Source organism: Schistocerca cancellata, chromosome 10 (genome assembly GCF_023864275.1).
Source record: "Schistocerca cancellata isolate TAMUIC-IGC-003103 chromosome 10, iqSchCanc2.1, whole genome shotgun sequence".
Lineage (NCBI taxonomy): Eukaryota > Metazoa > Arthropoda > Insecta > Orthoptera > Acrididae > Schistocerca > Schistocerca cancellata.
The window spans coordinates 53,346,632-53,478,082 of NC_064635.1; the positions used below are offsets into that span (position 1 = coordinate 53,346,632).

Genomic DNA, 131,451 nt, shown 5'->3' on the forward strand with positions numbered 1-131,451 from the left:
ATATCAGCGCACACTCCGCTGCAGAGTGAAAATCTCATTCTGGAAACATCCCCCAGGCTGTGGCTAAACCATGTCTCCGCAATATCCTTTCTTTCAGGAGTGCTAGTTCTGCAAGGTTCGCAGGAGAGCTTCTGTAAAGTTTGGAAGGTAGGAGACGAAATACTGGCAGAAGTAAAGCTGTGAGACGGCGCGTGAGTCGTGCTTCGGTAGCTCAGATGGTAGAGCACTTGCCCGCGAAAGGCAAAGGTCCCGAGTTCGAGTCTCGGGCGGGCGCACAGTTTTAATCTGCCAGGAAGTTTCTGAGAAGTAGTCAGTAACGTAGTTTGCATCTGGCGCAACGCATTTACTAATTTGTCACTCTTTCTTTCACAGATCATCGGCAATTTATTGCTTTTTGTGTTATTGTATTTGTTCCATTTTTGCTTTGTCTTTATTTGATTTTTTGCTTACCTTTGACTTGTGAAAATGCCGCGAAAAACTGCTAGCAGTACATCGCGATGTGCAATGAGTGAAAAAGCCGACTTGAATAATTTGACTGATAATACTAGCGACAATCAGTGTCATAATGATAATCCTCTAATTACAGATAATCAGTGCGTACCGACCACTAGTAATGATTTTAATCCTAATGATGAGCAAACAAATTCAATTATGCCCACAGTAAATTTAACAATTGATGACACGGCACGTTCCGATTCAATGAACGCTGCCCAGTTTGACACACCTGATTTGCAAAATTTACACAGTGAACAGATAAATGTTTCTAACGAAAATGAACAATGTAGTCAACATACGTCAGATTTATTTGATTCCAATGTAGTGAGTCACAGTGCACATCCATTTAGCAAATCTTTTCGTGAGTCAGACAATGACCAAATGGTTACACAAAACGTGACACATGTAGATACACCATCACTAAGCACAGAAAATAGAGTCGCTAATTTTGGCATGGATCAAGTTATGGCATTATTGCTACAACTTAACAAACAACTTAATGAATCGAATAAACAGCTTAATGAAAATCTCTTACAGTCGAATAATAAACAAGACAACAATTACAAACAACTTAATGAAAATCTCAAACAGTTGAATGAAAAATACAACCTTAATTAATCGAACAAACAACTTAATGAAAGTTTCAAACAGTAGAATGAAAAACACTACAGGTCGATCAAACAAATTAATGAGGACCTTAAACAGAGTAATGAACAGATTACAGCCGTTGCCGTGTAATGTCATGACACTAAAGAACAATTACGTGAGGAAATTAAGGCTTGTGCTAAGAATAGTAGTGAAGAAATTAGATCTGTTGCACAAGAATTAAGTAATACACATGCAGCCACAGCGAAATTACTTAGAGATAAAATTAGTGCAGTCGCTAAACAATGTTATGAAAACACAACACAGTTACGCGACGAGTTTAAATTAATTTCAGCAGAACTTTCACGCACAGTGGATGCGAAAGTCGCAAGAAATTGGAACAACAGAACAGCCAAACTGACGAACGTTTTAATCACCACTTACAAAACAGTGAGAAGCGTTACCATAAATTCATACAGGAACAGAACAAAGTAAAGAAACAAGTCATGGAAACAATTGCTGCACAGACACAGGAAGATAAGCGTAAGTTGCTTACGAAAGCAAAAACATACGTAGACAATGACATTGTTACAGTATCAGACGAAATCAATACTATCAAACAGTTGAACACCGAACTGCATGGTGAAATCTCCGATCTTAAAACAAAAACACACACACACACACACACACACACACACACAGTAGACTTTCAGACAGTGGCCAACAGACTTAAACAATTAGAATTAATACAGGATCCTGATGCCATTAAATCAGACGTTAAGAAATTGAACAAAACCAGACGTAAAATCCAAAAACAAATTAATGTTTGTGACACTAAAAATGACGATCAGGTAAAAGAACTGACTGAAAAAAACGATGAATTGCCCAGTCGTATCGATTTTATCGAAAATAACAATGACACCAAATCAGACGATACGCCACCAGTTTCGTTTAATCAAACACCTGCATTCCAAAGCATACAGCAGACAATCAGTGAGATAGGTTCGTCCAATAATACATTACGTAGAAAATTGTCATCTTTACAGCAAGAAGTGACAAAAATGAAAAATGTTTCAGCCTCTAACACGTCACAGCATATGCCACATCTTGAACATTTGTCACACTCACACAGCCAGTATAACTTAGGTAATTTACAGAGAGTACGTGATTTAGATTCCGAACAGTTACAGACAAACAGATTCTCATGTAATCCTGAACCTGCTCAGACGTATAGAGACGATAATTTCTATCCGTGAGAAAATTTAAGGTATTTAAGAATGACAGAACACAGATTCACCCTTTGGATTGGATACAACGATTTACTTTTGCACTTTCACCGGCATTGCTTTTAATGCAGAAACTAAAATTTTATCTGCAGCGCGTAAGTGACCTCAGGGGATTCATTACACTTCGATGAATATGTACCGTAGCGTGCACAGGGCCCCGAGCCGTAGTAGTGCTATTCCATCTTTAGTTTTCTGCACTGCTGCCTTCTCTTTTACTATCCTATACATCTATCAAAACAGCTCTCCAACTATCGATCTATCTAGGATTAGGAATGAGTAAAGAAAGTTTTACCGAAAGTGACAGTTTTCATTAGACACTCCCGAAATGACAAGAAATACCAGCCTAATTTTGATAAGAGACAAAATTTTAATCATCAGTATCGTCAAAATTATCAGCAATCGCAAACACATTTTGGTAACAATAGAGGTTTTTCCCACAACAACAACAAAACCAGCCGGTTAGCATACCTAACCAACAATGTAATGTGCAAAGTCAACCAAGCTTTAATGTTTCGCCGCCTACACGTATAGCGTCGGCCTCACCAAATAGCAACGGACAGCAACAAGGAAATCACCACGTACAGAAAACACATCATTTCAATTCCTATCGCAATGCGCCATATAACAATGATTATTATGACAGACGTAAAAGTAATGAGCACAGTTTTCAGCGTAACAGTCGGTCTTACCAGCAGCAGAATCATCCGCAACAACAGATTATCATGAATGAACCAGACAGTCGGTATCATTCCAAACCTAATACGTCAGGAAGAAATAACAGAACAGTACAAATAGTCGAAATGCCACAACATCCTCCCGTAAGTAACAGCACGTCAGAAAGAATTTGACTAGATATAGTACAGGTTGCATCTTCCAGCAACGTCAGCAATACTTTTGACACACAGAATCTTGTTCACGAAAATGTTGTTACTTTTGACGACATCCGAGACACACTTTTACATGAAAAACCAGTAGTCTGAAATGATTAATCTGAAACATGCCTTGTTGATGCACCACTTTTATCACACCCAGATCCTACCAGAAATTTTTCCATTGCCACCGACAGTTCTAACACCGCTTTAGGCATACACAATTTTCAGGAAATTGAAGAAGACGGTACTACAGTAATTAAAAACATCGCCTTTGCAAGTCGCATTCTGTCACCTGCTGAACGCAATTGTTCTGTTACAGAACTTGAAACATTATGTGTTGTATGGGCATTTACCAGATTTAGGCATTTTCTTTATGGAAGACATACTACCGTTTACACAGATCATAGATCTATTCAGTCTTTACTTTCCGATAGATTTACACATGACAGATGAAGCAGATGGAAACTTTATTTACAGGAATTTAATTTTACAGTTGTTCACATTCCCGGTACACAAAATGTTGTAGCAGACGCACTATCCCATTCTCTCAGCAACAATCAGCAAGACATCATAACCAACTTCTGCAAAGCAAATTCTAGCGTCATATACAGGGTGTCACAAAAAGGTACGGCCAAACTTGCAGGAAACATTCCTCACACACAAAGAAAGAAAATATGTTATGTGGACATGTGTCCGGAAACGCTTACTTTCCATGTTAGAGCTCATTTTATTACTTCTCTTCAAATCACATTAATCATGGAATGGAAACACACAGCAACAGAACGTATCAGCGTGACTTCAAACACTTTGTTACAGGAAATGTTCAAAATGTCCTCCGTTAGCGAGGATACATGCATACACCCTCCGTCGCATGGAATCCCTGGTGCGCTGATGCAGCCCTGGAGAATGGCGTATTGTATCACAGCCGTCCACAATACGAGCACGAAGAGTCTCTACATTTGGTACCGGGGTTATGAAGACAAGAGCTTTCAAATGCCTCCATAAATGAAAGTCAAGAGGGTTGAGGTCAGGAGAGCGTGGAGGCCATGGAATTGGTCCGCCTCTACCAGTCCATCGGTCACCGAATCTGTTGTTGAGAAGCGTACGAACACTTCGACTGAAATGTGCAGGGGCTCCATCGTGCATGAACCACATGTTGTGTCGTACTTGTAAAGGCACATGTTCTAACACACAGGTAGAGTATCCCGTATGAAATCATGATAACGTGCTCCATTGAGCGTAGGTGGAAGAACATGGGCCCAATCGAGACATCACCAACAATGCCTGCCCAAACGTTCACAGAAAATCTGTGTTGATGATGTGCTTGCACAACTGCGTGCGGATTCTCGTCAGCCCACACATGTTGATTGTGAAAATTTACAATTTGATCACTTTGTAATGAAACCTCATCCGTAAAGAGAACATTTGCACTGAAATGAGGATTGACATATTGTTGGATGAACCATTCGCAGAAGTGTACCCGTGGAGGCCAACCAGCTGCTGATAGTGCCTTCACACGCTGTACATGGTACGGAAACAACTGGTTCTCCCGTAGCACTCTCCATACAGTGACGTGGTCAACGCTACCTTGTTCAGCAGCAACTTATCTGACGCTGACATTAGGGTTATCGTCAACTGCACGAAGAATTGCCTCGTCCATTGCAGGTGTCCTCGTCGTTCTAGGTCTTCCCCAGTCGCGAGCCATAGGCTGGAATGTTCCGTGCTCCCTAAGACGCCGATCAGTTGCTTCGAACGTCTTCCTGTCGGGACACCTTCGTTCTGGAAATCTGTCTCGATACAAACGTATCGCGCCACGGCTATTGCCCCGTGCTAATCCATACATCAAATTGGCATCTGCCAACTCCGCATTTGTAAACATTGCACTGACTGCAAAACCACGTTCGTGATGAACACTAACCTGTTGATGCTTGATGCTAGTACTGTAGAGCAATGAGTCGCATATCAACACAAGAACCGAAGTCAACATTACCTTCCTTCAATTGGGCCAACTGGCGGTGAATCGAGGAAGTACAGTACATTCTGACGAAACTAAAATGAGCTCTAACATGGAAATTAAGCGTTTCCGGACACATGTCCACATAACATCTTTTCTTTATTTGTGAGTGAGGAATGTTTCCTGAAAGTTTGGCCGTACCTTTTTGTAACACCCTGTATATTCAACAAGTTCCATTTGAAAATTTCATATCGTCGTCATTACGAGACATAGCACAAGAGCAGAGCAAAGACAACGTTTGGAAAGAAATTAAACACCTTTGGCAAGATAGGAGTAATATTACCATCAGAAACCATTATACTGTACGCAAGAACGTTCTGTTTCGCCACTCTCACCCTGACAGAAACAACTGGTTATTATGCATTCCTGACGAACTTGTTAACAAATTAATTTGGTATACTCATTTAAGTTACGCACATTATGGGGCCAGAAAATGTTTTCTTGTACTGAGACAGAACTGTTATTTTGCCAACATGGAGAAACGTATTCGACGAGTTTTAGCGTCATGTAAAATCTGCCAGAAAGCTAAATCAGACACAACTTCACATATTCCTCCGTTGCATCCCATTGTACCCATTAAATTGGGACATATGGCCGCTGTAGACATTTTTGGTCTGATTCCCAGATCTAATAGAGGATTTTGTTACATCATTGTCGCTGTTAAACTCACTTCGAAATTTGTTACCTTCACTCCGTTACGTGAAGCTGCTGCTAAATCTACGTATTTCGAATGCATTTGTAAAACATTTTTAATTTCATGTAGGACATGTATTGAAAGTAATTTCCGACAATAGACCACAATTTCGATTTGCGATATGGACACGTATGTTACGAGCTAGAAACCTTTCTCCGATCTATACATCCAGGTATCACGCTTCTTCGAACCCTTCTAAGCGACTGATGAAAGAAATAGGGAAACTATGTAGAATATACTGCCATAAAAAACATAATGATTGGGACACACACATACTCTCGTTCCAGGATGTAATTAACTCCATACCAAATGAATCTACTATGTTATCTCCGACTGTTATATTGAAAAATGTTGAACCACTCAACAAAATTAAGGAGTTAGTATCTTTTCATAAATCTCGTCGACTACGCCACCATGAAATAGTTGACATTGCGCTCAACAACATCCAACGTGCCGCAGAGCGCCGGAGAAGACAGCAAAAACAGGTTTGTACACGACGTGACTTTCACATTGGACAGAAGATATTAGTACGCTCACATTATTTATCCAACAGAGGAAAAAGTAGATGTAGTAAATGTGAGCTTCTATACGCAGGTCCATATAGAATTCGCAGCATTTCTCACCCCAATGTAGTACATGTCGAAACTCTGAGAACCAGAAAAACCAGGGGCAATTACCATATTTTCAATATTAAACCCTTTACTGAATGAACATACTTCATGATTTATCACAATGTAATGCCATGTCTAGATATTTGTATGACCACTTACTGATGATGATTATATTTTTTCTTGGCAAGTGCCCGGCAAGGTAAGGTTAGCAGGTCGCTTTTCTTGTCATTATATATCAGACCGTGCACATTTTTCATTATTATGTATATATGATTGTTTTACTACCGAAAGTAGAATTTTTGTCTGTATGCACTATGAAATCTTGAAGATATAACAAACACCAGTTGACTTTGACATTTTGCCTTATGATATCTCAATATCTTGACTATTCTAGATTTTTTTGCTACATTGTGTGTACATTTTTGCACTTGAAAACTGTCTATGTTTCTGACCTTTTAAGTTTTCTGTCACGCTATGCTTTATGATTAGTTATATCACTAGAAACAAGTTTTCATTTAATGGGTATGTGATTTAAATGCAAGATATTAATCCGTATTCATCATTTTCAGGAAGCAATACCATGTAAAGGAAATAAATTATACAACCACATTGTTTTTTCATGAAATGGAAAGTTTACCACCAGGAAGAAAGAAAGAAGATGCAATACTTTGTCATGAAGAGTAAATGGATCAGATTAACAAGAATATACTACACACACTGTATAATAGCAGTCTTGACTAATTATTTTTCTTTCAGAATACGAGGCGACTATTGCAGGCTGTCAGATAGAACTACACATGTTAATTTTAGTGATGAAATATGCTAGAAGTAAGAAACTCTATAATATATGAAGTTTTGAATGATAATGAATATTTGTATGAGGAAAATGGTAATATGAATAATGAATCATGAAGTACCTATTTTTTGCAGATGATAATAAATGATGATGAATAGTTATATGAAGAATATGGTAATATGAATAATGAAGTTTTTCTTTGTAGATGATGATAATGATGTAGTTATGGTAATATAAAAAATGAAGTTTTTCTTTGCAGATAATGATAATGATGAAGTTTATATATTTTCTATTAGTTAAGAAATTCTATGTAGTTATTTAAGGGATTTGACATTCCACACTCCGATCCGTAGAACGCCAGTTTTCTTTCTCCTGATAAGTTCGGTGGCAGCAGGAACAAGACTTTTGGTCGGGTGAATACAAGGTTATAAATAAAAAATCAAATAGGGGAAATGCAGGAGTAGGTTTAATAATGAATAAAAAATAGGATTTTGGGTAAGCTACTACAAACAACATAGCGAACGCATTATTGTGGACAAGATAGACACGAAGCCCACGCCTACGACAGTAGTACAAGTCTATATGCCAACTAGCTCTGCAGATGACGAAGAAATTGAAGAAATGTATGATGAGATAAAAGAAATTATTCAGATAGTGAAGGGAGACGAAAATTTAATAGTCGTGGGTGACTGGAATTCGGTAGTAGGAAAAGGACGAGAAAGAAACGTAGTAGGTGAATATGGATTGGGGGTAAGAAACGAAAGAGGAAGCCGCCTGGTAGAATTTTGCACTGAGCACACCTTAATCATAGTTAACACTTGGTTCAAGAATCATAAAAGAAGATTGTATACATGGAAGAAGCCTGGAGATACTGACAGGTTTCAGATAGATTACATAATATTAAGACAGAGATTTAGGCACCAGATTTTAAATTGTAGGACATTTCCAGGGGCAGATGTGGACTCTGACCACAATCTACTGGTTATGAACTGTAAATTAAAACTGAAGAAACTCCAAAGAGGTGGGAATTTAAGGAGATGGGACCTCGATAACCTGACTAAACCAGAGGTTGTACAGAGTTTCAGGAAGAGCATAAGGGAACAATTGACAAGAATGAGGGAAAGAAATACAGTAGAAGAAGAATGGGTAGCTTTGAGGGCCGAATTAGTCAAGGCAGCAGAGGATCAAGTAGGTAAAAAGACGAGGCCTAGTAGAAATCCTTGGGTGACAGAAGAAATACTGAATTTAATTGATGAAAGGAGAAAATATAAAAATGCAGTAAATGAAGCAGGCAAAAAGGAATACAAACGTCTCAAAAATGAGATCGACAGGAAGTGCAAAATGGCTAAGCAGGGATGGCTAGAGGACAAATGTAAGGATGTAGAGGCTTATCTCACTAGGGGTAAGATAGATACTGCCTACAGGAAAATTAAAGAGACCTTTGGAGAAAAGACAACCACTTGTATGAATATCAATAGCTCAGATGGAAACCCAGTTCTAAGCAAAGAAGGGAAAGCAGAAAGGTGGAAGGAGTATATAGAGGGACTATACAAGGGCGATATACTTGAGGGCAATGTTACAGAAAGGGAAGAGGACGTAGATGAAGATGAAATGGGAGATATGGTACTGCGTGAAGAGTTTGATAGAGCACTGAAAGACCTGAGTCGAAACAAGGCCCCGGGAGTAGACAACATTCCATTAGAACGACTGACAGCCTTGGGAGAGCCAGTCATGACAAAAGTCTACCATCTGTTGAGCAAAATGTATGAGACAGGTGAAATACCCTCAGACTTCAAGAAGAATATAATAATTCCAATTCCAAAGAAAGCAGGCGTTGACAGATGTGAAAATTACCGAACTATCAGTTTAATAAGTCACGGCTGCAAAATACTAACGCGAATTCTTTACAGACGAATGGAAAAACTGATAGAAGCTGACCTCGGGAAAGATCAGTTTGGATTCCGTAGAAATGTTGGAACACGTGAGGCATTACTGACCCTACGACTTATCTTAGAAGCTAGATAAGGAAAGGCAAACATACATTTCTATCATTTGTAGACTTAGAGAAAGCTTTTGACAATGTTGACTGGAATACTCTCTTTCAAATTCTGAGGGTGGCAGGGTTTAAATACAGGGAGAGAAAGGGTATTTACAATTTGTACAGAAACCAGATGGCAGTTATAAGAGTCGAGGGGCATGAAAGGGAAGCAGCGGTTGGGAAGGGAGTGAGACAGGGTTGTAGCCTATCCCCGATGTTATTCAATCTGTATATTGAGTAAGCGATAAGGCAACAAAAGAAAAAATTGGAGTAGGTATTAAAATCCATGGAGAAGAAATAAAAACTTTAAGGTTCGCCGATGAGATTGTAATTCTGTCAGAGACAGCAAAGGACTTGGAAGAGCAGTTGAACGGTATGGACAGTGTCTTGAAGGAAGGATATAAGATGAACATCAATAAAAGCAAATCGAGGATAATGGAATGTAGTCGAATTAAGTCGGGTGATGCTGAGGGTATTAGATTAGGAAATGAGAAACTTAAAGTAGTAAAGGAGTTTTGCTTTGTGGGGAGCAAAATAACTGATGATGGTCGAAGTAGAGAGGATATAAAACGTAGACTGGCAATGGCAAGGAAAGCGTTTCTGAAGAAGAGAAATTTGTTAACATCGAGTATAGATTTAATGTCAGGAAGTCGTTTCTGAAAGTATTTGTATGGAGTATAGCCATGTATGGAAGTGAAACATTGTCGATTAATAGTTTGGACAAGAAGAGAATAGAAGCTTTCGAAATGTTGTGCTACAGAAGAATGCTGAAGATTAGATGGGTAGATCACATAACTAATGAGGAGGTATTGAGTAAGATTGGGGAGGAGTTTGTGGCACAACTTGACTAGAAGAAAGGATCGGTTGGTGGGACACGTTCTGAGGCATCGAGGGATCACCAATTTAGTATTGGAGGGCAGCGTGGAGGGTAAAAATCGTAGAGGGAGACCAAGAGATGAATACACTAAACAGATTCAGAAGGATGTAGGCTGCAGTACGTACTGGGAGATGAAGCAGCTTGTACAGGATAGAGTAGCATGGAGAGCTGCATCAAACCAGTCTCAGGACTGAAGACCACAACAACAACATGTAGTTATTTAAGTATTTGTTGCAGTTCATTTTGACAGTATGTCTTATGTCACATAGTATAATGACTGAATGTTTTGGGGAAGACAGCTAGAGTACATACATATTAAGTACACATTTCATTATCTGTTAATTCGAAGTTTACTACTTTTCAGCATAATATACATTTGTTCTTTCAGCTCAATAATCCACTTTATATTTTTTCCAGGAGTAGCTTTTCATGATATTAATATACTATATGCACTTAGTTATGTAACCTGTTCTAATACTTGCATTTTTTACCCAGTTGTGTGTATGAATGTGACCACATATACTCTACTTGTTTCATAACATTGCTACAGCTGACTCATGACGAATGACGTTATTAATCCTTTTTCCAGCAATAAGTCAAAAGTAAATATTTTCATGCCCCAGCAATTGACTATCGATCCCAACTGTGATATTATTGGATTTCAGACATTTTGCATATGAGAAAAGGATAGCCATCGAGCTGCAGTTTGTAATGATACTAAGCATGACAACGCGAGAGTAAAGAAACAAAATCTGTTTATAATGTGCGCCTATACCAAGACGCGCGGCCAGCGTTTAAAAGGTACTTTTAAATACTATGACTCGCTGGGCGCAGATATTTAAAATCATTGCCGCAGCGCTTGATAGCAAGAAGCTGCGAAACAGAAGAAAGAACAATTTATCATTTGTTAGGAAAATTCTAGAGTCTTTATAGTTGGTTGTACTTCTGGTCGCCGATATGTTAACATGTACTTCATTACCTTTGATGTTTGGTTGCCGACTTGTTAAGACGTGTTGTGTAGCACCGCTACAAGTTATATTTCTTTTGGTGTGAAAAACCACGTTATCACCAAGAAAACAAAAACGCTTTTGTAAACTTTGTGACGATAAAAAATACTTACGCGCACGCCAGGACATTTAATTTTTACAAAATATCACACATACAGAAGCAGCGATTGTTGGACTGCTCCATGTATGAGAAAAACATAAAAATGTAAGTTTTGTATTCATTGTAAATTTGGTAATGTTTATAGTTTAACGCCTTTCTTCTTTGAGAATATACTTTTCCTCCACTGTACAGAAAATCTATGCTTATTCTTTTCTTTAAATTAACCACAAATAATGTTTATGTTTAAATGAACTTTGTTACAGGTTCGCTCTTTATCGCGGTGTGTCGATTGTATTTGGGAGACCATTAACGTGCTCAATTTACGATCTGACAACTTTTTTTACAAAATTTCACTGTTTTGCATTCATTTCCAATTTTTTTTTTTATTATTCAAATAGGTCCCTTAGGTAATTTCATTGAAGAGTCTGATTGCGTGAAAGCAATCCGGGTTAAGAGGTCATTTGAGAAACTATTTTCACGCAATCAATCCGTACGTCTCCTAAACACAATCGAGAACCGACGCATCATCGATCATTCATTAATTTTTCTCTTTTTCCAAGTCGTACCAAGAAACGGCCAAGGAGAACTGCCGTGAGTACGCAATCTAGTGTTAAAAGGTTGCATTCTTTATCTTGTCGGCAAACATTGCCATGAATTATCAACATCAATGTTATATTTGGTTAAATGTTAAAAGCCCAAAAAAAAAAACCTTTTAACGCTAGATGTGGCGCCCGAACAGGGACCTAACTAAAAAACTAATTTGTTCTTTTTATTTTCATGCTACCATCTGGAGAAAATTGGAAGCCAAAACCAGTGATAAAAAAAAAGGACGCATATGTAGAAAATCGCAGCAAGAATCCACAACAGCAATAAATAGCAGCGCGCAAGACAACTAATGTGAGTACGAGCATTCAGTCGGCTCGTGACATTCACTCTCTACGCTTTTTTCCTTTTCCTCAAGCAATTTAATTTCCAAATTTCTGTTTCCTTTTGCTATTAGATCCGCCTCTATCACATCATTTCGCTTACAATAGTTAGAAATAGTTAGCAAGAATTCCATTGTTGTGCATTTTAGTAAATCACAATGGCCGCCAGTTTCAGTGCTCCATAAGTGTTTTTCATTTATTTTGTCACTCCCGTTGCCATATTGGCATTTTCGTGTGTCAGAGTTTCAAATGTTTATAACGCGCAAGCAATATCTGTGAAATCAGGACGCGAAATCCTTGGCGCACCTGACAAGTGAAAATCATAATTTAAAAAAAAAATTATCTTTTCTAGCTCGTGCAGTGTAACTACTTTAAATTTACGATGGCTGATGAGCAACCAAGGCAACTTAGACCGCGCGCGGGTGTAAACAAACCTGAATCTCGTAGTGAGGGAACAACAGACGACGAAGCGACACGTGAGCTGTCGGCGCCACAGACCGCGTCGCAGTCACATGAATGCTCGCTGTCAGATATACTAAAATTGTTTGCTGATATGAAAACCAGTTTTGAAGCAAACATGGCACAGTTAACAAACCAAAGTGACAATATTGAAACGCAAATCAGTCAGTTAACAAACCAAAGTGACAATATTGAAACGCAAATCAGTCAGTTAACAAACCAAAGTGACAATCTTGGAACGCAAATCAGTCAGTTAGCGAATCAAAGTGACAGCAGGTTCAGCAGTTTAGAATCAAGGATAGAGGACATCCAAGCACAAATCAAAAATTCGAATGACACCATGGAGGAAAAAATTAAAGCCATTACCACTGCTTACGCAAGCGAGCTAAACGCAAGCGTACACGCAAAAATTGATAGTGTTCTTTCGATGGTGGAATCCGCCGAGACCAATATTGGTAGCAAGTTCATAGATATGCAGGCCCAAATAGATGTGTGTAAATCAACTGCGAGTGACTCTTTGAAACATTACAGTGATGTTTCAAAGAGAGTAAGCCAGTTGACAGAAAGTGTCAACCACGTTGGCGAGCGAGTCGAAGACCTTGCTCAGCAAATATTCGATGTCAATATTGACAAAAAGATCGCAGATGTCAACACCGGTATAAGCAATACACTTAATAGGGAATTTGAAGAGTGGATGCAATCCAAAGAACAGTACATTGTCAGCAAGGTACACGCTGAACTAAAGGGTACGGTTAAATCTGCTACAGCAGAAATCTTAACCGCTCCCGGTACTTCTGGTGACACTTTAACCAGTGAATTAGGTGAAATCAGACGAGCATTTAGCCACGATCTTCCGGAATGGAAACGTCAGCTAAGCAATGATATAGATCAACTGAGACGACAAGTTACGGAATTGCAAGGTGACAATCAAAGTGAGTATTCGCTACCGCCAGAACACGATAATCGTCAATATCCCGAGTGTCAGGTACAATTCTCACCAACAGTAAATAATACGCGTGGCGAAACTTCTACGTCACGTAGTCATGCCGATCAACTAACACTCGTTGAACTAATGCGAGACGAGAGTGTGCTAAAACACAGAGTTTTTCAGCCTTTTATACCTGAAAAACGAAATATACATCCCATGGTATTTCTAAAATCATTCACAGGTGCTTTTCCGGAATCATGGAACGACAGGCAGCGGATACAGTTCATCTTAGGCTATGTACACGGTGAAGGATCAATTTGGGGTACAGAAATAATAGACAAATGTCACACCTATGCAGATTTTGAAAAGCACTTTTTGAATAAATTCTGGAGTTCAGGTATACAACAAAGACTCCGAAAGGAGGTTTACAACGCCGAACCTTTCAACACCAAAGGAGGAGGTTTGAGACGTTATTTTGAAAAATATCTACGTAAAATTCAGTATTGGGACACGCCCATTTCAACCAAAGATGTAATCATGATCTTAAAGTCAAAACTTCCTGTGTCAATAAGAGAAAAACTAGTTAATGTGAGTGAAGAAGACCTAGAAGCCTTTCTTTCTGTTCTTGACAATTTGGATATGATCTATGAGGATGTGCGTGCGAGCGCGCGGAATAATTATAATAATGGACCGCCCGCTCCGCAGCAGCACATAACAAATTGCGTCAATGGAATGTCATACCAACATAACACGGGACAACCAAACGCTCAGCCTTACGGCAATCATAACAGTTTCAACCGCCGTAATGGAAAACAATATAACAAACATCCACACCAGAATAGGTACAATCCGATTTATCAAAACACACAGCAACAATACGGTAATTCACCGATAAATCACAACGGTAATTACCAGTACCAGAACAACAAGACGAATAATGGAAATCGTCACAAGGGAAAGAAATGGAACAATTATAACAGACCACAACAGTACAGTCAGCAGAGTCACTTCACTCCCTCTCAGCAAATAAATTTTTCACAGCCGAAAAATGCGACATTTTCTCACCAACCCAACCAACAGTTCAGGAACAATAGTCAGGACAATTCGTCGGATGCTTTTCCTGACACTGCCGGTTATAATAGCCAAGGAAATCCGACTATTTTTTACACACAGGCGAACCAAGCACCAAACGCGATGTCAAATAACACGCAATCAACAGATGCACAAGTCGTATGGGATACGAAAGCAAATTTTCGACCTGGTAGGTCGCAAAATACTAGTCAAATAAAAATAACTGACATTTCAGCTCCACCCCAGTCGGAAAACCATTAGTAGCTTCTTTATGCCTCCACGGGGAAGCTGCGGAACCAACAAGCTCTCATATCTTTAACAACTCATGCCAACCTAAGAAAAAAAGGCGCATGACAAACACATTAGCAAAGTCTTATCGTATCGTATAAATGAACGAGTGCTATTAAAGACCCACTTCAAACCATCTTTGATTCATCATAAGAATCGCAAGTGGCAGCACTTGTATGAAGGACCATATATTATCTTAAGAAAGCCGCACATTGGTTGCTATCTATTAGCTGACCCTGTATCTGGACGAATAAAAGGATTGTTTCATCACGCAGACTTGAAGAAATACCGAGTCAACCATTGAAAATATCTGTTAAGTTAAGCTGCTAAAAGAAAATATACACACACACTATAAGTTGTCATACTATGTGTGAAGTACCAACGTATGTAAGAGTAGTGCACAGGACTAACACCCTGTCGACCTGCCACAACAAGATAAGTAATTTATATGAGCACCTTAAGTAAAACACATTTATTGTAGGAGAGCAAGATTTGCCTTAAATGTGAGTTAGTTTTAAGTTAATTGAGCTATGAACGGCCACAGCTGAAAGAGCTGACATATTATAGTAGGGACGTGCTAAGTGCCACCTGCTATCACTAGTTTTAAGTATAGCAAAGCTCTCTCCTCTTGAATGAAATAAATTAAAATGATCATTCAGACCAGAATGATTGCTCGTAGGTTAAAAAAAAATTATTAATGTCGCTTACTCTAATGAGGTAAATGTTATGTTATGCATAAGGAGTGTGTGACAACAAATTTTATGAGACCACCTATGAAACGCAGCAGGCAAAAAGCAGCAGCTTAGCATATAAGAATCAAGTAAGTCAATAACGATCCAGGTAGCAGGAAAGAAGTGCGCAACTCAATTATTTTATTATAATACGGAGAAAACCGTATACGCTCATAACGATTTTACGGCACAGTGCAGCTGAAATACAAAGATCATTTATAAATAAATTAGTTTAGTACTAGAAATATCTATTTCAGGTCCTCGAGATACGACGATTTTTTTTTTAGAAAACCAATTTTTACGATACATGGAACAGAAGATAGTTAACAGACACAGTTCACTGCTAATGCATGGTTTAAGTAATTTTAGATATGCATAGAAAATTGTTTAGAGAGCTGGATCAGACGACACTGAAACTACTGTATCGATTTAATTATACTATTTGTTATGAAAAACTAAGGTGATAATAATTTATGTGAAGCTCATCATATCATACGTCATTAACACTCTGCCTTCAAAACTCTTCACTCCATAAAAGTCTTTTGTGTTTTCCTCTAACCAGTATCCTTACCATCCTACCTTATCCAATAGAGAAGTGAATTTTACGAGCTGGTTGCATGATTGATACATACAGGCTATACGAATGGATAGTCGTGACACATTGGTTGTCGACGGGCTATGCTTATTCTCCGCAAATTGCGAGTTCAATTAAGATTTGTTATGTGCAATTGCACGACAGGGAACACCAAGCTTCCCAGTTTCCCTAATGGTAGTTTGAACACGAACTGTTCATCACGTAAACGAAGCCACATTGACTATGTCTTCAAACTAACGGCGTAATAGAGAGAAAATAAAAGAGCTGAACTTGCGAAAAGAGTAACTATTGTAAAAAGAAAAGAATAACAAGATTTCGAACAAAGTGTAAACCTAAAGTGCCTTGGAAGCACAAACTACGAACAAGAGACACGCTTTTCGTCAGGCCTTGTAGTCACACAGACTAAATATTTCTTTGTAAATAATTTTTAGACATGATATGTATACTAAATGTTAACTGTACTTTGTAGTAATAATGCAGTCAGTAATAAATGGACACGTATGTGCTGCTGCGTGTGAACCGACCATAGACAAGTAATTAATGGACACGTATAAAAGTGGTGCGTGTGAACCTTAACATGACGACCAAATAAATGTTAACACGAATTAATAATAACGTGTGAACTGAAAAGGTGATAACTCCAAGGACACGCGTGAAATACCGCGTGTGAAGTAATGTTATAAGTACTTGTACCACGAAACCGCGATGTAGAAAGCCGAAGAGTGAAAGTGCAGAAGTGTTGTACTTAACCACAAACGGTACTGTACGCCTTTCCACGGACACATTCTTCGAAACAGCTGCGGGAGTCGCCGCATCTGGCTGCTTCCGTAATCCAGAGTCGATGAAAAACTGTGTAAAAACTCACACCACGGCTAGTAGACACCTAACGCTCTGCTTCTCGCAGAATACTGCTGCTAGCGTTGTGGAACTGTCAAGTTATTATCACGTGATTGTGACCAACGGACGTAACACTGTGTACGCTGAGCGCTCAACAATCAATTTCTCTTTGCACAACGAGCGCGGATGCCAAATGTGTTTGAAATGCATTCAAAATAAAATATGATAAAGCAATGAATTAAGCACTCATGTACCTTGTGAAATTATAAAGACACTAATCGGAAGAGTCTTAAGCTCGATTTTGACAATAGCTACCGAATTTACTGACCAGGCCGAGTAATGACGAAAACGTGTCGAACCAAGTAAAACCAGAAAAATAGATAAATATGAGAACTAAGCATTCCTAAGAGAATGAGACCTTATGTACATAAACAATTGTTATCCTTACCTAATCCAATTTTCTTTTAGACTAAGTTATTAGTAAGTAAGCACATTCTAATACAAATTTTTTTCTGTATTTTTCATGTACGAAAACATAAATGGAAGCACGGACAAGTGTCAAGTGAAATAGAGACCGCCACCATACGGCTCAACATGTTGCAGAACCAGTCTTCCAGTTCCTGACCCACGACGTATTTCCAACGCAACATCACACCCCGACAACTACTCCAACTTCCACAGTGAAAGTGATGCCCTACTTTTCCTCCACTGTGAAAGTGTAATCAATTTCCCCACTCAAGTGCAGTGCTATCATTTATACCCGAAGTTCTACCACTCCCAGTGCAACTCATACCTACCCAAGTGTAGTGAAACATTTTTTTTTTTTGCAGGTCATGAAAGCCACAAATAAGTAAAGTGCTACGTATTTACTGCAAGAAATCTTCGACGAAACAACGACAAAAATATTCCTGTAGTATGTCACTGTAAAACAAGAATGTCAATTTTTTGTAACATATTTTTTCCACGAGTGCACACAGCACCCAGACTTCCTGCGAAGTCAAGTAATTTATTTCTTTGTTTTTTTTTATATTTATTATGCCATGTATAATGTATCTATGTATGCGTATCTTTATCGTAATTTCATTATCTTTTACCGAGAAATGAACATTTGTTATCCTTGTACAATACATTAGAAAGAGCACAGTTCAATTGTCATGTAGTTACCCAATGGACAAATTACTATCAATTTCAGTCGTACGAATATACTTACCCGATACTCTGTATGTTAACCACTTTGCTTGATGTAATGTGTAAAATCTATTGTAAAGAATTTTTGCAAGTAATACTAACTTGTTTCACGAAAGCAATAATATCACGACTACGCGTGAGTCTCGATGATCCTGACGGAGTCATCGCTCCTCACGCGGGAAGCAATGTGATATTATTGGATTTCAGACATTTTGCATATGAGAAAAGGATAGCCATCGAGCTGCAGTTTGTAATGATACTAAGCATGACAACGCGAGAGTAAAGAAACAAAATCTGTTTATAATGTGCGCCTATACCAAGACGCGCGGCCAGCGTTTAAAAGGTACTTTTAAATACTATGACTCGCTGGGCGCAGATATTTAAAATCATTGCCGCAGCGCTTGATAGCAAGAAGCTGCGAAACAGAAGAAAGAACAATTTATCATTTGTTAGGAAAATTCTAGAGTCTTTATAGTTGGTTGTACTTCTGGTCGCCGATATGTTAACATGTACTTCATTACCTTTGATGTTTGGTTGCCGACTTGTTAAGACGTGTTGTGTAGCACCGCTACAAGTTATATTTCTTTTGGTGTGAAAAACCACGTTATCACCAAGAAAACAAAAACGCTTTTGTAAACTTTGTGACGATAAAAAATACTTACGCGCACGCCAGGACATTTAATTTTTACAAAATATCACACATACAGAAGCAGCGATTGTTGGACTGCTCCATGTATGAGAAAAACATAAAAATGTAAGTTTTGTATTCATTGTAAATTTGGTAATGTTTATAGTTTAACGCCTTTCTTCTTTGAGAATATACTTTTCCTCCACTGTACAGAAAATCTATGCTTATTCTTTTCTTTAAATTAACCACAAATAATGTTTATGTTTAAATGAACTTTGTTACAGGTTCGCTCTTTATCGCGGTGTGTCGATTGTATTTGGGAGACCATTAACGTGCTCAATTTACGATCTGACAACTTTTTTTACAAAATTTCACTGTTTTGCATTCATTTCCAATTTTTTTTTTATTATTCAAATAGGTCCCTTAGGTAATTTCATTGAAGAGTCTGATTGCGTGAAAGCAATCCGGGTTAAGAGGTCATTTGAGAAACTATTTTCACGCAATCAATCCGTACGTCTCCTAAACACAATCGAGAACCGACGCATCATCGATCATTCATTAATTTTTCTCTTTTTCCAAGTCGTACCAAGAAACGGCCAAGGAGAACTGCCGTGAGTACGCAATCTAGTGTTAAAAGGTTGCATTCTTTATCTTGTCGGCAAACATTGCCATGAATTATCAACATCAATGTTATATTTGGTTAAATGTGAAAAGCAAACAAAAAACCTTTTAACGCTAGACAACGCAATGCATTTCTAGCACAAAAAAAATTATTACCAGTCCCTACTATTACCAGTATACAACTAAATAATGTTACCAGTTTAAGATATATTTCTAGTCCTAAATATAATGCATATTTTTCTGAAGTATTGATTCCATGATGTCTATGTATTGTTGGACTAAACACCTTGACTACTAGTTCCAGTGTCTTACATTTTAAATATTTCTTATGTCACTTGCATGATGTCATATATAAACACTACCATTTTTTTGTTCTAATAAAACCGCATGTCATTCCAAGCATGTGTGTCAATTTGTACCTCTCTATCTACATTATTCCGTGATTTATTCAGTTTTCAAATTTATACCGACTTTTTGATCACCCGATTTATTTTTTTTTGACAACTGCTTCTACTCCATATAATGGTTTTAAATGTGTGTAATATGCGTATGTGGGTGTGGTTCTCTGCACTTCAACGTAAATCAATATGCATAAACACAGGCTAGTGCAAAAGACTACCGTAAAAACTGTTAGAATATTAACGTATTTTTCGGTGGCAACAGGTATAATGAGTTTAAGCTAATTCGCTCGACATTAAAGTGGAAGCACGGATTTATGATCCACTGAACAAGCAAATAATTAACCATCTTTTGTGAATAACACGATGGAATGCTGACGGATAACGTGGAATAACACCGACAAAAAGAAAAAAAAAAAAAAAAAAAAAAGATGTTCAAATGTGTGTGAAATCTTATGGGACTTAACTGATAAGGTCATCAGTCCCTAAGCTTAGCCACTACTTGACCTAAATTATCCTAAGAAGAAACACACACACCCACACCCGAGGGAGGACTCAAAAGTCCGCCGGGACCAGCCGCACAGTCCATGACTGCAGCGCCTGAGACCGCTCGACCAATCCCGCGGGGCTTACCACCGACATCTTGACAGGTAATCCTCCCTTTCATTTTAAGGCACTTTCCGACTCATGAATTGAAAATGACACAGGTTTAGTTGTTGAAGTATTGGAGTATTTTACAAACTTATCCGGCCGCATTCTCGCGAGTAGTTAGAGCACGCAACAGGGCGGGAAAAGCTAAACTTCTCCTTGGGCAATACGTTGAAATTATCGTCTGACTGCTTCGTAGGCTACACATTCCTAATCAGTAAAAGCTAAGAAGTTCTCATTACTACACTCCTGGAAATGGAAAAAAGAACACATTGACACCGGTGTGTCAGACCCACCATACTTGCTCCGGACACTGCGAGAGGGCTGTACAAGCAATGATCACACGCACGGCACAGCGGACACACCAGGAACCGCGGTGTTGGCCGTCGAATGGCGCTAGCTGCGCAGCATTTGTGCACCGCCGCCGTCGGTGTCAGCCAGTTTGCCGTGGCATACGGAGCTCCATCGCAGTCTTTAACACTGGTAGCATGCCGCGACAGCGTGGACGTGAACCGTATGTGCAGTTGACGGACTTTGAGCGAGGGCGTATAGTGGGCATGCGGGAGGCCGGGTGGACGTACCGCCGAATTGCTCAACACGTGGGGCGTGAGGTCTCCACAGTACATCGATGTTGTCGCCAGTGGTCGGCGGAAGGTGCACGTGCCCGTCGACCTGGGACCGGACCGCAGCGACGCACGGATGCACGCCAAGACCGTAGGATCCTACGCAGTGCCGTAGGGGACCGCACCGCCACTTCCCAGCAAATTAGGGACACTGTTGCTCCTGGGGTATTGGCGAGGACCATTCGCAACCGTCTCCATGAAGCTGGGCTACGGTCCCGCACACCGTTAGGCCGTCTTCCGCTCACGCCCCAACATCGTGCAGCCCGCCTCCAGTGGTGTCGCGACAGGCGTGAATGGAGGGACGAATGGAGACGTGTCGTCTTCAGCGATGAGAGTCGCTTCTGCCTTGGTGCCAATGATGGTCGTATGTGTGTTTGGCGCCGTGCAGGTGAGCGCCACAATCAGGACTGCATACGACCGAGGCACACAGGGCCAACACCCGACATCATGGTGTGAGGAGCGATCTCCTACACTGGCCGTACACCACTGGTGATCGTCGAGGGGACACTGAATAGTGCACGGTACATCCAAACCGTCATCGAACCCATCGTTCTACCATTCCTACACCGGCAAGGGAACTTGCTGTTCCAACAGGACAATGCACGTCCGCATGTATCCCGTGCCACCCAACGTGCTCTAGAAGGTGTAAGTCAACTACCCTGGCCAGCAAGATCTCCGGATCTGTCCCCCATTGAGCATGTTTGGGACTGGATGAAGCGTCGTCTCACGCGGTCTGCACGTCCACCACGAACGCTGGTCCAACTGAGGCGCCAGGTGGAAATGGCATGGCAAGCCGTTCCACAGGACTACATCCAGCATCTCTACGATCGTCTCCATGGGCGAATAGCAGCCTGCATTGCTGCGAAAGGTGGATATACACTGTACTAGTGCCGACATTGTGCATGCTCTGTTGCCTGTGTCTATGTGCCTGTGGTTCTGTCAGTGTGATCATGTGATGTATCTGACCCCAGGAATGTGTCAATAAAGTTTCCCCTTCCTGGGACAATGAATTCACGGTGTTCTTATTTCAATTTCCAGGAGTGTATGTATGCAACTGATACGTTGACGGAAACATTTTAAACCATTAGTCTTTAAAACCAAGACGTCTACATCGTAATATCGCGTCCACACTATCTTATTGTAAATTTAGGATGATAGGTTCAAGGCTTTTATTCATCTTCACCTCCCTGTCAAAGTCTTATTTCTGTAACTTTTCAGCGTGCCCCACGTAGTGTTCTCACGCCGAAGGGGGCTGCCATCTATTGCTTCGCGCACAAGCGTTTCGGTGTCTGTTATCTTGACTGTTTTGTTGCTTCCCCCACGTAGCTTGTAACCTGTGCACAAATTAATTCTATGGGATTATACTGATATTTTTATTTATCAGCCAGAGCACAAGATCCCCTTTCCCAGTGTTTGTACTAGGTCTTTTCTCTGTAACAACTGAACGGTAAGTGGCACGGCTCACTGAACAGTTCTTGCCATACCTTGCTTCTAAGTCGGTCATTGAAATCGGCGACCGACTTCGAAGCCAGGTAGGGCAAGAATTGTTCAGTGAACCACTTCTTGAACGTGACAGCGTTTATCTTCGAATGGTACACAGTACTGTTTTTCTTACACCTAAATACAAGTTTACTGTTAGCAACCAAGTTAGAAGAAGGGCCAGCATGCAGAATAAGTACCCAAGAACATTTTCCTATGCGAACTTTATAACCGCCGGTACCATCACTCATTTTCCAGCAAGTATTCGTGGAATGATTCTCGTTCACCCGTGTTTTATCAGAGTAATACACTGAAAAACTGCCTCCTCCTCTTGTATTGTGCATCTTTATAGTGAACGTGGTTCGTGCTGCTACTATGTCACTTCTTTCAATTAAAAACTCTTTTCTTAACAGATTTGAAACCAATGTCTTTCTAAATTCTTTGCATTGACGAAGCGCTACCTTCGATGCCAAATTGCTCAGGCATAACTGTAACGATGTTTTGTGATGTCAGATATTCCCCTCTTATCTGCATTTCATAAATATCGTTGTCAAAACCACCTATTTGTGTTACAGGTTTCTTGCGATTTCGATGCTTTCCAAGCGACATGAAAACAAATTTTCCTGAGATTTCTACAGCTCCGACACTTTTATTTACTATTCTCTGTGTAATTCTCTTGCTGTCACGTGCTTCTGCAGTGCGTTCTACAGTCTTCAGAATGTCAAAAATAGAAGTATCGCTTTCAGATTCACATTTGAAAAAGTTGCAAATGCCGGAAAAATTGAGAACTGTCTGTCACAACATAGAGTAATTCGTTTAAAATCGAGAAATGCGTCATATGCTTTTAGAAAATTATTTGGTGGATTAATATTCCACATCTCCTGTGGGAAAATTTCGTTTCTACCGTTTCTCAAATATATATGCTGTAGTTTAACGTGATCGAATAATGAATAGTCAACTAACTGATTATTTCTAGGATTCTGAAACATAACAAATACGAAATATGACATATCAATCTCCACAGTATTATAGTAATTCATGATATCTAACTTGTTCTTTCCACTCAGTCCAGCAACTTCTTCAGTTTGAAGTTCATAAAAAGAGATCGGAATTTTAGGATTTTTCAGAATATTTTTTCGTTGTTCAAGCTCGTTATTTGGTTCATATTTAACAATAGGAACACGAATCTCCATAGATTCTACAACAATTTTACCTTCTTTTGGAAGAGTGTCTTTTATTTCAATTCCACCATCATTTCTGTCAGCTCACCGAAGAATTGCGTCTCCAGAAGTCGAACTGCACGTAAAAATTACAGTTAAACCTCCGTCCCATATAATTATTTTGTAATCCTTAAAAAATCCACCAGGCATTGACAACAGGTGAAGGACTTCATTTCTCTTACTCTTTATTTTTCCAGTGTTAAGAATATGTCCCTCTAAGTTTATTTTGCCAGTAACAGATGAAGTCAGATGTAGTAAAACTGATGAGGAAATAAAAGGATGTTCAATTCTAGATAAAATATTATTCCCTTTTTTTACTGTTATGAAGTCAAACAGTTTTGCTACGTAATTATCGATAAACCACTTGTTTGATTTCCCATCGTATGTTGGATAACCTGTTCCATCAGTTCCAATAATACTGAAGTTCATGTACAATTATGCATGATTTGGATGAAGCCACACGTCGCCATTATTTATTTCAATCTCTGTATCCTTATTTGGAGCATTCAAATTATTTTTAGTTTTCTCATTCACAGGGAAGGACCAAAACTGATAACTCTCAATTTTATTCATGATTCCTAAAGGAAAAAATTAATTAAGGCATTTCAAATTCAACTGTTACAGTAGCACTATTAAAGTCAATTAAATTATCGTTTTCATCAGTTACAGTTATTCCTAAGTCTTGATTAGGATCAAAAATAGGAATATTTATAGGATAATGTGGTTTGTGAATTATTGATCCAACAAATTCGGCATTAGGCTTGAATGAAGTGATAATATCAGTTTCTTTCTGAAAATGATCAGTATGCTTTACAAACATTCCATCAGTGAGATTGAAATTTATATTGATCAATTCAAACAGAATAATTTTAGGAACATCTTTAGCTACAGTTTTTTCTTTAGACTCAACAACTTGATTACTAAAATCAAGCAAACTTCCAATGCTATCTACTATATCCATATACAATTTTACATCACTTTTGATAACAATTCTGTTTAGAATTTCATCTGCTTTAATGTGAATATTAGGCTTTGTCGAATAAATAATTTAAAAAAAAAATTTTTCAAACTATACTGATCTACAGGAACTTCTATTATCTCTCCATCACAGCAAAGTTTATTATTTTTCGATGTAATATTTGGAGTTAAAAAAGTTGAATAAAAACTGACTAGTGAAACGTTAGTATAAGTATCTCATATTGGCACAGTCAATCGTTTTTTCAGAACAGATAGCTTACCACTCAGTTGAAATAATCTACTAATTTACTACTAAAAAATTTTTTTATAAATGAACAAAACTGATTGGGAGCCAAAAATAAGACTTCCAGAGAAGAAGTTGAAAACCAAACATGGTATGCTTTTACCAAATTATGTTTGATGTGCAATAATTGGACTGAGTGGACGTGGAAAGACTACATTAATGAATGACAATCATAATCTAGCTCCTGGTTGGTTGAACTGGAATAAAATTAATCATCTGTATGTTTACTTTAAAAGCTTAAATCAACCAAAATATCAAGAATTTATAAAAAGATGTGAAAACATTGAAGATAAAATTCATTAAAAAATTGTTATTTTTATTGAAAATAATGAATAAATCATACCATTAAATGAATGTGAAGAAAATTCAGTTGTTGTATTTGATGATTTCATTCTCGAAAATCAAGATATCTTTAGAGATTATTTTACTAGAGGTAGGTACAAAGGAATAGATTGCTTTTGCTTAGCTCAGACTTATTCAAAAATACGTAAACAGTTAGTCAGAGACAATCTAAATTTGTAAAATGTCTTTAGACAAGATGGTACAAGTTTAAATCATATTTACCATGAGTTTTCTTGAGGAGATTTGATGTTTGATAATTTTAAAGACCTCCCCCCATGAACCATGGACCTTGCCGTTGGTGGGGAGGCTTGCGTACCTCAACGATACAGATAGCCATACCGTAGGTGCAACCACAATGGAGGGGTATCTTTTGAGAGGCCAGACAAACGTGTGGTTCCTGAAGAGGGGCAGCAGCCTTTTCAGTAGTTGCAGGGGCAACAGTCTGGATGATTGACTGATCTGGCCTTGTAACATTAACCAAAACGGCCTTGCTGTTGTGGTACTGTGAAGGCTGAAAGCAAGGGAAAACGACAGCCGCAATTTTTCCTGAGGGCATGCAGCTTTACTGTATGAGAGCTGCATCAAACCAGTCGCAGGACTGAAGACCACAACAACAACAATTTTAAAGAAATGTGTAGTAAATGTTGGAATGATGTGTTGGGATTCTTTACGACAGACATGACTAGAAAACCGAATTATGGCAATTTCATAAATAAAATACAACATTTCACAACAACATAAATGTTAAACATAAATGTAAACATCGAAGATAAACATAAATGCTTAACACAAACGTTAGACATGTTTAATTAACGTTTTTATTCCTTAATAAACGTTTACAAAGTACGATGAAGATTTTGTTAAAAAAGCTAAGTGAAATAGAAAGAAAACTGAAGAATTAAAAGAGCAATTCAAGTTTTGGAAAGAAGCAACCAAGAACAGTGTATGAAAAGTTAGAGAAAGAGGAAAAAATCCGTCTGTACGAGTGTTAATCTCTCCTGTCTTACATTGGCTGTGAATGTCTATTCTCAATAGCGTTTTCATGAAAAGAGCATTATCCAGTTTGAATTCATGTAATAGAAGTATGTTGATCATTCCTGCCGGTAACAAGTTTGGCATCACATATTCGTTTTTGGAAAAATTATTCTGTTTAGTAAGAGGTGTGTTATAGCATTTCCATAAGCAACAAAAGATTCACTGCCGCGAAGTATGGCCACCAACCATATAGAACCATATTATAGGATTCTCGCGTCAGTGTGAGACCTATACCGAGTTGGATTAATAGGTGTGAGATATAATTATCACGTATCCTATCTTAAATGTGTGGTCCCTTAACAAATTACCCAGCAGACGGTTATAAGACGAAAATACCACAAATAAGGACAATGGGCATTTTCCGAATGAATTGTCCCAATCATTGCCTTGCAAGAGAACAAAAAAAAAGAGAAGATTTAGTAATATCCTGTCTACAGCCTTCTCCTCTTGGAGGCATCAGGATCTGAATTTGACTACGATATTAGCTGATTTGTGCTTCGTCATCAATGATAATGTCATAGATGGGGCACTGTCAGACCTCCATAGATATATGAGAACCAGAAAGGATGTGGATTTGTGGTTAAATCGTAACGTCCAACACATACTTATCACATAAGCGTTAGAGGGTTTGGCTACCCTGCTGGAAACACACTTTATGCTGTTGCAGTTGCAGATACTGCTCAGTCCTCTCTCTCTCTCTCTCTCTCTCTCTCTCTCTCTCTCTTTCTATTGGTGTATACTCTGTAGTGTTGTGATAAATCTTATACCTACAGTATCCTTGGTTGAAAGCATCAGAATTTTGCTAAGATGTCATCATTTTCTATTGCTTTAACACACTCTAGTACCATAGGGGTGCCTTTGCAAGGGCTTAAACAGTGTGAATCACCTAAACCTTGCACCACAAATATTGCGGACATGGAAAATGCAACTGATGTGCGTTTTCACAGAATGGATTGGTATTGGGGACTCGTATTATTAGCCAGTAAACATATTGTAATAATACTCACAAAGTGTATTTTTTCTGCAAACATGCAATGGCTATTGGCATTAGCAAATTAAAAGGAGGGTAAATTAGAGTGTCAGTGGTGATTATTGCAGGATTCTAGTTGAATCGTTAGTGAGAAATATTGTATTTTCAAAATATTCCACACTGACACTTGTTTGGGCCATTTAGCCTCCATAGTTGCTAGATATGAAGTTGTTACATTTGCTTACAGTGTGCTTTTGTGTTCCTTGAGAGCATTATGACCTGCTAATCTGTTGGTGTGTGACAGTCCAAGCAATAGGTCATGAGTGGATGATGGGATTTACCAATGCAGAAAAAATTTTCGCACTCTTGATGTGTGTAGATAGAATACAGTTTGTTATTATGTAGTGGTATGCAGCAAGATATCCAAACGGATGTCAAACATCTCGGCAATTATTTATCAAACTCTTCACCCAGTTACATGAAAGTGGTCGTGTAACACCTACAGAATGTAATGAGAGGAAACAAGTGATGACAGAAGAGGGGAAAGTTATTGTTCTTGCTGCTGTTGCAGCTGATCCGCACATTAGCACCTGCTCAGTCGCACAAGCAAATGGTATGAGACAGGCAAGTGTTCTACTCACATGTCGCTCCATCAAGAGCTTTACGGAAAGATTATGAGAATCATGTTAACTTCTGTACATGGGCATTATAATAGGATACTCCAGTATTATGTATCTTCTTTAGTGATGAAGCCACATTTACCAATCATGGCCATGTACACTATCGAAACGTGCACTATTAGTCTGATGACAATCCCAATTGGCATCGTCAGATAGAACATCAGCATCTATGTACTGTAAATGTGTGGTGTGGGGTAATGAATTATCAGCTCATAGGCCCATTTTTCATAGACAGAACAATGAACGTCCACAAGTATCGCAGCTTCCTAATAGACCATCTTCCACAGATGCTATAAGACATTCCTCTGCAGAATAGGAGGAACCTGTGGGCCAACATGATGGCTATCCAGCCTGTAGTGCAAGAAGTACTACAGAATGTCTTCAAGAATTGTTTCCAGATCGTTGGATACGACGGAGAAGACCTGTACCTTCACTAGCCCATTCCCTGGGTTTGATGCCCGTAGACTTTCTTCTCTAGGGAAAGCTGAAAGATGCTGTCTACAAGGACACACCAAATACATCTGATGATATGCAATTACATATTGCTGCAGCCTATTCAGACATTTCTGCTGAAATGCTAACACATGTGTAGCAGTCATTCCATACCAGACTGGAAATGTGTATTGCCGCAGCTGGTTGTCATGTGGAATACAGCCTATGATGGTCAGTCGTCTCGTTACTGGTGAGAATCCATATAATTAGTGTATGCACTTGTGTTGTTCTTTAGCTTGTGCTACCACAGCCATTGTGCAAGTGTCAGTGTTGGAACTTTTCAAAATATGATATCTCGTTAACGATTAGTAATGTTACCCTGAAACAAACACCACGGACATTCGAATTTACCCTACTTTTGGTCTGTTAATAAAGTAACGGAGGAATCAAGGAGCCAGAAGGAGCGAGTGGTACGACCTATGATGATTGCCTGGGTCTTGGAAGGATTGATTTTCAGGAGCCACTGGTTGCACCATGCGGCAAAAAGCTCAAGGTGATGCTGGATAAGGCGTTGGGACCATTGCATGGTAGGAGCGAGGGCAAGGAAGGCGGTGTCATTGGCATACTGCAGGAGGTGTACTGGAGGGGGGGAGGGTTAGGGCATATCTGCCATGTACAGTAGATAGAGGAGAGCGGAGAGGACAGAGCCCTGGGGCACACCTGTGGAGGGGTTGTTATCTCGCTCCTCTTATAAAGTGTAATGCAAGTATTATTCTGTCAATAACTCATTATAACATTGTTTTGGGTAAGTTAGAGCGGACGTAGAATTTCCAGTCATTAATATTTTGTGGCGATGCCAATAAAATTTCCCTTTGTTATACAAAATTTCTTCTGTGAACTCTGGATTCACAGAGTATGTTAAAGGAAAAAGATTTTTGTGTAACTTAAATGATGTATTGGTACACTAGCGCTACCTGGTGACTGTTTACATAAGTGGACACTCTGCACTGAGCTGCACGTCTGTGCAGTTCCTACCTCGATGTTGTCGGTTTATGCTGCAATTTTACACCTATATCAGTTCAGCAAATACTTTGGTGTTATGTGTATTTTATGTTTTCGTTTTCTTACTACTCACAAACCAAAGTCCCTACAGTGTATTATGAGTGGATTGTGTTCCCAGTAGGTGACTGATATATGTGCAGTTTAAATTTCGGAAGATATGTACTTTATTTTATTATATACTATCCACCTGCTGGAAAATTATTCTGATACGGTATTATTACGTTCTCCTTTTAATGCCACAAAAGTTTTCTGAGTATCAAACTGTAGTGGACTGACAAGACAGCCAGTCCACAGTGACGGGTAACCGAAAGGCACGCGTTTACACACACAGGCTTGCTTTAGGTCTGAAACAGGATACGTAATGAATGCTATAAAGAAAAGTACGTAGCTGCTGGAATACTTAACTTTAATCCATCATTTGTATACAGCATTCTTGATGATACAAGTGAGACTCTCTCTAGAAATGGTTAATGGCGCCTTGATAGGTCGTAGCCATGGACTTAGCTGAAGGCTAGTCTAACTATCTCTCGGCAAATGAGAGATAGGCTTCGTCAGTGTAGTCGCTAGCAAAGTCGTCGTACAACTGGGCCGAGTGCTAGTACGTCTCTCTAGACCTGCCGTGTGGTGGCGCTCGGTCTGCAATTACTGACAGTGGCGACACGCGGGTCCGACATGTACTAATGGACCGCGGCCGATTTAAAGCTACCACCTAGCAAGTGTGGTGTCTGGCGGTGACACCACACAAACCATGTCATGATGCAAAAAACTTTACTGGAGAAACCAATGTTTTGGCTAGACCCAGAAGAAGGCCTCTGTGCTGTGGCCTAAACGTTGCTTTCTCCAGTAAAGATTTTGGCATCATAACACTGTTCGATATTAAGAAAGTCCTCGTTAGTTGTTGCCAGTGTAAACACAGTCTAACATAACATTTTGCTACCCTCAGCAGTAGCAGCGCCCCAAGTGGCCAGCAAGGGTCACTAATGAATATGATATCAGGTGAGTGTGAATACTGATGTTTATATTGATTTGCAAGATAGATTTTTTACAATAAGAAGTGTATGTAGTGCTATAAAAACCAACACTAAAGCCTAGTTTACACGACGACACTAGTTTGCAGGCAACTGCGCTACCGGCTACTGCATATATGCGCCGCACGTTTGCGCAACTCGTTGGTGAAACTGAACACTTTCGGCGTGTTTCAACTTTGGCGACACTAGTTGCGTGAGTTTTGAGGTTATGTGTGTTCGTAGAGTGTAGACAACTGAAATATGAAGCGGGGAACGGAGAACAATGTTCGCTTTTACGATATCTATGCTTTGCAAAGTTGTTTGTGGGATTTCAGTGATGCTGATTACAAAAATAAGCAACATATTGCTGCCGCTGAGACCGTCATTTGCGATCATAACATATCTGAGCTGCAGGGCAAAATTTATTGAGTTAAGGAGCACATATACAACTGAATTAAGAAAAATACAAGCAAGTGTAATTCTAGCTGTGGCAATGCTCTCGTCTACAAGGCTAAAATCCCATCGTTCGAGTTGGCCAACTCTTTGTTAAGGAATATTGTTGACAGGAGGGAAGGTCACACAAATTCAGGAAGCTGCATTCTTTATTCAGTATTCGTCTATTTAAAACGTCGCTGCATTGCTCCCCATTCACATGTTAGAATTTTGAAATAGTGCCACTGTACAGATCTATCTTCAAGAGAGTAGTTTGCAAACCATTCTCTTCTTAATGTGGCCTGTTTCGAATAATTATTGTTGCTAATGTTAGTAATTATTACTGTTAATGTTAATATTTATTGGTATTAATGAAATAACATAATCACCAACAAAAACTGTATCTTATAGCATGCCGATTGTTCTCGATTGTAATGCACGTAATATGATATGTAATTTCAATTCTGACGACAGTGCCTCATGTATTAAAGTACCTTTATTCCTTATCGCACAATTAATTCTATTCAGAAGAAACGTGAGCAGTTCTGGTTATATTCTAAAATAATTAAAAGAACTTCTTGGCTCTTCCATTATTAATTATTTCAGCAAGGCTGCTGAGCAACCGAGCTGACGTCTTTTCTTCATCCAGTCACGAATCGAAACACGTTTCTTATTGTTTTCTTATGCAGCGATTCCATACAACAAGCTTTAACTACAGCACAACTCATGTGACGTTCAGCTACCAAAACTTTCATTTCAGACACGACTCAGGGACCCACAAAACGATGAAACTCAAGTGTATACTGGTGTCGCCGTGTCTACAGTCATATATGAAAGCACCTGCGTGCAACTCATTCCACACAAATAGTGGCGCAACACAATGTCATCGTGTAAACTAGGCTTAACTAAAAAAATTACACCACATTTATGATTATTTGGTTTCCTAAGGACCCTGGAAGTTCCAAACGGGACACTGAAGAACTATAGACCTATATCTCTAACGTCGATCAGTTGTAGAATTTTGGAACACGTATTGTGTTCGAGTATAATGACTTTTCTGGAGACTAGAAATCTACTCTGTAGGAATCAGCATGGGTTTCGAAAAAGACGGTCATGTGAAACCCAGCTCGCGCTATTCGTCCACGAGACTCAGAGGGCCATAGACACGGGTTCACAGGTAGATGCCGTGTTTCTTGACTTCCGCAAGGCGTTCGATACAGTTCCCCACAGTCGTTTAATGAACAAAGTAAGAGCATATGGACTATCAGACCAATTGTGTGATTGGATTGAGGAGTTCCTAGATAACAGGACGCAGCATGTTATTCTCAATGGAGAGAAGTCTTCCGAAGTAAGAGTAATTTCAGGTGTGCCGCAGGGGAGTCTCATAGGACCGTTGCTATTCACAATATACATAAATGACCTGGTGGATGACATCGGAAGTTCACTGAGGCTTTTTGCAGATGATGTTGTGGTGTATCGAGAGGTTGTAACAATGGAAAATTGTACTGAAATGCAGGAGGATCTGCAGCGAATTGACGCATGGTGCAGGGAATGGCAACTGAATCTCAATGTAGACAAGTGTAATGTGCTGCGAATACACAGAAAGATAGATCCTTTATCATTTAGCTACAAAATAGCAGGTCAGCAACTGGAAGCAGTTAATACCAAAAATTATCTGGGAGTACGCATTAGGAGTGATTTAAAATGGAATGATCATATAATGATGATTGTCGGTAAAGCAGATGCCAGACTGAGATTCATTGGAAGAATCCTAAGGAAATGCAATCCGAAAACAAAGGAAGTAGGTTACAGTACGCTTGTTCGCCCACTGCTTGAATACTGCTCAGCAGTGTGGGATCCGTACCAGATAGGGTTGATACAAGACATAGAGAAGATCCAACGGAGAGCAGCGCGCTTCGTTACAGGATCATTTAGTAATCGCGAAAGCGTTACGGAGATGATAGATAAACTCCAGTGGAAGACTCTTCAGGAGAGACGCTCAGTAGCTCGGTACGGGCTTTTGTCAAAGTTTCGAGAACATACCTTCACCGAAGAGTCAAGCAGTATATTGCTCCCTCCTACGTATATCTCGCGAAGAGACCATGAGGATAAAATCAGAGAGATTAGAGCCCACACAGAGGCATACCGACAATCCTTCTTTCCACGAACAATACGAGACTGGAATAGAAGGGAGAACCGATAGAGGTACTGAAGGTACCCTCCGCCACACACCGTCAGGTGGCTTGCGGAGTATGGATGTAGATGTAGATGTAGATGAAGAACAATTTCCTTACAATTCTCTTGTAATGTACTGACATTTACTGAATAATGTCGTTTTCTCTAGTTAACACCAGAGGACCTGACCTTTTACAGAAAGACGTCTTATACCTATCCAACAAAGCAGCATTCTGTTCAGTATACTTTCAGCCAAATCACTGGATTGGAATATAGGAAACCTATATGGAATGTAATATCTACATTATTTAACGTATAAAATAAGCCCCCAAAACTGTAGCTAAAGGGAAAACCACAGAGACGTGATAATAAATAGTCAAAAACAATGAAAATGTTTCTCAACGCAGGGAAACCAATTCCACAATTGTTGCTGAATCATCCACAAACTGAAAGAATCGTCAACACATTCGCTTTTGAAGCAGAAGTAATTACATTTAAGGAAATATTCGCCAGTTAGCAAGTCCAGTTAAACGTCAGAAAGAGCAAATCATTTGGACTCAATAAAAAATTATTAAGTGTCAAGGAAAGTGCCTATGACAATAACAGACAGATGACAACAGAAATATATGCTTATCATGACGAAATGTGTTAATTTTTCTTGCTTTCAGCGGCATAAGCTGCATATTTAGGCATATTCGAATGTATTTCTTTATGAATGAGTTGTAGCTTACATCACTGAATCAAAGCGATTTCTGCTGGTTTTAGATGTATTTCACCATAATGCATGTATCGTGGTAACTTACTAACGCACGAAACACGAAAACACAACAACGTTTCCGTTAATTAAGTAGGCGATAATTAAAACCAAACATTTTTACGACGGATGTGACTGCTTTACCACGGCTTGGAACGCTACGGTCGCTCCGGCTGTCAAACGGTAACAACTTTCGCACCAAAGAGTGTTGTAACTGTATTTATTATTTTATTAGACTGTGGCTGCACTGGACGGGAGCGCTTTTCGGGGATAACTAATCAGGGAATAAATTGGCGTCATACAAAATGCACTCCAAGTTAACCCGTGGTTAGGCTATTCCTCGGTTAGCTGTCCCTGGACTTATCCGGAGATTATACAAGTGATCCTATTCCGATAATGTATTTGTCACTTCAGCAATCGCCAATCACGAGACTATTAGAAAACAGTACACACAGACGTATATATAAAGTGTTGTAATATGCAGTATACACTTTCATTTATACGCTACTGGCCATTAAAATTGCTATACCAAGAAGAAATGCAGATGATAAACGGGTACTCATTGGACAAATATATTATACTAGAACTGACGTGATTACATTTTCACGCAATTTGGGAGCATAGATACTGCGAAATCAGTACCCAGAACAACCACCTCTGGCCGTAATAACGGCCTTGATACGCTTGGGCATTGAGTCAAACAGAGCTTGGATGGCGTGTACAGGTACAGCTGCCCATGCAGCTTCAACACGATACCACAGTTCATCAAGAGTAGTGACTGGCGTATTGTGACGAGCCAGTTGCTCCGCCACCATTGACCAGACGTTTTCATTTGGTGAGAGATCTGGAGAATGTGGTGGCCAGCGCAGCAGTCCAACATTTTCTGTATCCAGAAAGGCACGTACAGAACCTGCAACATGCGGTCGTGCATTATCCTGCTGAAATGTACGGTTTAGCAGGGTAGAGCCACGGGTCGTAACACATACGAAATGTAACGTCCACTGTTCAAAGTGCTGTCAATGCGAACAAGAGGTGACCGAGACGTTTAACCAATGGCACCCCATACCACCACGCCAGATGATACGCCAGTATGGCGATGACGAATACACGCTTCCAATGTGCGTTCACCGCGATGTCGCCAGACACGGATGCGACCATCATGATGCTGTAAACAGAACCTGCATTCATCCGAAAAAATGACGTTTTGCCATTCGTGCACCCAGGTTCGTCGTTCAGTACAACATCGCAGGCGCTCCTGTCTGTGATGCAGCGTCAAGGGTAATCGCAGCCATGGTTCCGAGCTGATAGTCCATGCTGCTGCAAAAGTCATCGAACTGTTCGTGCAGATGGTTGTTGTCTTGCAAACGTCCCCATCTGTTGACTCAGGGAGCGAGACATTACTGCACGATCCGTTACAGCCATGCGGATAAGATGCCTGTCATCTCGACTGCTAGTGATACGAGGTCGTTTGGCTCCAGCACAGCGTTCCGTATTACCCTTCTGAACCCACCGATTCCATATTCTGCTAACAGTCATTTGATCTCGACCAACGCGAGCAGCAATGTCGCTATATGATAAACCGCAATCGCGATAGGCTACAATCCGGCCTTTAGTCGGAGACGTGATGGTACGCATTTCTCCTCCTTACACGAGGCATCACAACAGCGTTTCACCAGGCAACGCCGGTTAACTGCTGTTTGTGTATGAGAAATCGGTTGGAAACTTTTTTCATGTCAGCACGTTGTAGGTGTCGCCACCGGCGCCAACCTTGTGTGAATGCTCTGAAAAGCTAATCATTTGCATATCACAGCATCTTCTTCCTGTCGATTAAATTTCGCGTCTGTAGCACATCTTCGTGGTGTAGCAATTTTAATGGCCAGTAGTGTACATTACGACAGATGTAACAGACTTTGGTGAAAGCATATCATAGAGACATTCATTTTCAAATGCCCTCATTCCATTATTTATTTCTGACTTGATGCATAACTCAAGACTTCGCTACACTACGCTTCAGTCCGATTTCTTTCCATACCCAAGCTACAGATAGCAAATCAAAACTAAACAGGTTTTTTCTAAAAAAAAGGAATATTTGGAAGAATTACTCGGAATGATGATCACTTATGTAATATTAAATTGAGGTGAAAGAAATATCGAATATACACAAAGTCGATTACCAGAATAATTACGATTAATCGATTAATTGAAATTAATAGCGCGTACCTACAGCTTAATCTTTAGTTTACATTTTACTTTCACCGAGGAAAATTTACTCGAAAGAAACAACCGAAATTTATGAACAAGATAATGACATGGACTTCCACCAAATAGCGTAAATAATTAACAAACTAAGTGTTGTGCATTGGAGCTCTCAAGGCATCAACAAACATGCAGACAGCTCGCTGAGTACTACAAGTGGTTTCGGCAAACAATTAACTGGTAGTCAGCAACGAAACATTGCAGAAGGATGCAGTTCAATGTGAGTAGGAAAGAATACAAAAAAATTAAGACAAACATATGCTGTGATTTTAAATATATAAATAACTTCCCAAATACACAAAACACGCTTGTACTCTCGGCCACAAACTAGATGTAAATAGGAAACCATCTAGTTAAACTAATGTCTGTTGTGATCTAAACAGTCCTGACAATAATGCGAATCCCACAAACTAAAACTCTACAAAAAAAATGCAAAAGCACCTTTTCAAGTTGTGCACTGAAAAGGAAGAAGAAATGTACACTTTGTTAATGGAAGAAAAGCTTTCGTGGGTAGTGAAGGGGAAACATGTTTAAGGCTGTGATTAAAGAACACATTCGTACGAAATTGCGTTACGAAGTGCCAAATAAAATTGAAGCTCATTACCTCAGAATTGTAATGCATCTAGAAATGCCGACTCAAGAAGCAGAATTAAAACAACAGTTCGTGCAGTAGATGAGTAAGGAATGCTCTATGGCGAAAACAGGACCTGTTTACATCTGAACCGAATTAATATAGGATGATCTTAATTCGAGTCAAGCGAAGGGTCCGATTCCACCTGTAAGCTTTGAGCCGTGACGTGCAGATGACGTCATTCGTTGAAGTGCTACGGGCGACTAGTTGGTCGTGTTACCCTCATGTGTTGAAACTCCTAATCGTGCAGACATTAAACTCTATCGTTGGTTTTCTCAGTAACTAGTGAAAACAGTGATTGCAGTTTATGTTGCTTTTGAATAAATTTCCCTTACTAACATGAAATTTTTGCCTGATACATCAATTCCCATCACAAGTCGAATTTCAGTTTGTACGGTATAGTGATGTAAGGTTTTAAACCCCTGTTTCATTATTTTGTTTGATTAGTTCCTGATTTCGTGCTAAAATATTTGCGGGTCAACTGAAGAATGGGATACAACTCATCGGCTTTGACCAATTCCGTCATATTTTAATCATTCATATTACTTGTTTACTTTCGAGCCGTGGATAATAAATCGGTTATCTTCTGCATCAAAACGTTAAAATCGTGAATGAAAATAAATGATTGTGTTATTAATTAATAGAATTTGTATTCTGTTTGTCGCTTGTAATTTTAAATAATTTGTGTACACATTTTGACTGATACCTTTGACTGACAGGGAGTTTTTTCCACTAACTGTTTCCTCTGGAGTTGATTCATATCCTGCACTAAGTAGCACAACTGAACAGGGTACTAGTACTAGCAAAAGCAAAAAAAGTGAAATATATAACGCTGGCATCCTGTACCTGAGATGAACTATGAAGTTTTAATCCTATTCTTCAGGTGACGTATACAGATCAACAGAAGTTCGGTATACAAATTTTATGTTGGTTGTATTTTTCGCCTTCGCTAGCGCTGGTATCCTACAGGATAAAATTTTTACGTTTGTTGCTTTTTTCGTCGTTGCTAGTATACTACTGCCCTCCTATTTTTCAGTTCACCTGTATAGGTCAACTGAAATACAGGACACAAATTTTATGTTTGTCACATTTTTCACCTTCGCTAGAACTAGTATCCTATGTAGGTCAACTGAAGTAGGATACAGGGTACAAATTTTACATTTGTTGCTTTTCTTGACTTCGTGAGTACTAGTATCCTATTCCTCAGTTCATCTATGTAGGTCAGCTGAAGTATGGGATACAAATTTTATGTTTGTCACTTTTCTCGCCTTCACTAGTACTAGTGACATATCATTCAGTTCATTTAAATAGGTGAGCCAAAGTATGGGACACAAATTTCACTTTTGTCACATTTTTCACCTTTGCTAGTACTAGCATCCTATATAGGTCAACTGAAATATGGGAAACAAACTTATTCTTCAGATCACACATGTATATCTGTATTTAAAATGTAATGGTACATACATCGCTTTTTCTGAAGTAGAAAGCCCAAATATCGTCTTCTTCAGTTGATCTGTATAGCCCAATTGAAGGATAGGATGCAGTGCTAGCAATATCAAAAGAAAAAGTGACGTATAGCCATGGAATACCTCAGTTGATGTATATAGGTTCCTGTACTTCAGTTGACGTATATAGGCCAATTAGTATCAACTGAAATACACGATACAACCTATATATTTCAACTGAGGTATTCCATGCCAGTGTTATGTATGCCGCTTTTTCTTTTGCTTTCACAGCACTAGTATCCTATCCTTCAGTCGAGGTATATATTGATCAACTGAAGAATAGGATACTAGGACTTCCTACTGAGGAAACAGCGATGTATGTAACTTTACATTCGAAATATGAATATACCTGGTATGTGTCTAGGATCGGTTTCTCTGTACTCAGCCTTCATATATATGTGCAACACATCATCCGTGGTAACTTATGACGTCATTTTTCAAAGACTAGCATAACTTAATCATAGCTAACACTTGGTTCAAGAATCATGAAAGAAGGTTGTATACATGGAAGAACCCTGGAGATACTAGAAGGTTCAGATAGAGTATATAATAGTAAGACAGAGATTTAGGAACCAGGTTTGTAAGACATTTCCAGGGGCAGATGTGGACTCTGACCACAGTCTATTGGTTATGAATTGTAGATTAAAACTGAAGAAATGGCAAAAAGGTGGGATTTAACGAGATGGGACCTGGATAAACTGACTAAACCAGAGGTTGTACAGAGTTTCAGGGAGAGCATAAGGGAACAATTGACACGAATGGGGGAAAGAAATACAGTAGAAGAAGGATGGGTAGCTCTGAGGGATGAAGTAGTGAAGGCAGCAGAGGATCAAGTTGGTAAAAAGACGAGGGCTAGTAGAAATCCTTGGGTAACAGAAGACATATTGAATTTAATTGATGAAACGAGAAAATATAAAAACGCAGTAAATGAAGCACGCAAAAAGGAATACAAACGTCTCAAAAATGAGATCGACAGGAAGTGCAAAATGGCTAAGCAGGGATGGCTAGAGGACAAATGTAAGGATGTAGAGGCTTATCTCACTAGGGGTAAGATAAATACTGCCTACAGGAAAATTAAAGAGACCTTTGGAGAAAAGACAACCACTTGTATGAATATCAAGAGCTCAGATGGGAACCCAGTTCTAAGCAAAGAAGGGAAAGCAGAAAGGTGGAAGGAGTATAAAGAAGGTCTATACAAGGGCGATGTACTTGAGGACAATATTATGGAAATGGAAGAGGATGTAGATGAAGATGAAATGGGAGATATGATACTGCGTGAAGAGTTTGACAGAGCACTGAAAGACCTGAGTCGAACAAGGCCCCAGGAGTAGACAACATACCATTGGAACTACTGACGGCCTTGGGAGAGCCAGTCCTGACAAAAACTCTACCATCTGGTGAGCAAGATGCATGAGACAGGCGAAATACCCTCAGACTTCAAGAAGAATATAATAATTCCAATCCCAAAGAAAGCAGGTGTTGACAGATGTGAAAATTACCGAACTATCGGTTTAATAAGTCACAGCTGCAAAATACTAACGCGAATTCTTTACAGATGAATGGAAAAACTGGTAGATGCCGACCTCGGGGAAGATCAGTTTGGATTCCGCAGAAATGTTGGAACACGTGAGGCAATACTGACCCTACGACTTACCTTAGAAGCTAGATTAAGGAAAGGCAAACTTACATTTCTAGCATTTGTAGAGTTAGAGAAAGTTTTGACAATGTTGACTGGAATACTCTCTTTCAAATTCTAAAGAAGGTGGCAGGGGTAAAATACAGGGAGCGAAAGGCTATTTACAATTTGTACAGAAACCAGATGGCAGTTATAAGAGTCGAGGGACATGAAAGGGAAGCAGCGGTTGGGAAGGGAGTGAGACAGGGTTGTAGCCTCTCCCCAATGTTATTCAATCTGTATATTGAGCAAGCAGTGAAGGAAACAAAAGAAAAATTCGGAGAAGAAATAAATACGTTGAGGTTCAACGATGACATTGTAATTCTGTCAGAGACAGCAAAGGACTTGGAAGAGCAGTTGAACGGAATGGACAGTGTCTTGAAAGGAGGGTATAAGATGAACATCAATAAAAGCAAAACGAGGATAATGGAATGTAGTCGAATTAAGTCTGGTGATGCTGAGGGAATTAGATTAGGAAATGAGACACTGAAAGTAGTAAAGGAGTTTTGCTATTTGGGGAGCAAAATAACTGATGATGGTCGATGTAGAGAGGATATAAAATGTAGACTGGCAATGGCAAGGAAAGCGTTTCAGAAGAAGTGAAATTTGTTAACATCGAGTAGAGATTTAAGTGTCAGGAAGTCGTTTCTGAAAGTATTTGTATGGAGTGTAGCCATGTGTGGAAGTGAAACATGGACGATAAATAGTTTGGACAAGAACAGAATAGAAGCTTTCGAAATGTGGTGCTACAGAAGAATGCTGAAGATTAGATGGGTAGATCACATAACTAATGAGGAGGTATTGAATAGAACTGGGGAGAAGAGGAGTTTGTGGCACAACTTGACAAGAAGAATGGACCGGTTGGTAGGACGTGTTCTGAGGCATCAAGGGATCACAAATTTAGCATTGGAGGGCAGCGTGGAGGGTAAAAATCGTAGCGGGAGACCAAGAGATGAATACACTAAGCAGATTCAGAAGGATGTAGGTTGCAGTAAGTACTGGGAGATGAAGAAGCTTGCACACACACCGATTACATTTAGCAAATAGAAACAAACACACCTCGATCCCGACCTGAATCCTCGACCTCCTGCACACTAACCAAAAACGCTATCCACTGTACTAACTGCACAGCACTGCCATATGCTGAGTTGCCGTACCTGTGATTACACTGTTGCCAGATTGCCAATCTTTAACGTCCATTTACTGTCAGAAACATATGCAGACATGTGAAAGACCTTTCTTTATTGCTAGTAAGTGAGGAATTGTGCTGTGAACTTTGAGTGCACGAGTTTTCCTTCAGCCTGTATAGGGCTCAGGTTACTTTGATAATGGGGAATGTTGAATTGCCGTAAGTGTGCCACAAAAAGTCTCCTTTATCCACAATACCAGCCCAACTTGCAAAAAGTTGTGATAAAATTTTAATTATTACATTGAAAAAATAAAGCTGGATAATTAATTATTTGTGTGTATGTTTGTACACATACAGGGGTGGTCCACTGATCGTGACCGGGCTAAATATCTCACGGAATAAGCGTCAAACGAAAAAACTATAAAGAACAAAACTTGTCGCGCTAGATAGCGCTGCCATAGGTCAAACGGACATCAACTGCGTTTTTTTAAAATAGGAAACCACATTTTTATTATATATTCGTGTAGTACGTACAGAAATATGAATGTTTTAGTTGGACCACTTTTTTCGCTTTGTGATAGATGGAACTGTAATAGTCACAAACATATGGCTCACAAGTTTATGCGAACAGTTGGTAACAGGTGGGTTTTTTAATTTAAAATACAGAACGTAGGTACGTTTGAACATTTTATTTCGGTTGTTCCAATGTGATACATGTACCTTTGTGAACTTATCATTTCTGAGAACGCATGCTGTTACAGCGTGATTACCTGTAAATACCACATTAATGCAATAAATGCTCAAAATGATGTCCATCAACCTCAATGCATTTGGCAATACGTGTAACGACATTCCTCTCAACAGCGAGTAGTTCGCCTTCCGTAATGTTCGCACATGCATTGACAATGCGCTGACGCATGTTGTCGGTGGATCACGATAGCAAATACCTTCAACTTTCCCCACAGAAAGAAATCCGGGGACGCCAGATCCGGTGAACGTGCGGGCCATGATATGGTGTTTCGACGACCAATCCACCTGTCATGAAATATGCTATTCAATACCGCTTCAACTGCACGCGAGCTATGTGCCGGACATCCACCATGTTGGAAGTACATCGCCATTCTGTCATGCAGTGAAACATCTTGTATTAACATCAGTAGAACATTGCGTAGGAAATAAGCATACAATGCGCCACTTAAATTGCCATCGATAAAATGGGGGCCAATTATCCTTCCTACCATAATGCCGCACCGTACATTATCCCGCCAACGTCGCTGATGTTCCACTTGCCGCAGCCATCGTGCATTTTCCGTTGCCCAGTAGTGCATATTATGCTGGTTTATGTTACCGCCGTTGGTGAATGACGCTTCATCGCTAAATAGAACATGTGCAAAAAATCTGTCATTGTCCCGTAATTTCTCTTGTGCCCAGTGGCAGAACGGTACACGATGTTGAAAGTCGTCGCTATGCAATTCCTGGTGCATAGAAATATGGTACGGGTGCAATCGATGTTGATGTAGCATTCTCAACACCGACGTTTTTGAGATTCCAGATCTCGTGCAATTTGTCTGCTACTGATGTGCGGATTAGCCGCGACAGCAGCTAAAGCACCTACTTGGGCATCATCATTTATTGCAGGTCGTGGTTGACGTTTCACATGTGAAACTTCCTGGCAGATTAAAACTGTGTGCCCGACCGAGACTCGAACTCGGGACCTTTGCCTTTCGCGGGCAAGTGCTCTACCATCTGAGCTACCAAAGCACGACTCACGCCCGGTACTCACAGCTTTACTTCTGGCCGCGAAAGGCAAAGGTCCCGAGTTCGAGTCTCGGTCGGGCACACAGTTTTAATCTCCCAGGAAGTTTCATATCAGCGCACACTCCGCTGCAGAGTGAAAATCTCATTCTGGAAACATCCCCCAGGCTGTGGCTAAGCCATGTCTCCGCAATATCCTTTCTTTCAGGAGTGCTAGTTCTCCAGGTTCGCAGGAGAGCTTCTGTAAAGTTTGGAAGGTAGGAGACGAGGTATTGGCAGAAGTAAAGCTGTGAGTACCGGGCGTGAGTCGTGCTTCGGTAGCTCAGATGGTAGAGCACTTGCCCGCGAAAGGCAAAGGTCCCGAGTTCGAGTCTCGGTCGGGCACACAGTTTTAATCTACCAGGACGTTTCATATCAGCGCACACTCCGCTGCAGAGTGAAAATCTCATTCTGGTTTCACATGTGGCTGAACACTTCCTGTATCCTTAAATAACGTAACTATCCGGACAGTTGGATGATGTCGTCCAGGATACCGAACAGTATACATAGCAGGCGCCCATTAGGCATTTTGATCACAACAGTCATACATCAACACGATATCGACCTTTTCTGCAATTGGTAAACGGTCCATTTTAACACAGGTAATGTATCATGAAGCAAATACCGTCCGCACTGGTGGAATGTCACGTGATACCATGTACTTATACGTTTGTGACTATTACAGTGCCATCTATCACAAAGCGAAAAAAGTGGTCCAACTAAAACATTCATATTTCTTTACGTACTACACGAATATGTAATAAAAATGGGGGTTCCTATTTTAAAACACACAGTTGATATCCGTTTGACCTACGGCAGCGCCATCTGGCGGGTCAACCATAGCGCCATTTGGTTTCCCCCTTCAAGCTAGACGAGTTTCGTTCTTTGTAGTTTTTTCGTTTGATGCTTATTTCGTGAGATATTTGGCACGGTCACTATCAATGAACCACCCTGTATACAATTGTGGTATGAATTGCAATCGCCATGCCAAAATACCACAGCATGTTGGGAGAAGAGTGACAACAAAATGGTGTGACTTGTTGATAAAGTGAAGATGAGCTACTCCATTTTGTTTCAGTTGCTGTAGTGGCATGCTGCTGCACTGTGGGCAAGGATTTCAGTGTCTACCAGTGCTGCAGGTATGTACATGCGAACAATTAACACATTAATTATGGAACACTATATTTTACAGGTGATAATGAAAACTTTATCACTACCAATCATGAACCTATAGACCGACAGACATGAATTACAGTATATGTGAGATACCATACAGGTTTTTTTAAAGAAGTTTCAGGTATTCAGTTTCTTAAGATATAATGGTATTATCAACAGTATTCACTATTGTGCAGTTACAAATGTATTTTTCAGATGGTTTTGACATGTCCTTTGCATTTTTCTCCAGTCTAGGGTGCAGTGCATATCTCTATGGAATTGCATCAAAATTATATGAGCGTTCCTTAGTCTGAAAACTGAAGTGTTTAAGGTGTCCTTAGATGAGACTGCCATGAGTGTTCCTTCAAGTTTCTGATGCTCCTGAATATCTTAGGATACATACGATAACTTTAGGGTACCTTGTGAGTGTGCATCTGTGAATGCCGCTTCAGATGATAACTTTGTGTGAATGTCTTGCTGCAAACGCCACAGATATATGGGCGTTCACCAGTGTGCAGCTTCAAATGCCGATTAAGGTGACTATTTTGTGTGAACGTCTTGTCGCAAATGCCACAGCTATATGCAGATTCGCCGGAGTGCACCTGTGAATGTTGCTTGAGGTGATTACTTTGTGTGAATGTCTTGTTGCAAATGAGACAGATGTATGGACGTTCGCCGGTGTGCAACTGCAAATGCAGCTTAAGATGACTACTTCTTGTGAACGTCTTGTTGCAAATATCACAGGTGTATGAGTGTTCAATGGTGTGCACAGCTGAATGCTGCTTCAGGTGAGAGATTTGTGTGAATGTCTTGTTGCAAATCTCACACATGTACGGACGTTCGCCTGTGTGCAACCGTGAATGCTGCAATAGTGTGCCACTGTTTGAGAATGTCTTGCTGCAAATGGAACAGGTGTATGGGCGTTCACCTGTGTGCACATGGAAATGCATCTTCAAACTACTACTCCTTGTGAACGTCTTGTGACACACACTGCACAAATGAAGTAGTTTACATCTCTTCATGCGTGAATGCTTCTTCAGGTCCTCCAACTGTGCAAACACCTTCTTGCAGACGTCACACCTGTGCACAAGACACCCTGTATCACTTTCACTTCCACAGAATGCATCCTGCTTGGTGGTACATTGAATATTGCCGTCTTTTCCTGCAGCTGGTGAAATGTTGGTAACCAAATCACTGCTGTCATCAGTACTCCTGTCATTCTCCATGGCAACAGGAACAGCACTGCAGAAAAGTTGAGAAAACTATGTCAGAATGTCATATCATAAATATGCAACCATTAATATGAGAAACTATATCAAAATTATCTTAACATATGCTTAGTTGTCTAATGTCTCAAAAAGTTTCCCCTGAAATTAATGTATGGCAAGCTAGATTATATATTCAGAGCACTAAGTGATCAATTAATGGAGTTTTGTAGGGTGCTTTGAAGACACAACGGTGAGAACTACGTTCGTATGAGACATTTCTTGGAGCCAAAGTGTTGCAAATTAGACAGAATTTCCCAGATTTTAAATGTAGGCAAACCGACAGTGGGACTATTAAAAAAGAGGAACACCAGGATAAATAAAAACACAATCAATACTCCAGCAGACATAAGAAATTAACTGACAGGGACCATACAACTGTATTACGTAAACTATATCAACTACATGAGCATTTTAAGCCACATAATTTTTTGTAGGTCATTGAGATGTTGCGAGATATTGACTGTGTTCATACCTGTTTCTACCACACAGAACACACCAGCCAAAAAAACAACTAATCGACTTTCCTTACACTATGATACAAGGGTTGTCCAGAAAGTAAGTTCCGATCGGTTGCGAAATGGACACCACAGTGAAAACCCGATGAAGCTTTGCACAGATGTGTTAGGTAGTGTCTCTAAGTATGAGCGACTATCACATCAAGATGCTCTTTTCATTTGTGAGCGCACTGTGAGCGAGTAAAGGTGCCTAGAACAACGATGTCTCCCACCAAGTAGGAGGGCCCACTGAGAGGATTCGCCTTAATGAATGCAGCCCACCTAACACAACTGCCACACACTCCCTTCTTCATGGCAATTCTCAGCTGCATTCTGCAGGGGCACTGAAGACGCTCCTGCAGCCTTTTTGATGGGAAGTGTTCGATCACCCACAACACAGCCCTAATTGGCTCATCCTGAGTATCATCTCTGTTCACATGAAACGCTGGATACGAAGACAACACTTGGGCACAGGCTACGTGCTATAGACTAGAGTAGAGAATTATCAGAAACCACAGGCGGCTGCCTTCTATGATGATGGTGTAGGAAATTTGGTATAACGCTCCGACAAAAGTCTAAGTTGGAGCGGCGACTATGTAGAGAAGTATCTGGAAAGTGTAGCTAACTCTTGCAAATAAAATGTTTCTGATTTCACTATGGTTTCCATTTAGCGACCGATTGGCGCTTGCTTTCTGGACAACCCTCGTAAATGGAGCCACCTTGACCGTGCACAGTGGATAAAAAGTTCACAGAGGGGTGGACTACTTAACAGAGGCTGTCCTAAGAGAGGGCTGTGTAGATATTGACGATTCCTGGAAAGAATTTATATATGACAATGTGTGGCTAGAAAAAGGCCACTCTAGGATTTGGTTAAGTGTTGAGTTTCAGTAGCCATGCATTGATTATCACTGATACCACACCACAGACAATAAGAGTCAAGCATGATATAAACAAGAGGCAGCTGGCACATGGAAAAGTATGGTTTGGTGTCCAGAGATGAAGCTAACTTCTGTCTGTGGCAGTCAGATCCATGTCAGTGTACCTGTAGGCGATTGGTGAAACATCACAAGAACTAGCAGTTCTCGAGAAATGTATCTATGCATCGACTGCAATCACAATGCATGGAGCTCATGAGTATGGCAACAGGATCTCTTAGATAATTTTTAAACGGAGGCTGAATGCTCACAAGTATGTGACAAGGATGGTGAATCCTGCTGTCATAGTCCTCATGACCAGAGAACTAAACGGCATATACCAGCAGATTAACACGAGATGATGCAATATTATGCAAAGGCTTTGTTACAAGCCTCCAGCCAGCAGTATTGATGGCAGAACGAATACAGAATGTGTACATGCCTAGGGGGAGTGCACCTCAAACTAACAATTGGGGAAAGAAAGTTTAATCATTTAATAGCTGTGGTGGGCTTAACAGTTCCAGGAAATTCAATAAATATCGGACTGGTGCTTCGTGACATAACTCTTTTCATTTTCGATAGTGTATTTGAATAAATTCTGTAAACAGTTTAAAGTTAACTGGAAAGGACCAAATATACACATAGAAAATGATGTTAATTTATTTGAAATTTTTGATTCTAAAGAAAAAAGTACATGGTTATTACAAATGATTGAAGCGATTTCACAGCTCTATAATAACTTTATTATTTGAGATATTTTCAAAATGCTTTGCACACACGTACAAAAACTCAAAAAGTTTTTCAGGCATTCACAAACGTTCGATATGTGCCCCTTTAGTGATTCGGCAGACATCAAGCCGATAATCAAGTTCCTCCCACACTCGGCGCAGCATGTCCCCATCTGAGTTTGAAAGCATCGTTGATGCGAGCTCGCAGTTCTGGCACGTTTCTTGGTAGAGGAGGTTTGAACACTGAATCTTTCACATAACCCCACAGAAAGAAATCGCATGGGGTTAAGTCGGGAGAGCGTGGAGACCATGACATGAATTGCTGATCATGGTCTCCACCACGACCGATCCATCGGTTTTCCAATCTCCTGTTTAAGAAATGCCGAACATCATGATGGAAGTGCGGTGGAGCACCATCCTGTTGAAAGATGAAGTCGGCGCTGTCGGTCTCCAGTTGTGGCATGAGCCAATTTTCCTCGGGCTACGCGTGAAACTTGCCCGCACGCGTTCAACCGTTTCTTCGCTCACTGCAGGCCGACCCGTTGATTTCCCCTTACAGAGGCATCCAGAAGCTTTAAACTGCGCATACCATTGCCGAATGGAGTTAGCAGTTGGTGGATCTTTGTTGAACTTCGTCCTGAAGTGTCATTGCACTGTTATAACTGACTGATGTGAGTGCATTTCAAGCACGACATACGCTTTCTCGGCTTCTGTCGCCATTTTGTCTCACTGCGCTCTCGAGCGCTCTGACGGCAGAAACCTCAAAAGCGGCTTCAGCCGAACAAAACTCTACGAGTTTTTCTACGTATCTGTAGTGTGTCGTGACCATATGTGAATGAATGGAGCTACAGTGAATTTATGAAATCGCTTCAATCATTTGTAATAGCCCTGTATTCAGTTTTTGCTGTCAACTATATTTACGAAAACTAGTATGAAAATGGAAAATAATATTTGCTTCTGTTGAAAACACGCACAATTTTTAATTGGCTATTGAATTAAGGGAGACAGTGGCCAGAAAATGTAAAAGTAAAAAAAAAAAGATGAGAATGTCATTGGGAGTAAAAAGCATCACAGGATGGTTAACTAGGAGAACGAGGAATACCACACCAGATGAAGTAAAGTGTGACAGAAAAAGAAAAAAAAATATGCTCCAAATATGCTCCTGAGGGAGAATTTAAAAACATTATTTTGGCAAATAAACCATTATCACAGTACTTACGCTGTATCACATTCACTTGTTGACACAATGTTTATGCCTTGGCCTATGTCGCAATAAAAATTTATTGCACTATATTATGACTGTGCTGTGATTGCTTGTTACATGATTTTGTGCTGAAATATAATAGTAAAATTAACAAAACCCTCTTTGGGGCTCACACACTGTGCGAGATACAATGGGTCTACACAGTTATTGAGTTATGTGCTAGGTGAGCACACAGCCCCTGGACATGTAGTATCGTTATCCATTCTTCATTCCTCTTGGCTAAATCGTTTCCCTAACTCTACTGCTCATCTGCCTTTTTCATGTCAACATCCTCTATTCTATGACACAGTGTGACTATCTCAATGAAGACCAAGCAATTTGCCAATGTAAGATTTTTTAAAATTTTTTACACTTGGTAATTTTTCTTTTAATAGGATATGGTGCTTCAGTTTTTACACGCATCTCCTAATATCTACTGACACCACAGAAAGACTGACAAGTATATACACTGGCGGAAAAAAATCGCAACACCAAGAAGGAGTTGTGTGACAAATGAAAGTTGGTATGCATGTTCCTACATCTGAAATCTATTCAAATTTCGTGTCAGTTGCACGAAATAACGTTTGCTTTAAATACATGCTGTAACGATCGTCAGTGTTTATGCTGTAGTCTATGTTACAATAAACATTTATTGCACTATATTATGACTGTGTTGTGATTGCTTATTAGATGATTTTGTGCTGAACTATAATAGTAAAATTAACAAAACCCTCTTTGGGACTCATACGAGGGCAGTTCAATAAGTAATGCAACACATTTTTTTTCTCTGCCAATTTTGGTTGAAAAAACCGGAAATTTCTTGTGGAATATTTTCAAACATTCTCGCTTCGTCTCGTATAGTTTCATTGACTTCCGACAGGTGGCAGCGCTGTACGGAGCTGTTAAAATGGCGTCTGTAACGGATGTGCGTTGCAAACAACGGGCAGTGATCGAGTTTCTTTTGGCGGAAAACCAGGGCATCTCAGATATTCATAGGCGCTTGCAGAATGTCTACGGTGATCTGGCAGTGGACAAAAGCACGGTGAGTCGTTGGGCAAAGCGTGTGTCATCATCGCCGCAAGGTCAAGCAAGACTGTCTGATCTCCCGCGTGCGGGCCGGCCGTGCACAGCTGTGACTCCTGCAATGGCGGAGCGTGCGAACACACTCGTTCGAGATGATCGACGGATCACCATCAAACAACTCATTTCTGTTGGTAGTGCTGTCACAATTGTTCACCAGTTGGGATATTCAAAGGTTTGTTCCCGCTGGGTCCCTCGTTGTCTAACCGAACACCATAAAGAGCAAAGGAGAACCATCTGTGCGGAATTGCTTGCTCGTCATGTGGCTGAGGGTGACAATTTCTTGTCAAAGATTGTTACAGGCGATGAAACATGGGTTCATCACTTCGAACCTGAAACAAAACGGCAATCAATGGAGTGGCGCCACACCCACTCCCCTACCAAGAAAAAGTTTAAAGCCATACCCTCAGCCGGTAAAGTCACGGTTACAGTCTTCTGGGACGCTGAAGGGGTTATTCTGTTCGATGTCCTTCCCCATGGTCAAACGATCAACTCTGAAGTGTATTGTGCTACTCTTCAGAAATTGAAGAAACGACTTCAGCGTGTTCGTAGGCACAAAAATCTGAACGAACTTCTCCTTCTTCATGACAACGCAAGACCTCACACAAGTCTTCGCACCCGAGAGGAGCTCACAAAACTTCAGTGGACTGTTCTTCCTCGTGCACCCTACAGCCCCGATCTCGCACCGTCGGATTTCCATATGTTTGGCCCAATGAAGGACGCAATCCGTGGGAGGCACTACGCGGATGATGAAGAAGTTATTGATGCAGTACGACGTGGGCTCCGACATCGACCAGTGGAATGGTACCGTGCAGGCATACAGGCCCTCATTTCAAGGTGGCGTAAGGCCGTAGCATTGAATGGAGATTACGTTGAAAAATAGTGTTGTGTAGCTAAAAGATTTGGGAATAACCTGGTGTATTTCAATGCTGACTAAAACAACCCCTGTTTCAGAAAAAATATGTGTTGCATTACATATTGAACTGCCCTCGTACAATGTGTGAGATACAGTGGGTCTACGCAGTTTTTGAGTTATGTGCCAGCCGAGCACAGGGACCCTGGATATGTAGCATCGTTATCCACGTTTTATTCTTCTCTGCTAAATCGTTTCTCTAACTCTACTGTCCATCTGTCTTTTTATGTCAACACTATCTATTCTATGACATAGAATGACTGTCACGTTAGTCAAGAATGCCTTTAAGGAGACAAAGATGCCATTACAACGCATCGCTGGGATTGAACGGGGTCATGTAATAGGGCTGTGAGAAGCTGGATGTTTCTTCGGCGGTATTGCAGAAAAACTTGGGAGGAATGTAGCCACTGTACAGGGTTGTTGGCAGCGGTGGTCGCAAAAATGTATGGCTGCAAGGAGACTGGGCTCCAGACAGCCATGTGGCACTACTAAGAGGGGGCAACCATCGTTTTCAGCATATGACTCTGCTGCATTGTACTGCATCTGCAGCGGCAATTTGAGCAGCTCTTAGCTGCGCAGTGACACAACGAACTGTCACAAATCAGTTACAACAAGGACAGCTCCGAGACAAACGCCCTGCAGTGTGCACTGCAATGACCCCAAACCACCGCCATTTTCAACTTCACTGGTGTCAAGACTGAGCTCATTGCACGGCAGGTGGGAGGTCTCTTGCGTTTTCTAGTGAAAGCTGGTTCTGCCTCGCTACCAGTGATGGCCATGTGTTGTTTAGGAGGAGGCCGGTTGAGGGCTTACAACCAACTTGTCTGTGTCCTAGACACACTGCACGTACACATGGAGGTACGGTTCAGAGTGAGACTTCATATGACAGCATGTGCTCTCTCACAGTTGTCCCACACACCCTACTGGAAATTTGTACATTAATCTGGTGATTGGGTCTGTTGTGCTGCCCTTTATGAACAGCATTCCAGATACTGTTTTCCAACAGGATAAACCTCGCCCACAATGCAATCAACATTCTGGCAGTTACACGAGTTCTCGATGTGCCAGCATTTAACATTTTCAATGGCTTATCTCACATTAACCAGTGATCTTGCAACATATTATATATATTACCTACATAAACGTAGTCCCAAAATTTCATAACTCAACATTAATTACACTCCTGGAAATTGAAATAAGAACACCGTGAATTCATTGTCCCAGGAAGGGGAAACTTTATTGACACATTCCTGGGGTCAGATACATCACATGATCACACTGACAGAACCACAGGCACATAGACACAGGCAACAGAGCATGCACAATGTCGGCACTAGTACAGTCTATATCCACCTTTCGCAGCAATGCAGGCTGCTATTCTCCCATGGAGACGATCGTAGAGATGCTGGATGTAGTCCTGTGGAACGGCTTGCCATGCCATTTCCACCTGGCGCCTCAGTTGGACCAGCGTTCGTGCTGGACGTGCAGACCGCGTGAGACGACGCTTCATCCAGTCCCAAACATGCTCAATGGGGGACAGATCCGGAGATCTTGCTGGCCAGGGTAGTTGACTTACACCTTCTAGAGCACGTTGGGTGGCACGGGATACATGCGGACGTGTATTGTCCTGTTGGAACAGCAAGTTCCCTTGCCGGTCTAGGAATGGTAGAACGATGGGTTCGATGACGGTTTGGATGTACCGTGCACTATTCAGAGTCCCCTCGACGATCACCAGTGGTGTACAGCCAGTGTAGGAGATCGCTCCCCACACCATGATGCCGGGTGTTGGCCCTGTGTGCCTCGGTCGTATGCAGTCCTGATTGTGGCGCTCACCTGCACGGCGCCAAACACACATACGACCATCATTGGCACCAAGGCAGAAGCGACTCTCATCGCTGACGACGACACGTCTCCATTCGTCCCTCCATTCACGCCTGTCGCGACACCACTGGAGGCGGGCTGCACGATGTTGGGGCGTGAGCGGAAGACGGCCTAACGGTGTGCGGGACCGTAGCCCAGCTTCATGGAGACGGTTGCGAATGGTCCTCGCCGATACCCCAGGAGCAACAGTGTCCCTAATTTGCTGGGAAGTGGCGGTGCGGTCCCCTACGGCACTGCGTAGGATCCTACGGTCTTGGCGTGCATCCGTGCGTCGCTGCGGTCCGGTCCCAGGTCGACGGGCACGTGCACCTTCCGCCGACCACTGGCGACAACAGCGATGTACTGTGGAGACCTCACGCCCCACGTGTTGAGCAATTCGGCGGTACGTCCACCCGGCCTCCCGCATGCCCACTATACGCCCTCGCTCAAAGTCCGTCAACTGCACATACGGTTCACGTCCACGCTGTCGCGGCATGCTACCAGTGTTAAAGACTGCGATGGAGCTCCGTATGCCACGGCAAACTGGCTGACACTGACGGCGGCGGTGCACAAATGCTGCGCAGCTAGCGCCATTCGACGGCCAACACCGCGGTTCCTGGTGTGTCCGCTGTGCCGTGCGTGTGATCATTGCTTGTACAGCCCTCTCGCAGTGTCCGGAGCAAGTATGGTGGGTCTGACACACCGGTGTCAATGTGTTCTTTTTTCCATTTCTAGGAGTGTATTTCACAAATCAACATCCTCGGAAGACTTTAATGTGGCATCGACTTGAATGGTGGAACTTATAATAATTCGAGATATCATATTATCTACGTTTGAACATTCATTTGCAAACCGGGCATAAAAGCTACTGTTATCAAGTTTCGCATAAGCTTATAAGCCCGTCGCGAACACGCGAAAGATATTTGGTTTATTGTTTCAGATAAAAGGAGTTGTTGCGGTACCGAGTGGTGCAGTCGCTGTGTGTAGCAGTAAAGAAGACAGACATCCTTCGAACACCACTGCTTCAATTATAAGCGAGGGCCGCTTATACATTTCGGCATGCTGCTCCATAGATACGCGGATATCTGTTAAAGAAAAATAGTATCTGAAACTAACCAAACAAAGCGAGGAGTTTGTTTTAGCAGTTACAGATCGGAGTTGTCGCGATCGACGGTCGTTTACCTGTGTCAACCAGACTTGAACATCCATTTCCATCGAGCCGACACACACACACTCAAACACTCACCACACTGGTCCATGACACAAGTAGCTTACCAGTGCAGATATGTGTGCCAGTTGAATCAGTTTCAGTGGAATATAGCATCTCAAAAATGTTGATAAGTAGATTGATTCTATGGCAGACGGGATCCACTGGACGGTATTGGACTAGAGGCTACTTTTAGAATCTCAGGCACAACTGACAGTAGTCTAACCCACAAATCCATTTAAAGCAACTTTTTAATTGTTCGACAGCAGTGACATGCATTTCCAGTTGCTCATACTAGACAGTAACTTATGGTTCAAACGGCTCTGAGCACTATGGGACTTAACTTCTATGGTCATCAGTCCCCTAGAACTTAGAACTACTTAAACCTAACTAACCTAAAGACCTCACACACATCCATGCTCGAGGCAGGATTCGAACCTGCGACCGTAGCGGTCGCGCGGTGTAGCGCCTAGAATCGCTCGGCCACCCCGGCCGGCACAGTAACTTACAATGTGTTTATGAGAATATAACATTAAATTAACCTCACTGATTCTGTCCCCCCCCCCCCCCCCCCCAAGGAGATTTCGCTACAAGGAAGAAAGGTTCCCCTTACTGAATCTATACAGTGAGGTAACAAAAGTCATGGCACTAGCACTCTGTCTTCAGGCCACGAGTGGCCTACCGGGACCATCCGACCGCCGTGTCATCCTCAGTTGAGGATGCTGATAGGAGGGGAGTGGGATCAGCACACCGCTCTCCTGGTCGTTATGATGGTATTCTTGACCGAAGCCGCTATCATTCGGTCGAGCAGTTCCTCAATTGGCATCACGAGGCTAAGTGCACCCCGAAAAATGGCAACAGCACATGGCGACCTGGATGGTCACCCATCCAAGTGCCGACCACGCCCGACAGCGCTTAACTTCGGTGATCTCACGGGAACCGGCGTATCCACTGCGGCAAGGCCGTTGCCCAACAAAAGTCATGGGATACCTCCCAATATCGTATTAGACCACCTTTTGCCTGGCATAGTGGAGCAATTCAACGTAGTGTGGACTCTACAAGTTGTTGTAAGTCCCTTGTAAAAACAATATGATCCAGGCTACCTCTATAGCCATCCATAATTGGGAAAATGTTGCTGGTGAAGCATATTGTGCACAAACTCACCTCTCGACTATGTCCCATAAATGTTCAATGGGATTCGTGTCGGGCGATCTGGATGGCCAATCATTTGCTCGAACTGTCCAGAATGTTTCCAAACCCACTATGAACAACTGTGGCCCAGTAACGGGGCACTGTCATCTATAAAAATTGAGGTCCGTGAATGACTGCACATAGGTCGAAGTAGCCAAAAATAACCATTTCCAGTCAATGACCAGTTCAATTGGGCCAGGGAACCCAGTCCAGTCCATGTAAACATATACCACATCTTCATGGAGCCACCACCAGCTTTGCACAGTACCTTGTTGGCAACTTGGGCCACCGTGTTGTGGCGGCTGTACCACACTCGAACCCTATCATCAACTCTTTACCTACTAAAATTGGGGCTCAGCTGACCAGACCACGGTCTTCTAGTCGTCTAGGGTCCAATCGAAATGTCACGAGCCCAGGAGAGGACGGCGTGCTGTTAGCAAAGGCATTCGCGTCGGTCGTCTGCTTTCATAGCCCACTAACGCCAAATTTCGTCGCAATGTCCTAAGGGATAGGTTCGTCCCACGTCCCACATTCATTTCTGTTGTTATTCCATGCAGGGCTGCTTGTCTTTTAGCACTGACGACTACGCAAATGCGGCTGCTAACGGTCATGAAGTGAAGGCCATCGGCCACTGCGTTGTCCGTTGTAAGAGGCAATGCCTGTAAATTTGGTATTCCCAGCACAATCTTGACACTCTCAGAGTATTGAATTCCCTAACGATTTCCGAAATCGTGTCTGGCTCCAACTAGCACTGAGTGTTTGATGTCTGTTAATTCCTGTCGTGCGACCATAATTACATCAGAAACCTTCTCACAGGGATCAGCTGAGTAGAAATTACAGCTCCACTAATGCACTGCTCTTTTATACCTTGTGCAGGCAGCACTACCGCTATCTGTATATGTGCATATCGCTATCCCATGACTTTGGTCACCTCAGTGTTCATCTCCAATGCAGTCAATAAGATTGACAGAGGAAGCCTGTTGCCTTATTTTTACTAAACACTTTTGTTGTTGTTGAGTCGTCTGATGAAGATAAGTGGTTTATATTACTCTTGTTATCCCAACTGTACGGACAGTAACAATTTTTTAAATGTTAATATTTAAACAACGTCTTTTGAAAGAAAAATGTAGATACATTTTTTTCAGTTCAATAGTTTCTTCTATGGATCATTAACGTTGACACGGCGTCCGATCGGGAAAAGCGGCCACACTAATCGTCAGGAAAGGTGGCCAAGGTGTTCACACCAATAAGTTTGTTTCTAAAAAATAAAATAAAACTACCTGCTAAGCCCTTATATGTAGCAGGTACAAAGCATGTAGTTCTAATATAGTATTTTCTTTTTCAGTAAAGAATATTTGGTATGGTACCTTATAATACATAGACTCAATATGTGTTAAGTGGTGAGCTATCAGTTAACATGGTCGCCTCTTCACCAACGTCTCTCACCCACTTCCCCCTTCAATAAGCAGCCCGACGTATCGCTGCACAGAGTCAATATTGGCTGTTAAGCAAAAAATGTTTAACGGCCCCTCGTCTTCACTGACTAACCTTATTACGCCACCGAATTAGACGAGGGCTTACAAATTGTAAAATTGAAGTTTGTATCAATTTCACCTGACAATTTTGCGAATTTTAACGACATAAAATAAACAATTACATCGATGTCTGTCAGGCCCACAGACTACGAAACTAGTGTGCTTGTAAGGGTTACGTTTGGCTCGAATTGACAGCTTATTAGATTTAGCGTAGCGTTTAAAAAAAGTAGTTTTTCTTTCATTATCCTCAAGGATACGTTTACAGTAATAATGTTAATGAAATAGCGGACTGTGATGGTGGCGTAATAGAGCAATCAGTAGAGACCAAAAAAGGTCGAATAGCAGGATAGTTCGTGCAGTCCCCAATTTTGCCACACTGGTAAGAGGGAGTGCCATGAACAACGTACTAGAAATCCTGACTGGGGGGGGGGGGGGGGAGGGGGGCTTAATGTCGAAGCGGGGGTGCGTCTGAAGGTCACTTTTGCACCTTTTTCTTGCATAACTCGAAAACCGTGGCCTCGAGCGAAAACGGATCCCACAACAAAATTTAACTGCATCAATTGCTGACAAATCAGGTCCAGTTCATTTTTCTGTGCGACTAATAGTTTGTGCGAAGCGAACGATAGTGTTTGTAAATCTTACGCGTGGTTTTTGAAGGCTAGATAGTAAATTGCGGGTTGCATAAAACGACAGCGGTAGGGGCAGCTGACCACCCTGTAGCACTGAATCGAATAGTGTGCACGTCTTGATGATAAAATGAGGATATATTGATCATCTCAACCTATCATCTGCTAGTGTTTATTTTTAAGTGTTAAGCCCCCGTAAACGATCAAAAATTTTGTCATCAAACTTAACCACGCTTTTCAAATATCTGACCGTGAACGGTGCTATTTGACGTGTTTGTCAAGCATAAATCGTGTTTGACGTGTTTCTCAGAAATTTTGCTTGACGGAAAATGTAACAAGATGGCGGATGTCATTCGTGACCATGTTTCGCTTTATATGTTTATATTCCTGGAAAATTGTTTTATTAGAATTTATCTCATTATATAGTGAATTCCCATACCATGGGAACTGTGGTCAAGTATAAAAACAAAATAGTTCTGGCAATTACCAGAATGACAGAGGTATATCATCTTTCCCAGCCATATATTACGCATAAAAAGGTTATGAACAAAATCAGTATTTTACGCATAGTCACACACAAGCGGAAGTGGAATGAAACAAAAGAACCGAAGTTCTCCGGTTCTTTTACGGACGATGTGGACTACATGTTCCTACACTGTGGTGTTTTAATAACTGTTTTAGAGCAATAATTAGAAGAGAATGAATTTTCGCTTACATGTGTCTTCTTTTTCAAAGTGTGTGGGTAGTAAAGCTAAACAAGTTATTGAACGTTTCACTGTCCATCTGCAGAAAGTTTATGTAATCATCATGTTCTAAGTGTAACATTACTATTGTTTCCAGTTGTACAGGGTGGCGCAGGGCAACGGGAAATTTTGAACGTTACAGTTGGCAGCACTGTAGCGCCCGCAGATGTTCGAAACTTTGCACAATTGATGTGAACGCATTGCCATTTGGTAATAATGGAAAATTGGACTGGTGCGGAACGTGCAGTAGCTGTGAGAGCGTTTTACAAAAGTGGTGATAGTGCGACTGCCGCGCAGAGAACATTTCGACAGCATTACCAGCTTGGACGTCATGGACGTGTCCCATCTGCGCATGAGATTACAACGTGGGTACGTAATTTTGAAGAAATAGGTTCTGCCTTGAAAAAGAAACCTCCAGGTGGCATTCCAACGGTACTTACCCCAGAGAACATTGCAGCTGCTGGAGCTACAATCGAGAGAAGTCCTCGCCGCTCCGTTCGACAGCATGCATCTTATCTAGGGATTACACGACGAAGCTTACAAAGAATACTACACGAATTAGACTTCCATCCCTATAAGTTGCAGATTGTGCAACATTTACATGAACGAGACCCAGCGTCACGTAAGGAGTTTAGTGGCCAGATATTGGCTAAAATCAACGAGGACGCGAATTTCCTTGGTAACTTATGGATATCAGACGAAGCCCATTTCCACCTGAACGGATTCGTGAACAAACAGAATTTTCGTTATTGGGCACAGGACAATCCTTGTGAGTTTCACCAGCGACCACTACATAGCGCCAAGGTCACAATATGGTGTGCTGTATCATGTCATGGTGTTATCGGCCCTTATTTTATTGAACGTGAGGATGGTAGTGCAGTGACAGTAACATCCGCTTTATATGTTGAAATGCTTCAAACATTCTTTACACCGAGACTGTACGAGCTTAATCTTAACTTCGAAAACATGTGGTTTCAGCAGGAAGGAGCCACGTCACACACTGCTCGACAATCGATGGCAGCAGTTCGTCAATTGTTTGGAAAACGCATTATTTCACGTAACGGTGACATTGCATGGCTTGCGAGATCCCCTGATCTTAGTGTGTACGACTTCTTCCTGTGGGGATATCTTAAAGGCAAGGTGTACCGTACACGTCCAGCAACAATCCATGAACTGAAGGAGAACATTGAAAACGAAATCACTGCCATTCCCCAAGGTTTGATACACCGCGCATTCCAGAGTTCTCATAACAGGCTGTTAGAATGTGAACGCCGAATGGGAGCACATCTTTCCGACGTCATCTTTAAAAAGTAAAGAAACACTTTTGGACATTTTGATTGTACAGACATAGTGAATAATGGCATACTGAATACATTCACTTTCGTTAATAAATTACCCGTTTTATGAATTTATTCACGGAAATGACGTTATTTCGAAATTCCCCGTTTCCCTGCGCCACCCTGTATATTTCTCTATCATTTTAAACCATTCCCTAGACTAGCGTCTTGTTTTCTTCTTCTTTAAACACAGTACCAGAGTCAGCGTTGTTATTTTTGTGGCCTTCAGTCCGAAGAGTGGTTTGATGCAGCTCTCCTTGACGCTAAAAATACTTTACCTGCATTTCCACTAGTGTCAAAATACAGCATACACGAAAAGCTACTCCTTCAAATATAGGTAAAGTTAAACTGACATGCTTTCCTGGTACGTGTGCGGGTTTATTTGACACATCCGTGTCTAGATAAGAGTGAACTCGGTGGACAAGTTTGCTCCACTAGGAAGGCCTTAACCCGTTTTAAAAAATTTCATTATCAATTAGAAGAAAGTTGATGTAATCGTCGAGTTCTGATGGTACTATTGTCTTTAGCAGATATTCATGGTCAAATATCTCATAAGCCATTTCCTGGACAGAGTATAGTTTTATTCTTCTTCTTTAGGCTCGTTTCACACTGGGACACTTGTGACGGTCACCGGTGACTGTGGCGAACACTCCTGGGCCACTGGTGTCCCACACTGCTGCTGTTGCCAACTGATTAGTTGGTGAAATGGACTCGAGCGAGGAGGAACTGTTGTTAGTACTTGTAATGAGGAGGACGAGGAGGAGGAGAATGAAGACAAAACGTTCATTGGAATTGTATTTGAAATGTGCAGTGTTGAATTATTACCATGTTAACTGTAAAAAACCATACTGTTGCGTTCACTGAACTGATTAAAACTTGCAATTAAAATTATAATTACAATGCACTTTTTTGTATTACAGTTGTGTGTACCTAATTGAACAGAGCCCAAGCACGAGCACTGTTCTCATTCAGGTGTCAAAAACTTGTAAGTCAATAGTATTATGGTAAATAAATAAAATTCATTATTATAGTAACAACATATGCGTAAATTATTGTTGTTTTGAATAATATTTTAACTGTATTTTTCGGACCATAAGGCGGAGCGCCTTATTAGACTACGAAAAGACGTACCCTTAATTTTGTTATGAAAATGTTGAAATAAAACTATTTATTTTATCTTACTTTCATTCGCCCTGTAGGGGTGAGTACATGGTTTCTGCGCTCATCCATTTTGTCCATTCTTCTCGCATTGAGACTGCATAACAGTACACTTGCTATTGGTAATGCAAAAGAAAAGGGGTGAGGGATAGCATTCTCCTTGTAGGTTATTAACCTCCTAGCCTCGTACAGGGGTAGAAAATATATTTCGCTATTCTTGTGGTCCAAAAAATACGATATTAAAGTGAAAAAAGAATATAGAACTCACCAATTTTGTTTCTTTCATCTATGCTCTTTTCATCGAAATCAGGCACAAACTTCGTAATAATTTCTTGCCACGCTTTCATTTTCATGACTTTGTTACTGTAGTCATCGCTTTTCATGTCCCAAATAACGGGACGACTTCCCACTTCACTTATAAAATCTTCTGTGTTGATGAACTCTAAACTCATGGCTGCACTGTATGGAGAACCACTGGGCTCAGCAACGGCTGCCTGTCTGTTGGCAACTCTGCACTGCTGTGTCTGTGATCGGTGTGCCAGTGTGAACACTCCAATACAGGCTGATGCATGTCCGGCGGTGACCGCAGCGAACACAGTGTCGGTGTCCGTCACATGTGGCGAGGGTGAGTCACTGCTGGGCCACCGTGACCCGGTGACTCAGTGCAGTGTCCCGGTGTGAACGCTCCAATTCAAACGAATGTATCTCTATCAGTGACCGTCATCGGTGACCGTCACAAGTGTCCCAGTGTGAAACGAGCCTTAAACACAGCGCCAAAGCCAATGCCAGGACTGGTTTGTCTGCATTTGTGGCCGTTCGCACTACTGTCAAAATACAGGGTTATTACAAATGATTGGAGCGATTTCACAGCTCTACAATAACTTTATTATTTGAGATATTTTCACAATGCTTTGCACACACATACAAAAACTCAAAAAGTTTTTTTAGGCATTCACAAATGTTCGATATGTGCCCCTTTAGTGATTCGGCAGACATCAAGCCGATAATCAAGTTCCTCCCACACTCGGCGCAGCATGTCCCCATCAATGAGTTCGAAAGCATCGTTGATGCGAGCTCGCAGTTCTGGCACATTTCTTGGTAGAGGAGGTTTAAACACTGAATCTTTCACATAACCCCACAGAAAGAAATCGCATGGGGTTAAGTCGGGAGAGCGTGGAGGCCATGACATGAATTGCTGATCATGATCTCCACCACGACCGACCCATCGGTTTTCCAATCTCCTGTTTAAGAAATGCCGAACATCATGATGGAAGTGCGGTGGAGCACCATCCTGTTGAAAGATGAAGTCGGCGCTGTCGGTCTCCAGTTGTGGCATGAGCCAATTTTCCAGCATGTCCAGATACACGTGTCCTGTAACGTTTTTTTCGCAGAAGAAAAAGGGGCCGTAAACTTTAAACCGTGAGATTGCTCAAAACACGTTAACTTTTGGTGAATTGCGAATTTGCTGCACGAATGCGTGAGGATTCTCTACCGCCCAGATTCGCACATTGTGTCTGTTCACGTCACCATTAAGAAAAAATGTTGCTTCATCACTGAAAACAAGTTTCGCACTGAACACATCCTCTTCCATGAGCTGTTGCAACCGCGCCGAAGATTCAAAGCGTTTGACTTTGTCATCGGGTGTCAGGGCTTGTAGCAATTGTAAACGGTAAGACTTCTGCTTTAGCCTTTTCCGTATGATTTTCCAAACCGTCGGCTGTGGTACGTTTAGCTCCCTGCTTGCTTTATTCGTCGACTTCCGCGGGCTACGCGTGAAACTTGCCCGCATGCGTTCAACCGTTTCTTCGCTCACTGCAGGCCGACCCGTTGATTTCCCCTTACAGAGGCATCCAGAAGCTTTAAACTGCGCATACCATCGCCGAATGGAGTTAGCAGTTGGTGTATCTTTGTTGAACTTCGTCCTGAAGTGTCATTGCACTGTTATGACTGACTGATGTGAGTGCATTTCAAGCACGACATACACTTTCTCGGCTCCTGTCGCCATTTTGTCTCACTGCGCTCTCGAGCGCTCTGGCGGCAGAAACCTGAAGTGCGGCTTCAGCCGAACAAAACTTTTGAGTTTTTCTACGTATCTGTAGCGTGTCGTGACCATATGTCAATGAATGGAGCTACAGTGGATTTATGAAATCGCTTCAATCATTTGTAATAGCCCTGTACTTACGAAGACGGATAGCGTCTGCTTCAGTGTGAGGTTAAACTGACAAACGTTGTTTGAACGTATATGGGCTTGGAACTTCCTGGCAGATTAAAACTGTGTGCCGGATCGAGACTCGAACTCGGGACCTTTGCCTTTCGCGCATAAGTGCTCTACCATCTGAGCAACCCAAGCACGAATCACGCCCCGTCCTTACAGCTTTACTTCCGCCAGTACCTCGCCTCCTACTTTCCCAACTTACAGAAGCACTCCTGCGAACCTTACAGAACTAGCACTCCTGGAAGAAAGGATATTGCGGAAAGATGGCTTAGCCACAGCCTGGGGAATGTTTCTGGTATATGGGCTTGCTTGGCAAGTTCGTGGCTAGATCAGAGCAATTTTGTCAAGCAAGTTTGATCGTTTGCGGGGCTTTTATTGTCACAGACGCACGAACTGGCCAGTACGTCGTAGTGTCACATTCGCACATCACCGCATTATTCACATACTACGTGGTGTTCAAAAAGTCTCTCCGCAGTGCCGTTTTATTGTTAGCCGCGCGTGCCATATAATTGTTCGCCTGCCTGGGTTACTTCCCTTCGAGTGGACTCTCCCATCATTCCACTGTTTCGTTTATCTCAGCAAGCGTCAGTAGTATAGTTGGTGTGTGTCGTTACGTGTTGACGTGAACGTTTAAGTTCAGTTTCCTTTGTTCGTTTGTTTTGTTTTCGTCACTGTTAAAATGCTAACCACGGAAGAACATGTGTTTTTAGTCGAACAAGTGTTCAAAGCTGGCGGTAAATACACAGTTTCAGTTCGTCAAACATTTAATTCAATTTTCCCGGAGATAATACTCCCACACCGCGATTCTGTGTGAGATTTGATTAACAAATTTCGAAGTACGGGTTCAGTAACAGATGCACCGAGAAGTGGTCGTCCTAGCGTTTTGGCTGAGGATAAACTACTCGATTTTCCGATAAAATGTCCATGAGTCCGAACAAGTCAGTAAGAAAACTCGCCCAGGAAATCGATGTTAGTGTCGGAACGGCCCACACAGCTGTAAGGAAAAAATTAGAACTTTTACCATACAAAGTGACAGTCGTGCAAGAACTGAAAAATGCTGATCATGGCAAGATACCGCATTATTTATTGTCAATGGTTCAGAAATTTCGTTCAACAAAATGGAAGGTATATCCTTAATGAAACGTTTTTCACTGATGAGGCGTGGTTTCATTTATCCGGATACATAAACTCGCAAAATTCTCGTATGTGGAGTACTGCAAATCCACTGTGTATTCATGAGGAACCACTTCATTCTGTGAAAACAGGAGTTTGGATTGCAATTTCTTGACGTCGGATTGCGGGTCCCATATTTTTCAACGAAACAATAAACGCACAACGATACTGCAGTGATACTCTGTACCCATTCATAGGAGAACTTGTGTTAAGTGAAATACTGAGCGGTTATTTTCAATAAGATGGTGCAGCTCGCCTTTCAATGTCACTGCTTGCTGATGTTTTTGGTGATCGCATAATTGCACAGGGACTTTGACTTTCCCGATCGCCTGACCTAACACCACCTGACTTTTTCTTCTGGGGTGCAACGAATGCAACTGTCTATAAAAACCGTCCAAAATCGATCGATGAATTGAAAACTGCAATATTCACTTTCACTGAATCTGTTACAGAAGAAATGTTACAGCTTGTGTTTGGAAACATGATTAGACGAATTGAATTGTGTATTCAACTGGGGGGCCACTTCCAACATTTATTGTGAAAATTTGTAAGCAAAAATGAATATTCAATAAATTAATAACTTGTATGTCACTGAGTTTCATTTCGGTATATTCACTGCGGCATACGGCACGATCGGCTAATAATCATACGGCACTGCGGAGAGACTTTTTGAACACCCCGTAAACTATTATAAGCCTGTGAATGAAGCACAGGCAAAGCTCGAACACTGCCTTTTTCGCCAGCTCACGGCTTAAATTAAGTGCAGTTTCGGTGTTTACGCAGCAGCTCTCTCTCTCTCTCTCTCTCTCTCTCTCTCTCTCTCTCTCTCGTACGCTGTGATGAATACTACTGTATAAGGTACGGACTATTTGAAACATTGGAATTGTTGCGCTTTCGCAATAAAACTATTATCCATGCGTTAAGTGTGCCACAGAAGCTCCCCCCATTAGATCGCACTCCGCAGCTACTTGCGAGGTGTGCTAATAGAGTTGTAATTATCCCCTGGAAAACTGAAGTTGGGTTACTAATGTTTTACGAGTATGGATGTACATATCTGCAGTTCTACCATGCACTGAAATCTCTGCGCCCAAGTACCACAGCACGCTGCCGGAGAGGTGAAAAACCGAGCGAGGTGGCGCAGTGGTTAGCACACTGGACTCGCATTCTGGAGGACGACGGTTCAATCCCGTCTCCAGCCATCCTGATTTAGGTTTTCCGTGATTTCCCTAAATCGTTTCAGGCAAACGCCGGGATGGTTCCTTTGAAAGGGCACGGCCGATTTCCTTCCCAATCCTTCCCTAACCCGAGCTTGCGCTCCGTCTCTAATGACCTCGTTGTCGACGGGACGTTAAACACTAACCACCAATCAGATGTGAAAGCAAAATTACGCTATCTACTAATCAACAGGAGATCAGCTGCCACATTTTGTTTTGGTAAGTTAATTTATTGAGTAGTGTTAAGCTTAGGGTCCTTGACCTCATCAGTATGGTCCCATAAGACTTATATCACAAATTTCCAATTTTTTTCCCAACACATAAAACCAACTATTCTGACGGGGAAAAAAAATTGCAACACCAAGAAGGAGTTATGCGACATTAACGAAAGTTGGTGGGTATTTTCTACATCTAAAAGATGATGTCTATTCAACTTTCGCTCCAATCCCGTAAGAGTGGCGCGAGTAGCCCCGCTATGAGGATGCAAATCAGGTTTGCTTTAAATACACGATGTAACGGTCGTTAGCTTTCGTTAACCGTTGAGATTGGACGTGGTGAGTTGATGGAAGTCAAGAATGCGACAAAGACGCCATTATCAACACCACTTTGAGTTTGTACCAGCTACGAGAAGCTGGATGTTCCTTCCGTGATACTGCAGAGAGAATTTGTAAGAATGTAGCCACTTTACATGACCAGCATGTACAGGTGACCGCTGGGACACATACAATATCATGGCTCACAACTAAGTTCATCTTAGTGCTGCCGGCACATCTCCCAGCTGTCAAACATACTTGCACACAGTCTCGCCTTCGTATTCCGTCACAACAAGACGCATACGCACATCTGCGTCCATTCTTTGTGTGTGTGTGTGTGTGTGTGTGTGTGTGTGTGTGTGTGTGTGTGTGTGCGTTTTATCAGTTTCGTAGGAAATAAGATTCAAAAATGGCTCTGAGCACTATGGGACTTAACATCTGTGGTCATCAGTCCCCTAGAACTTAGAACTACTTAAACCTAACTAACCTAAGGCCATCACACACATCCATGCCCGAGGCAGGATTCGAACCTGCGACCAGAGCAGCCTCGCGGTTCCGGACTGAGCGCCTAGAACCGCTAGACCACCGCGGCCGGCTAGGAAATAAGAGACCCAAGGAAAACGTTGTGGAATGCTGTGTCTTTTTTTTTTTTTTTTTTTTTTTTTCCTTGGAATATTGTCGTCGATATAGACTGATTCACATTATTTATTGATGTATATATTTTTTGGCAATGTGGATGTTAGGGTGTTTATTGTGTAAGGAGTTACGTGAGACAGGGGTGTGTTATGTAACTGAAGTATTTGTGTAGTTCATGATGCGATTAATCACAAGTATCTGGTCTTTTTAAGATAGGGAGGGAGATATAGTGGGTTCCTGGTGTTACTACGAATGGCGACCATGTTGTGTGCCATAATTCTGGCAACCTACATCACTTCACTTCAATGGGGAAGGGTGGGCACGTTGTGACCATTGTCCACCACGGGAATTAATGTTGCGTGGTTGTGGGTGCATAATGCAGTGAGGAAAGTACATATAAGGAAAAAAAACATATGAGGACTCATTCTAATAATATGGGCTGCAAATAACTCTGATAAAATGCAGATTGTTATGGCCTGATGTCTGTGAATGAGCATATCAGTAATGGCGAAATTGGTAGCCTATTCGTGTGCTGCTGCCACGAGCATCTACAGAAAGTTGTCGACAGATTGTGAAACCGTGAGTAAATAACAAGGTGTTGGATGTCCAAGCCCCATCATAGAACCTGCATGTCACGGATTGCCCGTGCTGTAAAGCAGGATATGCAGCGAAGTGTGGCAAATACAGTAAAACCCTGAACCGGCAAAAGTGTTTCAGAGCAAATCATTCAGCATGCATTGACAGACCCAATGAAGTCGTCAGTTATGAATTCAGCTAATATGAAATCACCAAGATTGGACCATGGATCAATGAATGTCGTATGGATCACGTTTCTCGTCACACCAGATTGATGGTTGTGTATGAATATGCAAACATCCAGCCAAACGGTTGCTTGAAACCTGCACTGTGCCACTGATGGGGGAAGTATCGAGCTGTAGGGAATATTCAATTAGGCTTCCATGGAATCTGTGGTAGTAATCGAAGGTACCCTGACAGCCATGGACTATGTGAACATTATCATGGATCACATGGATCCCTCCTTGCTTGCTGTCTCCTCCAGCTATGGTATCTTCCAGCTGGATAACAGTCTATGTCACAAGGGAGGAAGCATGATGGCGAACACAAGTTGATGTCTTACCCATTAAACTCGCCTGATGGTACACATCTGGACTGCCAGCTCTGAGCCCATAAACCACTGGCATATAACTTATGGGAATTTTGTGTCCTTCTTGTAGATATCTAGTGCTTCACACCTCTGGAAACCTATCAGGATTTGTCAAATCCATGCTATTTGGAACTGATATTGCATTGTGCTCCAAATGTTGACCAATATGCTATTAAGCAAATGGTGATAATGTTTTAGCTCATTAGTTCAAGTCTGAACAGCAACTTTTCAATTCACATTTAAGTGCTTGTTGTTGGTGAGTACTGTGTTCATTGGTTAATCAAGTCTCACACTATCACAGTTCATCAGATTCTCTGCTATATGTATTTCCACAGATCTTTTAATAACTGAATCCCAAAATGATGTTGCTGTGACCAAAATTATTGCTGTCTCATACTCCAGTGCATACCCAAGGAAGATGTTATGTTCAGCTACAGCAGGCTTGATCAGTTGTAAAAGGCCAGTGCAGCATTAATGTCTGGTGTGGGTCTGAACATGAGGTCTGATCTATGTACATACCACATTGGCAAAGTATTTTCTAAATTTTGCCACTTACAATTACAAGTCATCCTTAACTGATCCTGAAACGTCTGAAATCTTCGATGTTGGGCGGAAAATCACTTTAAATTTTTGGAGGACTCTGGCTATCTTGAAAGAAATATTGCCAACAAATGGAAAAGAGCTAGGATTTTGTAAACACACACTACTCTATCCTGTTCCTGGTATTGGGCTTTACTTGACAGACATCATACTTCACATACAATAAAGTAACTTCCAAATGCTCACACTTGTGCTGAAGGGTGTTATTTTGAGTTGTCAAATAAAAGTGCTCAGTCTAGAATATGTGGTTGAGTAATAAAATAAATAATGTTGACCTTTGAGCACATGTGCCATGATGTGCATATTAACAGTCATGTGCATGGGGGTAGTTTTTGGGAGATGCGAGCATGTGTGGGTTTCACACTTTTGCATCAATATCAGTGCAACAAAATGTATACTCTAAATGATAATATTTCACGAGTGGCTAAACATTAATCTCTTACCATGGTGCAGAGAGTAAATTCATCCGTAATGTGACAATCGCACTCACCATCGTAAACAGGAACTTAAGTGTCAAGCAAGTATCATGAACTGTGCATATCAGGACAATATATACTTATACAGTGCAAGTCTTGCTGTATCCATCAGGCAAGATGATTTTCGTAGACATGTTGTGTCATTAAAACTCTGCCGCACCAACGCCGATTAAAAAGTAAGATAACTTATTCGCTATTAAGTTGTCTCTGTGCTGCACCAATGTTAAACACCGATTACCAAAACGCGGTTAGCTAATCAGGAGTTTGACCACGGTTAACTCCGAGTGTTACAAAGGAAAGCGCCCACATACAAGCAAAGATAATGATATTCGTTGTCTGCCTGTGGCAAGGGTGTTGTAACCGCCTTGGTCTGTGGTACTTACGCGCACTTTTCATATTGTTGGCATAACGTGAGCAGTGTTACTGCACTACGGAGAACAAGAAAATGACACTGAATTTTTCCAAATTCAAAGTAAACATACTTTTGGAGTTGGTTGCCTCCAATTCAAGTATACGAGGTGCATTCAAGTTCTAAGGCCTACGATTTTTTTTCTCCGGACTGGAAAGAGATAGAAACATGCGCATTGTTTTAAAATGAGGGCGCGGTCATTGTCAATACGTCCCAGAGATGGCAGCACCCTACGGCAGATGGAATTTTACCGCCAGCGGCGAGAATGAGAACTGTTTTAAATACTTAAAATGGCAACATTTTCCTTACTTGAACAGCATGCAATCATTCGTTTTCTGAATTTGCGTGGTGGTTGAAATTCATCGACAGTTGAAGAAGACATGTGGTGATGGAGTTATGGATGTGTCGAAAGTGCGTACATGGGTGCGACAGTTTAATGAAGGCAGAACATCGTGTAACAACAAACCGAAACAACCTCGGGCTCGCACAAACCGGTCTGACGACATGATCGAGAAAGTGGAGAGAATTGTTTTGGGGGATCGCCGAATGACTGTTGAACAGATCGCCTCCAGAGTTGGCATTTCTGTGGGTTCTGTGCACACAATCCTGCATGACGACCTGAAAATGCGAAAAGTGTCATCCAGGTGGGTGCTACGAATACTGATGGACGACCACACGGCTGCCCGTGCGGCATGTTGCCAAGGAATGTTGACGCGCAACGACAGCATGAATGGGACTTTCTTTTCGTCGGTTGTGACAATGGATGAAACGTGGATGCCATTTTTCAATCCAGAAACAAAGCACCAGTCAGCTCAATGGAAGCACACAGATTCACCGCCACCAAAAAAATTTCGGGTAACTGCCAGTGCTGAAAAAATGATGGTGTCCATGTTCTGGGACAGCGAGGGCGTAATCCTTACCCATTGCATTCCAAAGGGCACTACGGTAACAGGTGCATCCTACGAAAATGTTTTGAAGAACAAATTCCTTCCTGCACTGCAACAAAAACATCCGGGAAGGGCTGCGCGTGTGCTGTTTCACCAAGACAACGCACCCGCACATGAGCTAACATTACAACAGTTTCTTCATGATAACAACTTTGAAGTGATTCCTCATGCTCCCTACTCACCTGACCTGGCTCCTTGTGACTTTTGGCTTTTTCCAACAATGAAAGACACTCTCCGTGGTCGCACATTCACCAGCCGTGCTGCTATTGCCTCAGCGATTTTCCAGTGGTCAAAACAGACTACTAAAGAAGCCTTCGCCGCTGCCATGGAATCATGGCGTCAGTGTTGTGAAAAATGTGTACATCTGCAGGGCGATTATGTCGAGAAGTTACGCCAGTTTCATCGATTTCGGGTGAGTAGTTAATTAGAAAAAAAATCGGAGGCCTTAGAACTTGAATGCACCTCGTATTAGAGTGTAAAAAAATGGATGGTTGCACAGTTAGGGAAAAACTGGATGCATGGGAAAATATAGCAACACAATTTAATTCAACTCCAGGTAAGATTAAATTTTATTTGAATCATAAATCAATAAATATCTGTTACTTATGTAAATTAAAACACTTAGATTAATACTGAATAACAATTCAAGATACACACAACAGAAATGATATCAGCTACTACAACATATATATCGATTTCAGGTGTAACAAAAAGAAGGCCTGAAAGGCTTAAAATATGTTACGAGAATTTGAAGAGTAGGTTGTGGAAGGATTTGGCTGAAGAGAAGGTTCAAGTCTATAAAACAGGAGGAGGGAAGGCAGTACCAGTACCTAAAAAAAGAGTCCACACGAGGCAAAACTACTGGAAATAGTTGGCTCATCATTGAAGCCACTGGAAAATACCTTTGATTCGGATGCACAGTACAGTGTAATAATGGTTCTAAATGTAATGTAATAGATGATGCAGCAGTTGGCGATGCCAGCAGTACCATAAACAGTAATGGAACTGTAATTGCTTCTGAAGCTGGCGAAAGCCTGATCCCAGCACCTTCAAGTGCAGGAACACAAGAAACATGTAATCAGAGAAGACTGCCACCGAGACCTAAACCAACTTCCTCCTCTGCACTGAACAGTGTGATGCAGAAGAGTGTGGAAGTACTCCAGCAGCAGCTGGAAATGATGAAGAGAGAACATATGAAAGAATGAGTATTAAAAAAATGTCAAAATTTTGGCACTACAAGAAAAATTAGAATATTGAAAGCAGAAAAATTCTACCGAATGTAATGTAAATGTTTAAAAAACATTTTGTTATTTATGCACTATAATAATTTCAAATAAAAATAATTACGTATTTTACATGTATTAAGTAACAGTTTACCTCAGTGAAAACATTCAATTATAGTGTGATGAACTGCTCGTCCTGGTAATGTGTCATCACGACACATTTGTTGACTGGGAGGCACTGGCTCATTATCGTCAATATCAGGGCCCCTCTCGCTATGTAACAGCCTCAGCAACCGCATAATTTCCGTATCTTCTGGTGGCTCTTCCGTGCTTGAGCTCCTTGCAATATTATGCAAGACAGCCGTACTCACCATAATTGCCATCATCTTTTGTGGATTACACCTCATTCCCCATAAATAAAATGGGGAATCTCCTCTTCCACAAACCATACTCTCTCTCCACAGTGTTCCTTGTTGTAATGTAAGACCTATTATATCGGCACTCTGCCGCACTCTGTGGATTTGAAAGTGGTGTCAATAAGTAGTGTCTGCAGGCATAGCCATTATCTCCTAGTAAGTGACTGACTGGTATTTCACCATTTTCAAACTGTGCCCTTCGATCGCAATTATGAAATATTGTACTATCGTGCACAGAGCCAGGCCACCGAGCAACAATGTCCCATATTATTAAATTGTGGTCGCTGACTGTTTTACAATTAAAGGAGAAATATGATTTCCTATTGCGCAAAAGTTCTGCTTTCTGTCCCCCAGGTGTCTGAATCCTTATGTGAGTCAATCCACTGTACCAATGACTCCAGGAAATCCAGCCAGTGTGTTGAAACAATCCATCACTGTGCGTACTTCCCCTCGAGAAGGAAACTTTACGTATAGAAGAGATATTGTTGCTATGATTCCTGACACTTCATCTATAATTCTTTGTGCCCTTGTAGAATGTATAGTAGCACTGTCACCAATTACAATATTAATATGCTCCAGTTGCATATGCCCTTAATGTCATCAGAAGTCTGTTCATGGGTGAGACCGGATTATTTCCGTAAGTTGGAAACCTATCGTAGATTTGCTCCAATAACCACCACACTATTTCTTTTGAAAGATGAAACTTCTCTTCAAGTTTCCAGTCACCATAATCTTTGAAAGGATTTCCCCTTTCCACAAGCACACAAACACAGTTGCCATGATTTATATGTAGCATTTCCTTGTCTTCTATGCCATCTAAAACGTCAAAACGCACTGCCATGTTACGTGTTTACAATAAGTTAACTGCAATCAATTCAAGATAATCAACCCTTTGAGCTTGGTTAACTTTAATCACAATCAAATCCCTCGATTTACTTTGATTGAGGTTGGTGCAGCCGAATATCGAGTTAATCAGGGTTAAATACTGGCTTGACCGTGGTTAACTTCTAATCGGCGTTGGTGCAGTCGGCCCTTAAAGTTAACTTATAAATGACTAAAGACTGTAAGATGTGCAGTCCATATTAACATATGCATTTTCTGGTTTCACTAAATGAACAATTTTACCAGATATCCATAAAATTTTGACAATTCACCTCTAATGAAATTTGGTCTGCTGAAAACAGTTGAGTCATCTTTGAAGTGAGACAGAAAGACTGATGTGAAGTGCTCCCATCCATGTTACACACCAGTACTGTGAGCCAAGTATATATGAGTTACATGCGTACACAGCAAATCACTTGTGGAAGAAATATCACTTGGGCAGCATATGTACAAGCTGCCGTGATGCTCACTGTGGACACTGTTTCACAATTCGGTCGACAGGGGGACAGTAGTGTTGCCTACAAGAGTTAACTAATGCCAGTGCCACATTCTGCATGTTGTCAAGGTTCAAACCATAATCATCATTAACTAAAACATTCATCAAATGTATTGTAATACCTGTCCTGAAAACTGAATCTCAAATGGACGACACAGATGTTTAAATCTGGATGTTCTCACAGTTCATTGTATGGCTTGCCTGTGCACCGTACTCGAATACAGAAGATTTATCACACTGTATCAGTGTGATACAGCATTGATGTTCCATGAAATGTTCTTGAATTATATGTAAATTCCGTCCAATATCTGACAAACCATACTGGTAGAGAATCTTATACAACCTTGCCTTCCACAGAATCTAGCTGCTATTCACAGAGTCAATGAGTGTGGTTATCTTTGGTACTGGCAGAAAAATAGCCTTGACTTTGTTTAGAGAGAATGTGACTCATTTTATTGGTCCCAAGTTTAAGCAGCGAAAAAATAATCTTTCCTATAAATTGGTTTTTATGAAAATTTTCCTAGCCAAGCAAATAGTGGGAAATGGACAAATAGGGTATCAAAGTGACAAGTGTGAGGTATAGCTTTGCAAAAACATATTGAAGTACTTGGATTTAATCAACATAGTTAAGAATTTTTTTTTGTTTTTTTGTTTTGTTGATTAGGGAAAACTATTATTTCATGAGCAGCTGCTACTCGTTATGTAAATGAAGTGTCAAGAAGTTCACATTTTCAAAGTATAGCTATTTTGTGCACAAAAGTTGCATTGGCAGGATACTTAACGGTCAAACCAGTTTCCTTCCAATGGGGTTCTAAATTTAGGACATTTTGAGAGCAGAAGACCTAATGAGGGCAAAATGAGGTGTCAAAAATATCATGCTTTCTGAATAAAATCATCATCATTTAGGACTGATTATGCCTTTCAGCGTTCAGTCTGGAGCATAGCCCCCCTTATACAGTTCCTCCATGATCCCCTATTCAGTACTAACATTGGTGCCTCTTCTGATGTTAAACTTATTACTTCAAAATCATTCTTAACCGAATCCAGGTACCTTCTCCTCGGTCTGCCCCGACTCCTCCTACCCTCTACTGCTGAATCCATGAGTCTCTTGGGTAACCTTGCTTCTCCCATGCGTGTAACATGACCCCACCATCTAAGCCTGTTCGCCCTGACTGCTACATCTATAGAGTTCATTCCCAGTTTTTCTTTGATTTCCTCATTGTGGACACCCTCCTGCCATTGTTCCCATCTACTAGTACCTGCAATCATCCTAGCTACTTTCATATCCGTAACCTCAACCTTGTTGATAAGGTAACCTGAATCCACCCAGCTTTCGCTCCCATACAACAAAGTTGGTTGAAAGATTGAACGGTGCACAGATAACTTAGTCTCGGTACTGACTTCCTTCTTGCAGAAGAGAATAGATCGTAGCTGAGCGCTCAGTGCATTAGCTTTGCTACACCTCGCTTCCAGTTCTTTCGCTATGTTGCCATCCTGTGAGAATATGCATCCTAAGTACTTGAAACCGTCCACCTGTTCTAACTTTGTTCCTCCTATTTGGCACTCAATCCGTTTATATTTCTTTCCCACTGACATTACTTTCGTTCTGGAGACGCTAATCTTCATACCATAGTCCTTACATTTCTGATCTAGCTCTGAAATATTACTTTGCAAACTTTCAATCGAATCTGCCATCACAACTAAGTCATCCGCACATGCAAGACTGCTTATTTTGTGTTCACATATCTTAATCTCACCCAGCCAGTCTATTGTTTTCAACATATGATCCATAAATAATATGAACAACAGTGGAGACAGGTTGCAGCCTTGTCTTACCCCTGAAACTACTATGAACCATGAACTCAATTTACCGTCAACTCTAACTGCTGCCTGACTATCCATGTAAAGACCTTTAATTGCTTGCAAAAGTTTGCCTCCTATTCCATAATCTCGTAGAACAGACAATAACTTCCTCCTAGGAACCCGGTCATATGCCTTTTCTAGATCTATAAAGCATAGATACAATTCCCTGTTCCACTCATAACACTTCTCCATTATTTGCCGTAAGCTAAAGATCTGGTCCTGACAACCTCTAAGGGGCCTAAACCCACACTGATTTTCATCCACTTGGTCCTCAACTAATACTCGCACTTTCCTTTCAACAATACCTGAGAAGATTTTACCCACAACGCTGATTAAAGAGATACCTCTGTAGTTGTTACAATCTTTTCTGTTTCCATGTTTAAAGATTGGTGTGATTACTGCTTTTGTCCAGTCTGATGGAACCTGTCCCAACTCCCAGGCCATTTCAATTATCCTGTGTAGCCATTTAAGACCTGACATTCCACTGTATTTGATGAGTTCCGACTTAATTTCATCCACTCCAGCCGCTTTGTTGCACTGCAATCTATTGACCATTTTTTCCACTTCCTCAAATGTGATCCTATTTCCATCATCATTCCTATCCCATTCTACCTCGAAATCTGAAACATTACTGATCGCATTTTCACCTACATTGAGCAACTCTTCAAAATATTCCCTCCATCTGCCCAAGGCATCCACAGGATTCACCAGCAGTTTACCTGACCTGTCCAAAATACTTGTCATTTCCTTATTACCTCCCTTTCGAAGACTGCTAATTACACTCCAGAATGGTTTTCCAGCAGCTTGACCCATAGTACCCAACCTGTTTCCAAAGTCTTCCCACGATTTCTTCTTGGATGCTGCAATTATCTGTTTGGCTTTGTTTCTTTCTTCAACATAACTTTCTCTGTCTACCTGGGTTCTGGTATGTAGCCATTTTTGATACGCCTTCTTTTTCCTTTTACAGGCTGCCTTGACTGTATCATTCCACCAAGCCGTTTGCTTCATCCTACTTTTACACACTACTGTTCCAAGACATTCTTTAGCCACTTCTAGTACTGTGTCCCTGTACCTTGTCCATTCCTTTTCCAATGACTGTAATTGACTACATTCAACTAACTGGTACCTTTCTGAGATCGCTGTTATGTACTTGTGCCTGATTTCCTTATCCTGAAGTTTCTCCACTCTTATCCTCCTACATATGGACCTGACCTCCTGCACTTTTGGCCTCACAATCCCAATTTCACTGCAGATTAAATAATGATCAGTGTCATCAAAGAATCCCTTGAATACACGTGTGTCCCTCACAGCTTTCCTGAATTCCTGATCTGTTATTATATAGTCAATGACAGATCTGGTTCCCCTGCCTTCCCAAGTATACCGGTGAATGTTCTTATGTTTAAAAAAGGAGTTTGTGATTACTAAGCCCATACTGGCACAGAAATCCAAGAGTTGTTTCCCATTCCTGTTGGCCTCCATATCCTCTCCAAATTTACCCATAACCTTTTCATACCCTTCTGTTCGATTTCCAATCCTGGCGTTAAAATCACCCATGAGCAGAACACTGTCCTTGTCCTTTACTCTAACAACTACATCACTGAGTGCCTCATAAAAACTATCTATCTTATCTTGATCTGTCCCTTCACAATGCGAATATACTGACACAATCCTAATTTTCTTGCTAGACACTGTCAAATCTATCCACATCAGTCGTTCATTTACATACCTTATTGCAACTACGCTGGGTTCCATTTCTTTCCTGATGTAAAGCCCTACACCCCATTGTGCTATTCCTGCTTTGACTCCTGACAGGTAGACCTTGTATTCTCCCACTTCCTCTTCTTTCTCACCCCTTACCCGAATGTCACTAACAGCTAAAACGTCCAGCCCCATCTTACTTGCAGCCTCTGCCAGCTCTATCTTCTTCCCAGATTAGCCCCCATTGATATTAATAGCTCCCCATCTCATTACCATTTGTTTGCCAAGTCGTATCTTAGGAGTCCCTGGTTTGTCAGTTAGAGGTGGGACTCCGTCACCTCCAAAGGTCCGAGGCATTTTGCTCTGATTGTTGCCAGCATCATATTTAAAGTACCAGGGAAGCAGGTTGCTAGCCTTACTTGCCCCGAGTCCCATTGGGTTTTACCCCTAACGGCTGAGGGACTAACCGGTGGATTTGGTAGTCTTTGCCGTATGAGCACAAAGGTGACCACGACTCAGAATATGTCCGAGATGCCCAGCCTTATTCCAAAGTAACTGGTATCCCGACTGTCGGGACCATTTACTTGGCCACTCATACGTTGCCCGTGGTTCATGAATAGGACATGACTACAGGAACCCACACCATGAACCAACAACTGAATAAAACTTGAAAATAAATTAAAAAATGAAAAAACTGTCAAATGTTTAGTGAAATTATGTATCTAAAAAGGAAGAAATAAAACAGATGAGAGAAACATTTACTGCATTTTTGAATGGTGCTCTAAATTATGTACAGCATAAGAACTAGCAATTCAGAATTTGAAGTTGAATGTTTAACTTAGAATCTTAGAAGTTTGAAGAGTTGCGCAGGATATTTGTCAGGTGGATTACGTAGACCGTGCAGTCTGCTGCTGTGTGGACTCAATACATTTCAATCATCTAAGGCCAAAGGTATAAAAAGGTTCCAACATTTTTTCAAAAAAATGGTTCAAATGGCTCTGAGCACTATGGGACTTGACTGCTTAGGTCACCAGTCCCCTAGAACTTAGAACTACTTAAAACTAACTAACATAAGGGCATCACACACGTCCATGCCCGAGGCAGGATTCGAACCTGCGACCGTAGTGGTCGCGCAGTTCCAGACTGTAGCGCCTAGAACCGCTCGGCCACTCCGGCCGGCAACAATATTACAGTCTCAAACTTTTTACAATAGAGAATCCTTCAAATTCTTAATCAGTACCTCATTTGCTGTACATGATTCCGAGCATCATCCATAGACATGTCAAATATTTCTCTAATCTATTTTATTTCTTACTTTTAGATGAATTATTTCACAAATTTATATATTTTTGTAGGAGGCAGATTGCCTTTGACCTGTTAGGAAGGCCATGAACTTGAACTGCCCTCCGAGTGTCTTGAGGTAGGGCACTCAGCTTTGGATTTAGTTGCAAAGCCCTGCAAATCTACCGTGGTGGATAACCATTGTCTGCAAAATGTTTTTTGTGTTGTTTTTCCTGTCAATGGTCCTGATTAGCAATAATACGTGCACCTTGAGCAAATATATTGGGAACACAGTATTAGATTATAATAGCTGCATGCTTGCAGATGAACATTTTCATTAGTCAGCCTGCAAGAGAGACCATGTCCCAGGGTGCTGTATGTTTTAATAAAAACCAAGACATCCAGGAAAGGGAGCTATACAGGGTGTGGTAGATAAGTAATGAGACACAGTCTAGAAAAACAAATTTATTACATTAATATTCTTCAAAGTACTCGCCTTGGGCGTCGACACAACATTGCCAGCGCGTTTTCCAAGCTTCATAGGCCCCACTGTAGTCCGTTTGAGTTATCCCAGTTAGTGCCTTCGTGACAGCAAGTTGGATGATCGGAATATCGTCGAAACGATGACCCTTCAGGCATCTTTTGACCTTCAGAAATAGGAAGAAATCAGGAGGACTCAAGTCAGGGCTGTATGGTGGCTGTGGCAAAACTTCAACTCCAATTCGGGTCAAGTAGGAGGTCACGAGGAACGCTGTGCGCGCCGGAGCGTTGTCGTGGTGGAGACGCCAACGTTGAGCAAGGTCCTGTTGCTTCCGTTTGACGGCTCTGTGCAATCGCTGAAGGACTTCTTTGTAGAATTCGGCATTGACAGTCTTCCCCTGAGGGACAAACTCTTTGTGAATTAACCCCCGCTTGTCGAAAAACACAATCAGCACTGTCTTGATGCGGGACTTTGACATTCTTGCTTTCTTCGGACGCGGGGATGCCGGTGTGTGCCACTCCGAGCTCTGGGCTTTCGTCTCCGGGTCGTACTGGAATGTCCACGATTCGTCGCTTGTTACTACGTTGTCTAAAAAGTGTGGATTATTTTCCAAATCATTCAACATCTCACAGCAAACGTCCATCGTTGTTGCTTTTGTTCGGCGGTGAGCACTCGGGGAACCAATTTTGCGCAAACTTTCCTCATCATCAAATCTTGCGTAACAATTTGGTGAACCGTAAATTTATTCACGGAGACCTCATCGGCGATCATTTTGAGACTTAAGCGACGGTCGGAGTCCAGGAGTTCTTTCACTTTGGCCACCGTTTCATCCACACGACTCGTTGAAGGGCGTCCAGATCGTCCCATGTCTTCAACGGATTCCCTCCCGTTTTTAAATTCATTAAACCACCGGAACACTTGAGCTCTTCTTTGTAGGCCTCCGTAATCACAGCAAAAGTTTCCGAAGCAGTTTTGCCCAAGCGAAAGCAAAATTTGATTGCATACCGCTGTTCTATCGAGCGATCCATCTTCAGCGTTTTCACAAGTGTCACGGGCACACAAACAACGTAATACACGAAGCTCGACCCTCACTGCACCAGAGCTCCGACGCGACTGCGAACCGGTTCTATTGTTAGCTCAGATCCCCCACCACGTGACGTACAGGTGGAGACCGCCCTGCGAGCGACTGGGGCGCCGCGCGGCGGCCAGTCTCATTACTTATCTACCACACCCTGTACATCCTGTTCCAGCCCAAGGCGAATTTTATGTTTCCATGAATGGAATTCAGTTAGTACAAAAATTGAAGTTTCTCTTCACACTGGAGTTGCTCTATAAAAATGTCGTCCATCTACCTGCAAAAGATAGCCTGCTGTATCCACTGCCTTCTCTGCAAAATCTTCATGGTGATTCAGAGTTTCACCAGAGGTTCATGTGAGTAATTTTAAAGCATGCATGTTCCCCCAGCTCTAATTACAGGAACGCTGTTGTTGGAACAGGAATAGATGCACGAGTGTTGAGCACCTACTCAAGTTTATTTAGCGTACAGAATTACACATGAAACAGACAAGAATAAATAAAAATATGTAAAGAAATAAACATAAATGATACATTAAAAAACTGTTGTTAAATGCTGATTTTGAGTCTCCTTGTCCAGTCAAGGCTTGATGGTGTAGCCATGAAAAAGTTCTTTGGCTCACCCAGGTAAGCTCTCAGTTTGCGCTACTCAACAATGTTCCAGACGGTATGGTTACATGCTCCACAATCACAGCTTGGGACTGGCTGCTTACTTACCCCATTTGTGCAGGTTTTGTGCACAATATCTGTATCCTGTTTGAATGCAATTTAAATTCTTCCACTCATGCCATGGCAGTTCAAAGCACTTGGGTCTCTGTAGATTGTCAAAAGATGTCACTCTTTGGGCGGAACATTCACATTCCAGGTTTCATGCTATTGGCTGTCAATGGTGTAGTTGCTATCAGCAAGCTGTTGGCCTAACACAGAGGTGGATTTTTGGAATGAAGTTAGCTTGTTGCCAACCCTGAAATATCTTCATGGATGGTAAGTAGAGAGTTATTCATTATTTTGAAATATCCTTTCAACAGAGTTTCTTGTCTCATTAACAGTGGAGGGCTTATAAGCCTGAGTGCTGGAAGCCAGGATAGTGGAGTAATTTTTACACACCCAGAGATGATTCTCGAGGTTGAGTGTCTATCTTATTTACATAAGGGCTGTTTAACAACCTCAGAGCACAATACTGAGCCACAGAAAACACTATGCTGACTGCAGAAATTCAAAGCATATTTGATAATGTTCCCCAGTTAGTAATGCAGAGATTCTAGACAAGATTGTTCCATGTGCTTAATTTCCAAGAAGTATTTTTGAGATGGTTCTTGAAGGGCAGTGTCCTATCAAGAGGAATTCCTAGATAATCTGGGTGACTTTTGTAGGAATGCACTATGCCACTCATACAGATCTCCAGTTTATCATCTGCTGCTCTGTTGTTTAAGTGGAAATCCTGACTTTGGATTTAGAGAGATTGAGTGTGAGTCTCTTACATGGTGAAATACTTAAGTAGTTCGTTGAGATCATCAGTCAGGATGTTTTCAGCAGTTTTGAACTCCTAGTACTGAACTGCAAGTGATACATATTTAGCATATACAAACTTCTCAGCAGTTATTTCATGGCTGTCAGAAACATAAAGACTGAAAATTACAGGGGAAAATACTGACCCCTGAGGTAGTCCAGTATTTAATTTCTTTTCTTTGGTTATAGGATTACCCTAGACTACCCTGAAGTATCTGTCTAAAGCATGTTATTAATTAGTATTGATGTGATTTGGCAGGGGATGACTCTGACCAACTTATACGAGTCCCTCTTTCTACCACAATGACCACAATGTATCATAAGTAGCAGTGAAGTGAAGACTACAGATGTCTTCGGTTGTTTCTAAAATACAGCTATGATTTGTGCTTTGAAGCCTAGTACCTTGTCCATGCATCTCCTGTTTGGTTTGAAACCTGCTTGTTGTAGATGGATGTTTTCCAGATTCTTGTGGCTATTCTATTTAATGGCAGTCTTTTCAGAAGTTGGTAGTAACAACTGAGGATTACTATTGGAGATCATTTTCTAAGTTATCTGAAGGTTTCTACAGTTTCAGGATAGCAATAACTTTAAAATTATAAATTATGAAAGCATTTGGTAGATATCCTAATTTTAGGATCCTCGTAAAAATTTTGTCAGCCATACCCTTGTCCTCCTCCAAGAGCAAGCTAGAAACTCAGGGTCCAACCCATCAACACCAAGTAATTTGCCTGTCTTTACATCCTGGAGAGTGGAGAGCTGTTCCTATTTCCTCTAGTGTGAAGTCCTAATAGAACTGTGTATCGGGCTGATGTTATTTGCCAAATGTTACTGAAGTCCTTTTTTTTTATTTTTTGAGAGTGCTCTTTGTCTTTTGGGGCTTTTGAGAGTGAAACAATCCTGTCTGTTCTTTGGCCTGGTGACACTGAGTAACCTACCCAAATTGGTGGGCTGCTTCCACATAACTTCTTAGCAAGCTCCAGGACTGGCATCTTGATTTCTTCAAGTTCAACTCTATTGTTGTTTTGAGCCATTTCTCTCTTCCTGAGTCATACATTTTTCGCATCAGTTCATGAGCTAGACCAGGATAATCATTTGTCATGTATGATTTATAATTTTCTTCACATTCATGGTTCCACCCTACAATATATTTCTTATGGTAACCACTTGGCACACATTTCTTTTCAGTTAAGATTACAGCACTACCAGATCTGTCTCAATTTACAGGTTAAGCTGGATCCATCGGATTACTTTATCAAGTTTCTTGAAGCCGTGCTGGGTAGCCATGCGGTTTGACACACCTTGCCATGGTCGGTGCGGCTCCCTCCATTCGAGGTTCGAGTCCTCCCTCAGACATGGGAATATATGTATTGTCCTTAGTGTAAGTTAGTTTGAGTTAGAGTAAGTAGTGTGTAAGCCAACGGACCAATGACTTCAGCAGTTTGATGCCATAGAAACTTACGACCAAGTTTCTTGGAGAATATTTCCCAGTTTACCCATTGAAATTTTCATCATGGTCTAGGAGTGGGTCAAATAACTACAATCTGGCATCTTCTTTACACATGAAATGTGTGTTGGCTGTTTGGAGGGTCACATAGAACAGTTCTGAACATTTAGAGGTTGGTTTTGAGAATTTTGTAATGAGATGCAGAGATCTGGGTTGCACTCTCTGTTCCATGATCCAGACCTAACAAACCCTCGTCTTTTGCATCAACAATAAGGCTTAAACTATCTTCTTCAGCCCATTCTGCTGCTGCAGTAGCATTCTGGCCACAGGTATTACATTTCCACAATGTATGATGGCCAATTCAAGCATGCGGACCTTACCAGCACCAGAAACCAGCATTTACTATTCCACGTACACTCGAGTCAAATTGTGGTATCTTCTGCTGCAGCACTTACAAGCTACAAAAGCATTCATGCACAAAATGAAAAAGGAGAGATACAAAAAACTGTACAATACCTTTCTGGTTCACTGCCACTATTTGTTGACTCCACTTCATGTTTGAGTTCCTGGAAGAAGGATTAAGAGTATTAATAATAATAATAAACCCCGTGGAGGCCCGGGAAAAGAATAGGCCTCCGGTATGTTCTGCCAGTCGTAAAAGGCGACGAAAAGAACAAACCACTGATAGGGCTAACCCCCCTTTTAGTGTGATTACTTGGTTCAGGACAGAACTAAAGAAGCCTCGGACAAGCGCCGTCATGGTCGGGGAAGACACTTGAACCCTATGCCCGCCCACAATGGTAACAACACTGCTAGCCAACTGGAAAATGATTTAAATCCAAATAGAGGTGTTTTGCAGGATATGCTTCCTGCAACCACCCTAGAAGGAAAACAAAGACAGAGGATGAGATGGTCAGATGAAGTTAATCGACACCTCATGTTCTGTTATTACCAAGCAACAAACCTAGGAACCAACACAACTGGATACAGATCACAAGTATACACAACATTTATTACCAGATACCCGGAATTAATATTTTTAACAGAACAACGACTAGCTGATCAGATCCGTGTAATAATAAAAAATAACAGGATACCCCAGTCGGAATTAGAAAACATCAAACAACAAGTACAACAAATACTGGAACAAAATAATGTGCAGTCAGAAGAAGAAGAAATTACAGTAATGGACTCAAACATCCCAGAGCAAACAAACAAAGACCAACACGCATCAATTAAACAATCAGAGGAAAACGAAATCTTAAAACAGCCACCAGAACAGGCACAAATAGAACACGAAGAGACACATGTGTTAGATATAGAAGAGAAATTTCAGCTGACATATATAGAATACAAAGACACAAATACAGACATTAGACCATTCTTGCATAGACCGCCAAATAACCCACAAGTCGAAACAACAATAAAAACTATCAACACAATCATACACAACAAAATAAATGAAAACACAACTATGGAAGAGTTACAACTACTGGTTTATATAGGAGCACTCACTACACTAAATATACACACTAGGCAGAGATCAGAACAAACCAACACACAGAAGAAACCCACAAAACCAGCATGGCAACACAGGCTACAGATCAGAATAGAAAAACTGAGAAAAGACATCGGACAGCTAACGCAATTTATAAGAAATGAAATATCAGACAAAAAACGAAAAAGGTTAGGTAAAATCTCACAACAAGAAGCAATAGAGCAATTAGATGAAAAAAAGCAGAAATTACAAGCATTGGCCAAACGACTTAGAAGATACAAAAAAAGTGAAAATAGAAGGAAACAAAACCAAACATTCAACACAAACCAAAAGAGATTTTACCAAACAATGGATAACACACACATTAAAATAGACAATCCACCAAACATAACAGACATCGAACACTTCTGGAGCAACATATGGTCAAACCCGGTACAACATAACAGGCATGCACGGTGGATACAAGCAGAAACAGACACATACAAGATGATACCACAAATGCCTGAAGTGATAATTTTGCAACATGAAGTCACCCGAGCAATTAATTCTACACATAATTGGAAAGCCTCTGGAAATGATAAAATAGCAAATTACTGGCTAAAGAAGTTCACCTCAACACATTCACATCTAACTAAATTATTTAACAGTTACATTGCAGACCCATACACGTTCCCTGATACACTTGCACATGGAATAACCTACCTGAAACCTAAAGATCAAGCAGACACAGCAAACCCAGCTAAATATCGCCCCATAACATGCCTACCAACAATATACAAAATATTAACTTCAGTCATCACACAGAAATTAATGACACATACAACACAGAACAAAATTATAAATGAAGAACAAAAAGGCTGCTGCAAAGGAGCACGAGGATGTAAAGAGCAACTGATAATAGATACAGAGGTGACATATCAAGCTAAAACTAAACAAAGGTCCCTACACTACGCATACATTGATTACCAAAAAGCCTTTGATAGTGTACCCCACTCATGGTTACTACAGATATTGGAAATATACAAAGTAGATCCTAAATTGATACAGTTTCTAAACATAGTAATGAAAAACTGGAAAACCACACTTAATATCCAAACAAATTCAGATAACATCACATCACAGCCAATACAGATTAAGCGTGGAATATACCAAGGAGACTCATTAAGTCCCTTCTGGTTCTGTCTTGCTCTGAACCCACTATCCAACATGCTAAATAATACAAATTATGGATACAATATTACTGGAACATACCCACACAAAATCACACATTTGCTATACATGGATGATCTAAAACTGCTGGCAGCAACAAATCAACAACTCAACCAATTACTAAAGATAACAGAAGTATTCAGCAATGATATAAATATGGCTTTTGGAACAGACAAATGTAAGAAAAATAGCATAGTCAAGGGAAAACACACTAAACAAGAAGATTACATATTGGATAACCACAGCGACTGCATAGAAGCGATGGAAAAAACAGATGCCTATAAATATCTAGGGTACAGACAAAAAATAGGAATAGATAATACAAATGTTAAAGAAGAACTAAAAGAAAAATATAGACAAAGACTAACAAAAATACTGAAAACAGAATTGACAGCAAGAAACAAGACAAAAGCTATAAATACTTCTGCTATACCAATATTGACCTACTCATTTGGAGTAGTGAAATGGACTAACACAGACCTAGAAGCACTCAGTACACTTACACGATCACAATGCCACAAATATAGAATACATCACATACATTCAGCAACAGAAAGATTCACATTAAGCAGAAAGGAAGGTGGAAGGGGATTTATAGATATAAAAAACCTACATTATGGACAGGTAGACAATTTAAGAAAATTCTTTCTAGAACGAGCAGAAACTAGCAAAATACACAAAGCAATCGCTCATATAAATACATCAGCTACACCATTGCAATTTCATAACCACTTCTACAACCCTTTAGATCACGTAACATCAACAGATACAAAGAAAGTAAATTGGAAAAAGAAAACACTACACGGCAAGCACCCGTATCATCTAACACAGTCACACATAGATCAAGACGCATCCAACACATGGCTAAGAAACGGCAATATATACAGTGAGACGGAAGGATTCATGATCGCAATACAGGATCAAACAATAAACACCAGATATTACAGCAAGCATATTATTAAAGATCCCAATACCACAAAAGATAAATGCAGACTTTGCAAACAACAAATAGAAACAGTAGATCACATCACAAGCGGATGTACAATACTAGCAAATACAGAATACCCCAGAAGACATGACAATGTAGCAAAAATAATACATCAACAACTTGCCATAAAACATAAACTAATAAAACAACACGTTCCCACATACAAGTACACACCACAAAAGGTACTGGAGAATGATGAATACAAATTATACTGGAACAGAACGATTATAACAGATAAAACAACACCACATAACAAACCTGACATCATACTCACCAATAAAAAGAAGAAATTAACACAACTAATTGAAATATCCATACCCAACACAACAAATATACAGAAGAAAACAGGATAAAAAATTGAAAAATACATCCAACTGGCTGAGGAAGTCAAGGACATGTGGCATCAGGATAAAGTCGACATTATCCCAATTATACTATCAACTACAGGAGTCATACCTCACAATATTCACCAGTACATCAATGCAATACAGCTACATCCAAACATATATATACAACTACAAAAATCTGTAATTATTGATTCATGTTCAATCACCCGAAAGTTCCTAAATGCAATATAACATATACAATACAGTTACAAGGAAGTCACGCTTGACCGAGGTCCGCGTCACGTTCCATTTTTAACCAGACTTAAGTCTGAGAAAAAAAGTCAACAATAATAATAATAATAATAATAATAATAATAATAATAATGGATCCAGCACTACTATATGGTGCTGAAACATGAACCATTTGCAAAGCTAATGAGAACAGTGTCCCAACATTTTAAATGAATGTTAAAAGATGTGATCATCTAAGTCCCAAGAAACAAAAGAAGTGTCATCTTGTCACTCAGGTTGGCTTAAACATTTACAGTGGTGATGGAAAGAAGATTGTCCAACATGAAAATACATGGTTCCTGTGGGAAAAGCTGTTCAGGCTAACTGTGCAAGCAATGGAGTGACTCACAGAACTGGAACACACTTCAGTCCTAATCCTGGATGGATGATGATGCTTCATTATAATGAAATTTAAGACCAAAATAAAAAGCATATTTTTCATCAGGAGTCTTCAAATTTATTACCTGCAACCTGCCACAATTTCATCTCAGGATAGTACCCACACCCCCACCTTAGTTATTATCGTGTGTATTCTAATCTCCATCTTCTTTTACAATTGCATCTCTCTACAGCTCTCTCTCTATATCGCTGAAGTTATTCCTTGATGTCCTAACACATATGCTGTGATCCTCTCCATTCTATTAGTTAATGTTTTTCAGCCATTCCTTTCCCCAACAACCCTACACAGAATTTTGTCATTTCTAATCAGTCTAAATAATTTTCAGCACCATTATATAGCACATCTCAAACACTTTGATTCTATTCTTTCCAGTTTTCCACAGTCCATGATTCACTTCAATAAAAAGCTGCACTCCAGACGTACTTTCTTAGAAATTTCTTCTACTAATTAAGACCGATGGAAGGTAAGTTCACTATCGGACAACCACCACTGCACATCAACATCATCGATCTAACACCATGAGAATATAGGGTATCACAGTTAGATCAGATGAAAACAAGTACAGAGAATTAGGAGAACATTTGTTTGAGGACTGGAATTTTGCACACTCTTGCCTAAGAGTTGAATTACACACTAATTTTGTATTAAAAACGATTATGTTTCATTACTGAACAATGGTACTTTAAAGGAACCAAAGACACAGAAGCTATCAAATGCAATTTTTCTGCAACAATTACCCACAGTTTCTATGTGATGCTAAGATTTATGCACTCTCACTAACAATTGTCAAACAACAGTAGCACTTTTTCTATCCTAAGGATGAATAAGAATTAATTGAGATAATTATGATTCAGTAAGGTCAAGCAGATATGACTGTTATAATTAAGGAATGAGGAGGTTCCACGCAGAACTGGAGAGGAAAGGAATATGTGGAAAGCACTGATAAGGAGAAGGGACAGGATGATTAGGCATCTGTTGAGACATGAAGGAATGACTTCCATTAGAGGGAGCTGTCTAGGGAAAAAACTGTAGAGGAAGACAGAAGTTGGAATACCTCCAGCAAACAACTGAGGACATAGGTTGCGTGTGCTACTCTGAGATGAAGAGGATAGCACAGGGGAGGAATTCGTGGCGGGCCACATGAAACCAGTCGGAAGACTGATGAACGGCAAAAAAGATTTACATAATGGTGAGCTTACTACCCATTTCATGGATCCAGTTACTTTGCAATATAATATATGCTTAAATATTTCTCTTGTGTTATTTGTTATACTTTGTGAGCCTCTGCTTTTTATTTTGTGAGTTTTTTTCTGCATTTTATATTCCATGTGTGATAGAAATAAGGTTATGACAGTTCCTTTCACCTGTGACTTGACGAGACTAGTAAACTAGGTGTGAACAAGTATGATGAGAGTACTTTATATGAAATATTATGGTGAAGTTTACCATTTTTAGAAGCTGTTAATTGAATTACGGTGAAGCTCATGATACTGATATGGGGTATACAGAGTCATATTGAAGCTTAAGGAAATATAATGTACAACATAACACAGTGATGAAAGGTAGTGTGTACCATTTCTTATGTGTTTGTTGGAATTATTGGGGCTTTTACACATAAATGCACTTTTGAGGAGTTACTAATCCCTATAATAGAGATTTTATTTCTCTGTTTGTGGGTAATCAAGTGTTTGTGATTAGTAACCTTGGGAAACCTACTATTTTATGCACTACAAGGGCAGATGCCATCTCTCCTCTGAGTTTTGGTGGTGTGAACTACACCGTGTACTCTAGCCGACTAACTTTGATATTTTCTCAAATGTGGTTATGATCCTACTGCATCCAACACTATCCAGATGTACAAGTGTGATTAAGGCAAGTTATTTCAACAATACCTGGTAGCAGTTACCAGTATTGCACAGGTTTAATGTTGAAGTGGCCATAGTTTTGATACACCCTGCGCTATGGGCGAAGACACGAGATACTCTTATATCTGGATAGACCATTTTACTATTACATTGTCTTATGATGCTAGTGCTAGACAGTCGAGATTACATTAGCCTCTTTTTGTCTGGCTACCTGCTAACTAGTTTGCACACAGATGTTAGTTAAAACCCATAATAAACAGGGAGGAATAGGGACAACCTCCAAATGACATGGTTTCTTACTCAAATGACAAGGCACAGCTTACAGCCACTCTTACTGTCAGTGAGTGTCAACACACACATGTACTTACAGTTATTTTTTGAACCCCTCCATCATTCTTTATTCTATTGCTGTGCCATTGACTCTATACTGTTTATCTTCTGTCATGCAGTGACTAGCCAAGGCTAATATGGACTATGTCACTCTGACAGTACCAGTTCTATCTTACTATTCCAGCCAAGAATATTGAAGTATAGCTCCTCCCTATTATCCAAAGTTTATCGTGGGGTATGAACAGCATCTTATTTATTAGTTGAGCAAGAAGCCAGTTTTACTTTGTACTAAAGTGATACAGTGCACTGATGGGCAATCAGTCAGCTTTTTTGGGTAATATTTCCTACAGCTGCACAACACTTTTAATCTCCATGACACCTCGATATGCTGCCGAGAGGATGGAGAGAGAAGACTCATCTAGAAACAAGTTCATACTGCTCCTGCCCCCCCCCCCCTCTCTCTCTCTCTCTCTCTCTCTCTCTCTCTCTCTCTCTCTCTCTCTCTCTCTCTCTCTCTCTCTCTCTGTGTGTGTGTGTGTGTGTGTGTGTGTGTGTGTGTGTGTGTGTGTGTGTGTGTGTGTGTGTGAGTGTGAGTGTGTGTGTGTGAGTGTGAGTGTGAGTGTGTACAGCTGATCACGATAGTCTTGCGCCTTGCTAGCGTATGCCATATTGTTATTGCATCCTTCTACAAACTCAAATTTAAATCTATTGATAAAATATGCTTCACATGCTTAAACAATACACTCATTACTAATGAAGTCTTCACCAACTTTTTCATAACTGAATAACAAACTGATGAACCTGATCAAGCAGTATGCTTAAGTTCAGAATTACTGGTCTGCACCAGTATTCTATACATTTTGCTAATTGATAGCCTGTATATAATCAGTTGATTATAGGAGTGTGAAGCCGCACCAATACACCATCATCAATCATTTTGCTGGTTTCAGCAACACCTCCTCAGCATTATTCATTTCATCTACTGTTGCAACAATGTTATTAGTTACAATGCTTAACAATGCTATGGATGTTTGATATTGTGGCTTCCTTCACGGTTCAAAATCATGAATTCTAAAAGGAAACACATTATGCTAGACCTCAAGCAGAACTTAAAATTAAAGATAAGTTGAACTGAGGTTCTTCACAGAAAGCCACTCCTGCCGAATACAATGTCGGACGAGCAACCATTTGTGACCAAACTTTGCAGACAAAGAGATAATCAGAAGTGACCCGACAGTTATGATGAAAGTGGTTAAGAAGAGGATGTAGGAGGAGAGAACATGAAATATCTCACACTGCTGGTGCTGAAGCTGCAGAGATCTTTCTGGAGTACATTATGCAACACTGACAAACATGCAGCACCAATGCAATGCTTGTAAAGGCATTGTGTGATAAGGCATACTGCCATCATGTGTCAGCATTGCGACAACTGAAAATTTGCAATGTATTTCATAGTGAGTGACACTACTGCATATGTATACACTCAAGGTCTAAGCTTTTTAAGAACGAATGCAGATTTGGATTTAATATAAGGTATAATCTCTCTGCATAGACTAACAGTGGGATTCCAAGACTTTTGAGAATGTTTTAATTTCAAGTTTGATTGGATAACAAATGACACAAAAAAATATCTGTTTCATGAGATATAATTACAAATTATCAGTTTAGGATTTTTCCCTTTATTTGATGTGAAACCATGCTCCTTGTCAAATTTCATGATTCTGGGTCAATGGGAAGCACCCTTTATGTTTTGATGAGATAGTTTCTGAGTATCAAAATATGTGAAATAAATGGCCATATCTTTTGATTGCACTGACTTAGAATATTAAAAGTTTTATAACGCCAAGGGACAATAGACCTTACTATGTGACATAAATTTGAACTTCATACACTTACTCGTTTCCGAGAAGGGACTATTAACATTCAGAAAGACAGACAGACAACAATGGGTTTGTCTGCTCCATGAGAGTGAGTTATGGACATGCTGAAGAAACTGAAGTGGCAGATATTCGAAGATAGTTTGTGTATCACTTGAAAGCCTTCTTACCTTCTTTCTAGAGCCAACTTTCAGTGATGAGTCTAGGAATATAATACAACCTCACTAGCACTGCTCCCACAGGAACCATAAAGATGAGATTAGATCAATTACAGTGTGTACAGAGGTGCTGAAGAAACCATTCTTCCCCTGCTCCACATTTGAATGGAACAGGAAGAAGCCATAATACCTCATACAATAGGAAGCACTCTCTGCTATGCACTTCACAGTGATTTGCAGAGTAAGGGTGTAGATGCAAATGCAAAGGAGTGGTTAACAGATATATGAAGTTCCTTCCATCATACTGTACAAAGTGGCTCGCAGAAAATAAATTTTTATGTAAAGACAGATGAATCTTAGCACTTACCGAGTTTTCTTCTTGAACAGATATGTACTCAAATTCTAGCTCAGGAGATGCCAATGGGTCAGCTTCCATCTAAAAATTAAAAAAAAAAAAATTAAGTCACTAGGTAAGGTGCAAAACTGAGTATAAGATAGGCAGATGAAATCAGTCTACACAATACAAATGATTACTTCATTACAATTCCAAATCTGTGCTAGGCTGGGGCTCAAAGCCTAATTTCCCGCTTATTGCAAGAACCGTGACACACTTACACTAAAAATGAATTAAATGCACTGAAATTAAATGAACTGAGAGGGACATAACCAGTCCTCCATATTGCAAGTTTGGTGGCATTTCTATACAGTTTTTACTGGTCTCAGGCCATGTCCATATCACTGTAGCTAAAATAGCAACCTGCCACAATTTCTGAATGAATGATTTATTTCACCATAACTACTCATAGTTTTGAGCCTGGACTCACCATCAGATGGCACCAAGGATTTCTCATAAGAATTTCACATTTTTGTCCTACGTCTGCTGTGCAGCTGCAGTAATGTTCTTCATATTCACTTTGATATATTTTGGACTTACTTTTATTATTAGACAATATTTATTAAATGCAATTGGAAATTATGCATTTTGAAATCATGCACAGTTCTCTTTTCCTGGTGAGATAACAACATTATTTTATCCATCACAGTTTCATGTACCACAGCTGTTTTAATAGGTATCACTGAGGAAGAAACTGCAACTAGAATAACTGTAGGAACACCTCCCTCCTTTTTAGGTCAGGCAGGCATCACATGCATGGAGCAGCTACTTAGACTGCAGAGTATGTGTGGGGCAAATACATGTCTTTTTCAGGATAGATAAATCCCTCCATAGGTCCAATAAGATACTATGAGGGTGTACTGAAAAGTAATGCCTCCGAATTCTGTATGTGAAAACTCTCACAGATTCGAAATAAAAATAACATCATTAACATTTTACATTTTTTTCTTCATGTCTACATATTTATTTCTCAGTTCAATCACTCTGGTGATGAACACATTTCTCACAACAAGAGACCATTTTGTTGTTACCATCACTATAGAATGTTTGACTTTGTTATCAGAGCCACAACCTCACCTCTGCTTGCACCGCTTCATCACTATCAAAGTGAGGTCTTTGAAGTTGATATTTAAGTTTTGGAAATAGCTGAAAATCACATGGGGCTATGTCGGGACTGTGTGGAGGATAACTGACGACAGTGAAAGTCAGATTGTTGCAGATGTCACAGTGCTCGTGTGTGGTCTGGCTTAGCCACACTGAAGGAGATGATATCTCATGTGCGACTGCTGTTACAGACTTGATTACAGCACTCCGTTTCTCACCCACTGACGCAATTATGTTACACACTGCCTTGTTACAAGCCACAATTTGGAAGCCTCTACTGGCAGAAGGTTGCAGCTTACGTCAGTGAAGTTGTTGTGGTCTTCAGTCCTGAGACTGGTTTGATGCAACTCTCCATGCTACTCTATCCTGTGCAAGCTTCTTCATCTCCCAGTACCTACTGCAACCTACATCCTTTTGAATCTGCTTAGTGTATTCATCTCTTGGTCTCCCTCTACGATTTTTACCCTCCACGCTGCCCTCCAATACTAAATTGGTGATCCCTTGATGCCTCAGAACATGTCCTACCAACCGATCCCTTCTTCTGGTCAAGTTGTGCCACAAACTTCTCTTCTCCCCAATCCTATTCAATACTTCCCCATTAGTTATGTGATCTACCCATCTAATCTTCAGCATTCTTCTGTAGCACCACATTTCAAAAGCTTCTATTCTCTTCTTGTCCAAACTATTTACTGTCCATGTTTCACTTCCATACATGGCTACACTCCATACAAATACTTTCAGAAATGACTTCCTGACACTTAAATCTATACTCGATGTTAACAAATTTCTCTTCTTCAGAAACGCTTTCCTTGCCATTGCCAATCTACATTTTACATCTTCTCTACTTCGACCATCATCAGTTATTTTGCTCCCCGAATAGCAAAACTCTTTTACTACTTTACGTGTCTCATTCCCTAAAGGAAACAGCATTCCCTCAGCATCACCCAATTTAATTCGACTACATTCCATAATCCTCGTTTAATTTTTGTTGATGTTCATCTTATATCTTCCTTTCAAGACACTATCCATTCCATTCAACTGCTCTTCCAGGTCCTTTGCTGTCTCTGACAGAATTACAATGTCATCGGCAAACCTCAAAGTTTTTATTTCTTCTCCATGGATTTTAATACCTACTCCAAATGTTTCTTTTGTTTCCTTTACTGCTTGCTCAATATACAGATTGAATAACATCAGGGAGAGGCTACAACCCTGTCTTACTCCTTTCCCAACCACTGCTTCCCTTTCATGCCCCTCGACTCTTATAACTGCCATCTGGTTTCTGTACAAATTGTAAATAGCCTTTCGCTCCTTGTATTTTACCCCTGCCACCTTTAGAATATGAAAGAGTATTCCAGTCAACATTGTCAAAAGCTTTCTCTAAGTCTACAAATGCTAGAAACGTAGGTTTGCCTTTCCTTAATCTTTCTTCTAAGATAAGTCGTAAGGTCAGTATTGCCTCACGTGTTCCAGTATTTCTACGGAATCCAAACTGATCTTCCCCGAGGTCGGCTTCTACTAGTTTTTCCATTAGTCTGTAAAGAATTCGTGTTAGTACTTTGCAGCTGTGGCTTATTAAACTGATTGTTCGGTAATTTTCACATCTGTCAACACCTGCTTTCAATGGGATTGGAATTATTATATTCTTCTTGAAGTCTGAGGGTATTTCGCCTGTTTCATACATCTTGCTCACCAGATGGTAGACTTTTGTCAGGAATGGCTCTCCCAAGGCCGTCAGTAGTTCCAAAGGAAAGTTGTCTACTCTGGGGGCTTTGTTTCGACTCAGGTCTTTCAGTGCTCTGTCAAGCTCTTCACGCAGTATCGTATCTCCCATTTCATCTTCATCTACATCCTCTTCCATTTCCATAATATTGTCCTCAAGTGCATTGCCCTTGTATAGACCCTCTATATACTCCTTCCACCTTTCTGCTTTCCCTTCTTTGCTTAGAACTGGGTTTCCATCTGAGCCCTTTATGTTCATACAAGTGGTTCTCTTATCTCCAAAGCTCTCTTTAATTTTCCTGTAGGCAGTATCTATCTTACTCCTAGTGAGATAAGCCTCTACATCCTTACATTTGTCCTCTAGCCATCCCTGCTTAGCATTTTTGCACTTCCTGTCGATCTCATTTTTGAGACGTTTGTATTCCTTTTTGCCTGCTTCATTTACGGCATTTTTATATTTTCTCCTTTCATCAATTAAATTCAATATTTCTTCTGTTACCCAAGGATTTCTACTAGCCCTTGTCTTTTTACCTACTTGATCCTCTGCTGCCTTCAATACTTCATCCCTCAAAGCTACCCATTCTTCTTCTACTGTATTTCTTTCCCCCATTCCTGTCAATTGTTCCCTTATGCTCTCCCTGAAACTCTGTACAACCTCTGGTTCTTTCAGTTTATCCAGGTCCCATCTCCTTAAATTCCCACCTTTTTGCAGTTTCTTCAGTTTTACTCTACAGGTCATAACCAATAGATTGTGGTCAGAGTCCACATCTGCCCCTGGAAATTTCTTACAATTTAAAACCTGGTTCCTAAATCTCTGTCTTACCATTATATAATCTATCTGATACCTTTTCATATCTCCAGGGTTCTTCCATGTATACAACCTTCTATCATGATTCTTAAACCAAGTGTTAGCTATGATTAAGTTGTGCTCTGTGCAAAATTCTACCAGGTGGCTTCCTCTTTCATTTCTTAGGCCCAATCCATATTCACCTACTACGTTTCCTTCTCTCCCTTTTCCTGCACTCGAATTCCAGTCACCCATGACTATTAAATTTTCGTCTCCCTTCACTATCTGAATAATTTCTTTTATTTCATCATACATTTCTTCAATTTCTTCGTCATCTGCAGAGCTAGTGGGCATATAAACTTGTACTACTGTAGTAGGTGTGGGCTTCGTATCTATCTTGGCCACAATAATGCATTCACTATGCTGTTTGTAGTAGCTTACCCGCATTCCTATTTTCCTATTCATTATTAAACCTACTCCTGCATTACCCCTATTTGACTTTGTGTTTATAACCCTGTAGTCACCTGACCAGAAGTCTTGTTCCTCCTGCCACCGAACTTCACTAATTCCCACTATATCTAACTTTAACCTATCCATTTCCCTTTTTAAATTTTCTAACCTACCTGCCCGATTAAGGGATCTGACATTCCACGCTCCGATCCGTAGAACGCCAGTTTTCTTTCTCCTGATAACGACATCCTCTTGAGCTGTCCCCGCCCGGAGATCCGAATGGGGGACTATTTTACCTCTGGAATATTTTACCCAAGAGGATGCCATCATCATTTAATCATACAGTAAAGCTGCATGCCCTCGGGAAAAATTACGGCCGTAGTTTCCCCTTGCTTTCAGCCGTTCGCAGTACCAGCACAGGAAAGCCGTTTTGGTTATTGTTACAAGGCCAGATCAGTCAATCATCCAGACTGTTGCCCTTGCAACTACTGAAAAGGCTGCTGCCCCTCTTCAGGAACCACACGTTTGTCTGGCCTCTCAACAGATACCCCTCCGTTGTGGTTGTACCTACGGTATGGCTATCTGTATCGCTGAGGCACGCAAGCCTCCCCACCAACGGCAAGGTCCATGGTTCATGGGGGGGGGGGGGGGGGGGGGGGTCAGTGAAGTAGGAAATCAATTGAGTGATGTGCAAAACACTTAATACTTCAAGTGATATTGAGAACAGAGTAAAAAACTTAAGAGGCATTACTCTTGAGCACGGCCTTGCACAGTTAAAGAGTCGCAATCTTCGTGGCAGACTGGAGAAAGAAAACGTTAATATAATATTAGTTAATTGCAGGAGCGTCAATGGAAAGGTCCTAGAACTAGTCTCATTTCTAAATGGTAACAATTTCCACAAAATACTAGGTACAGAAACCTGGCCTAAACCAGACATCAATAGCAATGAAATAGAAAACACTGACTGTAATGTATACCACAAAGACAGGCTGAACATTGCTGGTGGAGGTACAGTTACAGCCGTACAGAAAATATGATAATATCTAGCCAGGTTAGTACAGATTTAGCAACAAAACCAACCATTACTACAGACAAAATTGCAATAGAAGGAAACTAGATAAAAATAATACCAAATTTGTCGACCTTACAGGATCCGAACTTAGAAAATGGTTTCACCTTGATATTCTTATTGGAATTGTAAAAAAAGCAAGGGCCGATGATTATTGATCAACAAATCCGTTGATAGACACACTGATATTTCGCAAAACGATGTCCCACAACTGATTCAAACAAATATTACCGTTTTTACATTTTTCCGACAATAAACTGGATAATGCTGATCGGCTTTACAAAGTGCAATTCGTAATTGATTATTTTTCCAAAAAGTTTAAAGAAACTTTTAATCTAAGTCAAAACATCTTGTGGCTTCGATAGTTCATATCCCTTAATATTTGTGAACTCTAAGTGCTCTGTCCAGCCTCCATCTTAACTTTAGTCAGTTCTTTGTTATATTTCATTCTGTATGGACATAGAGTCAAGTGTAAATGTCTATGAGCTATGACATATATGGGAATTAAGCTTTCTATATCCCGATTACCAATCCCGTTTCCGCAGTGGTGACCCCACAGTTCGTTCGTGTTTTGCGTCTTCCGCGCCGGTATTTATGCAGCAGATTATATGCACTACGCACTGACCATGACAAACAATGCCTGGTTCGAAGATGTGGAAGCACAACTCCACTCACCGAGTTTTGTTGTTTCTTCGCCAATGGTGTACTCATCATTTATGCACAGTGAGTCACGTTCTAAGCCAACGCCATGTGCTAACCTCATTAGTTTTCAACGATCAACAACTACACTGTTAGAGCGAACAATGGACTCAGGCTTCGCGTCACCGGATTATGCCCATCCGACAGTGAAATGTGAACTGAACAATATTTCGAATTGTCTCTCTTCAAATCAAGTGTTTCAAGAACAAAGTGATCTCCATTTGAATATGTGTTTAGCCACCCGCCAGTATACTACATCAATTACTGTTGGGCCGTGTGCAATGCCGCCATTATTACAAACCGCGCTGGATCCGTTCCGCGCATGTGGTGTTCCAGTTGTGTCTAATTTACATGCACATTTCAGTGTTTTGCGTAACATGAACCCCTCACCTCACTTCAGTGGCCCGCCACATGCACTGCAGGCATGTTATGCATCAGAAAGTTTCCACACTACTACGGATTCGCTCACCTGGTTTAAAACCGGGCCTACCGTGCCGGCCTCTGATTTAACCTCAGTTCAGCCGCTACCCTAGGAGACATCGAAGCCACCGTCGTCACCCCCTCCTGGCAGCATGCCGAACCTACTGCCCTTATACGAAGACAACCTGGCATTGTGGTTCACACTCATCGAGCATCTGTTCGAGTTACATCGTGTGTCTGACGACAACTCAAAGTTTCTCTGCCTCGTCACACACCTCCACGACCACTCTGATTTGATTTGTGACCTGCTCCTTTCGCCGCCGCCTGCATCAAAATACGATTTTGCAAAGAAGACTATAATGGAATGACTTGCCTGCTCACCACAAGAGTTAATAATCACGATTCTCTACAAAGAGCACCTGGGGGAACGCACTCCCTCACAACTCTGGTGCCGCCTTCGATCGCTCGTCAACAAGCATACTGTGCCTGACGCCACACTATGGGCTGTGTGGTCTGCCAAACTACATACCGATCTACAGACACTCGTTCGAGTCCATCGGCTCCCACCTACACATCACTGACCAGCTGTATTCATTGCTGCGACAACATCAGCCACTTCATTCTACACCATTTGTCGGCGCAGCCGCCCCTGCATACCGACCTTCGGCCGGCAGAGGTAGGGCTCGCCACGCCGTTACCTTGTCTACTTCTCCTGGCAGTGTCAGCTCACTCTCTGCACTGTCCGAGCACTCCAGGATCGCCCACACCCCTTACGTATTGGTTTATTTACTGGAACAAATAAACGAGGACAAGCTGCCACCCGCTATCGTAGTCTCCACCACCTCCTCACCCTTTCTGCTGGTAGCACAAAGTGTTCAGCGACGACACCAAGAAGTGCAGGTTGCCATGCCAACACCCAAATGCCAACCGCAGGAACTAAGAGACGCCGAGTCCTGCAGGGAACCTAACAGGCGCCCTCTTACATTACACTCTGTTCACTCGACCGCCCGGCCAAGTGGTCGTCTCTATGTGATCGACATTGCGTCAGGTCTAGCTTTTCTGGTTGATGCTGGTGCTGAAGTGTCGATCATACCTACTTCGATGGCTCCACCCACTTCTTCACAGACGAAGTCACTTCTACGAGCTGTCAACATGTCCATGTTACCTACCTCAGGCACAGTAAAGGTTACAGTGACCCCATCTCCTTCGCTACATTTTCCGTGGACATTCTACATTGCCGACATTGATGAACCGATCCTCAGTATGGATTTTTTCTCTCATTACGAACTATCTCCGAACATCATACAGGGTTCATTGCTCCAGCATCCTACGAACACTCACATACCGTGCACACGCACCTATGTCCAACGTTCTGTTTCCACCACAACATACGACATCATACGCGAATGCTCCACCCTCACGGGCAACATTGTTATCTGCGTTACTGACCTACTGTCAGAATAAGACTCGGCGACGCATTTCTGCCAGGACAACAAGAAGCTAAAACAACGCATCGCATCCACTTACAGCAAGCTCGTCACGGCTCGCTTCTGCAACTGGAGTCCACGGCGCCGCCACCTAAACAAGATTGCTCGGCTGAGCCTAGCTCGAACTCTCACCTTCACACAACAACTGTTCTTCACTAATCCACCTCGTTCCCAAACACGACAGATCCTTTCGAATGTGCGGCGATTACAGACACTTAAACGCTCATACTGTCATGGACAATTACCAGTGCCAAACATCAATGGCTTCACTCATATGTTATTGGCGCCACAATTTTCAGTGTTATTGACTGTAAACGTGCCTACCACCAGATTCCCATGGCGCCGGAAGACATTCCTAAGACAGCTCTTATCATGCCAATCGGTTTATTCCAATACCACCTCATGCTGTTCGGCATTTACTGGAAGTGGCGCAAACGTGGCAATGTTTCATTGACTATCTTGCAACAGTTCAAGTTTCGCTTTGCTTATCTGGACGACATTCTCGTTTTCAGCATCTCAGTGGAGGAACATGAAAATTATCTTTCTACAGTCCTCCAGACCTTGAACTCAAAAGACAAGTTTCAGTTGCGCCAGGCGTCAGTCTCCTTCCTAGGTTACACCGTCTCCGCTGATGGAATACAGCCTCCAAAAACTCGTGCGCAGTCTATCACATCTCTGCTGCCCCCGGCTACTTACAAAGAGCTATGCTGTTTCCTCGGCACCAACAATTATTATCACTGCCATCTGGCTTCCACCGCCACTGTTCAGGCACCCCTGATGGACGCGTTATCAGACAAACGAACTTCCCGTATCAAACCCCTCTCTTGGACTGCTCCAATGATAGAGGCCTTCAAGGTTCTGAAGACTTCTTTAGCTCACGCTGTGACACTCATCCACCCCGACCCCTTGGCCAAGTTATTCATCACTACGGACGCCAGCGACATCACGGTGGGGGAAATGTTGCAACACACTTTCTCCCCTTCATTTCTTCTCCAAGAAACTATCTACGGCTCAGAGAAAATATTCTGTATTCGATAGAGTGTTCCTTGCTGTTTACAAGGCAAAGTCGAGGGACGTTCGTTTTTCGTCCAGACCGATCACAAACATTTTGGCAGGAGCATTGTGCAACTCAACTGAGGACCCACCCCCTCGATGTTACGGCCACTTTGACCTGTTAATTCACAATGGACGTCCATTACATCAAGGGAGCAGATAACGTTGCTGCGGATTTCTTCTCGTGGATCAGTGCTGTTTCCCGCATCGTTGATCTTTCCAATCTGGCCTCCCTCCAAGCTTCTGACGAAGATTCTAAGGCTCTCCTACGAGACCCACAAACATCACTTGTTTTCACAGAAGCTAAATTTCCTGGCGTTTCCGACGAGTTGTGATGTGATTCTTCGACCAGCACCCTACGCCCTTTGCTCCCACCCGGGTTGCACCGACAGGTTTTTGACACCCTGCATAACCTAGCCCACCCGGGCGTTTGAGCCACCACACGTCTCGTGTCAGAACGTTTTGTTTGGAAGCTGCATTGCTTGCCAGCACAAACAAGTTCAGCCGCCACACCTCCCCACCTCTGGGCAAGTTCGACATTCCCGCAGGATGATTCCGTCATATACATATTGACCTGATGAGGCCTCTTCCTCCTTCAGAGGGCTATAGATATATCTTATCAACTATCAACTGTTTGTCTCCCTGGGTCAAGGCTGTCCCTCTCCCTAACATTACTGCTGAGACGGTAGCCAAGGCTCTCATTGGCTCGTGGATCACTCGTTTCAGGTGCCTGACCACTATCACAACCGATCAGGGCAGACAGTTCGAATTCTCCCTTTCCACCATCCTCTGCAATATCTGCGGTATTAAAAAAAATACGCACTACCGCCTATGACCCACAAAGCAATGGGTCGGTGGAGAGATGGCACGGCACTCTCAAGACGGCCCTTAGATGCCATGATTGTCTCTGGTTGAAAGCTCTCCCGTGGGTGCTACTTGGTCTACACTCGACCTGTAAACTGACCTACAGGGGACTACATCCCAATTTGTTTTCAGTGAGAATCTGGTCCTACCAGGGGAACTCATTCTTCACCAGGTTAGCGAGGATCTTCTCCCCCTCACCAGATTTCATTAGCCAGATGCGCACGCATTTTCAACAAACGCGTTTGCACCCACGCATCAGTCAGTCACCGCCCGAGACTTATGTTCTCACTGCACTCTCCGACTGCTCCCACGCCACACTGCATGACGATGTAGTTAGGCAGCCTCTTCAACCTCATTATCTTGGCCCCTACAAGGTCCTGGGGCAGGTGGACACAACTTTTGATATCATGATTAAAGACCGTACACAGACAGTTTCTCTGCATCGCCTGAAACTGGCTTTCGTCAACCCTGATGGTCTCACACCACCGCAGTCTGACTCTGCAGACGATCCATCCTTGATCGAGAACGAAGACGTGCTCCCATCAACCTCACTGCACACCTCTACCGCCGAAGACTTTACGCTACCATTCACTCGTTTCCTGACCTTGCCCCCTGCTTCAACCTGTGCAGGTTTCATGCCCTCTCCTTCAACGTCGGAGACACACACACCTACTATCAGTTTGTCCAGCAGCATGGTGCCGCACTGAGTGGACAACATTTCTATAGTTATGTTCGGTAACCGAGTGCTCATTCTTTTGACAGTTACCAAGATACCGCCATCGGACAGTCACTTACACATCAACATTGCACACAACCTCACACTCCCGTGCGAGTGTGACCGAGCATCTCTATGTGCTTTCATTTCTACAGACGGCTTGATCCACTTAAGGGCCACGCCATCGACTGCCCCACCCGCTTACTCCCGGGGCGGCCACTGTCATCTGGCCACGGTGGCTGACCGAGTACAAAGTGGACCTGCCTCTCGCTGCTCCGCCTGCACAACCCACCTCATTCGAGATGGAAGTAGCTGTGGTGCACCTGCCTATGCGCATGATTTCCACTGATGTCGACGCCCGTACGCCCTCACCCTTGGACATCTGTAGTACTCTGTACTATGGGGGGTGGGGGGTTGGGGCTGTGTGGCGTCGACAGTTTGTATCGACCACGAAACTTAATATCTGTGAACTCTAAGTGCTCTGTCGAGCCTCCATCTTAACTTTACTTTAGTCGGTTCTTTGTTATACTTCATTCTGTACAGACACAGTGTCAAGTTTTAATATATACGAGCTATGACATATATGGGAATTAAGTTTTCTATATCCTGATTACCGATCCCATTTCCATAATTTCAATTGATGAACGAATGATACCATGGCGTGAACAGTTAAATTTTAAAGTTTAAAATCCGTCAAAAATTACGAAATATGGTATACTCTTTCGGATGCTGTGAGATTTGAGTATAGAATACATTTCCTCATTCAAGATATATTCTGCTGCTGGACAGCCTTTAGCAAAAACAGTGATGGAACAATTGACACCTTCTTATGCAAGTGGCATCACCACTAAATGGATAATTATTATAACAGTGCAGAACTTGTAAGAAGTTACTTGAAAATAAAATTCGAGTTTGTGGAACGATACGGCAAAATAGAGGATTTCCGGAAAAATTAAACAGTGCAAGTGTCAATGTGTTTGATTCTTGTCATCAACGGAAAGGTGAAGTATTCGCACAGGTATGGACAGCTTCGAAAACTAAAATGATACGAATGATCTCTACAATATATAATGCCACTTTGGCTGGCACTCACAGAAAATGTAGAAAAACCAATTACACAATAAAAAAACCCTGAAAGTGTATTAGGCTACAACAAATACATGAACGGATTGGATCAGGCAGACCAATATTTGAGTTATTACCATATATACAGAAAAACTATAAAATGGTCAAAAAAGATTTACATGTACCTCTATCATTGCGCATTATTTAATGCATTCTGTATATTGTCAATATTTCAATACAGAACACTAGAGTCTCCAATTTCACGATTTTTTATTGAAAGTGTCAGATTCATGGATAAAAGACCATGTACCTGCTTCTGAGCAAAACTTGGAGATTGCCAGTACATCGCTTATGTCTCATTATGATTCGGTTGACAGACTTTTCGGTCACATAAACCAACACCAACTAATAGTTATTCCCGAAATGAATAAACGAAAACGGAGAAACTGTCATGTATGTTCCAAAAACAAAAAAGAACAACAGCCAACTTAATGTGTAAGTCTTGTGGAGTTCTGTTACATCTTGGAGACTGTTTTGCTGCATATCACATGAAAGAGAAAGTTAAGTACCAAAAACAATGCAAATAAACAAATATATGAAACAAACAAATTTTGTATTGATTTATGTATGTATATCTTCGACATTTCATGATAGTGGGGGGGAGAGGGTTGAGAACTTATGAGAACTAACGATGAGATTAGTAAAACTTAACAGTTTATAATCTCCTGATAAGGTCAAGAACATCCGGCGACAAGCCGCATTAGTGCTGCCGGCGCCAGGCGAATATATCTGTAAAAGACGTGTGGACAGCAAAGTGTTAACATGAGCGACAAGAGACAGACTTCAGATTAACTGAGTAGCCAGAATTGAAATTTTGTCTCCAGTACTAACCTTGTCAAGTATATACAACCAAGTTCAAGAGTGTTGTACAATACGATTTAGACAGGTACCACTATGTGCCGAGCAATGTTGTGAAGGATGGAAAAGACATACCGTGGCTTGACAGTCATGTTAGAAAGCTATTAAGAAAGCAAAGAGAGCTTCACCTCAAATCTAAATGTAGCCAAAGCCTACAAAAACTAGAGAAAGCCAACATTAGAATAATGAGAGCCACACATGAAGCGTTCAATGAATTCCAAAGTAAAACTGTGTCTACTGGCTTGACAGAAAATCTAAGAAGTTTTGGTCTTGTGTTAAATCAGTAAATGGATGGAAAACGTCTGACCATAATTGCATCAAAACAGAGGATGACAGGGAAAAGGACGAAATGCTAAATGTCTTTTTTCCAAAACTGCTTTGCTGAGGAAGATAATATTGTAGTTTCTATCACACATTGGAAAATCTAGGATGGAATTTAACAATATTATGAGAAGTAAAGTTGCTACTCACCATATAATGGAGATGGGAGGGTACCCTGCATCACCACTAGTTATTTCTCTCTCTGTTCCACTTGCAAACAGAGCAATGGGAAAACAGTTGTCTATACACCTCCATATAAGCCCAAATTTCTCGTATCTTACCACTGTGGTCCTTGTGTGAAATGTATGTTGTCAGCAGTAGAAGTGTTCTGCTGTCAGTGTCAAACGTCAGTTCTCTAAATTTTCTCAATAGTGTTCCTCTAAAAGAGATTTGCTTTCCGTCTGAGGATTCCAATTTGAGTTCCTGAAGCAGCTACAGAACACTTGCCTGTTGTTTGAACCAACCAGTAACAAATCTAGCAGCTTGCCTCTGAACTGCTTCGATGTCTACCTTTAATCAACCTGGTACAGATCCCAAACACTTGAGCAGTACTCAAGAATATGTCACACTGATGTCCTATACATGGTCTCCTTTACAGGTGAACTACACTTTCCCAAAATTCTCCCATTAACCAAAGTTGACCATTCGCCTTCCCGATCAAATTCCTCAAATTCTCGTTCCATTTCATATCGCTCTGACAGTGTGACTGTGTCAATCAGAACACTACTAATTCTGTACCCGAACATTACATGTTGTTTTTCCTACCCATCAGCATTAACTTACATTTTTCTACATTTAGAGCTAGCAGCTATTCATCACACCAACTAGAAATGTTTTCCACATCCTCCTGTACCAACCTACAGTCACTAAGTGACACCACATTCTCGTACACCACAGCATCATTAACAAACAACTGCAGATTGCTGCCCACTCTGTCCATGAGATCATTTATGTACATAGTAATCAAACAATGTAAAATCCAGGATGGGATGTAACAGTACCAGAGAAGGAAAGTTGCTACTCACCATACAGCGGAGATGCTGGATAGGCACAACAGCTTTCGGCCATTAAGGCCTTTGTCAGCAGTACACACACACACACACACACACACACACACACACACACACACACACACACACACCCCTCTTCTGTAGTATGAGTAGTTATCAGTAGCTGATTTACGTGGGATCTTGCAGGGCAGCTGCCAGCTGAATATCAGGACTCTGATCGTACGCAGTCTGCAGGGAGAGAATACAAAAGCTGATGAGTGGGCATTCACAGAAGGAACTAGTGGACTGTGTGCCTTCCATTCACTCACTTTGGACTGAGGCAATCTTTGTGGTTAGAGGAATGTTTGTTCCTGATCTGAACTCAATCCGTCTTCTTTATCTTGCAGTCCTCTGAATGCACCTACTGGCATCAGCTTGCCAGCTGCTTCCAGTTTTCTGAAACTATATATAAAGGTCTTCTCCACCTTCCACCAAGCTAGCAGTCCAAGGAGAAACGTTACAGTGGAGGGTTTGGTACCACTTTGCCAAAAGACAGCCACAATGTTACTTTTGAACCTAACCTCGAGCTCAGGCTACACTATAGACCAGTCTGTCACCAGAACATACATTCCAAAAACTAACAGACATACACAAAATAGTATCAGTGTTCTCTTCTTTTTATGTTTGTGCACATATGACATCATGTGCCCCATCATCTTTATGTAATAGGACAAAGCCAACATGCAGTGTCAATAGCTTCAGCTGACTTATTTCATAGTTTGCTTTTTGATTCCTGGAAGAATCTTTCACCTCAAGCAGTGTTATAGTGATGTGCATATAATAAGGTGGATCATGCAAAGATATGCAGTGGCAAGGATTGTGTATACCACGAGACTCCAGTCGACAGTGTAATTCAGTGGAATCTGCCTATAGCACGGGCTTAGTGGGGCATGCAGAACATTCAGCACCAATTTGCGCACGACTTTCGGCAGGGCAATGTACTCGACAAATACTACACTGATAAATCAAAACATTAGGATCACTGCCCACCATTGCACTGCTTGCCGCATGGTGAGCATGTCAGCGGTAACAAAAGTACGTATGAGCTGCAAATGGGGAAATTACATTGAGATAACCAACTTTGACAAAGAGCAGATTATTATTACACAGAGCCTGTGAGAGAGTATCTCGAAAATGGTGAATGTTCAGGCGCTTCTGAGTAGACTTGGCCACTGTTTCTATGTTTCGATACAGTGTATCGATACGTGGAACTGTTTCAGTGTTTCGGAACGGCTGTGGTTCACTGTTTCGAAACAGTGGTGTTTCATTCCGCCCCTGTCTCGGATAACTGGACCAGATTCGATCTCGAGCCAGACACAGAAACTGTAACGTTGTTTCAAAATAAGGCTGTTTCAGTCCACCTGTACTTGGAACGGACTAATTGTATCGAAACAGTGATGTTTCATTCCGCTCTGTGTCGGGCGAGATTCGGGCTCGGCGTAGGTACTGAAACACAACATACCACTTCGTGAAACACTTTCAAGAGTGTCGAAATCTTTTTGACAAGCAACAGCATGAAACTTAAGATATCCGAAAATAAAGCTTCGTTTCTAGCTGACTGTCCTATTCCGAAATGGCGTAACATCTGCTTTATAAACACTAACCAAACAACAAAACAACACATACTATTCACATTCAAAATAATAAATAAGTGAAAATAATTCAGTTAAATTACACTTTTTTTATAACATACGCTTCTCTGTTCATGTACAGTAATCATATTACGAAACGCAAGTAAGCCTACAACATTTCGAATAAAAAAAGGCATAGAGTGACAGTTATTAGACATATACATAAATTTGATGTAGGTATAATTGCAAGCAATCTGTTTGACATATCACTGATGGTGTAATGGTGAACGGGAAGGGCTGGCAAGCATGGTGAATTTATAGTAACGGTTAGAAACGCCTTGAAAGACAAAATTGAAAAGTATGAAAGTCACACGACACGAAAGCAGCGCATTTGCTGCAGGAAATACGAAACTTCCAAGACACCTAAGTGATAGTTTCATACTTTCTGCGATATGATTAGCGCTCGCGCACCTCATTTGTGTTTATATACTGTATAAGTATGTCCATACTTATACAGTAGACATTCAAGATGATAAAATGTGTAGATTTATTAGATAACAAAACACAAACTGTTTCACTGTTTCGAAACAGCGTATCGAAACATTACATTGTACTGTTTCATTTGTTTCGAAACAGTTACGTGTTTCAGTTTGCCCATCTCTACTTCTGAGCATTTATGGGAAGAGGTAGAAGGACAATGAAACTACCACTATGCGCTAAATGGTTGGATGTCTACGACTCTTCACAGAACGTGGGGTTTGAAAGGCTTGTCTGCTCTGTAAAGTAGGACAGATGGTGATCTGTGGCATCCCTGTCGAAAGAGCACAATACTGGTACATGCAAAAGTGTTTTGGGACACACCATTCATTGTACATTGTAGAACATGGAACTCTGCAGCAGACCACCCCTAAGTGTTCCCATGTTGATGCAACAACATCGTCAGTTACAACTGCAGTGCGCACGAGACCTTTGGGACTTGACCAGTGATAAATGGAAACGTGTCGGCTCTGTGTGAATCATATTTTTGTTATGCTAGACTGATGGCTGTCTCCGCAAATGCTGTCACCGAGATGAACGGCGGCTCAAAACACGCAGCGCAGCGCAGACACAGGTTAGTGGGAGCAGTATTATGCTGCAGGAGACATTCTCCTGCACTTGCATGGGACCTGTGCCAGTAATGGAAGACTTGGTGACAGCTGCAAACCACCTACATCTCTTCACACTTGATGTCTTCCCCGAAGGCGATGTCATCTTAGCAGCATTATTGTGCATGTCTCTGTGCCAGAACTGTGTTACAGTGATTTGAGAAGAATTATAGTTAACTCACTTTGATGTCTTGGTGACCAAATTTGTCCGATTTAAATCCTATGGAACCCATCTGGGTCTCTATCAGGTGCCATACACAAATCAGTGGCTCATTATTTAAACAAATTACATAACCTGTGCACAGACATCTAATGCCACATACCTCCACAAACTTACCAACAAAGTATCAGATCACTGTTATGCAGAAACAGCGATTCATTTCATTTCAAATACGGACAAACAAGCTGTCTCAATGTTCTGGCTCATTAGTGTATTTTGAAAGATGACTACAGCACTTTCCCAGGAGTAAAAATTTTTGTAGCCAGAGTCACAAGCTGAAGCAGTGGAACGATATGTTGCCCACCACAGGGTAGCCAGTTGCCAGGATAGGCAATGGCTGGAGCGTGAGGTGTGGGACAGAGGTCACATACCTATATGATACACTAAGCCTATACAATCTACTATATGTAAGGAAAGAAAATTACCAAATAAACAAGAATTTGTTTTTTTTTTTTTTTGGTTTGTGGTTTTAGGGCGCAAAACTTCTATGGTCATTAGCGCCCAGCCCGTGACTTAAGACAGTAAAAAACCGAAATTGAAAACCAGCAGCAATGGGAACAAAGTCAGAAAATTGGAGAAACTAAAAATAGAAGAATGCTTAAAAATCTGCTACAGAAAGGGGGTGGTTGTCCCCAAAAAAAAGCTTCAAATGACTGACGTCATTTCACTGTCACTAATAAACTGGAGAACGCGGTCGGCTGAGCGCGTGTCATCTGCTAAAATCGACGATAAATCGGGCGATAGCTGTAGACGGGAGCGTAACGGATTAAAATCGGGGCATTCAATTAAAAGGTGTCGTACCGTCCACAGCTGAGAGCAGTGGGGACAGAGTGGGGGAGGATCGCCGCTTAAAAGATGTCGATGGCTAAAACGACAGTGCCCTATCCGGAGTCTAGCTAAAATTACCTCCTCCCGACGACGCGTTCGGGAGGAAGAGGTCCAAGCGCAAGGAAGGGCTTTCACTTCCCGCAATTTATTACGGGGAAGTGCCGACCAAAGCGCATGCCATAAATGAGCAACTTGGCGACATAAACCGCTCCGTATATCGGTGAAGGGAAGCGACTGAATAGCTGGCCGAGGAAGAGAGACTGCAGCCTTGGCCGCTATATCGGCCGCCTCATTCCCACAGATACCAGCGTGTCCCGGGAGCCAGAGGAACGCCACCGAGACGCCCCCCAGGTGGAGCAAGCGCAGACAGTCCTGAATCCGGTGGACCAGAGGGTGCACAGGGTAAAGAGCTTGGAGACTGAGGAGAGAGCTGAGAGAATCTGAGCAGATAACGTACTGTATCCGCTGATTGCGGCGGATGAAGTGGATAGCCTGGAGAACAGCGTAAAGCTCCGCAGTATAAACCGAACATTGGTCGGGAAGCCGAAAGCGATTTGGGGTGTCGCCAACAATATAGGCACTCCCTACACCTAACGATGTTTTCGAGCCGTCGGTGTAAATAAATGTGGCGTCCGTCATTTGTGCACATACAGCAGCAAATGCCCGATGATAAACAAGTGTAGGGGTACCATCCTTGGGAAATTGACAAAGGTCACGGAGCAGGCAGATCCGGGGACGGAGCCAAGGCGGTGCTGTACCCCAAGTTGTCAAGAAGGTTTTAGGAAAGCGGAAGGAAAGAGAATGGAGCAGTTGACGGAAGCGGACTCCCGGGGGTAGTAGGGAGGAGGAGCGGCCTGCATACCCTACATCAAAGGAGGCGTCGAAAAAAAGGTCGTGGGCTGGATTAGCTGGCATGGAAGACAGATGGCTAGCATAACGACTCAGGAGGACTGCTCGCCGACTGGACAGCGGAGGTTCAGCAGTCTCAGCATAAAGGCTTTCCACAGGGCTAGTGTAAAAAGCTCCAGACACTAAACGTAATCCACGGTGGTGGATAGAATCGAGACGCCGAAGAATAGACGGCCGAGCAGAGGAGTAGACTATGCTTCCATAATCCAATTTCGAGCGCACTAAGAATTTGTGTGTGTGTGTGTGCGAAAATTGGAACTTTGTATGGGTGCTGATGACCGCACACTTGAGCGCTGTACAGACCAAACATCATCATCATCATCATCATCATCATCATCTTCGTCTCACATAATTAATGCATTACTAAATCACACTAACATAAAATATGAATACCAGGCACAACACAATCTTCAAACACTTCTACACTCCAGACAAACAAAGGCAACCATATATTCAAATCCAAGCACACATAAAATGCAATGAAAAGTATGTGATACATTGTATACAGATCAAACTGCAAGACCACAAGCTGCGGACATTCTAAATACTCGTAGATTCATACACGCAAAAGTACACTCAAGAAATCCTAAATTAACAGTTTAATTTGAATTACAGACATTACACACAAAATTTTACTTAAATTAAACTTCCAAACACAAAATGAGTATAATAACTTAACCGAGAACTTGTTACCAGGGAATTAAAAATAACCACTGGAAAGCATATGTTTAAGGAAACAGAGTTGGCAAATTGTCACAATCCTTGTGCACCACATTACTATCTGGTATCACCAATTAAAAAAAAAGAGCAATAGGATTAAATTACATATCAGTGTAGAACCACATAAAAACAGATCATATAAGCAATATAATATATCTGGTAAGAACAAAGATATGACCCACAGAATACCATAGAAGCAAACAGCCTGCAACTATATAACATTGCTGATTCAACTGTCAACGCAGCTGTAATGAAGTGTCATTATGAAATGAACTTACATAATTTGACATCTACGCAGTTATTACTGCTCTAGCAAAAGTTTAACATCTGCTATAGCTCCAACAACATCAAAAGAACAAACTAATACAATAGTGTGACAGCAACTGAGACATCAATGTAATATGGATATCAAGACCACCTGATGTATGAGGCAAACCATAATTCTATAATATCTTAAATTATCTATTTAAAAATTTGAAATATTGTACCAAATTATGCAAGACAACCTGAAGATGGCAATCACGCTGAAATAGACCTGTAGTCACAAACAATATAATCAAACACAGCAACATCTTTGTCACGTAACATTATATATTATGTTCGTCTGACATACATGATACAGTGGGCCCAGATGAGTACAAATATTCCTTGTATATTCTGTTACTTCCATGTATCTTCAAAAGTGATAATTGTGTCTGAACTGCCACAGGATATGACATGTCTCTCAATGAAGATGTTCAGTTTCGGGCAAAGAAGACTGAACTCAGCACTGACACATGACTACGTTGCTTCCATAACGAGCAGCATCACAGGCCAGCTGCTATACCCACGTTTCACCAGTGCAATAGTATTGAAGATAGTTGGTCAGAATATCATGTAATGACGGAATCCCACTTCACCGCTTATAACATTACATGTATGGTGCCTGGTTCTTTTTTCCTCTCAATGGTCGGATCCAATATGTACAGACTGTTTTTCAAACTGTGGCCAGATGCTCATCCAGAAGATGCTAGTTACGACGGACTTGCTCGGTTGCTTGCCAGGTGAACATTTTGAAACTCACGTTCATTGTGCTGCAGCGATGTTTAAATTTTTCTGGCTCAAGAAGCAGCCTGCACAGTCTTTAAAACAGAGGACTGAAAAATCCAAGGGATTAACAAGATATTAGAGGCTTAAAAGTTCTCGTGAACTCAGCTATAGTGTATTATGTTACTTGATGCAATCACACAAAAGGAGTGAGATACATGCATTTCTGCTGACATTCTACAGTTGTCAGTTTTGTCTACTGCAGAATCTCAAAGTATTGTGGATACTACTAAAGTTGACTGGGGCTTTGTCTATTTCTGTTGACAGTTCATGAGACAGTCTAGAGTTCCTGCTAATGTTAAGTGGATAAAAACAGGGCTCAGATTAAGAGTAAATGCAAAGACAAACACTTTTAGTCTTTTGGGATGTGAGGTGTACTGCAAAATACAGTGACAAAGTCTTGTTCTCACTGCTTTTCAAACTATGACAGAAAAGCTTGTCCTTGTTGTGACATGAAATGTTTCCAGTGTCGTAGGCATGGTCATGTTCATAAAGTCTGTTTACAAGGCAGCCAGGGCCAGCACGGGGCCAGCGCATGGTTTCAGCAAACCTTTCCAGGAAATGCACATCTGTTGGCAATGCCATTAGTACTGGCACAAACAAAGGTGCTGTGTTTCTGCTCTGCAGAAATCTTTCGCTACAGTACACAGACAGAAGAACAAACTTTCTGCCCAATTAAGAGTGACTCCAAAGAAATTTCAGTTAGAGGCAGGTGCATTTGTTTCCTTTATCAGTAAAGAGACATATGAAAGGATCGGTAGTCCACAGCTCCAGATGCCTATTTCTGTTTTGTCTCCACATTAAACACACAACATACCAGTACTTGGCATGCACAGCTTGCCAGCCACTTTTCATGACATTACAAAATGTGTTGCATTTGATGTGCACAGTTCTAAGAACAGTGTGAGCATATTTGGTTTAGAGTTGTTTGATTTGTTCAGCCTCTGCATACAAGATAATGTGTTACAAATGGTGTTTCAGTGCCTCATACTAATGTTTCTGATTTGTGTAGTAAGGACAGTGAACTGTTTGGAACAGGTTTAGGAAGGACTAAAGATTTTGAAGAGCACATTACTGTTAAAGACAACGTGCAACCACACTTTTTTTGCACAAGGCCGGCCCCCCGTGCAATAACTGAGCAAGCTGCTCAGGAACTGGAATGATGGAAAGACATTGGCGTGACAACCCATTTGGTCATCCTCAACAAGAGATCAAGTGGTTTACATCTGTGTGCTGATTTTAAGGCCATAGCAAACTCAAACAAGTAGGATAGATTCACATAGTATAACTGTTAGAGTTAAAACAATAAAAAAACAATTGAACTTTTACTATATTCTCAAAAAAAAAAAAAAAAAGAAAAAAAAAAAAAAAAAAAAAAAAAAAGGCAAGTTCTACAGGAGACAGCTCACAGGTGAAAAAACTGGTCTGGGTAACAAACGATCCGAAGATGGCTGGTGACAGCCTCAATCAACAATTTATGTGATTGTGCTGAATGATAACCTGTTATAATAAGACTCATTCTTTTTACTTTCTTTATAACATTCTTGCCAGTTTTATTTTCAACTTACTGCTTGAAACAACATAATTGCTCAGGTTATATTACTTACTGGCTCTTTTTTGACAGATGATGCATCACAGGAAGAATTTTGAAGTTTTTCTGGTGCCGCCATCTGAAAAAGAAACACCATAAGTGAAGAAACTATCAAGAGCAATCTGAGGCAAAATCATGTGCCATAAATAAAGTAGGTGAAAAGTTTTAGATTTATGTAACGTGGAATTCCAGGATGTACTTGAAGCAGTGCTTTTTATTTTGTTTGACTGAAGCTTCAACCAGTGTATTACTGTTTGGTGGAAGTTGACAATTAAGACAGTCTTTGAAACATTAACTGTTCTATACATATATAGGTACAGTGAATAGGGGACCAACTACAAATTTACTGGAAGTATTTTCTGTTTGAAAGAATTTAGATCTTTTTTAAGTTGCCCTTAGTTCATAAGACAGGAAGATACAAATCCTTCACAAATTCAAGTCAAAATGAAAGGAATACCTTGTTGGCTACTCATTTTCTAAATTATTATCTCAACACCTAGAGTAAAAATCTGTAAAACATTACAGGAAACCAAGTTCAGTGGATATAACCCTTCACAATACAGCATCAAATATCTTCTGTTCTTCAATGGCGATTACTTAACTTATGAAACCACAAAGGATCTAATATTCATCTGAATAGTCTAAAATAGCAGACTTTCTCTTAATCTTCATCTACATACACATCTTCACTGTACTACACATGGCAGAAGATACTTTCAAGTGTACCAGTTATTAGCAATTCTTCCTGTTCCATTCACATATGGAGCACAGGAAGAATGATTGCTTGTGCACATTGTGGTTAGACTGCTCTTTTCCTCATGATATTTCTACAAGTAGTATCAATTATATACTGTCTTTGGCTGATTGTAATTGAAGTCTTATTTAGACCAAACATGTTTCACTTTATTTTTCAGCACCTTCAGTGGTCACGGTTAACAATGATTTTTCTAACAAGTCTGTCTGTCAAGTTCATAAAGAATCTACCGTTTTAAATTATTACTATTAAACAGTATTAAATCTCTATTATCACTCAGATTTTTTCTACTTCATTTCTTTCTACACATAAGTCAAATTTTAGTATGCTGCACTTCACTGACATGAAATGTGTTCTTATTTTCATGTTGGATATATCCACTTATACCTCAAAACAACGTGAGATAGGTTTTAAATTTGCCTGTACATTGTCTGTCAGTTGCAGTTTGCCTGGAAAATGGCGGGGTGTGCTCCCGCCGAAATATCAGCAGTCGCTGTTAATATTACCTGGCTGAATTCCCGTGAGTTGTTTGAACCTCAAAACAAGTTTCTTCCTCTGTATAGAATGTTCAAATAACTCTCATGAATGCAGCCAGGTGACATCTTCGACAAACACCGAAATGTCAACGGATGCTCACCCTGTCATTTTCAAGACACCAATGTTATGAGAGGGTGCTGTGCAAGTAAATTTAAAATCCCGGTATGCAGGCCATATGATGAAAGGCAACACGCACACCATAAACACTAATGTCATCACACAACAAACATGATCAACATCTGAAGTGATCAATAGTGAATACTAACAACCAATGTGTGAGGTAGCATCAACTCTGCCTGTTGTCTGACAGGAGGAGAGCAGAATTCCAAGGAGAATTTGAGAAAAAACATCCACATCTATAAGGTAATTTGATCATTTAATCTCAACTGCTTGCTTAATAACACTATCCCAATAGCTGGAAGTAATTGCCAGGATATCTGTGTTACATTTTTTTTATTTTTTAACCTGGTCAGATTAGAGCCTTCCCGTCCTCTCAAATACATTCCCTTTTTTTTACATCGTAGTTATGTAAGAAATAATGATAGTTTTAATATGACAAATATAATGTTCTGTCTTGAGTGTCTGTAGAGGCAATGTAAATAAATAATAATGATTGAGAACTAATAAAGTCACAGTAATACTGGTAGTATTCCTACTGCTATTGCTGCTGCTGCCGCCGCTAACATTGATAATGGTGGTGGTGGTTGTGGTGGTGGAGATGATGACAATAACAAAAACAACAACAAGAATGATTGTGGCAGATATATGAAAGCTATTTGTGGATGTACAAAATAAATATTTTCTGATATAGTGAGTTCCGGGGAAGGGAAATTTAAGAAGATGCCACCAGCTAAAAACACTGGGAAATGAAGATCTGGTTGGAAACAAGGAAGGGGTAACGTGTGTGTACAGGGATAACAATAGTCATTATTATTGCTTCAGTAGATATGTCATTAAGTGTCTTTTGAAACTGGAAATGTTATTCAGTTCTCTAATATAATGAGGGAGTTATTCCAGGGACAGGTTCCTGCAACTGAAAAGGACTTTAAGGAGAAAATGGCTCACTGATGGAGTGGGACAGAAAGGATTTAGCCCTGACGAGAATGGGTGTTTCTGCATGTTGTTCAGGCAAGGGCATTAAGGTCAAGGTAATATGTGAGGGACAGTGAATGTTGATGACAGTACAGAAGACAGAGTACATGGAAATCTCTGCACATTACCAGAACTCCTGTGCATAGGTGAAATATAATCAAAGAGTTGACCACCACATATATATTGAACACAGGCATTCATAAGCAGTTTCAGGCACTGTCAACTTCTCTGTGAATGATCTTGCAGGACGTCATCACTGTAGTCAGTGATGGAAGTATAAGTATTTGCAGAAATTTATTTTTCAGATCAAGAGGGAAGAGCTTTTTAGATTTTTGTGGGGCATGGAGAGATCGTGATGTCCTCTTCGACATTACTTTCTCGACCCAGTTTAGATTTTCATCTGTTACTACTCCTAGACAAACTGCTGAAGGAGAGAAAGTGATATCTGTCCCACTTAGGACTAAAGATGGTAGGTATGTATTCTGTAGGAAGACTGGTGGCAAGGCACTGTTCTGGAATAGCATATTTGTTCCGCTTTCTAAGTGAGAATGACACTTCTGCTCAATATATCATCCTTTATGGTCCTACTGGTCTGCCCAAATATGACATGCCACAACCACAAGGAATGTGGCAGATTTAAATATACACACATAATCAGCAAACCACCATATAGTACATGGTAGAGGGTATCCCCAGTATTGGTCATATTTTGCAGAAAGATGATGATAAACATGTTATTCAACCACCATCTATGACCAGGGGCCTTTTGGGTTCTCTACAGAATGATCTTTATTTGCATAAGGCAAGTATCTAATGTGTTCCTTGCAGCTGTGGCATATCATATATTGGTCAGACGATCAGGACCATAGAGGACTGGTGTATTGAGCATAAGCCTTACAAATACTTAGAACAGTCAGAAAAACTATTAATGAGAACACTGGCTTAGCACTGGTCATCCTATGGAGGTTCTGCCACACACTTCCAGCTGTTCATGATAGTGTTGTAAAGGAAGCACATTACAGACATTGAAGATGGTATTTAACTTACATAACTATTGTAGGCAGATTTTCTTGGGGTAGTTTGCATCTATCTTCAAGTGCTGCCATGTGAGTTTTTCACATTTGTGACACTCTCCCAGGGGTCAAACTAACCTGTGGCCATTTGTAATGCTCTTCTTTGTACTCGTTTGATATTACCTGATAATCTTGGCTGGTTCAAACCCCAGGCACTTTAGCAGCATTTCAGAATGGGCCACACATGTGATTTGCAAGAGATCTCTTTTGTATACTGATTTCATTTTCCCAGTATTTTTTCATGGAACCAATGTCTGATATCTGTTTTACCTACATTTTAACCTATGTAACTGTTGCATTTAATATGTCTCCAAATTGTTACACGCAGATATTTGTAAGAGTGGACAGATTCGAATTGTGACTCCTTTGATACTGTAGTCATGGGATACTATGTTTCCTCATTTTGTGGAGTGCACAATTTTATATTTCTGAACATTTAAAGCAACTGGTCAACCTTTGCATCATTTTCAAAACTTATCAAAATCTAACAATATTTGTGCAGCTTTTTTCAGACAGTACTTCACCACAAGTAACCGCATCACCCATGAAAACACTGTGGTTATTATTAACATTGCCTGCAAGGTCATTAATTAAGGGTAGCAACATACTTCCTTGGGGCACACCCAGTTACTTTTATTCTCCATCTAAGATCACATGCTATGTCCTCTATGAAGAAATACTCAATCCAGTCAAAAATCTCGCTTGATAAACCTACACAATCATAACTTTGATAATAGCCCTACGTGCGGTTAATAATGCAAGATACAAAACAGCAGATTTTTAAAAAAATGTATGCAGAGCACAGCAAGCACTTCTAAATAATAACAAAAGCTGTTTGTCCTTATTTATAGTTATTACTGGAATCAACTGAAATGGTTAATCTTAGCAGTATACTCACGAACAGATTACATATGTTCTTCACATCTGAGAATTCTATGAAACAAAGTAGTCTTTAAAACGTGGTTTCCAAAAAATGTTTTTCTCTAGTTCTTTAGGTGTTTAATATCACTGTAATATGTACAGTTTTTCTCACGAAATATTTCACACAGCTCCACCCCTTCACTGTTATGTGTGCTTAAGGACAAATTTCTTTAAAAAAAATCTGGTCAAGCGAGAGAGAGAGAGAGAGAGAAGAGAGTGTGTGTAGCACTCTTGCACCAATGGTGTTGTACAAACTTTAAATACAAAATCCATCTGTCCAAGGAATCTAGTATCTCAACAATTTTTGCCTTTTATCAATACAGGCAAGATATATGTCTATCCAAATCTGAGAAAAGGGGCCTTAACATGACAGACATAACAAATGACAAAAAATATTTTTTGTACAATATAATTACAAATGAACCATTTCTGGGATTTTTTTCTTTGCTTCTATTGTGAAATCTTGCTTCATGCCAAATATCATCATTTTAGGTCAACCGGAAGCAGCCTGCAGATTTTGCTGAGTGAGCTTGTGAGCACTGAAACAAGTAACATAACTAGCCATACCTTTTGATTGTATTAAACTCGAAGGTTAAACTTCTGACACTACCAATGGTGAAAAGTTTTATATCCTTTTACGGAAATACGGAAGCGTCCGATGCCACCCGTCTGCTTTGACCCATGACGTCACAAATATGGCGGAAACAAAAACACACACACACACACACACACACACACACACACACACACACACACACACACACACTTTCCACAAGAAGTGTAATGACACTAACGGGACAAGCGCGGGAAATGGGGTGTTTTGGGTGGGGGGGGGGGGGGGGGGGCAAACTAAATATAAACAAATTTAGATGCCTTGCGTAGCTACAACGTGTAAGTGAAGACAGCCATGCATGAATACCCACCCACATCCCCAGGGGTCGTAACCCCTGCAACCCATAGAAGATAAAGATGCTTCAGTAGCTGATTAGTGTTTTTTGTCTTTAAAAAAAAAAAAAAAAAATCTCACGGGATAGAACGAACAGATCAGAAAGATAAATATAATAAACTAAAACAGAAATTGGAGGAAACAGATAATTAAAATAAGTAATAAGCGTTTTTAAATTAAAAAAAAAATACTCACGAGATAGAACGAACAGATCAGAAAAGTAAATAAAATAAGATAAAACAGAACTAGAGACAGCCACACTCAAACCAAACTCCGCGCCGTCATGACATCACACACGACAACACCCTTACGTCACGGGTCAAAGCCGATGCGTGGGATCGGACGCTTCTGTCGATGTCCTAGATGTTATAGAATAAAAACAGTGACACAGTAAATAAGACTTCACGTCTTTCCAGAATTACATATTGTCTTCAATAGCCTTTATACTGTACTTGCGGGGGGAGGGGGGGGGTGGGAGGAGCTTATTGAACAGCTTAAGGTCATTCTGGAATGCTCCATTTGAACAAAATTATATTTGGCGTCTATTACTTGCAGGTTTATTCTAGTGTGATGTGAATTTTATTATTTTTCTTTAGTTAGCATTCGGTTGGCACTATGTCGTTCTTTTTAAGATAATTTTAATTTCTCAGAATATACTAAAGTTAGAGGAAATACGGAAGCGTCCGATGCCGCCCGTCTGCTTTGACCCATGACGTCACAAATATGGCGGAAACAAAAAAAAACACACACACTTTCCACAAGAAGCCTAATGACACTAACGGGACACCGTCATGACGTCACACACGACAACACCCTTACGTCACGGGTCAAAGCCGACGCGTGGGATCGGACGCTTCTGTCGACCCCCTTTTACATGTAAAATCCATGAGAGCAATTTCATGTGGGATTATATTAGCATATTTGCTCTTATTTTGGAAATATTTATCGAGTTGTCCTCCGACATCATCTACGTCCTAGAGGATCTCACCATGTATCAATTGGAACGAAAAGTACATCTAAATCTAACTTTAGTATATTCTAAGAAATTAAAATCATCTTAAAAAGAACGACATAATGCCAACCGAATGCTAACTAAAGAAAAATAATAAAATTCACATTACACTAGAATAAACCTGCAAGTAATAGACGCCAAATATAATTTTGTTCAAATGGAGCATTCCAGAATGACCTTAAGCTGTTCAATAAGCTCCTCCCCCCCCCCCCCCCACCCCAAGTACAGTATAAAGGCTATTGAAGACAATATGTAATTCTGGAAAGACGTGAAGTCTTATTTACTGTGTCACTGTTTTTATTCTATAACATCTAGGACAGTGAGTGCGCTGGTTATGATTAAGTGCAAAACGTGAACTATTCAGGGAAGCAAATGCACCATGGAAATACTAGCACATTTTGTCCAGCATTTGTAGCACACTGTGTAATATCTGATCACACGGATCAAATAAATAAGGACTACGATGATTGTCGTTACGATACAACTAACCATTTAAAGCGTGAACGTTCCGAGGAACAGTTCACGTCATCCTGCTATGCGTCTTCCGAATCAGTGGGGGAGAAATACATAGACATATACATACAGGGGTGATTAACTGCGTTAACACTGTGAGTTTATTATACGCAATACAGAAACACAGACAGCTGATACACCTTCTTTTGTTCCCGTTGTACTTCATAGCATGAGATGACAACATTCCTACACGAAAACGGACTGCGCCACTAGTCCTATTCCAGACTTTTACCCACAAACTAGTAATTAAGATAACCAACTCAAAGGCGCAGAAAATACACTCTCTGCTATACAATAAACAGATTCTTAAATACCTACAGCACTCTTCCGTGAAATCTCAGTTGACACATGGTGCTGGCATTTCAATTGCAGTGACCTCTTGCGGGGTATGTTGGTAACGTGTGCCGCCAGCTGTGACAGGACGCAAATGACCGACAGCTGATTTTTGTAGCCAATAAGAATGATGTCGTTTCAGTCGCGGGCGAAACAAATTTTGCTTTTCAACATAACACCATTTAGCACAGTACGTATCTTAGCGCGATAAGGAAAAGATGGACACACAGAAGCACGTAATAAATAATTTAACACAAGTGTTATCATTATATTATTTTATATTAGGTGTAGGTACATGGTCTTTTATCCACGATTCACACACATTTTGTGCACATAACTGTAATACCCTCTTTGGTGGGTACAAGAGGCCAGGAACAAACAATGTTTACTCCAAACTGAACATTATTCTCAAGATGAACATCCCACTCAACGGTTGTGCAGCCTATGTGGTACACAGTGGAGGTCAAACAAGTGCAGACCTTCCTTCCATTGACATAGAAACAATACTGAAAAAATTTTTTCAATGTTTTACTATTTACAATGTGTGATTGGAGAAACTAAAATAATTCTGTGATTTTGTTGATACTGAATACAAGCAAGTTCTAGGTAGTATTAAAACTAGATGGATGCCATTGTTGCCAAGAAATAAGGCGATATTGATAGTGTAAACCTTTGAAATCTTATTTTCTATCTCAGGATAGGTGTCCTACATTGCTGAAATAGTTTTTTTTGAGAAGCCACAGTCATTTCTTTGGCTTCATTTTGCACAAATCCAATTGAAAACGTTTTCAAATTCAATCCAGAATTTGGAAAGAACCGCGATTTCAGCTACACAATAGGCTGAAGAGTTAGAGCCACTTAAGAAAAAAATCAGTAACAGGAAATTTAGTAAATTTCAATTTTCAGCTACTTCTTCAATTTTAATTAACTTGGAAAGGAAGGTATTTTCTCTGAGGTAAAATACAAAATGATTACCAATTTATTTTAAGACCCTTTTGTGACTTACTTAGAAAGGTGGACTTCTCCATTTCAGCCTCTGAAATCATTTCATAGGGTAACACTGAAAAGTTCTGTTCCTTGAGCTGAACTTTAAAATTATCTGAAAATTCTTAAGGCAGTAGATTCAGGTGCAACATTTCAGGTAGATGAGGAAGTATTGTTTGGTGAGATAGGATTCATGCACAACATGGCATCCAGGAAACTTGAAGAATGGGAAAAAACTAATGTGGAAACAAATAAGAGATAGGGTGGTGTATTCCATACACTTAGAAGTACAGGCACTTCATGTGAACTTATAGAGGCGTTTGTGAGTTTGCTCTTGCTGTATTAGATACAAATGCTGCTGTGGAAAGTGTATTTTCAGTTGGAAATTCCCTTTGGATTGATGAGAAAAACTGCTTTAGCACTGAAACTATTGAAACAATTGTAATAGTCAAGAGTCATTATGAAGGCCTTACCTGTAAGGAGTTCTACAACCTGCTATTAACCAATTCAAAGCTTTTGAAAAGTAGTAGGTCTTCTCATATGTACAAAGTTAGTAACAGTGTTCCTGACATTGTAGCGAAATGGTCTACAGTCTGTATTAATGTTAATTTGTAGAAATCATTCCACCAGTTTCTCGGTATTTTGAATAATAACCAGTTCTTGGAAAAACAATGAATTATCAAATGATGCAGTGTAATTACACTCATGTTTTGAAGTATTTTGTTAAAATACATGCCTTTTTGTGTGTATAAACTTTAGTTTTTATTTATTTTAGTAAAGTGATGCAGTCATATGTGCAGAATATTTCCTTTTTTCTAGTGTCCCATTTTAGCCCGTTTTTTTCATACCAATTTTTCGCAAATGGCCCGTTTTTTCAGGTGGAAAAATTTGGTCACTCTAATATAAAATTAATGTACTCACTGTTGTCATTTTGGGTACATATAAACATACACTGTACACACTGTAAATGTTCAATGCACGTTTTTGACATCTTCGAAAATGCTATTTTCGATTTTCCTATGATGTTTTGAAAATGGGTCTCGGCCTGAAACTAATCATCAAATGAATAAAAAGTAATAATTTGCATTTTAGACTGGTTTTTCGTTCTGCTGATACATGTAAATGGTGTCTACAATTAAAGTTCCAGTTTCAAAAGGCTGTAGAAAGAGAACCACTGCTCAGAATGACTTCAAATTTCAGCGCCATGTCATATAACGAAAAAAACGAAAATTTTACCAATAGGTAAGCATCTTAACAGAAATGGTATCGGTTACAAATGACAGATAAATCGCAATTCGACGACTGTAAGTTCCACATTACATCATCTATACTGCTGAATGTGCATAACTTCACAAGCTCGGCAGTTAACAGTTGTGGCACCACACCAAGGTTGTACCACATCAGGTGGGAGAAGTCAGTTTTTAACTATCCTGAGGGCAAAAGCCACATAAAAAGGAAAATTACATCGGTTTTTAATTGCTCTGGGGCCTAAAACCGCATAAAAGCAAAATGACATCGGGTTCTAACTGTCATAACACTGGCGTAAGGCGTGTTCAATATGCTGTTTACCGTGTTCTTCCACAAGTTGAACATCATTTTCCAAACAGACAGGAGTGTCTGGGGGGGGGGGGGGGGGGGGTCACGTTCAGAATTCGTTGCGCAACATGTGCCTCAGTTGAGCTATGTTCGTAACTGGAGCACTGCACACAACATCTTTCAGATAATTCCACAGCCAGAAGTGAAACGGATTAAGATCCGGTGATCTTTAGGGCCAGACTGTAAGGAATTGACAGTTGACAATTCTAGCATTTCTGAAATGCCTCTGCAGCAGCCGCTTCACTTGGTATGCAATATGTAGAGGGGCGCCATCTTCCATTAAACTGATCCTACCCACATAACCCACACCGCTCAAGGGTTGGAATGACATTGGTGCATAAAAGACTCTCATATACACTCCTGGAAATTGAAATAAGAACACCGTGAATTCATTGTCCCAGGAAGGGGAAACTTTATTGACACATTCCTGGGGTCAGATACATCACATGATCACACTGACAGAACCACAGGCACATAGACACAGGCAACAGAGCATGCACAATGTCGGCACTAGTACAGTGTACATCCACCTTTCGCAGCAATGCAGGCTGCTATTCTCCCATGGAGACGATCGTAGAGATGCTGGATGTAGTCCTGTGGAACGGCTTGCCATGCCATTTCCACATGGCGCCTCAGTTGGACCAGCGTTCGTGCTGGACGTGCAGACCGCGTGAGACGACGCTTCATCCAGTCCCAAACATGCTCAATGGGCGACAGATCCGGAGATCTTGCTGGCCAGGGTAGTTGACTTACACCTTCTAGAGCACGTTGGGTGGCACGGGATACATGCGGACGTGCATTGTCCTGTTGGAACAGCAAGTTCCCTTGCCGGTCTAGGAATGGTAGAACGATGGGTTCGATGACGGTTTGGATGTACCGTGCACTATGCAGTGTCCCCTCGACGATCACCAGTGGTGTACGGCCAGTGTAGGAGATCGCTCCCCACACCATGATGCCGGGTGTTGGCCCTGTGTGCCTCGGTCGTATGCAGTCCTGATTGTGGCGCTCACCTGCACGGCGCCAAACACGCATACGACCATCATTGGCACCAAGGCAGAAGCGACTCTCATCGCTGAAGACGACACGTCTCCATTCGTCCCTCCATTCACGCCTGTCGCGACACCACTGGAGGCGGGCTGCACGATGTTGGGGCGTGAGCGGAAGACGGCCTAACGGTGTGCGGGACCGTAGCCCAGCTTCATGGAGAAGGTTGCGAATGGTCCTCGCCGATACCCCATGAGCAACAGTGTCCCTAATTTGCTGGGAAGTGGCGGTGCGGTCCCCTACGGCACTGCGTAGGATCCTACGGTCTTGGCGTGCATCCGTGCGTCGCTGCGGTCCGGTCCCAGGTCGACGGGCACGTGCACCTTCCGCCGACCACTGGCGACAACATCGATGTACTGTGGAGACCTCACGCCCCACGTGTTGAGCAATTCGGCGGTACGTCCACCCGGCCTCCCGCATGCCCAATATACGCCCTCGCTCATAGTCCGTCAACTGCACATACGGTTCACGTCCACGCTGTCGCGGCATGCTACCAGTGTTAAAGACTGCGATGGAGCTCCGTATGCCACGGCAAACTGGCTGACACTGACGGCGGCGGTGCACAAACGCTGCGCAGCTAGCGCCATTCGACGGCCAACACCGCGGTTCCTGGTGTGTCCGCTGTGCCGTGCGTGTGATCATTGCTTGTACAGCCCTCTCGCAGTGTCCGGAGCAAGTATGGTGGGTCTGACACACCGGTGTCAATGTGTTCTTTTTTCCAGTTCCAGGAGTGTAGTTTACCAGTGATGAAACAGGTAAAAGGACCTGCAGGACTCATTCCCTCAAAAAAATACGGTCCTATGATAAATGATGCCATCAACCTGCCCCACACTGTCATCTTTGCAGAATGAAGTGTTACCAATTCGTGCATGTGTGGATTTTCCGTTGCCAGTGCTTTGGAATTCTGCCTGTTGAGATGTCCTAGGAAATGGGCCCTTGTTTGTCCACAGAATGTTCCAAGACCATTGATTGGCCACTTCCACAAGGCCAACAAATTTCAGAGCGAACGTTTGTCTTTCTGGCAGGTAGCAGGAAGCGACTCCCTAATGTGAGTGATTTTGTGTGGGTAACAATGCAGGATGTTTCATAGTGCTCTCAGGCATGTTCCTTTTCAGGCGATTCCCCATGCACTGCATGTTTGCACACCTCCACTCTACCCCTTCTGCAGGGCTGTTGCCACATCTTCGACAGATATCAGATCAACTATTTTCCTCCCTCTGACACACTGAATTTCAGAAGAACCTTTCTTTTCGAATTTTTTTCATACCCACAAGTATAAGTTATTAATGAGGAGGTATTAAATAGAATTGGGGAGAAGAGTTTGTGGCACAACTTGACTAGAAGAAGCGATCGCTTGGTAGGACATATTGTGAGGCATCAAGGAATCACCAATTTAGTACTGGAGGGCAGCGTGGAGGGTAAAAATCGTAGAGGGAGACCGAGAGATAAATACACTAAGCAGATTCAGAAGGATGTAGGCTGCAGTAGGTACTGGGAGATGAAGAAGCTTGCACAGGTTAGAGTAGCGTGGAGAGCTGCATCAAACCAATCTCAGGACTGAAGACCACAACAACAGCAACACCCGCAAGTGTTCACAACTTCTGCAGGGCTACTAGTGCACAGTCACTGTTCTTCTAAATGAGCTTTACCAGCAGCACACGATCCTCCATGGAGAAAGTCATTTTGAGCAACTCAGATGCAACAGCCATGTGCTGTGCACTTGTTGGTGTACATATTCTAACGCTATAGCGCCGTCTGTTAGTAATATTTACGTTTTTTTTCTACATAAAGTTTCCCTGTGCAATAATAAAATGCTGTTCAAATTTGATGTCACTCTGTTCCCATTTCCACAGTGATTCGACTCTGGAACTTTAATTATGGATACACTATACAAATACAAACATACAGTGTGAGGAAGATACTGTGAAACACCACAAAATACCTATTTTACCTTAAAATCTATGACATATTTATTACAAATATAAAATATATGACACAACATTAATAATTCAGCATACATTGGCGTCACTGGCACTGCTCACTCAGAGACACATAGTGCATGTACTACGAAGTGGGGTAAACAGTTTCCCAAAGCAGTAATCGGATGTCAAATGGTCATCCTGTCACCACACGACCTTATGATCTGAATACCACTGCCAGTAGACCACTTTCCTGCTGGGAGCATTTTTGTGGGTTTTGTATCTCAAGACTAAATATAAGCTGTTATCTTGCAGTGGACATTTCTTAACCACCCCATCCAGCACCACTATCTCCACAACTGGCCACTTCACCACCATTTCACCAGCTCTACACCATAATGGCTCCACTCACTCCAGGTGACTACAGTACCCAGTTTTGCCCCATCTTCCGCTACTTAAAGTTTTATAGTTCTCAAGTATTATTATCGATGTTGAAACCCATTTGGCAGCTACATCCATTAGAGGTGTAAGGTTACAGCAAACTAAAATTATAATTGGGTTTCAACATCGAAAATAATAGTTACTTCTTGTTTTGGTCCATCCTACCACCTCTGTAAGTTGCCTACCCTACAATCTTAGCATCAACAGTAATCCACTGTCAGAGGTAGCAGAACAGTTCCCACTTATAACTTCAACTTGATATTTTCCAGTACAGGGATCCTTATCTCAATCTGATACATTAATCCTTCTCCATTACCCTAGGAATTTTGTTACATCATTACTGAATAATCCTGTATATACACACATGTACAGGTTATGACACCTATAACTTTGCTGCTCTGTAGTATTGCTGGATGATGTTTCCGGATGTGGGTTCCATTTAAAACTTGGCTACTAAGTCCCTTCTATAACCTCTAGAAGTGTGTAACATGAGTTATGAAACATTCTGCATATCCTACATAATTATTGTCTCTGTATGCAATATCATGTTGTTGACATGCTTCATGTAATCGATTGATTTCTTTGTCTCCATGTGCTAATCTATCATGTAATGTAGTATCTCGTCCACAGTAATTATATCCAAGCAAATGAATTTCAAACAGTAGCTTTATTAATTAATGAGTAACCTAATACTTTTCTATACTATTCACCTTCCCAAAATATATGTGATAAATTATATAAGAATCTAATTAAATGTGGTATACCGTTTGGATTATTGACAATAATTCAAATAAATTTAGTTGTTAACATTTTTATTATTCCCAATTTTTCACTCTGATAATTATTTTTGCAGGTATCTCATCCCTATTAAATACTGTTAAGCTATCTATTAATTGTGTAGTCATGCATTCATATATACTAAATAGCATAATCATCATATTTCTTAATAAATCCAAGACCTAATTTTTATTTTTATTTTTGTTACATCATTGGTCCTAATATATTGATCCCTTTATGTCCCCTACTAGACTTAACTCTGTTATTATTACCATCACATTTATTATTTATTAAATTTGTGTCAATTGCTATTTATCTAGAGTATTTAGATCATATTCAGATTAATCAGTCTTATTAAACTCTTTTGATATTAATACACTCCTGGAAATGGAAAAAAGAACACATTGACACCGGTGTGTCAGACCCACCATACTTGCTCCGGACACTGCGAGAGGGCTGTACAAGCAATGATCACACGCACGGCACAGCGGACACACCAGGAACCGCGGTGTTGGCCGTCGAATGGCGCTAGCTGCGCAGCATTTGTGCACCGCCGCCGTCAGTGTCAGCCAGTTTGCCATGGCATACGGAGCTCCATTGCAGTCTTTAACACTGGTAGCATGCTGCGACAGCGTGGACGTGAACCGTATGTGCAGTTGACGGACTTTGAGCGAGGGCGTATAGTGGGCATGCGGGAGGCCGGGTGGACGTACCGCCGAATTGCTCAACACGTGGGGCGTGAGGTCTCCACAGTACATCGATGTTGTCGCCAGTGGTCGGCGGAAGGTGCACGTGCCCGTCGACCTGGGACCGGACCGCAGCGACGCACGGATGCACGCCAAGACCGTAGGATCCTACGCAGTGCCGTAGGGGACCGCACCGCCACTTCCCAGCAAATTAGGGACACTGTTGCTCCTGGGGTATCGGCGAGGACCATTCGCAATCGTCTCCATGAAGCTGGGCTATGGTCTCGCACACCGTTAGGCCGTCTTCCGCTCACGCCCCAACATCGTGCAGCCCGCCTCCAGTGGTGTCGCGACAGGCGTGAATGGAGGGACGAATGGAGACGTGTCGTCTTCAGCGATGAGAGTCGCTTCTGCCTTGGTGCCAATGATGGTCGTATGCGTGTTTGGCGCCGTGCAGGTGAGCGCCACAATCAGGACTGCATATGACCGAGGCACACAGGGCCAACACCCGGCATCATGGTGTGGGGAGCGATCTCCTACACTGGCCGTACACCACTGGTGATCGTCGAGGGGACACTGAATAGTGCACGGTACATCCAAACCGTCATCGAACCCATCGTTCTACCATTCCTAGACCGGCAAGGGAACTTGCTGTTCCAACAGGACAATGCACGTCCGCATGTATCCCGTGCCACCCAACGTGCTCTAGAAGGTGTAAGTCAACTACCCTGGCCAGCAAGATCTCCGGATCTGTCCCCCATTGAGCATGTTTGGGACTGGATGAAGCGTCGTCTCACGCGGTCTGCACGTCCAGCACGAACGCTGGTCCAAGTGAGGCGCCAGGTGGAAATGGCATGGCAAGCCGTTCCACAGGACTACATCCAGCATCTCTACGATCGTCTCCATGGGAGAATAGCAGCCTGCATTGCTGCGAAAGGTGGATATACACTGTACTAGTGCTGACATTGTGCATGCTCTGTTGCCTGTGTCTATGTGCCTGTGGTTCTGTCAGTGTGATCATGTGATGTATCTGACCCCAGGAATGTGTCAATAAAGTTTCCCCTTCCTGGGACAATGAATTCAGGGTGTTCTTATTTCAATTTCCAAGAGTATAGTTACAATAAACCATTAGCGCCAATGTATTTTTCGTCTTTAAAATTAAATCATGATAATGAAAATAAGTGTTTTTTCGATAGAAGAATTTTCTCTTTCAGGGTAATTTTAGAAATGCTGTTTTAGCATCTATTCAGTGTCTTTTTAAAATAGTAAAAGGTTTGATCTGTACTTTAATTGCCCTTTTTTAATAATTCTTTGTCTTAATTTCTGTTCATTGTCTCATTATGTCGGTTCTGTTTTTCTTTTTAATGGTGAATGAATTGATTCATCATCCATTATCTTTGTGAAACAGTCAATTTTCAAATGGTATTTCACTTTTTGGCAATATTGTAAACGTAATAATAACCATTTTGTTATGGTATTAGCTGTTTTTCTGCTTCTCTACTTTCTTCATTAGCTTTTAATACATCAGCTAATCCTTCTACTCCTTGTTTAACCTGTTGTATAGAATCAGTAACAGACTGAGCCTCTTGTGTCTTTCACCCTCAGTTCTCAGATTTTTTTCCAGTTCTGAGTGTGTTATGAAGCAAAGCTTAATATTTCCATGTTCAAGTTTTTTAATAATATGTAGATCATACTGTACAAACATTTATGTAAGAAAAAATGTTATATTTACTTGTATTTATTACAATACAGGTTAATTATAAGTTATATTATATGTTAATGGTAAATGTTATGCTGTATGTTATACATTTCATGTTATTTATATAAAAGTGATTTAGTATTATTTCTATTTTGACACTCTTTGGTTTATGTGTTATATCTACAGGTAAAATTCTAAATTCTACATTCTAAGACTTATTAAATTTTTTTTAAGGTCATTGTATTTTAAATGTCCACAAATTCATGGTAATATGATTTACATTTGTTTCATCATCTCTAAACATATTAAAATAATTAAATAAGCTCTCAGTAATTGTCTGGACATATTGGAATATGTTTGAACTAAATAAATATTTTATGCTAACAAGTAAAAATTCTCTACGAAATTTTGATTCTGTGTTATAAACTCATCAAATAAAGTGAAGTACCTTCTAAATCATCTAATAGAATCATGGCATCATTATTATCAGTCAACATTGTCATCTTAATGCCTAATTTATCATCAATTTTACTACATCTCTTTTGAATTTTTAAAATTTAGATTGATCTAAACACTTAGAATAAATATATCAATGGTTAAAGTTATTGAAATTTTACACTACTGATGCAAAAATATATCTATCATCATTAATGTTGTCTTACTACATCCATGAGATCCAGTAAGTGAATGCCGAAAGCAGTTAGGCAATAACTGATTAGCTTTATTTTTTACATGTTTATCTTTTACTATTATTTTTGTCTCCTAATCGACTGCTTTAATTTATTAATACAAACTTTTTACATAACAGATGAATCGATTACTTCAGTCAGGAAATTCATTCATTCTAGAAGAAGGATTAAAGATATAAATAAAAATGAATTTAAGAAACTTGTGTTAATTGGATGTTGTTCAACATATTGATGCATCATGTTGTTGTTGTGGTCTTCAGTCCTGAGACTGGTTTGATGCAGCTCTCCATGCTACTCTATCCTGTGCAAGCTTCTTCATCTCCCAGTACCTACTGCAACCTACATCCTTCTGAATCTGCTTAGTGTATTGATCTCTTGGTCTCCCTCTACGATTTTTACCCTCCACGCTGCCCTCCAATGCTAAGTTTGTGATCCCTCGATGCCTCAGAACATGTCCTACCAACCGATCCCTTCTTCTAGTCAAGTTGTGCCACAAACTTCTCTTCTCCCCAATCCTATTCAATACCTCCTCATTAGTTACGTGATCTACCCACCTTATCTTCAGCATTCTTCTGTAGCACCACATTTCGAAAGCTTCTATTCTCTTCTTGTCCAAACTAGTTATCGTCCATGTCTCACTTCCATACATGGCTACACTCCATACAAATACTTTCAGAAACGACTTCCTGACACCTAAATCTATATTCGATGTTAACAAATTTCTCTTCTTGAGAAACGCTTTCCTTGCCATTGCCAGTCTACACTTTACATCCTCTCTACTTCGACCATCATCGGTTATTTTACTCCCTAAATAGCAAAACTCCTTTACTACTTTAAGTGTCTCATTTCCTAATCTAATTCCCTCAGCATCACCCGACTTAATTTGACTACATTCCATTATCCTCGTTTTGCTTTTGTTGATGTTCATCTTATATCCTCCTTTCAAGACACTGTCCATTCCGTTCAA

General features: G+C 41.0%; 1 protein-coding gene and 1 pseudogene across 1 annotated transcript; both read right to left on the reverse strand.

The window, feature by feature from the left end:
• Nucleotides 1–44,318: 44,318 nt before the first annotated feature.
• On the reverse strand, nucleotides 44,319–120,700 carry LOC126106786 (zinc finger protein 239-like). Its single transcript, XM_049913169.1, has 5 exons — nucleotides 120,635–120,700; nucleotides 113,485–113,547; nucleotides 91,652–91,720; nucleotides 82,859–82,908; nucleotides 44,319–45,552 (listed from the first exon to the last, which is right to left on the reverse strand). The coding sequence occupies exons 2-5, from the start codon at nucleotides 113,545–113,547 to the stop codon at nucleotides 44,721–44,723; spliced, it is 1,014 nt and encodes a 337-aa protein (XP_049769126.1). The 5' UTR covers nucleotides 120,635–120,700; the 3' UTR covers nucleotides 44,319–44,720.
• On the reverse strand, nucleotides 54,870–54,987 carry LOC126107190 (5S ribosomal RNA; annotated as a pseudogene).
• Nucleotides 120,701–131,451: the final 10,751 nt, after the last annotated feature.

What these genes read in the sequence shown, in the direction of transcription:
- LOC126106786 (XM_049913169.1), bottom strand. Translation starts at nt 113,547, where the DNA reads ATGGCGGCACCAGAAAAACTTCAAAATTCTTCCTGTGATGCATCATCT. An exon ending in CATCTGTCAAAAAAGAGCCA is followed by an intron (nt 91,721 to 113,484) that starts GTAAGTAATATA and finishes TTTAATTTTTAG; the next exon opens with ATGGAAGCTGACCCATTGGC. An exon ending in AGTGGCAGTGAACCAGAAAG is followed by an intron (nt 45,553 to 82,858) that starts GTATTGTACAGT and finishes ACTTTTCTGCAG; the next exon opens with TGCTGTTCCTGTTGCCATGG.